This window comes from Oncorhynchus clarkii, chromosome 13 (assembly GCF_045791955.1).
Source record: "Oncorhynchus clarkii lewisi isolate Uvic-CL-2024 chromosome 13, UVic_Ocla_1.0, whole genome shotgun sequence".
Taxonomy (NCBI): Eukaryota; Metazoa; Chordata; class Actinopteri; order Salmoniformes; family Salmonidae; genus Oncorhynchus; species Oncorhynchus clarkii.
The window spans coordinates 20,762,815-20,902,950 of record NC_092159.1 but is presented as its reverse complement, the minus strand read 5'-3'; the positions used below and the strand labels follow the sequence as shown (position 1 = coordinate 20,902,950).

Sequence of the window (140,136 nt, the reverse complement as noted above, 5' to 3'; positions counted from 1 at the left end):
AAATAGTGTCTGGTGAGTGCTCTAGCCTGAGTGGCCGAAGTGGCCTTGAGGAAAACAGATGATATCAAAGTAATCAATTAAATATGTGAGGACATCAATAATGGCTGTCTGTGGAAAAGGCTTTCAACCGACCGTCTTAAGTGGTGTTTTCTATTCAAAACTTTGTAAACATTCAACTTTCCAACTGAAATAATATGTTTCATAAAAATATAAATACCCTTAAAGCAAGAATATACACAAATAATACATTATCTGAAGAAATTGCTTTAGAAAGGGTCACAAGACAGGGATGTCCTCTCTCCCCCTTCCTGTTTGCACTGGCAAATGATCCGCTTGCAGAAATAATTGGACAATAATAATCTCCCCATGAATCTTAAAGTTAGAATAAACCTCTAGAATGGCAAGGCTCTCGAAGTTTTTGTATTTGTTTTCGGTAACACTAATTACCCCACAGGAGACATTCTTAGTATACTTGGCCATAACAGACTTTATATGGGCAAATAAAACTCAGAGAATAAATAGGAAAGGTTTATATTTCCCTAAGTCTAAGGGTGGTTAGAGACAAAGTAGAGTAGCAATTCAACAGCTGAAACGTGAGACGTATGTGGCAGGGTCTACTGTCAATCACGGATTACAAAAAGAAAACCAGCCCCATCGCGAACATCAACGTCCTGCTTCCAGACAAATTAAACAACTTCTTTGCTCGCTTTGAGGACAATACAGTGCCACTGATACGGCCCGCTACCAAAGCCTGTGAGCTCTCTTTCACCATGGCCAACATGAGTAAAACATTTAAACGTGTAAACCCTCGCAAGGCTGCCGGCCCAGACGGCATCCCATGCTGCGCCCTCAGGGCATGCGCAGACCAGCTGGCTGGTGTGTTTACGGACATATTCAATCAATCCATATCCGAGTCTGCTGTGCCCACATGCTTCAAGATGGTCACCATTGTTCCTGTTCCCAAAAAATCTAAGGCAACTGAACTAAATGACTATCGCCCTGTAGCACTCACTTATGTCATCATGAAGTGCTTTGAGAGACTAGTCAAGGATCATATCACCTCCACCCTACCTGATCCCCTAGACCCACTCCAATTTGCTTACTGCCCCAATAGGTCCACAGACAACGCAATTGCCACCACACTGCACACTGCCCTATTCCATCTGGACAAGAGGAATACCTATGTAAGAATGCTGTTCATCGACTACAGCTCAGCATTTAACACCACAGTACCCTCCAAACTCGACCGCGCCCTGTGCAATTGGGTCCTGGACTTTCTGACGTGCCGCCCCCCAGGTGGTGAGGATAGGAAACAACATCTCCACCCACTGATCCTCAACACTGGGGCCCCACAAGGGTGCATTCTCAGCCCTCTCCAGGGAGGAGGTGAGGGCCCTCGGAGTGTGGTGTAAGGAGAATAACCTCTCACTCAACGGCATTGACGGGACAGTAGTGGAGAAGGTGGAAAGTTTTAAGTTCCTCGGCGTACACATCACGGACAAACTGAAATGGTCCACCCACACAGACAGCGTGGTGAAGAAGGCGCAACAGCGCCTTTCCAACCTCAGAAGGCTGAAGAAATTTGGCTTGTCACCTAAAACACTCACAAACTTTTACAGATGCACAATCGAGAGCATCCTCTTGGGCTGTATCACCACCTGGTAGGCAACTGCTCCGCCCACAACCGCAAGGCTCTCCAGAGGATAGTGCGGTCTGCACAACACATCACCGGGGGCAAACTTTCTGCCCTCCAGGACACCTACACCACAGGAATGCCAAAACGATCATCAAGGACAACAACCAACTGAGCCTCTGCCTGTTCACCCCGCCATCATCCAGAAGGCGAGGTCAATACAGGTGCATTAAAGCTGGGATCGAGAGACTGAAAAACAGCTCCTATCTCAAGGCCAGCCGCCTGTTAAACAGCCAATACTAACATAGAGTGGCTGCTGCCAAAATACAGACTCAAATCTCTGGCCACTTTAAGAAATGTAATAAATGGATTTAATAAAGGTATCACTAGTTACTTTAAATAACGGCACTTTAATAATATTTACATATCCTACATTACTCATTTCTTATGTATATACTGTATTCTATACCATGCACTGACTCTTGCCTATGCCGCAAGGCCATTGCTCATCTATATAATTATATGTACATATTCTTATTCATCCCTTTACATTTATGTGTATAAAGTAGTCGTTGTAATTTTGTTACATTACTTGTTAGATATTACTGTCGGAACTAGAAGCACAAGCATTTCGCTGCACTCGCATTAACATCTGCTAACCATGTGTATGTGATCAGTAACATTTGATTTGATTTGAACTTCCAGATTTGGAATTGTATCAACTCAACCACCCGAGGCTTTTACCTGCGACATATTGTTAAATGCACTAAACGTTTATCCCCAGAATCTTTTCACATGTCTGTTTTCAAAGGATGACGCTAAGAACATGAACAACTTCACAGTTAAGAACACTATAACAACATGGAAGAAAATGAAACGCATTCTACAAGAACCACTACCACTTCCTGAAAACACACCCTTATGGAACAATCCGTGGACAGCTTTTCAGAATTGACCGATAAATTGGCTCACATGGAAAACTGAAGACATAGAAATCTTAAATGACATGCTAATAGAAAATGCAACTTTTTAATGGCAGAATTAGAAAGTCATTTTGGACAGAACAATGTAGACATTTTCAAATATATGCAACAAAATATTGACCTAAGAGCTTTTGGACATCAGAGCAACATTGAGGGAATTCTACTTGAGTCAGAAACAGATACTCATATGATAGATAGGTCCAGTAGCAATTTTAGAATGTCAATCTTGGTGGGGCAAAAAACAAAAATTGGGGGGGGGGGGGAGATGCATGCCAGCAAAGCCTCTACACAACACAACCCTAACCAATACATTAATTGCACTATAAAGGTGACAAATGGTGCCCACAAACTGTTAGGGCCTACATACAGTGCATTCGGGAAGTATTCAAACCGCTTGACTTTTTCCACATTTTGTTATGTTACAGCCTTATTCTAAAACGAATTAAATTGTTTTTTCCCGTTGCCAATATACACACAATACCCCGTAATGACAAAGCAAAAACAGGTTTTTAGACATTTTTACAAATGTAGTAAAAAACTGAAAATCACATTTACATAAGTATTCAGACCCTTTACTCAGTACTTTGTTGAAGCACTTTTGGCAGCGATTACAGCCTTGAGTCTTCTTGAATTTGAAGCTACAAGCTTGGCGCACCTGTATTTGGGGAGTTTCTCCTATTCTTCTCTGCAGATCCTCTCAAGCTCTGTCAAGTTGGATGGGGAGCATCACTGCACAGCTATTTTCAGGTCTCTCCAGAGATGTTCGATCGAGTTCAAGTCCGGTCTCTGGCTAGGCCACTCAAGGACATTCAGAGACTTGTCCCAAAGCCACTCCTGCGTTGTCTTGGCTGGTTGCTTAGGGTCGTTGTCTTGTTGGAAGGTGAACCTGACTAATCTCCCAGCCCCTGCCACTGAAAAACATCCCCACAGCATGATGCTGCCACCACCATGCTTCACCCTAGGGATGGTGCCAGGTTTCTTCCAGACGTCACGCTTGGTATTCAGGACAAAGAGTTCAATCTTGGTTTCATCACACCAGAGAATCTTGTTTCTCATGGTCTGAGAGTCTTTAGGTGCCTTTTCGCAAACTCCAAGCGGGCTGTCATGTGTCATTTACTGAGGAGTGGCTTCTGTCTGGCCACTCTACCATAAAGGCCTGATTGGTGGAGTGCTGCAGAGATGGTTGTCCTTCTGGAAGATTCTCCCATCTCTACAGAGGAACTCTGGAGCTCTGTCAGAGTGACCATTGGGTTCTTTATCACCTTCCTGACCAAGGCCCTTCTCCCCCGATTGCTAAGCTTGGCCAGGTGGCCAGCTCTAGGAAGAGTCTTGGTGGTTCCAAACTTCTTCCATTTAAGAATGGTGGAGGCCACTGTGTTCTTGGGGACATCCAATTCTGCAGAATTGTTTTGGTACCCTTCCCCAGATCTGTGCCTCGACACAATCCTGTCTCAGAGCTCTGTGGACAATTCCTTCGACCTTATGGCTTTTGCTCTGACATGCACTGTCAACTGTGGGACCTTAGACAGGTTTGTGCTTCTCCAAATCATGTCCAATCAATTGAATTTACCACAGGTGGACTCCAATCAAGTTATAGAAACATCTCAAGGATGATCAATGGAAACATGATTGACCTAAGCTCAATTTTGAGTCTCATAGCAAAGAGTCTGAATACTTATGTAAATAAGGAATTTCAGTTTATATTTTTTAATACATTTGCAACAATTTATAAAAAAACGTTTTTCACTTTGTCGTTATGGGGAATTGTGTGTAGATTGATGAGGGAAAAAAATAATTTGATTAATTTTAGAGTAAGGCTGTAACGTAACAAAACGTGGAAAAAGTCAAAGGGTCTGAATACTTTCCGAATGCACTGTAAAACTGTCCCAAAAGCAAAGTCCCAACAGCAGTCCCAACACTTTACCACTGCTACACCTGGCTATCAGCGGAGCCTTGTCTGGCATCCAAACCGTTAATTCAGCCTCATTTACTGTCTTTAAAAAAAACATAGCGGATAGGGCTGACTTGCTTAAACAAATGTGGTTTCTACTGACAATTGAGATGTAGAAACTATGGCATAAGGGGACGACAAGCGGATAAGAGGCAATCCGTAATGTCGATTAAGACATTAATGAGCGAGCTAGGACGGACGTAGTCAATATAACTACAGTGCCTTGCGAAAGTATTCGGCCCCCTTGAACTTTGCGACCTTTTGCCACATTTCAGGCTTCAAACATAAAGAGATAAAAATGATTTTTTTGTGAAGAATCAACAACAAGTGGGACACAATCATGAAGTGGAACAACATTTATTGGATATTTCAAACTTTTTTAACAAATCAAAAACTGAAAAATTGGGCGTGCAAAATTATTCAACGGCTTGTGGCCGTTCTTACAATGTTCTCCCTGTACACCAAGTCAAAACAGTAACGTTAGGTGAAATTAATTGAGGGAAAAATAGACCAAATTATTAGGGTGCGGCACATGGGCTACTAACAGCTTATTACACAACATACACTTAGTATTACTTTCTTAGCTACAGTATACATATCTCCCTGGAATATTACATAATTTATGCAGCAGCATACAAGACATTTTTTGCACTCACCTTGTTGTGCTGTGCTCACTTAACAGAAAGGTGGGGCGGAGGTCCTTTGTGGGCAGATTTTGTCATCAAAGTTAGTCATCAAAGCTTGGCATTCTCTGGATTTATGGTGCTTTCAATACAACTGGGAACTCTGAAAAAAACAAGGTTGAATGATGATGACGTCAGTGATCTTCAGGTCGTAGCTCTAGAAAAAGGCCAGAGTTCCCGATTTACAATTCCGAGTTGGATGACCGTTCAAAAAAGTATATTCCCAGTCGGAGCTCGTTTTTTCCTGTTTTCCCAGTTGACTTGAACTCACTGGTGAGATTTCCCAATTACGAGTTAACAGTTGTTTTGAGCGCGACAGAAATTATGCTGGATTGACAGCATAGCCAATGTTGAATGTTTATAATTTTAAACTTGGAAAAAAAATCCTTAAACCCAGATTTGGGACAACACAGCCACCACTGAATAGCAGGCTAGTGATTGCTTTGCAATGCTTGCAGTTAGCCATTGATTCCTTCCAAACCACTCATTGCTGAATTTGCGATTTCCAATTTGTTGTGTAATGTTTAGGTCCGATGGCCGATGTGTACCGATACGTTTTATCTATAATTTCTCTTCATTATTTATCTTCATATGACAAGGATTAAAAAGGATTTACCAGTAGATTGTCATCTTGATTCATGTTGATGACTGCTAGCTAAGATTATGAAAGTATGATGTTGACATGATCAGTCCAATCAAAGCTACTGTAGATATAACGGGATTTGAGGTCATTTTATCTGTGGCCAAAGACCTTGAGTCTTCTTGGATGGGCACTTCTAATGTAACTCTATGGAAGCACCCCAAGGGGCTTGAGTTTTCGAGCTCCCCATGAGTGACAGAACACTGAGCTAATCACTGCGCAACTAGAGAACATTACAAACTCTTACGCTCTGTTTTTTCCGCTGGCTGCCCCACCACCACAGAAAGTTAGGCTGAAACACCTGCATTTTGGAGCTGCCTTACTCAAGAAAGCAAAACAAAGTTTGTATGTGGCTTTATTAACTCAATTATTTTATCTTATTTTATTGACATTGTTTGCAAACTAACATGTGACACGTATTAATGCAAAAATAACATTAGCTGTGGCCTCTCGGGTGGTTAAGGGCGCTGTACTGCAGCGCCAGCTGTGCCATCAGAGTCCTGGGTTCGCGCCCAGGCTCTGTCGTAACCGGCCGCGACCGGGAGGTCCGTGGGGCGACGCACAATTGGCCTAGCGTCGCCCGGGTTAGGGAGGGCTTGGTCGGTAGGGGTGTCCTTGTCTCATCGCGCACCAGCGACTCCTGTGGCGGGCTGGGCGCAGCCAAGGTGGCCAGGTGCACGGTGTTTCCTCCGGCGCATTGGTGCGGCTGGCTTCCGGGTTGGATGTGCGCTGTGTTAAAGAAGCAGCGGCTTGGTTGGTTGTGTATCGGAGGATGCATGACTTTCAACCTTCGTCTCTCCCGAGCCCGTACGGGAGTTGTAGCGATGAGACAAGATAGTAATTGGGGAGAAAAAGGGGTAAAATTCAAAAAAATAAATAAAAAATTAATAAAATAACATTAGCTGAAAATGACGGGTCGCCATTGGACAGGCCAGATGTACAAAACCTTGCAGAACCAAGACTTAAAAATGACTGATATTGAGTGTTGGAACATAATGAACGAAATTACATGCCTTATTATTTAAATATATATTTTAACATCTGGCTACAGACAGAAACAACATAAAACAATTTGAAGTCTTACAAGCATTAGAAACAACATTGGGTGTGGATATGGTGGGAACATTCATATGTGTGGAAATGTACGTAGAAAGTTAAGTTGTCTATTGTTTTCGTTAATGTGTGTTTTTGTTTATTGTATATAAAAAAAAAAAAAGAAGTAAAATAAAATATATACAAATAAAATAAATGCTTGAGTACAAGAGTCGGCCCTAATTCATTCAGAGAAGGGAGGCCTGCCACTGTGGTCTCTCTTCAGTCTAGTCACTGCCTATGGGAATCAACAGCAGCTCCCAATTTATACAATTTAACATTCATTAGGAGCCCTGAAATTGGCTTCTGTTGTGTTTACTCACTTGCATAAATATCCCATTTTCCAAATTAATAATTTACCTAGGAGAGAGAATGGGAGGGAGGGGAGAGAAAGAGAGAAAGGGAGGGAGGGGGGGGGGGGGGGGGGGGGGAGAGAGGGAAAGAGAAGGGAGGGAGGGTGAAGATGGACATTGTCTGAAGTAGATTTATTGTTTCCTTTCTGCTCAGACTGCTGAGCACAGCTTTGGGTATAGTTATTTTCAGTTATTCAAATTAGTCTGGCTTATATGCAAGGCACTGAGCTGGGGGACTCACAATATAGGCCCTATTGAGTCTATGTACTGATCTAATACATTTTTATAGAACATTTTATTTAATCAAATGAAATTGAAAATCCATATCATAATGCATGGCATGCATTGCAAGTTGGTGCTGTTCAGTATGATAAACTGGGTGATTCGAGCCTGAATGCTGATTGTCTGATAGCCGTGGTATATCAGACTGTATACCACGGGTATGACAAAACATGTATTTTTACTTCTCTGATTACGTTAGTAACCAGTTTATAATAGCAATAAGGCACATCGGGGGGTTGTGCTATATGGCCAACATACCACGCCTAATCGGCTGTAAGAAAAGTCCTTAGCGCTGGTATATTGGCCATATACCACACCCCCCATGTCTTATTGCTTAATTGTTGTTGTTGTTGTTGTTCTATTATAAGGAGGGATAGGCCCTCAACACAATATGTTCGTATTTATTCAAGTCACGATATCAGTCAGCAGGTCTCAGTCAATGACTACATAGATCTACATTTGAATTTATTTCAGCATTGACGCCTTCATCACCACACAATAGTATGGTGCAATGTCGCGCACATGTGGACATTACAGTTATTACACCAGCACAGAATACATTGAAATGACGCGAAATGAGCAGAAAAACATAAAATAATATGAAAATGTGGTGTGATTATTAAATTCCGATTATATCGGATCAAATCCCCCAAAATATACAACTTCGTCAAAATGCTGGAAAGACGTATTTAAATCACTTTTGTTTAGTGCACGTGTTCCATCAGCACAGCATTGTGGGTGCAAATCATAATCCACTTCCTCCACTTGAAGAAGCGCCATTTTCGGCGTTGTCACACAGCATGTCGCTAATGTTTATGACATAATAAGAACGAATTTCAGTGTTTGTTATTCTACGTTAGCTTTCCAAGTACTCTCTGAAAGATGGGGCGAAAGAAGAAGAAGCAGATGAAGCCATGGTGCTGGTATCCTTTGGTTTGGGGAATAGACCAAACGCAAATCATGAAAGGAAAGTGAGGGCTCGAGTGCTTAGCAAGGTAGCTACTAAGATACTGTAGGCCTCACAAGACCCGTTCGGACTTTTGATACTTTGTCGTATGTTTGTAATATTGTTGTGGCAATTTAAGTTTACAACATTCTCTTTTAGTTTTATCTCAACAAAGTTAACCTAAATGGTGTATATTGACGAACATTTATACCGGAAATCTAGGTATGTTCGTTAACTAGCTAGCGGGTTTATTAGTTAGCAAAGTAACTTATTGTATTCATTATGTAGCTATCTACAACTACCCAGTTTGACGCTTACTCGGCATACTTTGTCTGTCATAGATGGTGGTCAGAAGTTGTGCTCAAAGAGTAACTATACCTTACGTTCAAATAAAGGAGTAACGTTAATAGCAGGGAGCAGGCACCATCGATTGAATTAACTGAAACCAACTAGCTAGCTTGCTGACGTTGGTTTATACACTGACATTTCCTTAGTTCACAACTTGAAGGTATTGTAATCGAGATTTCGATGATGAAAAGATCCTCATCCAACATCAAAAGGCCAAACATTTTAAGTGCCATATATGTCACAAGAAGTTGTACACTGGTCCAGGGCTGGCAATTCACTGTATGCAGGTTGGTATTCACATTAACAACATGTTGGTTATTCATTCATCTGTTGTCGTCATACCTTTGATTTGTGATATGAATCATTGATGGTGTGAGTCGTGTGTGTTTCAGGTTCACAAAGAGACCATCGACGGGGTCCCCAACGCTATACCTGGAAGGGTAGACATAGAATTGGAAATCTATGGCATGGAAGGAATTCCAGAGAAGGATATGCAGGAGAGGAGACGGACATTGGAACAAAAGCAGGGTTAGTTAGTGTTAACATTTCCTGAATTTGTAAATGGGGGGGGGGGGGGCATAGAAATCTACAGCCAGGACAAATCATGTTAAACAAATATTGTGTGGCTAAAATACCCCCTTATGTTCAGAGAGCCAGAAGAAGAAGCAGAATCAGGACGACTCTGACGAGGATGACGACGATGATGATGCTCCAGGCCCTTCGTTCGTTCAGCAGCAGATGCCTGTTGCCCAGCCCCAGGCTAGCTACGTCCCTCCCATGGCCCAGCCCAGCATCCCCCCTGGGGCCAGGGCTCCGGGCATGCCACCAGGAGCTTACTCAGGTAGAACATGGGCTGAATGGCCATACGATTGCTCTGTTCTGCCAGTAAGACATTTGCATCAAGTAATGATGATTGGCAAAAATGTTCAACTGCTCTGAATTGTGAATGAATCGTGCCCATTCTGAACAAACCACAAACTGGGAAAAAAATACATTCCCTTCATCACCATATAATGGATGATAAGCTATACCTGGTGTGTTTAAAATCTAGTTCTTTCCCTTTTCTCCCCAATGCAGGAATGCCCCCTATGATGCCAGGTCACGGTGTCCCGCCCATGATGCATGGGATGCCCCCTGGTATGCACGGAATGCCACCAGGGTGAGTACTAACTCGTACTACTCAGTGGGTGACATTTTCCTCTCTCAATGCGTTTGCTCACTCTTTGCAGGAGTTAAATGTCGCCCCGAACTGGTCCATCGTTGCAGAATCTGACTTATTATTAAAGCTTCAGACAGTTAGATTTGATCATTCAGATTGTAACTCACACCTGTTGGTTTGATCTCCATACAGCATGATGCACGGGATGGGAGGGATGATGCCTCCAATGATGCAAGGGATGCCCGGTATGCCGCCAGGTAAGCACTGTCCTAGGAGGTACTCCTCTTCCCGTCCCTTACTCCAGTCACTCTGTACTCAGTGAGGTGGTCTTGCATTGACAGGGAATACAGCACCACGGCCCTCTCCCCTCTGATCTAGGACTATTCTCCTATATGAGGCTTGTGAGTGAGCGAGTTGACAATTTCACAAGAATAGAATGGTGCATAGAGCTGGGCGACATGGACAAATCTATTTAATGATAAGCTTGAAACATGAATGTGCACCACCGTTGTTTTAATATTACCCGTAAAAAATACTACTTTGAATGTTGTCGCTATCGACTGTTCGGTTATCAATCACCTATATGAAACAAAATAAGTTTGCTGAAACATCACATTTCTCTAGTAGGGCCCTATAGGTTATTTATTGTAATGAACGATATCAGCAAAATGCCCACGATAAGTGGTCGATGTCGATCATTTTCGGTTTATCGTCCTGGCTCTAGTAGCACAAAATCATGTTCACTCCATTCTATCATGACCTAGAAACCCATCTGCTCCCCTAACTCCTTGAGAAAGAACTGTGATTTGATATTGAGACCTGATGTCTTGTCTATAGGAATGCCACCTCACATGGGTCACCGTCCTGGTATTCCCCACATGGCCCAGGCCCCCACCCCGGCAGGGATGCCCAGGCCCGCCGCAGCAGCCCCTGCTGCTGTCAGCAAGCCCCTGTTCCCCAGCGCAGTACAGGTGGGTCACCTTGCCTAGATGCGAAGGTGGGATGGAGCTGTAGCTTGTCATACCTGTCTCATTGGTTTACCTTCTTCATTTTAAATGGTGTCTATTGAATAATTTGCCAAGAGGATTTCCTCTGTATTAAGATGGTTGTACTGGTGCGCTCATCTCAGGCACATGCATACTATCAGAGTATCATCATCATTAATGATGGTGAGTAGGCTTGGGCGGTATCCAGATTGTCATACCGACCTTGTGCCATATCGGTATATTTGGTAATACTGGCACTGAACACAAGGGGCACTATTTTCAAACCCCAGCTGAGCTTTTGTAATTCAAAGGTTAGCAATGCTAACAAGTACATGTAAAATCCCATAGAATGCTAAAAAGCACATCGTGAACATTTAGACAGCCTCTGACCTAAACTGTTTTCAGGAGAGACATCTCAGTTCACAAAGTTATAAAAGTAACTTTGATATGCTACAGTTTGCTGCATGCACAACACAATTATTAGACGGCAAGGCTCTTGATCCAGGAGGGGGTTTTCTGCTGTTACCGGCAGTATAATTAATTTTGTAAGAAGCTAACTACTTAGTTAGATAGCTAACTAGCTACTAAATTAGCAAACCAAATGTACAGCTACAGAGCATTTAGCACATTTTACTTAAACGTTTACTTAAGTTATAAAACTGGCTGGTCTAGCTGGTGAACATTTAGTTGTGAATTCCATACTGTAACCTGGCGTGTGCTGCACAACAATTAGTGACTCACAAGGCTCTGATCTCGTTATTGTGTGCTTGCAAACAAACACCATGTGACTGGGTACTAGCGGTAAGCTTCATAATAAACAATTCTGACAGGTGAAATGAAATACTCAATCATTGTCTCTTAATATATTGCACAAGTTGACTGTAGGTATTTACTTGGAATGTAAGCAACAAATATTCACATTTATACAATCTCCAAATAAATCATTTCAATGATATTGAAAAACCATCCTGTGGTTATTTCCAAATACCCCGGTATATGGTATACTGTCCAAGCCTAATAGGGAGCAGCAATAGCAAAGTTGTATCGGTAATGCATCCATAGTAAGGAACAATAGTCAACTATAGCTCATTATCAAACTGCCCTCTTCTCAATTTCCTCTCTAGAGCTGCTGGTATTCACTCTAGGTTCTGCTAGTGTTGTTCACACTCTGCCTCTCTTCTTTATGCTGCAGATGGGCTCTCATGTTCCAAACACCATCACAGCCTCTCCCAGTAGCACTGCAGACTCTCAGTCTGCTGCCTCTAAGCCTCTGTTCTCTAACACTCCACAAGTAGGCAGGACTCTTTCACTCCCATGTCCCATAGACGCTTGTGGCATGCAGCATATCCGCTTGATTTGGTTGGGAATGCTACAAAATGTCTGTGTTCTGACATACACATAAGTTAACATATTCAGCAGGCTTTTTGTCATTCCTTATGCATTTTTATGAATCGCTCCACCAAAAGGATGAGCTGCCGGTCGGCTTTCCCTTAGGAGGACTTGCTGCATGCCTGTGTGTGGCCTGCCTTAGTATTCTTAGCACTGGATTGGTGATTTAAATGTGTTTTGTTTAGGCACAGCTTGCATTTTAGTCATTTTTCCCTTCCCCTGACTTGTTAGCATGATTTCCTAAGATGGTATTTCGCACAATGCAATGCTCATCAGCAATATGTGATATGGCAAGTTTTTCTTGCGTGTTTCAGCTGAACTTATGTTTCAATCACTTTTTCAAACTGCAATTTTATATGAATATAACCACCTGTGGAATCCTGATATTTTCCAGTCATTTAAAGTGCTAATCGGTTCAGCGTTAGATTTACAGTGCACTCTGCTTATAAAAATCTGAGGAATCAACCAATCTTGTTGTGATCAAAAATCATGGGACAAATTCTGTTTAGAACGCACTTCTAAGGACTCAATAGGTCAAATGTCTAAATAACTGATTCCTATGAGAGGAGAGCATTGTAATCTGTGTGTGATTATGAGGAGTCGCTCACCCATCTGACGGTGCCTCTTCCTTCCTGTCTCCCAGGCCCAGCAGAGTGCCTCTGGAGCTGTGCCCCACAACGCGCCCTCCACCTCCTCTGACCCTCCCAAAGCAACATTCCCCGCCTACACCCAGTCCTCTGCCTCCTCCTCCAACCCCCCTAGTAACACTGTGGCCAAGCCCCCCGCCACAGTGACCAGTAAGCCAGCCACCCTCACCACCATGAGTGCAACCAGTAAGTTGATCCACCCTGATGAGGATATCTCACTGGTAAGTTGCTCCTGCTTTGCGTTTTGCCCTTAAACAGTAAGTAATGAATGAGATAAAGTACATTTCTGTTTTGATACTTGTAATATTAGTTTAAAGCAAATTAGTTAAATCTAATATAATTGAGTTAGTTGTGTGATTTGTCATTACCGTTGCACTGAAAGGGATAGGCTAGTGTTGCGTCCTGTCTAAGAATCCTCTCTGTGTTTGTCTGCCCGGTAACAGGAGGAGCGACGGGCTCAGTTGCCCCGGTACCAGCGTAACGTGCCCAGGCAGGGGCAGGTCCACATGTCTGCCCCTCCTGTGGCGGCCGTGGGCGGCATGATGCCCCCACAGCAGGGCATGCCCCCCCAGCAGCCTGGCATGAGGCACCCCATGCACGGTAGGAGACATTATGGCATCACTAGACCAGAAACTTGTAGCCTTTAATGGCACGAAAGACCCAAGTATCATATAAGTCAAAACATGGGGTTTTTGCATTTGCTTGCATTGTGACTGTGACGTTTCAATATACTTCCTTCTCCCTCCAGGTCAGTATGGTGGTCCCCCCCAGGGCATGCCTGGCTACATGCAGGGCGGGATGCCTCCGTATGGGCAGGGCCCTCCGATGGGATACCAAGGAGGGCCTCCCATGGGCATGAGGCCCCCCGTCATGTCTCCTGCTGGACGATACTGAAGAAGTCGCAACGACCTGGCCCCTCACTAGGTTTGGTGGTTAAACCTTTTCTCACCTTGTGCTTTTTAAAACTAGCCCAAGCCAATGAGCAGTAAGACCAACCAGTGATGGTGAAGAAAAGTATTGATGGAAAAAAAATATATACGCAGCACACGGACATTTAACATGACATCTTTAATGGGGGAAAAAACATAGAAACAACAAAACACACAAAACAACTTGTTGATAATGACAACTTTGTCGTTGTGCAGATTTGATACATGTATGGTGTTTTTCTTCTCATGTTTCACTCAGGTTTGTAGAAGTGAAGTGTGTTAAATATGGTTCATATTATTTTGACTGCTCGCTGCTGGAGTAACATGATCGTACCCCCCCCCCCCCCCTTACAAAAAGGCAAGTTTCCTGTAAATATATGATTTTCTGTTGTGTAGAGTAAGTCGGTGACGAGGCCCTCACAGCACACTTTGTGTGTTGTTGGACGCCCTGTCCCCAACCATATGGTTGGTGAGGGTCCTCCTTTATGATGATGATGATTCCAACTGTTTAGGAGTTTACCACCAGATCTATGGATTATTATCTATCAGTCTCTAGCTTCATTCTTATTTCAGGTTTATTCCATGATCAAAAGGGTAACTTGTGTGGATTTATTCTCTGTACTGTTTTAAACAATCTATGTTGTAATAAAACTCACTTAAAATCCAACACTGTTTTCTTCCTGACCCGTGGATGGGGATGAGGCTTCATGAAGGTTTGTACCATGAAGGTTAGTACCTTCATCATGAAGGTTTGTACATAAATGTTGTATTTATGAAATATTGCTCAAATAATAGGATGTCAACTTTCTAGGTCTCTGGTATTTTTTAAAACATGTTTTAATATACAAATTGTATTGATGCAGATAAGTTTATAGCCTAGACCTTCTTTAATAGTAATCCAGTCATTTAATACCTGCACCCTGAATTAGTTTATCTTCCTCACCTTAGGTTCACTAACATTTGCATGCAAGTGCTCTATGCTGTGTTTGTGTGTGTGAGTAGTTGATGATAAATATACAGTTTACTTGATGTCAGGTGTATTTTTCCTAAACCACCTACTCATGTCCTCCGGTTGTCTAGCTTTTCAAGTCAGAGGTCCTTATTTGGTGTTCGTTCACTATGGTGCATCAGTGTTTCCCCTATATGCATTTAGCAGCAGCACAACGCCGCTGCTAAACCGTGGCCACCACTGCAAAAAAAATATATTTAAATGACTAAAACCAGGAATATAGAAACAATAATGGAGCAATTTGTTTTTGAACTAAAAATAGCTAAAATAACTAGACAGTCGGAGTATCTAAAATTCCAAAATGTCATGTCATTAGGTCCCCCTTTGATTTTGTTTGAGTCGTTTACATAAATTAAGAACAATGCATAAGCCATGGCAAAATGTGTAGAATTGCAGGAAATTAGCTTTAAAACTGTAAAATATTCATGCCAAAATGTGTAGAATTGCAGTAAACTTGCTTTAGAACAGCTACAGTTTCTCTGTGGCTGAGAGGAGGGCCTCTAAAATGTGCCATTTGCCATGCCCACTACCCCCACACGCTAACTTTGCCATCGCTGTTGGAAAAAAATACTAGGGGAAACACTGCATTGCATATTAAAATCGAAAAAACATTACTTTTATACTTTCTTTTAAGCCCATGTCTATTTTGATGGTAATGTCCTTATCTGCTTTTCAGCCTAAAACACAGATTTCTTGCGAAACAGGTCAGTTATATCTGTAAGTACCCATTCCCTTACCATAGTGTGGCTGTATCTTGCACCGGATGTACCGTTTTTAGTAGTAACTAGTTATTGAATCTGAAATCATGCATTTTGGGTGTTTTCCAAGATTTGGATATATTGTAGAGTTATTCTAAAGTACTTACTCAAGATTTGTTACACCATTTGGTTGCATACAAATGTAATGAATGTTGAATGCTGTGGTGTGCCATTGTTGCCTCTTTCTGTCTGGTGGTGAAGGGGGCTGTTCGGTGGAATCTGGACACATTTTTATCCCACTCATTTGGTAAGTAGGATTTCACATCAGCTTTGAAAGTATTCATACCCCTTGTTACAGCCTGAATTCAAAATGGATTAAATAGATTCTCACAGATCTACCCACAATACCCCATAATGACAAAGTGAAATCACGTTTGAAAATGAAATGCATATCTCATAAGTATTCAACCCTTGAGTCAATATGTTAGAATCACCTTTGGAAGCCATTACAACTGAGTCTTTCTGGGTAAGTCTGAGCTTTGCACACCTGGATTGTATTATATTTGTGCTATCTTTAATTCTTCAAGCTCTGTCAATTTGGTTGTTGATCATTGCTAGACAGCCATTTTCAAGTCTTGCCATAGATTTTCAAACCGATTTGTAAGTCAACTCTTAACTAGGCCATTCAGGAACTTTCAATGTCTTCTTGGTAAGCAACTCCTGTGTATATTTGACCTGTGTTTTAGGTTATTGTCTTGCTGAAAGGTAAATTTGTCTCCCAGTGTTTTGGAAAGCAGGCTGAACCAGGTTTTCCTTTAGGTGTTTTCATGTGCTTAGCTCTATTCTGTTTCTTTTTTTATCCTAAACTGCCTAGTCCTTGCCGACGACTAGCATACCCATAACATGATGCAGCCACCACCACCACCATGCTTGAAAATATGACGAGGGGTAGTCATTGACGTGTTGTTGGATTTGCCCCAAACATAATGCTTTATATTCAGGACATAAAGTTGATTTCTTTGTCACATAAAAATAAAAAATGCTTTACAGGCTTCCTGTTCACGCTGTCATTTAGGTTAGTATTATGGAGTAACAATGTTGATCAATCATCAGTTTTCTATCACAACCATTAAACTCAAATGTTTTATTGGCCTCGTGGTGAAATCCCTGAACGGTTTCCTCTCCGGGAACTGAGTAAGGAAGGATGTCTATCTTTGTAGTGACTGGGTGTATTGATACACCATCCAAAGTATTATAACTTCACCACGCTCAAAGGGATATTCAATGTCTGCTTTTGATTTTAATTTGACCCACCTGCCAATAGATACCCTTTGCGAGGCATTTGAAAACCTCCCTGGTCTTTGTGGTGAATCTGTTTTGAAATTCACTGCTCGGCTCGGGAACCTTTTATCTGTATGTGTGGGGTACATGAATGAGGTAGTTATTCAAATCATGTTAAGCACTATTAATGCACACGGTGAGTCTATACAATTTATATTGTGACTTAAGCAAAAATTTTACTCCAGAATTTATTTAGGCTTGCCATAACAAAGGGGTTGAATACTTTGATTCAAGACGTTTCAGCTTTCCATTGAATTAATTAGTATAAAGTAAAAAATAAATCCACTTTGACATTGTGCGGTATTGTACAAGCAAGTGACAATCTCAATTGAATCCATTTTTAAATTCAGGCTGGAACACAAAGTACAAAAAGTCAAGGGGGTGAATACTTTTGGAAGGCACTTGCTGACGATGGCAGTTATAAAATAATGATTGACAAGTTCATTTGAAAACACTCCCAAACAATATTACGGTTTTTAAAAAAAGTTTTCCCCAAGTGATGATTCATTGTTTACAGATGAATAGATTATGAATAATTATAGTATTTGAGCTGTTAGATGTCGTTCTCAACAAGAGTCCGAACTTGTCTTCCAACTTTCGTTAACAATGCTCAACTGTCTCGGATATGCTGCTGTCATTAATACTGTTACTCCACAATACTCCATAAAGCTGTTACTAGGATTAGCTTCACCATTGTAATTGAATTCTCCCCACTTATAAAAAATGGTCAACATACATCCCTTTTAAAGGGAACATTGGCCTGTTTGTTCATTAACTATACCTTTCACATAAAGCAGATGGACATGTTATTTCACTGTGATACTGCCATGTAGGCAGTATCACAGTTGCTCTCCCCTTGCTGATGTGCATACATGTATCCTAATATAAGAATCCAAATGCTTTGTATCAACACTCACTGTATAATAAATCATGTGTATATACTGTACAATTTTCAGTGTCTTTTTTTTTGAAGCCTATTGTTTAAAAACCCATTTTATATCAGGAACAGGACACATCTGAAGCATCTTTGTAAGAGTACCACTAGATGGTCTTGTTGGGTCGTGAACTTGACTTTCTCAAAATAACTGTTTCCATTATCTCCCACAACATTACAGTGAACAGTTAGTCTTGTATGTTGTAACTTTTTAAACATTTTATAAACCTTCAACACATTTAGTTACTTTGAAGTTGTTTGGTTGATACCTAAATATATTCTCTTAGTAGCAGTATTTGGATGAAATTGACTGATTTTTGCAGCTTTACCAATGGCTAAGAACTCAGTATTTTTATACTCTTAGTATAAGGTCAACACATTTTGTCTGGCTTCAGTATTTTGCAGAACCATCTCATCTTCGCAGATCTATGTTGTAGTAATGGTGGGCGTGGCTATTTGCTGTGACACTAGTGATAGTCATTTAGAAACCTCTCTTCCTCTTTAGCGTTACGTTTTGAGGTGGAGCATATTAGAACTTCCTGTAACTAGTCACCAATTTCCCCTCATCTGGCTGAGACCCCCCCCAGTCAGTGAACCACACTCAATAATTCTAGTTTACTACTCCACTTATGTCTGAGGCTCACTGCATGCTGCTCAGTGTGATAGCATCATATAAGAACAAGGGAAGTCATGACTTTTCATCTGACAGGTGTTTGGCTGCTGCTCATGACATGTACTGTGTTGGGTAAGTTGTGTTTTTGTAACTTTCGGTGTGGGTTTAGTTTATTGGGAACTGTTGGCCACAGGAGGCTGCTGAAGGGAGGACGGCTCATAACGGCTGGCGTGGATGGAATGATATCAAACACTTGGGAACCACAGGTTTGATTTATTTGATACCATTCCACTCATTAACATGTGCCTGTCCTCTCCAATTAAGGTGCCATCAACCTGTGGTGTTAATTTTTTTTCTGCCATTGCATGTTTTGGATGACTTTATTAGGGAGTAGTTTTAATGCCTATCAAAACAGCACTTGTTTGGTGTAGTCTAACCAGAGCCCTGCAACTGTTCCAGAATCATTACGTTGATCATTATGCAGGTGCTTTCTTGACCAGGCTAGGGAGAGCTAAACTATGCTGTCAGTACAATGGGATTCCCTTATGATCACCAACAAGCCATTAAAAAAGACGACCAATGACACTAACGGGGCTCCCGAGTGGCGCAGTGGTCTAAGGTACTGCATCTCAGTGGTAGAGGCGTCACTACAGATAGCCTGGTTCCATTCCAGGCTGTATCACAATCGGCCCTGATTGGAAGTCCCATAACGCGGAGCACAATTGATCCAGTGTCGCCCGGGTTAGGGTTTGGCCGGGGGAGGCCATCATTTGTAAATAAGAATTTGAACAAATTCTTATTTGTGTTAACGGACTTGTCTAGTTAAATAAAAGTAAAATAAAAACGGGGAGCTAACGTTGTATTACTTTCCTATATGTTGCCTCCTAGTGTTCTGTGAAATGGAATTCCGGGAGAGAACGCAGGGTGACTCTATAGAGTTCTACTGTATCTCTGAGTTCAATGCCTCCAAGCCCATTGGGTTCTACCTGAAACGAAAGTGGCTGCAGCCCAAAAGAGAGGTCCTGTTCATGTATACTGAGCAAAACCCTGTGTTTCACCCTGACGTCAAAGAGCGCATCCATGTCATGGGAGACCCGAGTACTCACCGGGTCAACGTGACCCTCAGCCAGCTGAAGGGAACAGACACAGACCTCTACTACTGTGAGTTTGTCTTCCCCGATTCCTTCAGCTTAGATCAAAAGATTCCAAGCAAGATGGAGTTATTTCTGTACGTTGTCGATGCTGGTGAGTATTCTTTATGGATTCCTCCATTGATTTAATTAATGTTTCTTGCTGCGAGTGGAGTTGTTGACATCATGATGTGTCAGTCACAGTAGCCTGTCAGTTTCCCCCTTTTTTGTTAATTACTCCAGATGCCATAGCTGAGCCACACTGTTCATGTTATGCATCCTGCCACTGCTTCCTCCTTTAGAATAGCCCTGGCTATAGCAATAGACTCTCATCTCCCACAACCTCATAGACAGTTATAGTGTTTGTGTCCCATGTGGAGAAGATGCCCCAGACAGCAAGATGGATGTAGGCCTAATAGAGACGTGCGCCGGGGGGTCAGCTGTTCTCCCCTGCCTCGCCCCCTACGGTTCCCCCTCGGCCATGGAAGGGGTATGCCTGAAGAGGCGGTGGGGCCGGGCTCCAGTGGAGGTGCTGTTCCACTCAACGCGCCCCTTTTCCTCCGCCTCGTTCCCCCCAGAAGAAAGGCTTCACCTGGGCACGGGGCTGGGCGGCCTGGCCTACAACCTCACCCTGCTAAAGATGCAGCCGGAAGAGAGCGCCTTTTACAGCTGTGAGCTGCTGCTCCCCGGCAGGCCCGACAACAGTGCCAGGCTAGGGAGACACGTATACTTTGTTTCTGTGCAAGGTGGGTCTTTATCTACTTCCCCAGAGTCAGATAAACTCATGGATATTTTTGTCTGCGTCTAGTATGAAGGGGAAGTCGGCGGTAGTTTCGCGAGACAATACTAGCTAGAGTTAGCGCAATGATTCAAACTGCACACAGACATAAAATGGTCTCCACAAGTTAATCTGCCAAAATCCCAAACTCTCCCTTTTTAAACTGTAAATTCATGCCATAAAATGTCCAGTTAATCTGTGGAAACTGTTTCTATGACGCTGTATTGTTTATTAACTCTAGTAGCCAATTCAGTAACCCAGGTAACAATTATCAAACAGACAATGTTCTATTAGTAATTAATTTAATGTTCACCATACACAGTATCTGAAGGGTTGTCAATGTATTTTTAATTCCTGTAGTGAGCTGACATTCTGTGAAAGGCTTTAAAGTCTGACACCACATATTGGATTTTGTTGTTTCTCCAGATGTTAGGTGTAGCTGTGCGGGTTACGCTCCACTGCTCTATGCCCTTTCTGCTACTGTGGGGCTGCTACTCATCTTCGTTATGGCCCTGGGAGTGGCTCATTATGTGAGTGGGACTGTAACCTACTCACTATGGACAAAACGATTGACACACAGAATATTATTTATAGAAATGGTAGCCACTCCAGTTTTTTGCTGCTTTCAGGCCATAATTTAAAAAGCATTACAACCTCACATTCTGCAAAATTCTCATACATTTTCTTGAAATCACAAACCATTATTCGCTCTGAGTTTATAAAGCCACACTCTAACCTTTTACAGCCACACCTGTAACCTCTATGGTTGTAGACTGGGGAGACATGATATTGTAATGTTTTTAGATACTTACTCATTTGGTAGCTACTGTATTCCTCAAGTGACAAATGTGTCAGTACCATAACACTGATTTCTGACCGGTATGACAATGTACCAGTGATTTGTCAAACACATCAAATTGAGGAAGGATGCCACTTTGAATCAAAGCATCCATCCTCTTACTATTCACAGAATTTCACACCGGAAAGATACTAGTTTCACTAGTTGTTTTCACCTGCTGTCTTCTCTGATTGGCTTCTGCCCACTGTTGTCAGGGTAAGACCCGAGGCGACCGTGTCAAACCGCAGCCCCACCAGGTCTCCATCTACGAGGAGATGGTCGGGGTGCGGCCCCCCAACCGGAATGGAAAAGTGTCCCCCTCTTACCACCCGAGGCCCCCCTTTCTTCTGGAGGAAAAGGATGCTTCCGCCTATGACACCCCCCCCCTGAGGTCTCGACAGGAAAACCACTATGAGAGGCCTGAAGGGGTACCGCTAGTATCTGAAACTGTTGGGGAGATGTGAGGAACGAGGTTGGCCCAATCTCACAAACACTGTGTTTAACTATTCTTTATAAACTGGAGTCTGAACTGTAACTACAACTTACTCACATAACTTTCAATTTGGACAACCAACATCCACCTTAGCCCACCTAACTTAGTTTGTTGTACTGTAAATGCTGTTGTGGAGTTTTAATCAAGGATGTTTTGTATTTTATGTAAATGCTGGCAGCTGAATGTTGTAGCTTTTGCTTTTTTAAAGGAATGGTATTCCATTTTTTTTTAAATAAACAAAGTGTAATACTTGTCTTGATTAGTGTTGTATTATTTTGACATTTACATGTATCCATGCCCTTTCCTCACTGTCCAGTCCACAGGGAACTGTTATTGCCAATCATGGAGATGGGCTTAATATTTCTGCTGGATCAGTGCTGGAAACAGACAAGAATCGTGGCCATCCCATTATACCAGGGATGCAACTAGTCACCTTATGGCGAAATTCGCCGTTTTGAATCTAAAATAGGTGACCTACGTGAATCGTGTAGATCAGATGAGAAAAGTTTGGGTCACTACTAGCTGTTAAGCGAACGAGTGATGCGCGGCTCAACCAATCGTTCACATGACAACAGAATGCCGCGCTCTGGAGAGACAGCAGTAGGGTTCAAATGCAGTTTGCCAGTTACAGCAGCGCGTCCCCTGAACGATAGCGAAGAGGTAGGTGAGAAGGTGATGAAACTTACTTCAGGAGCTGTAACCGAAAAAGAACTTGCATTTGGAAAATGTATCTTGCTATAGTACATTCTGTTAGCTAGCCAGATAAATGTTGAGCAACATTATCCAAATTAGCTGATCAAATAATTGAGTTAATTGTTTGAAAATTAGTTGGCTAACAAAGTCAGACAGCTAGCTAATGTGAGTAACCTAACCAATTCGCTATAGTATTGACTCGTTGATGTCCCCTAATCCCCCCCCTTCGCATCGACACGCACTCAATTCATTGCTGCGACTTGCTTGCTGAGATTTCTGATCACGGAACCCAAACGGTTGCGCGCGGTGTAGTCAAGCGTATTAGTCCCTGACTGCGTCTTGCGTATAAATCTGTTATTGCACCAATGAGCGTCTAGCTAAAATAGAAGTAAAAAAATAACTCACTTATAACAAGGGGTGCTTCTCAAGTGTAAAGTTAAGTGGATTCCTCAGTGGTGTGTCTCAATAGTCTAGTGGCTTCATTGTGTGGGTGAGTTGTCTAAAGGTCGCTTCCTTATCCGTCCGCATCTAGTTACTAGCTTTCTCTGGGGGTTGTGTCAATGCTGTGGTTTCTTTGTCTCTAGAGGTGCATTAATAACTAAATGTCCACATGAAAAATCAAATCCACAGCGAAGACTACACAATTTTTAACAGCCAAGAAAAATTTCAATTTATTAATATAGTCCGAAAGAACTTATGGAAACATGTTTTTTTCCGGTGCATATCATTAACAATTACATTCTATGAGGAGAGAAAAAAAAAAAAAAAAGCCATAACTTTCTCAGCACAGACACTTCGCCTTAACGTTTTTTTTAAATAAAAAAGGCGATAGGCAGATTACCACCTCCTCCCCCTTACAAAAACCAGATTGCCTTAAATCATGGGCTTTTTCTCAGTATAACCCAGTGCTTTAGCAGAAGGATAAGCGCTCATTGGTTAACGATTACACAGCATGGTGAAGCAATAAAGTTGCCATAAATCTGATGAGGGGGAAGAAAATCTAACATAGCACAACAATGACACACATCAAACCCTGAACCCCAGAGTACCAGTCCTGGGCCCCAAGAGAAAAGCAGGCCTGGACTCTCCCTCCCACTTGTGCATAGATCATGAGCCTTTAAAAACCAGCTCCCCCCCCCCCACTTCAAATCTTTCTCCTGAAACCCATCTATTAGACATTAGAATCTCTTAACTCATTGAATACCTGCCACAGGAACAGAGGCATAAGAGTAATGCACAATGCTCCTGAACGTTACTGGATGGAACCGCAAAGAAAAGACATAAGTAAAACTAAAACCATTGATCATTTTTGTTTCAATGTAAAGCAATTTCTACATTGATTTTACATGTAAAGCACTCCACTTTTTCAGTCATTTATTTGGTAAATATGTAACCACTACGGATTTTTAGAATCAATGGTATTTCATATTCTATTTAAATCCCTAACTTTCAGTGCTTGGAGTTAGATTTCTCAAAGTTATTCTAATTTAAAACTCAAATTTAAATAAAAACGGTGGAGTTTGAACTCTGGAAATCCTGGCCTTCCCGAGACAAGGTCCACATCTTTACGAGTGTGCAAGATAGTAAGCAGATTGCGTTGCCTTTTTACAAGACAAAATTCAAATAAATCAATACGTCTGTCGACATAAAAAAAAAAAAAAAAAAATGAAAAATTGAAATACGACAACACTGATCAATCCCAGAGTTCTGAAAGTAGCATAAATCTTAATTTTGCAAAGTTGGTTTAATGTTCATATTTGATGGAAGATGGAATTTGTCTTTTTCAACATTTTCATTATAAAATTCATTTTTCCTCAACTTCAGACAAATTAAATGTTTGTAAACGACAGGTGGCTTTGCAAAAAAAATAATTACAAAATAAAATAAAAATAGGCACCTCTGAAATGAGTCCTGTAACAAACTCACATCCCCACATTATCCCTTTCCATTTCTCCATGAAGTTAACATGGGGATTACTAGTCCTACCATCTATGGCCACAAATCTTAGATTGTTCATTTTTTGTAGTCTTTTTTTCATTACATTTGTATGTAATCAGAACAAAATGGTGCAATACTCAATGATAATCCTTGTTTTGGATTATTCAACAATAAAAAGCCACTATAAGGTTGATAAACATTTTACAGATAAAACAACAACTTTTTTTCCCCCATTAAGTCCTTGAGTAAACATTTACACATGAATTATCACCCTCTCCCCTCAGTACTTAGTCTCGTTTGTCTACGATTAGCTGAGTGAGGGGTAGAAGACACTCAGTGCCATGTTAGAAGATAGACATTGTTATCAAAATATAGTTGACAAGCAAAAAAATAAACTGAATAAAAGGACAGACAACAATGTCAATACACAACATACTGAATGGAACATGACAGCAGTCCTAAGCCTGCCAAGCACACAGTCGTTTGCACACATACATTTGACTTTCAAACACACAAAATAATTTTTGCACATTTTTCTCCAATATTTTTTTTATAATTTTTTATATATATTTTTTTTAACTGATGACCTCAAAAAGCTTGGAAGTGTACAAGTCAGACTAATTATTATTATTTTTTTTACAATTTTTAATTATATATTTTTTTTTTACAAAAGACTTCACATTACGTTATTGGCGCTCCTTGATTCAAGTATTTGTGTATTTTTGTGTTGATATGTTTAATGATATTTTTCTCTGCTGGGAAAGTATACATTTAAAAAACAGGTGATTTCAGGTTGGGTTGTTTAGACAAATTCACATACAGTACAAGTACTTCAAGGTACTTACTGTAATATGTTCATAAATCCAGAACGTGCATATCCAACTCCAGGTAGGAAAGACATTACTTATGATCCAACAAGTACCAGTTTAACCCCTAACCCCATTTAATTTCCTTCAGATCACTTATTTCCGGAGGGGAATAAATATTGCTTATTTTCAGTTTGTATAGAACCCAGACCTTTTAAAAGGAAAAGGTTTTAGGAGGTTGAGATCCAAGGTGTCTGTTGATGTGCTACCTACCACACACCATACGTACATTTCCATATGTGTATATACACACACACAATCTATCTATAGTTAAGCTGTAGAGAGTGCACGGCGTGCCCCTCAATGCTGGTGTAGCACCACACAGAGCGGACGTTTGGAGGCCCCCACCCGGCTAATTGGTCTCTGAGTTTGGATCAAGGCAGTTACAGAAACAGGCAATAGTGATTTTTGCTAGTGTGCTGCAGGACACCTCAGAGTCCCAAAAGGTAGCCTTATCCCATTTTATTTATTTTTTTATTTTTAAGAATTTTTGTACCTTTTTGAAATGCGCCCCCTCTCGTTGCCCACCGCAGACGCAGTGAGGCGAGCGACCTGGGCTGATACAGTGGGCCCGAAGCCATCTGGGTCTGTGGAAATATAGTTGTGGGCCCGCTTTGGGCGGAAACACTAACAAATAGGATAAAATATAGCATCCACAAAAAGGCTCCCCAACCTGCATTCTGGAAGCTAGAGGACTGGAGACATTTCAGCTAGAAGTGCAGAGCTTTAGTTAACATTATAGATCTTTTATTGATTTTTGTACTTAAAAAAACATTATTTTTTTTTAGACTTTGTGTCAAACTTCATATTAAAAATGACATTAAACTTGAAGAATTTCATTTTTGGTTTAAAAAAATATGTACCCGGGATTACCCGTCAAACTGACTGTGCACCGTAGCATACTTGGATCCCGCAAACTCAGTAAAGATTTTATCCTCAACAACGGGGCATTCCCCACTAAAGCAAAGACTGCCTAAATGGCACCCTATGTCCCTATATAATGCACTACCTAGTGAACAGGGTGCCATTTGAGACACAGCTATATTATCTCAGGAGTTCAGGATGAGGTGTGTTGCCCCCACCCATCTGTTTAATCCCTCCTGCCCCCCTGCCTCCATCACAAAGGTTATCAAAGATCCTCCATCCAGAGAGAAGAGCTCTTTCTCCAGATCGTATAACATGGGATAGTTTTATAGATCTATATATTTTTTGTTATTGGCACATAGGATAACACTGGCCTCTACATTGTAACATTACAGTAGGCCCATAGTTGGGAAGGGAATTCATTACTATTCCATTCCCAAAAAAACAATTATCCAGCCAATACAAGTCTATAGTACTACTACTGCACAGCTTGCCATTAGTTAGTGTAGAACTTGGCTCTCTTACACTACAGCAAAAGGACATACATACAGAGAGAGATGCATCTTTTAACGTCGTCTCCTACCCTGAGATCAAGCTGACAGGAGATCAGTCTTCTTCAGCACAGTAAAGAGAGGCCTACTATACCTCCACTCCAATGGTACTAACTCCCCATAGAGGGTGGAAGTTTGGAATACGACAGTGTTGTGGTTTAAACCCAGCTATAAGGACCAAGAGCAGACATGTTCTAAGTGCTGAAGGGTACATACATCAGGAGGTCGTTGGTTCTAGCTCCAAGTCGGTGCTCAATCTTTAGGGCAGGATTGGCACGTTGGCTGTAAAGGGTCCGCAGCCTCTAGTCTTTTGCATAGAAACAGAACTGAGTCGCTTTTTATGTCTGGTCAAGGGGAGGGCCATGGTTGCTTTGGAGGGGACTGGAGGAGGGTGTAGCGTAGCAGCTGTGTGAGGGGGCGAGGGGACAGCCCTGGCAGAACCCAGGTGGAGCAGCTAGGGTCAGGCAGGACACACTCACCCATCTGAGACACCCTATTGGTCTAACTTACACATATTGAGATACTACCTGGAAGTACTACAGCATACTGTCCAAAACAAAGCAATGATCAATCAATCAGTTAAGATACTAACTAATAATAGACAATCAATGACGGGCTGTAGTATTGATCCTCGTTTGCATTCAATACACAGGATGAACATACAGAGGCACCTCTGACCAAAGTGTTTCTGCATATGAACAGTGAAAAGGGCTAGTTTCAAGCAGCCACCTTGAAAAGACCACTGCATTTAGACAAAAATAAACCAAAAAATACACAACGTCAAATGAAAACTAAATCAAATGAATCAAACACTGGCAAAATTCCAGAAATTTGACTGTCTCTTGACTTCCAGCTAAAGTGATCTTTGTGTGAAAGAAGATTAGGGGAAATGGAGAGGGTTGGTTGAGACGAGGTCGAGTGCTGCTGGCGCGGTCGTTAGCTAGCTAGCTCCGTGCTGATTGGCCAGTCTTGGAGGGAGCGTGGTTTCCTGCTGGGCTGAGGGTGTCCAATGAGAGAGCTCGGTGCAAGCCCAGGAGGAAATGCTGCTGTAGAAATAGCCTTGCCTAGCGACCGTCGCCATGGGCACCACAGCAGAGAGGCACTCAGTGGACCGTGACCGTCCCCCTCCCCACTCCGACCGACCGTTGGCCGGAGACAGGTAACATTGCATGTCTAGCGTCTCCAGACAAGAAAAAGGCTAAACATTTTGGAGTAACAGTGATATTCACTTTGATATAGTCAAAAGAAAATGTCTTTAGAAAAAAAATCACACTGCAGAATATTTTTTTCAGATAAAAGTAGATTTCCATTTTTTTTTTTCATCCTGCTACCATTTCAAAGTTCATACAAGTCCTTGGACCAAAGAGGAACAAACAAATACCAGAAGTTATTTCCAAGTATAGATACAGTACAAAAAGAGCAAGTTCTTTTTGTATTTTTTTCAGTTTTCAAAGTTGCTGCTCCATTTGTCTGATTTATTGGTTTGCAAGTTGAAGCGTTTAGCTTTCTTCATAAGTGCTATGATAAAACCCTTTGATATAGACAAAAGGTTAGTCGCTCTTACATTTTTTGTACAGTACCAAATACAAGGAACACTCGTAGTAGATCTACTGCATTAGGAGAAACCCCTCTTATTTGGTATTGTGCCACTCCAGTGACTCCCCCATCTGGATTCACCATGTTCGGTGTGGCAACGCGGAGAGGAAGGGCTTTCTCATGTACCCCAGTTCAATATGAGGAGTTTCAGGGCTGCAGGGACTGTTTCTGAACGCACAGTTATAATAGTAACACCATCCTCGCTCCTCCTCTCCGCAAGACTTAACGCAACAGTTTCTTAGGGAGTGGCCTGGTGGGAATCAAAAATGAGAAAAGGTAACGTTTCTGTAGTTCTTAAGTTCTTTGCTTTGATCAACAACGACAATACAAATCAAGAACGAAAAATGTAAAGAAACCAGCTCCTGCTTTGACTTGAGTGTGGACGGAAGAAGGGTCTGTGGCGTATATATTGCACAATGTAACTGTCACATCAAGTTGAAGCGTTTTTTTTTGTCGTCGTTTCCAGAAATTGGTGGACCATAATGGGGACGAGAGGGTCAACAACGGAATCAACTAATAATGTTAATTGACAAGAAGCATCTGTAAGTCCTGTTAGGTGAATATGGCTGAAGTCGTAGTTCTGAGCAGTGGTAATCTGAACTCCCAGACGTGAATGATTAGGTTCCATCAGACATATACTCAAGTACACACACAAAACAGACGCAGCTAGCTCGGTCGATGTGTATTAATCTCAGTTTATGTTGCGATAGATATTATAAAAATGCGCCTGGATATACAAAAAGAACAAAAACAGCAGTGTAAATCCCTTTAAGAACAAATGAATGACCAAAAAACGGAAAAGGTTTTAACTGATGATTGGTTGGGTCAGTGTTGACAGGCCTCATACTGCCGAGTGACTTGGGGGTCATATTCATTAGGTGCACACGTGGCAAAATGTTTTGCAACAGCATGCAAAAACAAGCTTTTCTTGTTGGACAAAGTTCAGGTAGTCCCTCAGTTTCGGTCCGCTTGCTTCCGTTTCGTTCATAGTGAATACGACCTTGGTTGATCACACTTGTTCTGTTCCATTCACTGGCTCAGAGATGGGAACTGTGCAAGCTTTTAAACTCATACAATTTTCCTTCAGTTTCAAAACAATGAAAAAGGCTTGAGATTGAAGGAGGACCTGGGCCGCAGTAGAGCACTTAAGGCGAATATTAGTGCTTGGAAACAAAACAATAACATAAGTAAAATGTCTTTGAACCACATCATTGGCCACGGGCATGCTGGGAATGGTATTTTTTTAAATCAATTTTGAGTTTCGTGGGCAAAGGAAAGATTCAAAATGGCAGCTTTTTCGATTGCTTCTCCTTAAAAACACTTCACACAGAATGTGCGATATTCATGGAAACTTAAAAACACTTAACGGTTCTCTCTTCATCGAGTCTTTGACATTTCATTTTTGTTTGCTTCCAACAATTGATCAAATACTAAAAACAAAATCCCCTTTTAAAAAGAAGAAAACATAAAAACCGAAGGGTGTAGGGGTCAGCAGTCTTGTGTCGTCGCCCCCAGCCTTCCGGTACACGATTCACAGTTCCGTTGATACTGATTATCGCCACATGATTTGCTTGGTTTTGCTCCTGTTCATTGTCATTTTTTTTGTGTATTTCTGTATTTATTATTATTTTTCCACTGTCTGTTCCGGCATTGAAAATCCATTCTCATGGTTGGTTTGTTAGTGTGTTGTCCTACATGGACTCTCCACTCAGCAGGTCGCCTGGCAACAGCGTGTTAATGGGGTTGGGGCTCCCGATGACGCCGCGACTGTCATCGCCACTAGGGGGCCCCCACAGGCTGGAGTACTGGGGCACGCCCCCCCACAGGAGGTCTCCGCCTCCGCCCGTCTTGGCTCCTCCCCCCAGGCCTCCACCGCCGCTGCTCCAGTGATGGCCAATAGCGTGCTGCTGCGAACCTCCGCCTCCTCCCATGCGCGTCTGATTGGTGCCGGGGTTGGGCTGCCAGCTGGTGGTGGGCGGGAGCTGCTGCTGGCCTTGTGCAAAGTAGCGGTTCACCTCCTCCTCCCCAGCAAACTCTGCCAGGATGGTGGTGTTCCCCAGCACACACCTAAGAGGACAGGTGTCAGTTATACATCACATACTTACAAGTGTTACAGTATCAACATGGATTTTCTTACACCTGGTGAAGTGCAGTACAAGTATTTCCTTATAGACAATTTGTCAGTGAGATGTGTATAGCCTAGAAGTTGAGACAATATTTTGTGTTTCGTTTTAGGTCAGACGGAGAAAATCACTACCCTAAACAGCCTAGAGTATGGATGAAAGAAAACCCACTCAATCTTTTGGTATTTTTTTCATTAGTCCACTGTTGATACAGTCCCACAATGCTTTTTCATGTCAGCAGTCAAGTTTTCAAGATATTGGACTTTCAAGAAGAAAATGAGTCACCAGCCACATGGCGATGCATGTTTTTTTCCATTCAAGTATGGGAGTCTTACATGTGCAGGGACTTCTGGGCCTTGGCAGCCTCCTCCTTGGAGCTGTATCGCACCACAGCGTTTCCCTGGGTCAGGAAGAGGTGGAATGTGATGAGGGGGCCGTGCTGCATGCACAGCGTCCGCAGGGTGGAGCCGTCTATCTGGGGGGTGAGGTTCCTCAGTACCAGCCAGCTACTGGTCCTGTTGGAGCTGTCTGTGCTCCAGGTTGTGCCCTCTGAGAGAAACAGAGAGGGGAACATGATCAGTCAATATTCAGGTCCTCACAAAATATAAATCAATCATTTTTGGTCAATAACTTGTCTTCTATTAATGACAACATATTTGTATGTATGTACATAAGTTGTCCTTGTCTATGCATGTTCTTTTTTTTTTTTTTTTAAACAACATTTGCATTGTCTCATGTAAGCACTTTTACACTTGTACTACTACCACCTCAGTGTGACCTTAGGACTCATGCCAAAATAAGGTCACACACAGTTTAGGTTCTCTTTGAAGCCATGACAACAGTCCTTTAAGTCTTCTCTTGTAAGCCGCAAGACTTCAGTATGACAAGGGCCTCTAACCACAGCGGGGTGTGTAATTGCTCCACCTTACTACAGCGAGTGACAAGGAGAGGAGCTCAAAAAAAACACGGGGGAGAATCACACTCTACAACAACCACACCTAGGAACATTACACGCTTATGTGGTGTCCTACGCTATGCTTCTTTAGGCAAATGTGTCAAAAACATTATGTAGGATGTTGACACAGCACAAAGTAAGGTCAGCTCAAATCCACAGTCAATGGTTTTCAATCGATCTCAAAACGACTGATTTTCCTCTACTAGGTATATTACCAGGTTTAAGTCTTTCCAGTCTTGTTACAGAGGAACTCCCCCGGTCTATATTTCAGGCTGAGGAGTTGTACGGTGGCATCTCACCTGAGGTGTACGAGCTGCTCCAGCCTTGGGCCAGACCCAGGGAGTTTCCCCCCCAGGTGGATGAGGGCTTGGCTGGGTTGGTGAGGCCGGGAGGTGGCCTTGAAGGGGCTGTGTTGTTACGGGGCCCCTGGGGGACCTTCCACAGCTCGTGGGATAGAGAGGCCTGGGAGGGGTGGGAGATGGGCCCCGGGGACCAGGTGGACTTCATGTCAGATAGCTTACCTGAGAGAGAGAGAGAGAGAGAGAGAGAGAGAGAAGAGGGGAACCTATGAGATCCTGTTGTAGAGATGGAGACCCTTTATGAAGCCTATGTTCTATGACAGATTCTTCAAAATCTAACTTTGGGAAGATGCAAAGTTTTAAAAAGATGCCCCCTATTAACAGTTGTTCAACAAGAAACCTCAATCTTGACTTCATGGGTTTATATGAGTCATAATGGAGAACGCATTGAGGACTACAGGAAACATGAATGGAAAAAGAGAATGCAGATCACTCAGACATTTAAAGGGGGACATTTTTCAAGTATTCATAGCAATTCTCAGTGGGTTGCTTAACGGCAACAAAAATGTCACGTCAACACATACTTATGAATAGGGGTCTAGGGCCACAACTTTCAAAGCATTTCTTGATTCAAACACTCAAACTTTTCATTCCATGAGGAATACAATGCAATCACATCGTGGAGCACTTGATACACCGGCACTGGGTAGTTGGTAGTAGGATTAAATTAGGCAAAGGAAGGATCTATCTAGCGTAACACTCAACAAACACAGACCACACACAAACAATAGGATAAAGGTGTGTTGCTATGGTGGTAAATAGGGGTGGGGTGGGGGGGTCAAGCTTGAGGACCATGGGTCAGCATGTCCACATAGGGGGCTGTGATCTGTACCTGCACTCTCCTCATCCGGGGAGGACAGACTGAAAGAGCTAGTGTAGCAGCCACTGACTGGCCAGTCCGTGGAGGGGGGCAGAGCACCGTTCTGAGGCGGTGAAGGAGTGGAGGAGCCTAGCCGTGGTGGCCCATTGTTATTAACAGAGGGGGTGGTGGGGAAAGAAACATGTACAACTTGATTTAAAGAATGTGTATAAATACAACAGGGCCTGTGCTACTGGATGACACGGTCACAACAAGTGAGGTAGTACTGTAACCCCTTCAGTGCCATGGAAAGGAATAGGATATAAGCTTAAAGTTGTCAATATAGTAACACAAGTCAACACCTGTTTGAGAATCAGCAGAGACCTGCCCTGTTAATGAGCATATACAGTCTGTATCTTAAAGCCAACTAACTACAGACCCTGTCTCTCTGATTGACCCCCTCACCTCCGCTGCGGTCCCGGAGCAGGTAGCGGTTGACGTCCTGGATGTTGGTGTTGATGGTGGGGCCGCTGGGAACGCTTCCTGGGGTCATGTTGGGGTCGTTCTCGGGGTCAATGTTCTGCAGGCCCTTCCAGGGCACGCCTGGACAGAACTCTGAGGAGACAACATGGAGGACAAATGGTTATTTATCCTTTAAACTCAACTGATGTTGTGGGGAACAATTTAAATCAGATTTTTTCATTTTCTAAATCTTTCTTTTCTCTCTAAAATCAAAACAGTTTAGAAGAGTTTAAATCTCTTTTCTTTGTCCTCTATCAGTAACGTGTGTCATGATCACGTGGGAAATAACGTTTGATCTGATTGAAATGTTGGTTTTCTCTACCAACCTGGGGGCCAGTTGATATTCGTTCCATTGGTGATCTGATCCTTGGGGCTCTTTCCTGGTCCCTGGCCCCAGCTGTCAGGGGGAACCAGGGGGGAGGTGGGAGACTCAGACCCACCCATCATACTGTATGGGCTGTAGGAGTCATCCATGTGGGGGGGCTTTCCGGAGGGGCCCAGGTTAGAAGCAGCAGATATGGCACCTAGGACAAAGGGTCAAGTCAAAGGAACTCATTAATTCAGTCGACAGACATTTAAAATGCATACAGTACTAGTCAAAAGTTTGGACACATCAACAGGTGTGCCTTATTAATTTGCGCTCTTAATGCGTTTCAGCCAATCAGTTGTGTTGTGACAAAGTAGGGGTGGTATACAGAAGGAAGACCCAGAGTTACCTCTGCTGCTAAGGATAAGTTCATTAGTTACCAGCCTCAGAAATTACAGTCCACCAAGGCACTACATCGCAGTGCTAGCTGTGCCACTAGAGATCCTGGTTCGAGTCCAGGCTCTGTCGCAGACGGCCACGTCCGGGAGACCCATGGGGCGGCACACAATTGGCCCAGCGTCATCTAGGTTAGGGGAGGGTCTGGCTGGCCGGGAAGTCCTTGTCCTATAACAACTCCTGTGGCGGGCCAGAGCATGCACGCTGACACGGTCGCCAGGTGTACGTTTTTTCCCCCGACACATTGGTGCGGCTGGCCTCCGGGTTAAGCGGGCATTGTGTCAAGAAGCAGTGCGACATGGCTGGGACGTGTTTCGGAGGACGCACAGCTCTCGACCTTCGCCTCTCCCGAGTCCGTACGGGAGTTGCAGCGATAGGACCAGACTAAGCTACCAATTGGATACCAAGAAATAGGGGAGGAATAGGGACAAAAAAATGTACATTAAAATTGTAGCCCAAATAAATGCGTCAAAGTTCAAGTAACAGACAACTGTTCAGAGGAGACTGTGAATCAGGCCTTCATGGTTGAAGTGCTGCAAAGAAACCACTACTAAAGGAAATCAATCAGAAGAAGACTTGCTTGGACGAAGAAACACGAGCAATGGACATTAGACTGGTGGAAATGTGTCCTTTGGTCTGTTGAGTCCAAATTTGAGATTTTTGGTTCCAACCACTGTCTTTGTGAGTCGCAGATTAGCTGAATGGATGATCTCCGCAAGTGTGGTTCTCACCGTGAAGCATGGAGGTGGTGGTGTGATGGTGCTTTGCTGGCGACACTGAATTATTTAGAATTCAATCACACTTAACCAGCATGGCTACCACCGTATTCTGCGGCGATACACCATCCTACCTGGTTTGTCCTTAGTGGGGCTATCACTTGTTTTTCAACAGGACAAATCAAAATCAAACTTTGTCACATGCGCCAAATACAACAATTATGTCAAGAAAGAGTTAAGATTTTTATCCCCCCAAAAAGTAACAGAACGGCTATATACAGGGTGTACTGGTACTGAGTCAATGTGCAGGGGTACAGGTTCGTCGAGGTAGTTTGTACATGTAGGTAAGGGTGAATTGACTAATAATAATAATAAACACAAGCAACAGTGTACTAAACAAATGGGGGGGGGGGGGTCAATGTAAATAGTCTGATGGCCATTGATTAATTGTTCAGTAGTCCTATAGCTTGGGGGTAGAAGCTGTTAAGGAGCCTTTTGGACCTAGACTTGGCGCTCCAGTAACGATTGCAGAGAAAACAGTCTGACTAGGGTGGCTGGAATCTGACAATTTTTGGGGCTTTCCTCTGACATTGTCTAGTATATTGGTCCTGGATTAGAGGTCGACCGATTAATTAGGCCGATTTTCAAGTTTTCATAACAATCGGTAATCAGCATTTTTGGACACCGATCATGGCCGATTACATTGCACTCCACAAGAGACTGCGTGGCAGGCTGACTACCTGTTATGCGAGTGCAGCAAGGAGCCAAGTTAAGGTGCAAGCTAGCAATAAACGTATCTTATAAAAAACAATCACTCTTAACATAATCACTACATAAACTAGTAATATCTTCAACCATGTGTAGTTATCTAGCTTGTCCTCCGTTGCATATACATCGATGTGGTGTCTGTTAATTTATCATTGAATCACTTCACGCCTACTTCGCCAAACGGGTGATTTAACAAGCGCATTCGTGAAAAAAAGCACTGTCGTTGCTCCAATGTGTACCTAACCAAACATCAATGCCTTTCTTAAAATCAATACACAAGTATATTTTTTAAACCTGCATATTTAGTTAATATTGCCTGCTAACATTAATTTATTTTAACTAGGGAAATTATCACTTCTCTTGAGTTCTGTGCAACAGAGTCAGGGTATATGCAGCTGTTTGAGCCGCCTGACTCGTTGCAAACTGAAGACCATTTCTTCCTAACAAAGACAGACAACTTCGTCAAACGGGGGATGATTTAACAAAAGCGCATTTGTGAAAAAAGCACAATCGTTGCACGAATGTACCTAACCATAAACAATGCTTTTCTTAAAAGTAATACACAGAAGTATATACACTGCTCAAAAAAATAAAGGGAACACTTAAACAATGTAACTCCAAGTCAATCACACTTCTGTCCACTTAGGAAGCAACACTGATTGACAATGAATTTCACATGCTGTTGTGCAAATGGAATAGACAACAGGTGGAAATTATAGTCAATTAGCAAGACACACCCAATAAAGGAGTGGTTCTGCAGACCACTTCTCAGTTCCTATGCTTCCTGGCTGATGTTTTGGTCACTTTTGAATGCTGGCGGTGCTTTCACTCTAGTGGTAGCATGAGACGGAGTCTACAACCCACATAATTGGCTCAGGTAGTGCAGCTCATCCAGGATGGCACATCAATGCCAACTGTGGCAAGAAGGTTTGCTGTGTCTGTCAGCGTAGTGTCCAGAGCATGGCGGCGCTACCAGGAGACAGGCCAGTACATCAGGAGACGTGGAGGAGGCCGTAGGAGGGCAACAACCCAGCAGCAGGACCGCTACCTCCGCATTTGTGCGAGGAGCAGCAGGAGGAGCACTGCCAGAGCCCTGCTAAATGACCTCCAGCAGGCCACAAATGTGCATGTGTCTGCTCAAACGGTCAGAAACAGACTCCATGAGGGTGGTATGAGGGCCCGACATCCACAGGTGGGGGTTGTGCTTACAGCCCAACACCGTGCAGGACGTTTGGCATTTGCCAGAGAACACCAAGATTGGCAAATTCGCCACTGGCGCCCTGTGCTCTTCACAGATGAAAGCAGGTTTACACTGAGCACATGTGACAGACGTGACAGTCTGGAGACACCGTGGAGAACATTCTGCTGCCTGCAACATCCTCCAGCGTGACCGGTTTGGCGGTGGGTCAGTCATGGTGTGGGGTGGCATTTCTTTGGGGGGCCGCACAGCCCTCTATATGCTCGCCAGAGGTAGCCTGACTGCCATTAGGTACCGAGATGAGATCCTCAGACCCCTTGTGAGACCATATGCTGGTGCGGTTGGCCCTGGGTTCCTCCTAATGCAAGACAATGCTAGACCTCATGTGGCTGGAGTGTGTCAGCAGTTCCTGCAAGAGGAAAGCATTGATGCTATGGACTGGCCCGCCCGTTCCCCAGACCTGAATCCAATTGAGCACATCTGGGACATCATGTCTCGCTCTATCCACCAACGCCACGTTGCTCCACAGACTGTCCAGGAGTTGGCGGATGCTTTAGTCCAGGTCTGGGAGGAGATCCCTCAGGAGACCATCCACTACCTCATCAGGAGCATGCCGAGGCGTTGTAGGGAGGTCATACAGGCACGTGGAGGCCACACACACTACTGAGCCTCATTTTGACTTGTTTTAAGGACATTACATCAAAGTTGGATCAGCCTGTAGTGTGGTTTTCCATTTTAATTTTGAGTGTGACTCCAAATCCAGACCTCCATGGGTTGATAAATTTGATTTCCATTGATCATTTTTGTGTGATTTTGTTGTCAGCACATTCAACTATGTAAAGAAAAAAGTATTTAATAAGAATATTTAATTCATTCATTCAGATCTAGGATGTGTTATTTTAGTGTTCCCTTTATTTTTTTGAGCAGTGTATATTTTTAAACCTGCATATTTAGTTGAAAGAAATTCATGTTAGCAGGCAAATTGTGTCACTTCTCTTGCGTTCATTGCACGCAGAGTCAGGGTATATGCAACAGTTTGGGCCGCCTGGCTCGTTGCGAACTAATTTGCCAGAATTGTACATAATTATGACATAACATTGAAGGTTGTGCAATGTAACGGCAATGTTTAGACTTATGGATGCCACCTGAAAGAAAAAACGTTTTCGAAATGATAGTTTTCAGATTTGACCATAATGACCCACGGCTCGTATTTCTGTGTTTTATTATATTATAATTAAGTCTATGATTTGATAGAACAGTGAGCGGTGACTGAGCGGTGGTAGGCAGCAGCAGGCTCGTAAGCATTCATTCAAACAGCACTTTCCTGCGTTTGCCAGCAGCTCTTCGCAATGCTTCAAGCATTGCGCTGTTAATGACTTCAAGCCCATCAACTCCCGAGATTAGGCTGGCAATACTAAAGTACCTATTAGAACATCCAATTCGTCAAAGGTATATGAAATACAAATGGTATAGAGAGACAGTCCTGTAATGACTACAACCTAAAACTTCTTTCTTGGGAATATTAAGACTCACGTTAAAAGGAACCACCAGCGTTCTCATGTTCTGAGCAAGGAACTTAAACGTTAGCTTTTTTACATGGCACATATGGCACTTTTACTTTCTTCTCCAACACTTTGTTTTGGCATGATTTAAACTAAATGATTCATTAATTATTTGAAACTAAATGAATTTTATTGATGTATTATATTAAGTTAAAATAAAAATGTTCATTCAGTATTGTTGTAGTTGTCATTACAAATAAATACATTTAAAAATATATAAAAATAATAATTCAGCATCAGCTTTTTTTGGTCCTCCAATAAATCGATATCGGTGTTGAAAAATCATAATCGGTCGACCTCTATCCTGGATGGCAGGAAGCTTGGCCCCAGTTATGTACTGCGCCATACACACTATCCTCTGTAACGACTTATGGTCAGATGCCGAGCAGTTGCCATACCAGGCAGTGACGCAACCGGTCAGAATGCGCTCGATGGTGCAGCTGTAAAACTAAGGATCTGGGGACCCATGCCAAATCTTGAGGGGGAAAATGTGTCCATCAGGAAGTCCAGGATCCAGTTGCAGAGGGATGGGCTTAGTCCCAGGGTCCTTAGCTTAGTGATGAGCTTTGTGGGCACCATGGTGTTGAACGCTGAGCTGTAGTCAATTAACAGCACTCTCACATAGGTGTTCCTTTAGTCCAGGTGGGAAAGGGCAGTGTGGAGTGCAATTGAGATTGCGTCATCTGTGGATCTGTTGGGGCGGTATGTAAATTGGAGTGGGTCTAGGGTATCCGGGAGGATGCTGTTGATGTGAGCCATGACCAGCCTTTCAAAGCACTTCATGGCTAACGACGTGAGTGCTACGGGGCGGTAATTATTTAGGCAGGTTACCTTCACTTCCATGGGCACAGGGACTATGGTGGTCTGCTTGAAACATGTAGGTATTACAGACTGTCAGGGAGAGGTTGAAAATGGCAGTGAACTTGCCAGTTGGTCCACGCATGTTTTGAGTACGCGTCCTGGTAATCCGTCTGGCTCCGCGTTTTTTGTGAAAATGACCTGTTTAAAGGTCTTGCTCACATCGGCTACCGAGAGTGTTATCACACAGTCGTCCAGAACAGCTGGTGCTCTCATGCATACTTCAGTGTTACTTCCCTCGAAGCGAGCATAAGTAGGCATTTAGCTCATCTGTTGCCTGTAATTCATGGCTTCTGGTTGGGATGTACGTACGGTCAACTGTGGGGACGACGTCGTCAATGCACTTATTGATAAAGCAGATGACTGAGGTGGTGTACTCCTCAATGCCATTGGATGAATCCCGGAACGATTCCAGTCTGTGCTAGCAAAGCAGTCCTATAGCGTAGCATCAGCGTCATCTGACCACTTCCGTATTGAGCGAGTCACTGGTACTTCCTGCTTTAGTTTCTGTTTATAAACCGAAGGATAGAATTATGGTCAGATTTGCCAAATGGGAGGGCGGGGTAGAGCTTTGTATCCACCTCTGTGTGTGGAGTAAAGGTGGTTGTTTTTCCCCCTCTGGTTGCACGTGACATTTAAGTTTGCCTGCATTAAAGTCCTTGGCCACAAGGAGCGCCGCTTCTGGATGAGCATTTTCTTGTTTGCTTATTGCCTTATACAGTTGGTTGAGAGCGGTCTTAGTGCCAGCTTAGTTTTGTGTTGTTAAATAGACGGCTAGGAATAATATAGATGGGAACTCTTGGTAGATAGTGTTGGTAGTCTGGAGTAAACTTTGAACATTGTTATAGGAACATTATTTACACAAGAGACATGAGGTATGCCATAATAAAGCTTAGGAGGGGCTGAGTACAGGGAAAACAATCACATGTGACAGTACCAATAAGGGGAGAAACCGTTGAAGGCTCATATCACTTAGTTCCCTGCTTAGCAGGAAGGATGCAATGTTTAGAGATAAGGAAGAGACTCCACCCAAAGTGGGGTATGAATACCACCACGGGGGAAGCCATGTCTTTTTTCTGAATACAGCTGTGTCGACCCTTTGGGAAGAATTAAACTTGGTTAAGCTTCTCTAGTGTCCGTGAGTTATTTACTCTGAAAAGTAAGAACCTAACAGTGTTGTCTACAGCTTATCATAAAGTACGCTACCTTAGGCGAGCAATACCCTACCTCAGGCGAGCAATACCCTGAGGCTTAAATATTAGACATCGCGCAACAGCTGTTATTGACAAAGGCACACCCACCCACCCACCCCTCGTCTTACCAGAGGTAGCTTCTTGTCCTACCGGTGCATGCAAAATCCCGCCAGCTCTATATTATCCATGTCGTCGTTCAGCCACGACTCAATGAAACATTAGTTTTTACTGTCCCGTTGGTAGGATAATGTTGATCGTAGGTCATCGATTTTATTTTCCAATGATTGCACGTTGGCCAATAGAACGGGATGGCAGTGGGGGTTTGCTCACTCGCTTATGAATTCTCAGAAGGCTGCCGGAACGCCTCCCCCTTTTCTCAGGCTTTTCTTCGTGCAAATGACAGGGATTTGGGCCTGCTGCCGAGAAAGCAGTATATCCTTTGCATCGGACATGTTAAAGAATACAGCTTCTTACAGTTCGATGTGAGTAATAGCTGTTATGATGTCCAGAAGTTATTTTCCGGTCATAAGAGATGATAGCAGCAACATTATGTAAAAAATAGGTAAGTTAAATGAAAAAAAAAAAACAGATCACAATAGCACAGTTGGTTAGGAGCACGTAAAACCATCACCCCGGCGTCATTCTACCTACTACAATGACAACACACCTCCAGGCTGTGTAAGGGCCATTTGACCAAGGAGGAGAATGATGCAGTGCTGCATCAGATGACCTGACCTCAACTCAATTGAGATGGTTTGGGATGAGTTGGACCGCAGAGTGAAAGAAAAGCAGCCAACAACTGCTCAGCATGTGGGAACTCCTTCAAGACTGTTGCAAAAGCATTCCAGGTGAAGCTGGTTGAGAGAATGCCAAGCGTGTGCAAAGTTGTCATCAAGGCAAAGGGTGGGTACTCTCAACAATCTCAAATATATTGATTTGTAACACTTTGTTGCTACTTGATTCCATGTAGAAAATAGTAAAAATTAAGAAAAACCCTTGAATGAGTAGGTGTTTCCATACTTTTGACTGGTAATGTATATAGATGTCTCAATCATAAAGGCTTAAAAACATGGCAAAGTAAGAGTGGTTGTCAGTGTTGCTCTTAGTGGAGTATGGAGGGCAAAACACTGAACACTGGGTCGCAAGGATACATCCAGATGAATATCAACGTGAGACATCACTTGAGAAATAGAAATGGATTTAAAAAGTCATTTTAAATGTCAGACACTAAAGAGAAACCATTGATTTCATACTGAATACTTCCAGTTGAGATTTCTCACACCGTTTCATCACTGAGATATGTGGAAACATACAAAAGCCTTTGAGTAATAACAACCCCTGTTTACTGGTACAAGTTGATTACTATAAGGGCAGAACAGCAGCTTGTTGCTCGCGCCACAGTGGGAGAGGTTAGGGGAGGTGGTGTTTGTGGCTCACACGTTCAATTTCCAGTGTTAACGTGTGTTGTGAATGCAAAACCGTGTGAAAGAAACCCAGAGAATGTCTGTTGGCTGGTGAGAGAGTTGGTGTGAAATACGTTAATGTTATTCAGAGCGAGTCAAATAAGTCACTATGTTGGGGAAGAAAATCGACTAAGTGAGCAGAAAACCCCATTTTTCTACCGAGATGACTAATAGATTGATTTCTTGTTTGACAGCGTGTATTTGTTTATTTATTTGCCCCCCCCCCGAGGGAACAACAGAATTTAAATGAGACTTCAAAGTTCCTAATGTTCCTCCTACCGTGCTTATTGAGGTTGGGCTCCATGTGGGAGGAGTTTCCAGAGAGGCTGTCCATGGAGTTGGAGTGGGTCCACTGGGACAGACGGGACTGGGGCTGGGGAGGCTCCTTCATGGACAGGCCCCCCACCTCCATGCAGTTTACATTCATGTTTGGATTGAGTCCAGCTAAGAGAGAGAAAACATCTAACATTGAATACACAGCTCAATACAAACCAGATAGATAAAAGACATTGCAGGGACTTATACTGACGTATTTAAGGCTTACTAGTTATACAAACAGCTTGTTTGTGAGAGATGTAGAGAGAGCGTAGGGGCTGAAGGAGTGCGTGTGTGAATGACAGTGTGAGTGCTGGACTCACAGAGGGGGTAGGGGCTGTAGGAGTTGGGAGAAGACTGCGGCTCTTTGGTGTGCAGGTCGGAGAGGCCCGGTGCCTGGGGGTGGCCTGGGAACGAGTCCAGGGCTGATTTGCCTTGGCCGGGGTGCAGGCCGGAGTGGGAGCCGGGGGGCTGCTGCTTCATCAGCAGGGCCTGGTACAGCTGACGCTGGTGCTGTTGGATCTGCTGCTGCATGTTATTGATTGTACGTGCAACCTGGGGGGGGGGTGTTGAGAAAGAAACAGAACAGGAGAAAGAGGGGGACAAAGGAGAGAGAAAGAGTGAGGGCATAAGGTTACAATGACCAAGACCAACAGACCGTGGCATGACTCCTACAATCAGCACCTCATCAACAGTCACTTATCTGGTGGGAAAAGGCTGCCTTTAGTGCAGGCGGTTCCCAAACTAGGGGTCTATGAAAATGGATAACACTGAATTGATGCTATAGTTAGCAATCAAGAGGAAACTGACTGAAAGACTCAAACTCTCCACTTTATTCTCTCCAAATGGACGTTAGCTTTGAGGGCCGAGGTGCATTGACTTTTGTCAGGGGATGCTATACACGAGGACATATTGTTCTGTCTCACGATTCCCGAGCATGAAACAGCACAGGTGATGTTCCGCGTGGCTATATTGATGAAAAACTGATTCCACTCTAGTTATGAATGAGTCTCCCTCTACCATATGGACGCATTGTATGATACACCCGCTGAGGTATAATAGGTACACCGAAAGCAACTGGCAGCAAGAGCGCAGAACTCAGATACGCAGCAGGTAACTTCGACTGTAAACTACATCGCGCACGCCTGTTCCCAAACTTTTACGGCGATATGGGATCAGAGCATGACAATGTTCCATTTCAAACCGAGGCTTGGTGGTTATCGAGGGGGAGTGTGGGAAATTTATATTTTTTAAATTGAGAGTAAGTGTCATAGGCAATGGATGTAAAAAAACAAAAACAAACAAACATACTTAACTGAAAATGAAACATGTCTCCTTGCCTATGTACCAGACATATTTGGGAAACTGAAAGCAATCATGCAGGGCAAATAGGGGAAAAAGGATACAGATGAGTGACCAAATCAGCGAAATCCGTTTGTGATCCTGGATCAGTTGATGGGTCGGTAAGTGAAATGGAACAGCTGACCGAGCTGCGATGTCAAATCAAATTCTGTTTTGTCACGTGCGCTGAATACAATGCTTACTTACAGGCTCTAACCAATAGCACAAAAAAGGTATTAGGTGAACAATAGGTAAAGAAATAAAAACAACAGTAAAAAGACAGTGAAAAACAGTAGCGAGGCTATAAAAGTAGCGAGGCTACATACAGACACCGGTTAGTCAGGCTGATTGAGGTAGTATGTACATGTAGATATGGCTAAAGTGACTATGCATATATGATAAACAGAGAGTAGCAGCAGCGTAAAAAGATGGGTTGGGGGGCACACATCCGGGTAGCCATTAGATTACCTATTCAGGAGACTTATGGCTTGGGGGTAAAAACGGTTGAGAAACCTTTTTGTCCTAGACTTGGCACTCCGGTACCGCTTGCCATGCGGTAGTAGAGAGAACAGTCTATGACTGGGGTGGCTGGGGTCTTTGACAATTTTTAGGGCCTTCCTCTGACACCACCTGGTGTAGAGGTCCTGGATGGCAGGCAGCTTAGCCCCGGTGATGTACTGGGCCGTACTCACTACCCTCTGTAGTGCTGCTGCTCCAGTTTAAACTACCTGTCCCAGACCTGCTGTTTTCAACTCTAGAGACAGCAGGAGTGGTAGAGATACTCTTAATGATCAGCTATGAAAAGCCAACTGACATTTACTCCTGAGGTGCTGACTTGCTGCACCCTCGACAACTACTGTGATTATTATTATTTGACCATGCTGGTCATTTATGAACATTTGAACATCTTGGCCATGTTCTGTTATAATCTCCACCAGGCACAGCCAGAAGAGGACTGGCCACCCCTCATAGCCTGGTTCCTCTCTAGGTTTCTTCCTAGGTTTTGGCCTTTCTGGGGAGTTTTTCCTAGCCACCGTACTTCTACACCTGCATTGCTTGCTGTTTGGGGTTTTAGGCTAGGTTTCTGTACAGCACTTTGACATATCAGCTGATGTACGAAGGGCTATATAAATACATTTGATTTGATTTGTAGTGCCTTGCGGTCAGAGGCTGAGCAATTGCCATACCAGGCAGTGATGCAACCAGTCAGGATGCTGTCGATGTTGCAGCTGTAGAACCTTTTTAGGATCTCAGGACCCATGCCAAATCTTTTTAGTTTCCTGAAGGGGAATAGGCTTTGTCGTGCCCTCTTCACAACTGTCTTGGTGTGTTTGGACCATGATAGTTTGTTTGAACCTGAAGCTCTCAACCTGCTCCACTACAGCCCTGTCGATGAGAATGAGGGCGTGCTTGGTCCTCCTTTTCCTGTAGTCCACAATCATCTCCGTTGTCTTGATCACGTTGAGGGATGTTATTCTGGCACCACCCGGCCAGGTCTCTGACTTCCCCCCCTATAGGCCGTCTCGTCGCAGTCGATGTGACCGTATGTTGCAGACAACGCATTCACGGGTCACTATTGAGGAGTTTTGGTTCCTGACTCAAAAGGAATACCGTGTCGTCTCCCTCCAAGAATTAAAACTCATAGTACGCCGATTCAGTGCGTTCATCTGCGTTAAAAACAAATATTGATCCAGGTTGGATGTGACAGGAGAGATGAGGTGCGCACTGTGGACCACACCCCTCGACTTTGAGAAGCGCAGATGCGACATGCATCAAGCACACCCATGTCATTATTGGTGGTGACATAATTGATCTTATGTCAGACTCACTTGTAATTGACTCATAGCCCCACATTAAAAGTATGTGATGGTGAGTTGAGAATACAAAACAGAAATACTGTCAGAATGTTTCGCAATTGACTGCCATGGCCCCAGTTTAAAAAAGTAAACATTGGCTGTTAATCACATGGTTGGGGTCGCGAGAACTTTCAGATATCAAAATGGGGTCACGTGCCAAAAGGGTTTGGGAATCCCTGCTTTAGTGTCTTCAGATTATTTTACAGAAGTTCTCAATTTGCAAGAAAAAAGAAGAAGAAAAGGATCCAACCACACAAGCAACCAACTTCTGTAACCACTTCTCCATACATTCTAGAGAAATAGCAAGTTTGAGCAACTGGAGGTGCTTTTGACAAACACATTTCCCCTGACTCACACGCAACTTTAAATCAGCATATCCGGTCTAGTTCAACACTCATCGTAAACAATACAATTTATAGCACATATCTATAGATTCTTTAAATCGTCATTTTTAACTTTGTCAATGATCAAAAACTGTGCACGCTGATTATTTTTGCAGATGTTGTAGCTTAGACCCGATTTTGATATTATCTTTGGTGTTTGTTGTGCCTGCCATTGGTTGAGACACCATGCTCTTCAACAGAGGGTGGATGTTCTGAAATGGGAATACATTTAAAAATGTCAACTTTCAAAATGGTAGCAGGTCCACACATCAGAATGTTGACTTGAATGGGAATATCAGTTGTTTTACATTATACATAGGAAACAGAGATAAATGTCTGTTCTATTATTTGTTTTATGTTGACATTTAATGGTGGGTGGACCAGCGGCCATCTTTGTCGGAGCAATTGGAAGTAAACATTTCAATTCAAATGTCAATGATATACCAGATAAATTGCACCGGTTTGAAGGGTTATGCCCATTCTGTTTCTAGGATTGAAATGACACACCTTGATTTCAAGAGCATATGCTGTCTCAATCGATTGCGAGCACAAAAAAAAACAAAAAAAACTCAGATGACGTCAAATCGGGTCTAAGCTACAACACATATGCCCGAAATGCAAAAACAAAAACTAAATTAAAATATATAATCAATCGAGGTTATGAGGTTTTAGATAAACAACGTTAAAGGATGTAATTTTTTTTATACTTGACATTTTCTCTTGAAATTATAAAATAGTTCGTAAGCTTTTAAATGATATCACGCTCAACGGTTTATCTTTTCCAGTGATGAAGACATGGATGTAGGTAGGGTATGCAAAATGGGTCAACTGAGCACCTCCATCTTCTCACTTTCTGACCACTTCTACCATGGGCAAATATGTATGGAAAGTTTAGTTCAAAATCAAAAAGTGATTGTAATCAAATGGAACGACCCAGAGGGTCACACAGTGATGAGAAAGTATAGGGGTTGAAACAGGGGCCTCTTACTTGCTGCTCTTGTTGTCTGATGGGGCCCGAGACGTTGCGCTGAGCTTGCATCATCTGCTGCTGGATTTGTAAACGCTGGTACGCCTAGAAACAGAGAGAAAGAAAGACGGAAAGAGTCAATGCAAGAGAGCGAAAGGCAGAGGGAAACGAAGAGAAAGAGAGAAAGGGTCATCACCTTATCCAAAAGACTCTGGGGTACCCCTGAGGGTGTCCATAAAAAATACAATAAGAATAGCCCATCCTGTCTGGTTCAGTTAGAACGAACCCTGTTTCTAATGCAGACAGGCCCATCCTGTCTGGTTCGGTTAGAGCAAACCCTGTTTCTAATGGAGACAGGCCCATCCTGCCTGGTTCTGGGAGTACAAACCCTGTTTCTAATGCAGACAGGCCCATCCGGTCTGGTTCGGTTAGAACAAACCCTGTTTCTAATGCAGACAGGCCCATCCTGCCTGGTTCTGGGTGTACGAACCCTGTTTCTAATGCAGACAGGCCCATTCTGTCTGGTTCGGTGAGTACGAACCCTGTTTCTAATGCAGACAGGGGCCTTTGGCTTGTACTCACCATTTGCAGTTGCTGAAGTTGGTACAACAGGGTCATTTGTTGAGGGTTTATTGGTGAGGTTAAAAGTGCAGGGTTCAGACCAATGTTTTTTGCGGCAAACTGCAAGAGCTGTGCTTGAACCTGGAGGGGAGGACAAGGAGACAGATGACAGTTGTTCAGAACATCTCAAAATATCTTAACAGAGTAAAGCAGTCATGGAGAGAGCCTGGGGCTGGGGGACAGAAAAGTGTGTGAAAGGTGTGTGTGAACGGAGAGAAACTTGGCTGAGGCATAGTGTGTGTGTGTACCTGAGGGGTGAGAAACTGAGGCACTTGAGCGCGTAGATTAGGCTGGGAGGAGCCGAGAGGCGGCACTGACGGCTGAGGAGGCGGCTGCTGCATGGCCCGGGATAGTGCTGCTCCACTACTGCCCAACATTCCACTCTGCATCTAGACACACACACAAACACGAGAGGAAATGACTAAATGTCAATAAGAGTTGACATAGCAATTACTCAATCCACTCATTCCCTCCAGACATTCGATGAATAGGATGTCCCTCACAATACACAACTCTGGCTCACACAGTCTCAGAGAAACCACAAATAAAGACAAGCTATTTCTCCACCACTACCCAAATCATCCAGGGTCCATTTGAAAGAAAATTGTTGAAAACCTAAGGTCTACCATATTGAACCACTGACCAATACTGGAGAAACTGGCACATTTGGAGTGCATTCAGTTGGATTAAATGGTGATTGTGATTAAATGATAGTGCTCTTTAAATGCCTCCAGCAATATGCCAATAAAGGAAAATGGGACTTATGTAAAGAGAATTATGTTCAATGTCAGACAAGAAGTTGTTCAATTCAATACTGTTATGACAGAGTTACAGTGCTTTGTTGAGCTTTCAAGGACTCTTATGTTCTATAAAAGGACTCATATTTCTATGGCAGCTCCTTTCTGTAAAATTGATGATACATAAACTATGCCATTTCAATGGGCTCCGCAGGCAAGGTTACAGACGTAACGACCCTTGAGAGAGTGGTGGAGAGCTGAATGGAATTCTCAACTACGTTCAAAGTGTTTTCCCTTTAGTGTCGCATATCGAGGCCCCTCTATTCTCCAGCTCCTGGCAATGGGTTCATTGTGTGTGTGTGAGAGATTGTCATGTAAGCACGTGTGTGTGTGGTTGTGTATGTGCTACTGTATACTTATCTACACTAAATGTGTTTGTGGTTATGTATACATCTATTTGTGTGTGTGTCACAGACGGGACCTGAACCAACGTCTTAACCGTTAGCCATAATAGAGCCGAGGGTGACACTAATCGTAGGAAGGGCTACCTCATTACGAGACTGAGGTGCAGCGCATGCGTTGCGTTCCCCCCCCCCTTACCTGTCTGTTGTTCAAGTTCTGCATGTTGAGCCCCGGGGAGCCCAGGGCCAGCCCAGGCTGAAGGTTGTTAACCAGGGGGAGCTTCAGGCTGACGGGAGAAGGCAGAAACGGTGAGGGGGGGGCGTCGTCTGACAGACCACCGTCCTGGAGCCAGGGAGGAGGGGAGACGAGATCAGTCAGTCAGTAAATCATTTCAGTTAAATCAATCACTTTTGTTTGTGTATGGCACGCTTTACAAAGGACACTGTCAACTTCTCGTAATCCCAATCGCGGTAATAAGAAAAGGTGGGACGGAAACAAGACCCCTGTATTTTCACCATTCATAGGCACGTGCGTTTGTGGTTTAATCCTTCGTCAATGGACATGTCTTTCACTAGCTGTCTTTCCATTGGACATGACGGCTGTCGATTCCTGATACAATGCTAGTGGCATTCATAAAGTACCTTGTCTAGGAATGGGCTGCGGTCCGAGGAGGGGTCTTTGGAGAGGGCCTGGGGACGACAACCCAACGGCTTGTTCATCCCGTTGTTGTAGTCCGACATGCCCATGCCCCGCTTGTCCAGTTCAGTCTTCTTCTCCAACAAAGCGCCTTGGGAGAGAGGTCAGATAAATATGGAATGCGCATACACAGCAACAAGCAGAAACACACGTAGATGTGCGCCCACACACAGTCAGACACACACACAGGGAAAACCTACTCATGGCCTGGTCCAGGTTCATGTCGTTGCTCTTCAGAGCCTCCTCGGCAGGATCCCTCTGTAACACAATGGCAACACGAGACACCCAGTCAGTGACAACTTCAACTATACAATACACCGACTACATGCTTGATACATACATTTAAATGTGTGGATTCTGAAACAATTTCAAATCATTTCAAATACTTCATATCTGTGCTTGACTGAAATTGCCTGGTATAAAGGACAAAATAATTATCCCAAAACCTTACACAACCCCCCCCCCCCCCCCCCCCCCGGCACTCCAGGAGGCTGGAGCAAAAGTAGTTGAAATATATAAAATAGTATTTGAACCCAGGTCTAATTCTGACATTGCAAAACACATCACATTCATACCGGGAAGCCCATGTCCGTGAGCTGCTTGATGAGACGGTTCATGATCCAGGCTTCGTCTGGCTGGTTGCCCATCTTGCCCTTGGGCGGGCCCTTCTTGGGCGGCTGGCCCCACGAGTTACAGGAGGTGCTGCTCTCCTGGGAGGTAGGGCTGTTCCACATGTCTCCGGCGTCAGCATCCCATTGGCCAGAAGACATGCCCATCTCCTCCTCCCTCCCGCCTCCCCAGCCGTCTTGCATAGATTTGGGGGCTGGAAGAGAAGCAGTGCAGGGTAAATGTCCTGGATATGAATTCCAAGTAAAAGTGATTTAGTAAGTGCCTTGTTGTAATATAGCTGGTTCATTGAAATCTGACTGTAGAGCCCAAACAGTAGTATCAAGCTAACCTTAGTATCTGTGTTTCTGCTGTACCAGTATACTGGTAGTCTAACCTTAGCACGTAGACAAGCAAGCATTTCACTGTACCATGTGACTAATACACTTTGATTTGACTTTTGAATGCTTGCAAAGATCAAGGGCAACCCCTTTGCGTGCAATTGGAATGCAACCACTTGGTGCCAGTATTGTCACACAAGTCCCTCCTTTTCTTGTCTGCCTTCTAGTATAAAAATTCATGCAATAGCAGAAACAGCAGTGACACCGTGTTCTTCAAGACATCTAGAAAAGCAAATCTTTAACAGAAGCTTTCAGGTGATTACAAACACTAGAGTATTTTTTATTTACTGATGAGTAAGTGAGTGTTAACCATGTTTGTACACCAACGGCGTGTGGTCCTAACCTGGCTTGCAGGGTGCAGGTCCAGAGGGTCCATTGTTGCCCCTCCTGTAGGGTCCATTGGGCTCGTGCCCCCCATCGCCCCAGCCTCCAGGAACACCGGGGGGTTTGCCCCAGGCAGAGGTGCCGTTGTCCACTGCAGGAGAGGGGCCAGCGGGTTCCCCCCATGCCAGCTCTGGCTTGGGCTGCTGGACACTGGGCAGCTCCCCCCAGCCTGGGAGAAGAGAGGGAAGGACATATTTATAAATGTATGCTTTAAAGTGATGTGTGCGTCACTTTATTGCAAGTATATTCACTTACAAGACCAGCAAACAGTGATCAACAGACATATTGTTAGCAGTTGCAGTCTGGCAGTCTAGTTTTACTGCCAGCCAACTGGTTCCATTACTGATGAAAATGGAACCATAAAACTACTGAGGAACAGTGTGTGCTAGCTTCCATTCATTCACTTGCACTGCACCCCGTTCTACTCTCAATCCTCAGGCTTTTCCTCCTTGTAAAACAGTGAGCCAAGTTGTTACATGTTAATCAGGGGCAGTATGGCTGTGTACCAAATGGCACCCTATTCCCTATATAGTGCATTACTTTTGACCAAGGCCCTTTGGGCTCTGGCCAAAAGTAGTGCACTATATAGGGAATAGGGTGCCATTTTGGACGTAAGCATAGGTTGATGCGGTGCCATGATGCTGCTATATATAGTCAGAGGGCTTTCAGCCTACGACAGAAGAGTCCGGCCAAGAGAGAGGGCGAGAGGCAGAGGAGGACGGCCGTGACTGTTTAACTCCTGGCCCAGCTCCCAGACCCTCTTGTCTGAGCTGGCTGAGTCCACCGAGGAGCACTGTGAGCAGGCAGACCAGAGCAGTGTGTGCCAAGCCTGGCTGATCAGTCTCTGGTTACTGGGGTTGTACACAGAGATAAACAGCAGGGGGCACTGGTCTCACTCTCATCCATAACCTTCCAGCAAGAACAGTGCCACAGTCTGCTTTCACTTTGTCTTTGCAGTGGGGTGCCTTGAAAAGCTATGGCACTGTGCATGCTCTAGAATGCTGAGCGATTAGTGCTTTTTAAGGTTGGTTCGGTTTCTACACATTTTCAATTCCAATAATTTAACTTTAAATGCACTATGCATTATGTGGGTTGAATGCTGCAACATAGAATAAAACAATTAATTAAAGTCCCATGATGGTAGTGACTGCCCATTAACTGCTTATGAACCTTCATTCACATTACTTTACTCAAATATTTCACTTTAATTCCAAGTGATCATCTCATCTCTATAGAGCTGCTGTCTATACTGTCTGACAAACACACTATTTTAGAAGTTCTTCAAAGTAAATAAAGGTATACTATAATGACTGCTGAATAGCAGCTATCAATCACTTAGATCACACAGGTAGAGAGACCTTGCTATGCAACTCTCTCGATCACTCATTCTTCAGTCTCTTATGTAGCAGGCGTAAAAGAAACAGACAGGACAAGTAGGCACATAATGGATTATGGTCATTGTAGGTAATTACCAAACTCTCTAACGGGTGTCATCCGTTTGATATCTAAAGAAACTGTGCAATGTGCACATTGAGCTCACAGAAAACCCCAAACAAAATGGAATTTAAACAATTGAACCATGTCGCTCAATTTGTTGTTTAAAAAAAATGATGAATCGCACCAATATTCAATGACAAAATATATACTTGGAACGTTGGATATTTCCTCAGACATAAGTCTCTCACTTGCAGTCTTTCCAGTATAGGTTAATCACAGGGCTAATACCACAATACATTACAGCGGTGCATGATAACCAGTTTTACAGACATTTCAGAAAAGTGAGTGGGGTCAGTTTCTTACCTGGGTTGGCCATAGGTGGTCTGCCCTGGGGTCCACTGCCCTGGTGCGGGGCGGCGGTGTTGGGGGATCCATTGTTGTTGCCGTGGTGCTGGCTGTGTGGCGGGGGCTGTCCGTGGTGCGGGTGGTGGTGGTTCATGTGGTGGTGATTGTTGTTGCTAGGGGGGACGGAGGAGTGGTTGTGGCTGTTGTTGACGGCCATGCTTCCGTTGCTCTTGCTGGTCAGTGGCTGGGTGGGGGCGTTGCCTTGGTTACCGTTACCTCCAGTGGGGTTGTTGCGGTCCCACATATTCACGGTCTTGTTGTAGGCGCTGGGGTCTCCCCATGTGGACGTTCCGTCATCGATCTCCATCTTGCGGCGGATGGAGGGAGGAGAGGGTTCCTCCCAGCCGGTGGGCTCCATCGCTGGGTCGGGTTTGGCTCCGGAGCTCCCCGGGCCCCAGCCGGGGTTGGAACTCTGCCTTACAGATGCAGGGCCGCCCCAGGACCCCATGCTGCCTCCTCCTGTTCCAACACCTCCACTATTTCCGTTGGGGCTTTCCTGGGGCTTGGTGCCCCATCCTGGTGCTGGGCCGTTGGTGCTTTCCTGGGGCTTGGAGCCCCATCCTGGTGCTGAGCCGTTGGGGCTTTCCTGGGGCTTGGAGCCCCATCCTGGTGCTGAGCCGTTGGGGCTTTCCTGGGGCTTGGAGCCCCATCCTGGTGCTGAGCCGTTGGGGCTTTCCTGGGGCTTGGAGCCCCATCCTTGTGCTGGGCCGTTGGGGCTTTCCTGGGGCTTGGAGCCCCATCCTGGTGCCGGGTTGTTGGGGCTTTCCTGGGGCTTGGAGCCCCATCCTGGTGCTGGGCCGTTGGGGCTTTCCTGGGGCTTGGAGCCCCATCCTGGTGCTGGGCTGTTGGGATGCTGGGTCTGCACCCAGCCACCACCTCCAACAGCAGGGGCAGGCTTTGACGCCCAGCCGCCCCCATTTCCTCCACCTCCTCTGGGGCTGTCCTTCCACCCTCCTCCTCCTCGTCCATTTCCTCCTTCTCCTTCCCACATGTGGCTGGAGGATCCATTCTTCTTCACCTCGGCCGGTTCTCTCCACTCTCCTCCATTGGAGCCGTTGGAGCCATTGGAGCCACGGCTGCCACTTCCGTGGCCGGAGCCCCAGCCGTGGGAGGACTTGGGACCCTCTCCCCAGCTCTGGGACTGGTTCTGCTGGGTCTTGGTTGGCCCGTCATCCCAGGTAGGGGAGGACTTCCCCTCAGGGACGCCCCAGGATTGAACTCCACTCTTGGGGCCATTGTTTGTGGTGTTGTGGCCTTGGGCCATGGGCTCCCCCCAACCACTGACGGAACCGTTGGGGGCCTTGTTGACAGGCTGCTCCCCCCAGCCTGAGCGTAGAGGGCCTCCCCAGCCGGAGGGGCCCTCGCTCTTGCCTCCGGAGCCCCCTGAGCCTGGCCTCTGAGATGGTCCCAGGTTGGGGTTGGCTCCCCCGTTCCGGGGGTCCGGTGGGGATCCGGAAGAGGGGCTGCTGGAGCCCTTCCATGTGTCCCCTCCAGCACCTCCCCTCATCTCGCTGGTTTTCCTCTCGTTGGCGGCGCGCTGCTCCTCCATCTCCCAGGAGGTGTGCTGGCGGACGGGCGTCTGGCCCCAACCTGTGTTGCAGAGCACCCGGGGGTCCAGGTCCTGCCGAGGCAGGGGAGGGGGGCCTCCATCCTCGCTGCCGGTCCTGTCCCTGCGGTGGGAGCGCCCCTCGCTGCCGCCGCTTCCGCTACCCTCACTAGTCGGGGCCGGGGTTGGCTGGCCCCAGGAGCTTACCTGCTGGTCCTGGGCTGGGCCATCTGAGGAATCCCAGCCTCCTTTGGCCTCGCCTCCACCGCTGGAGGGCTTCCCCCAGTCTTCTCCCCAGCCTCCTTCTCCACTGCCACTCCCGCCTCCTCCGCTGCCAGAGTGGCCCCAGCCGGACATGCCTCCAGAGGGTGCCGAGTCCCAGCCTGAGTTTTTGGAGTCAGCGGAAGTCTTGGTGTCTCCGTTGCCCCAGACGGAGCTCCCTGCGTCTCCGTTGAGCTGGGAGGACTCAGTAGGGGACTGGCCTCCCCAGCCGGGCAGGCCGTGGATGGGGCTGAGTGGCTGCTTAGTGTGGTGGCTGTTTTGTCCGTCAGTGTTAAGGTTGGGATGTTCCATGCTGCTGAAAGACACATTCTTATTGGAGGACGGGGCGTCAGGGCTCATCATGCCTCCCCAGGTGCTGCTGCTGTTGTTCTCTTCCCCTCCCAGGCTACTGTTGCCCAGGCTGCTGTTGGGAGGAAGTGAGGCGGGGTTGGGGCCACCTCCAGCCCCCTCTTGCCCCAGCACGGGCCAGGCCGAGGGGTTGGCGTTGGGGTTCAGGTTCAGGCTAAAACTGGGCTGGGAGTTCCAGCCGGGTGCTCCTCCACTACGACCCATATTGGGCCCTAGGCCGTCGGGTTTGGCTCCCTCAGTGGGGCCCATGGTGATGGGGCCTGATCCGGAGCCCCAGCCCCTGCTGCCGATGGCTCCAACTCCCTGGCCACCGCCAGGCTGCATCATGTTAGTGACGTTAGCTTTGAGAGAGGGGTAGTGGGCCTGCTGGCTAGTAGCCCCCGCGGCTATGCTCATGTTGCTGCTGGTCTCTGGGTTCGTACAGTCAGCGGCTGTGGCACATTCTGAAGGATTCGCTGGTCGGCTGTCGCTGCTGCGACTGATGGAGGGCCAGGTCTCGGTGTCGCTCCTGTCAATGATCACTTGATCCCAGCTACTACTGGTGGTGCTGCTGCTGCGGTCAGTGGCTGGTGGTAAGGCTCCCCAGTGGGGATTCTCATACTGGGCACCAGGACCACTCTGGAAGGGCAGGTCTGGAGGAGAAAAAGAGAAATATATATATACAGGTGAGTGAGTGAGAGAGAGAATACCATGTAATAAACTCCCTCAGCTCCTAGAAGAAGTCATTGTACTGTCTCCCCTTGGTTGGTTAAACTGTTACCATCCGACATGGCAGCAGTCAGAGGAGAGCGACGGTCACGCTCTCCTGGTCGGTTCTCCAGTCAGATGCCTGCCATAATCAGAATGTACAGCAGATCGTGCCCCATATCCTATTAGCTATGGCAAATCCATATATTCCTGCTTTGGGGCAGTCAAATGTGGAGTGGCTGGGTGAGCGATAGGAGCCCTCCCTCTCCTACTTTCACTCCCCCTAACCCTCCTTCCGTCCTACTCTCCCTCTATGTGAGTGGGTGAAATGGAACCCTCTCCCTTTCCTCCCACCTGCTCTCGCCGTCTCCTCCTGAACTGAGAGGCCCATCAGTCTTCCCTAGCTGTGGCTGTGAAGGGAAGCCCAAGTGGAAAGCTGCTCACTTATTGAAATGAAACCAAGATGGCTCCCTCCTCCATCACTCCCTACGCTCCAACAGGTCCCCACAAAGCACTAGACCCAGCGACACTGATACTGTGGAGACTGCAGAGTAGAGGTCGACCGATTAATTAGGGACGATTTCAAGTTTTCATAACAATTGGAAATCGGTATTTTTGGGCACCGATTTGGCAGATTTTTTTTTTTTTACACCTTTATTTAATCTTTATTTAACTAGGCAAGTCAGTTAAGAACACATTCTTATTTTCAATGACGGCCTAGGAATGGTGGGTTAACTGCCTCGTTCAGGGGCAGAACGACACATTTTCACCTTGTCAGCTCAGGAGATCCAATCTTGCAACCTTACAGTTAACTAGTCCAACGCTATAACGACCTGCCTCTTTCTCGTTGCACCCCACAAGGCCTGTTACGCAAATGCAGTAAGCTAAGTTAAGTTGCTAGCTGGCATTAAACTTCTTATAAAAACAATCAATCATAATCAGTAGTTAACTACACATGGTTGATGATATTACTAGATATTATCTAGCATGTCCTGCGTTGCATATAATCTGACTGAGCATACAAGCATACAAGTATCTGACTGAGCGGTGGATGGCGCGTAAACATTCTTTCAAACAGCCCTTTCGTGCGTTTTGCCAGCAGCTCTTCGTTGTGCATCAAGCATTGCGCTGTTTATGACTTCAAGCCCATCAACTCCCGAGATGACGCTGGTGTAACCGAAGTGAAATGGCTATCTAGTTAGCGCGCGCTAATAGCGTTTCAAACGTCACTCGCTCTGAACTTTGGAGTGGTTGTTCCCCTTGCTCTGAATGGGTAACGCTGCTTCGATGGTGGCTGTTGTCATTGTGTTCCTGGTTCGAGCCCAGGTAGGGGTGAGGAGAGGGACGGAAGCTATACTGTTACACTGGCAATACTAAAGTGCCTATAAGAACATCCAATAGTCAAAGGGAAATAGTCCTATAATAACTACAACCTAAAACTTCTTAACTGGGAGTATTGAAGACTCATGTTAAAAGGAACCACCAGCTTTCATATATTCTCACGTTCTGAGCAAGGAACTTAAACGTTAGCTTTCTTACATGGCACGGCATATTGCACTTTTACTTTCTTCCTCAACACAGCATTATTTAAACCAAATTGAACATGGTTCATTATTTGAGGCTATTTGAGGCTAAATTGATTTAATTGATGTTTTATATTAAGTTAAAATAAGTGTTCATTCAGTATTGTTGTAATTGGCGGCAGGGTAGCCTAGTGGTTAGAGCGTTGGACTAGTAACCGGAAGGTTGCAAGTTCAAATCCCCGAGCTGTCGTTCTGCCCCTGAACAGGCAGTTCACCCACTGTTCCTAGGCTGTCATTGACTTGCCTAGTTAAATAAAGGTAAAATAAAATAAAAAAAAAACAAAAACAGCCGATTAGTCAGTATCGGCTTTTTTGGTCATCCAATAATCGGTATCGGCGTTGAAAACTCATAATCGGTCAACCTTACTGCAGAGTACACACATTACTCTGCTTTCTTCAATTGTATCTTTCAAATGCTATTTCCTCATACTAAGAGAGGAGAAAAACAAGATAAGTCTAGCCCACACTGTGGAACATCGCCTCAGCCTACAGACAAACACTCATTAACGCCGATGAGAAAAACAAGTCCCGGTAACAACTAATAATAGGCAGGTAATCAATGGCCTTATTAATGCTGCTGGAGAGAAGAGAGGAGGTATTGATCCACCAACCACCATGCAAAGCCAACCGCTAAACTGGTCTTATCTACAGAGAGGACCTAAGAACACGGTTGTTCCCACTCGTCTTCATGACTTTAGCGCGGGGTCGGGGCCAATTGCAATTCAATCCGAGTCAATTCAGACTGAATAGAAATGAGATTGACCTCAACCCTGCTTACATTATGAAACTGCACATTGTTGAAGGCTGTATTCTTATAATCTACTTGTTTTTGCAATTCACAAATCCAATAAGCTCATCAATTGTTATATAAAAAATAAATGGTATCCCATTGCTAGCTATTTTATCTATCAAAGTCGTCTTAGACATATAGAAAACGTATAGCCTCTAACTTTCCTTAGTGTGAAACAGTGGGGTGGGTCATATTTGGTCATCACCCCGTTTCAAATGGAGATTCTTACCTTCTCTATTAGCTCGCTATTGGAGTCCACTGGATTCTATCAGACCGTTTCGTGATTTGCATGATTGCCTGGAGTTTATCCATCACAGATAAAGCTATGGTCAAAACAATCCGGTCAAATAGTGGGTGGGGGACTAGCTTCCGTTTGAGACACACACTGACTGACAGATGTGTGGTTAGGCTTAAGATACAGCGCAACGCGCCTCCGAGTCCCTCCAAATGCAATTTTCCCCTCAACATACTTATCTCCTCTTCTCAGACTGCCTTATCACACAGGGTCGTCAGTGTGTGTAGAAAGGAACACACACACAGTCTGCAATCAGCTCTACACTTCCTAGAAAGTGTAACCAGAGGTACCACAAAATTCCCATCTCAAATCCTAACTTCAACAATGTTGAAAAAGATTTCCCATTAAAAGTTTCTCCTACTACATTTGAAAAAAAAAAAAACAAGTGCGCCCTGGCTGTTAGGTTCCGCCCCTCGCACTGCCGGCTGTTAGGTTCCGCCCCTCGCACTGCCGGCTGTTAGGTTCCGCCCCTCGCACTGCCGGCTGTTAGGTTCCGCCCCTCGCACTGCCGGCTGTTAGGTTCCGCCCCTCGCACTGCCGGCTGTTAGGTTCCGCCCCTCGCACTGCCGGCTGTTAGGTTCCGCCCCTCGCACTGCCGGCTGTTAGGTTCCGCCCCTCGCACTGCCGGCTGTTAGGTTCCGCCCCTCGCACTGCCGGCTGTTAGGTTCCGCCCCTCGCACTGCCGGCTGTTAGGTTCCGCCCCTCGCACTGCCGGCTGTTAGGTTCCGCCCCTCGCACTGCCGGCTGTTAGGTTCCGCCCCTCGCACTGCCGGCTGTTAGGTTCTGCCATCCCTCCTTCAAAACTGTACAAATAGAAAATAACATCTGGGGCATCTAGGGTCAAGCTGAGCTGCACGTCCAAGACACATCCCACAAAGCACAGTGACAGACCAGCCATGTAACAAAAGAGTGCATTAGGCTGAGTGATCCTTATGTAAGCAACCTACATGCTCTGTTCAAAAGTAGTGCACTATAAAAAGGGAATAGGGTGCCATTTGGGACAACTTTTCTATGGCTTTGTTCACTTAGGAATACATATATCCATACCACATTGATCATAACTCTCCATTGGTTTAAATAGTCCCGGTAAGTAACATCTTCAACCCACAACTGAACCACAACCTCTTCCTCATGGCCCTCGAGAACAAACATCAAAGTCAGTACACAACATCTAATGTCAGTGGCCAGCGCCCACAACAACCAATGAGGTTTTGCATGACGTGCATATTTTAGGAGTCGTTCCAACAGAGAGCCCTGTGTGGGTGTGTGAGAGATTCAGTGTCTTTGGCAGGATTTTTCTTTGGTAGGTTTGGCACTGTTTCAACGCCATTGTTTTGGTGCCGTACACCTGCCTGCCTTTCAGTCAAATCGCAGAGATAGCTAACCGCTAACCTAACATACAAAAGCTCATTGTTTCGCTGACGCTAACACCCACAATGTCAATCCATGTACCTGCAAGGCTGCTAGGTGTGTGTGTGTGTGTGTGTGTGCGTGCGCGTGTTTGTGTATACATACATACATATACACTGCTCAAAAAAATAAAGGGAACACTAAAATAACACATCCTAGATCTGAATGAATGAAATATTCTTATTAAATACTTTTTTCTTTACATAGTTGAATGTGCTGACAACAAAATCACACAAAAATGATCAATGGAAATCAAATTTATCAACCCATGGAGGTCTGGATTTGGAGTCACACTCAAAATTAAAAGTGGAAAACCACACTACAGGCTGATCCAACTTTGATGGAATGTCCTTAAAACAAGTCAAAATGAGGTTAAGTAGTGTGTGTGGCCTCCACGTGCCTGTATGACCTCCCTACAACGCCTGGGCATGCTCCTGATGAGGTGGCGGATGGTCTCCTGAGGGATGGAGCGAGACATGATGTCCCAGATGTGCTCAATTGGATTCAGGTCTGGGGAACGGGCGGGCCAGTCCATAGCATCAATGCCTTCCTCTTGCAGGAACTGCTGATACACTCCAGCCACATGAGGTCTAGCATTAGGAGGAACCCAGGGCCAACCGCACCAGCATATGGTCTCACAAGGGGTCTGAGGATCTCATCTCGGTACCTAATGGCAGTCAGGCTACCTCTGGCAAGCACATGGAGGGCTGTGCGGCCCCCCAAAGAAATGCCACCCCACACCATGACTGACCCACCGCCAAACCGGTCATGCTGGAGGATGTTGCAGGCAGCAGAACGTTCTCCACGGCATCTCCAGACTCTGTCACGTCTGTCACATGTGCTCAGTGTGAACCTGCTTTCATCTGTGAAGAGCACAGGGCGCCAGTGGCGAATTTGCCAATCTTGGTGTTCTCTGGCAAATGCCAAACGTCCTGTTGGACTGTAAGCACAACCCCCACCTGTGGACGTCGGGCCCTCATACCACCCTCATGGAGTCTGTTTCTGACCGTTTGACCAGACACATGCACATTTGTGGCCTGTTGGAGGTCATTTAGCATGGCTCTGGCAGTGCTCCTCCTGCTCCTCCTTGCACAAATGCGGAGGTAGCGGTCCTGCTGCTGGGTTGTTGCCCTCCTACGGCCTCCTCCACGTCTCCTGATGTACTGGCCTATCTCCTGGTAGCACCGCCATGCTCTGGACACTACGCTGACAGACACAGCAAACCTTCTTGCCACAGTTGGCATTGATGTGCCATCCTGGATGAGCTGCACTACCTGAGCCACTTGTGTGGGTTGTAGACTCCATCTCATGCTACCACTAGAGTGAAAGCACCGCCAGCATTCAAAAGTGACCAAAACATCAGCCAGGAAGCATAGGAACTGAGAAGTGGTCTGTGGTCACCACCTGCAGAACCACTCCTTTATTGGGTGTGTCTTGCTAATTGCCTATAATTTCCACCTGTTGTCTATTCCATTTGCACAACAGCATGTGAAATGTATTGTCAATCAGTGTTGCTTCAATCAGTGGACAGTTTGATTTCACAGAAGTGTGATTGACTTGGAGTTACATTGTGTTGTTTAAGTGTTCCCTTTATTTTTTTGAGCAGTATCTAACGCACACAAGCGTCGCTCCCCCTCTCCGTCTGTCTTCAAGCCCGCCGAGCAGCAAGGAACGCCATTTTATCGGGCAGACCTGAAACTCAGCCAAGAGCTCAGAGGCTGCTGCCTGCAGCAAGAACGTCTCGCTCTGCCCTCTGCTTTCTCCCTTTCATTTATTTGCCCCCCCCTCCCCACGCACATTTTCTCTGAAGGGGCATAATAGGTTGCATGATAAATCAATCATATACTACACAGAAAAGCGTGCAGCTCAGCCCTATTTTTCTCTTCCGTCACTGCCCGTCACGGATACTACAACTCCACGAGCTAAACAAAATAACCCCGGAGTAGAGAGAGAAGAAAAGATAAGAGCTGATGGCAGCTGTAAAGAAGGGGGTCAGGGGTAGAGTGGAAAAATACCTGAAGAGAGGTGGTGCTGCTGCAACACCATGCTGTGAGGCGCTACAGCCATCGCCATCCTCCATTCAATATGTCTGCTACTGTTCGCTGCAAAGCATCGCAACTGCTTCCTTGACACGATGCCAAGAAATTGAGGCTGGCTGGCTGCGTAATGTGAATGTCTACTCAACCTTGCCCACTCTTTTCCTTACAACTCTGTACAACCTTATTTCTGGTAGGCATTCCAATAGATTAGTGAGAAATTTTCCTGTGTCGGGGAAAAAGGTGTGTGTCTGTGTGCGAGAGAAACGGGGGACAAAACCAAAGCTAAGGCAACAAGGGAAAAAAAGGGGACAATTCTATTCCGTCTCTGTTCAGCCGTCAGTAATGTCTAGCTGCTTCCATTCTGGTCCCAATTAGGAGGGCAGTGGGTAACGATGGTGCTCGCTGAATGAATAGCGGCGACAGAAATAAAAACAATACGGCTTCTGTTCTTTGGCTCTGATGCAGCTCCCTGGTACCAAAGATGCAGTGCTGTGACAGCACGCACACACACATCTACAAAATCACTTCATATAGCAGCTCAGCTTCCTATTATAGAGCACTAGCCTACTACTCAGAATAAGACAAGGCGACAGTGGTGCTAGCCCTGCCGGGGAAACAACTACCAGGAGATCAGGCTGCTGCTGATAATGAGGATGCTACTAGCAGGCAGCCAAAAGTTAGACACTGCCTTTCTCTCCCTATGAAAGCCAGGGTGACGGGGAGAAGGGGGGAGGAGTTGACAGTGGCAAAGGGAGAGACACAGAGAGACGGCATGTATGAAGAAAAAGAAAGACACGGTGCACCAAAAAGGATTAAGTGCCTGTAATCAACATCTTGAGCAATAGCGTAGCCTTGGAGCTAGCTGTGAAATGCAGCCAGGAGCCACACGAATGGGACCGAACAGGATGCCATTATTCTCCCATTCATTCAACACTGCCAATTCACCACATTATCTCTAGCCAAACCTCACCGTGACGCACCACAAGCAGTAAACACACCATTTAATCCCCTTTGTCCTCAAAATAGACCCTCTTTCCCCTTTCAGGAACTTCTGAGTTCCGGTCTCCGGGATCAAAAGATTCTGGTTTGTTTTCCAGAAATGGAGAGACACAGAGAGAGAAAAGGAGTGAGAGTGGGCACAGGAGGGTTTAAAACCGGAGAGGTAGTTTCCTCTTGGTTCCCTGGCAGAGTCTGGGCTAATGAGGCCACTAGGGGCTGGAGGAGAGGGGAAAGGGAGAGAGCGGGGCGGGCGGGCGGGCGGGCGAGAGAGAGAGAGAGAGAGAGAGAGGGAGAGAGAGAGAGAGGGGCTGGCATTCTCTCTAGCCTAGTCTGGCCAACTCCATTGACTAGTGGAATCAGTGTCATGCATATAGTGCTGTGAAAAGGTATTTGCCCCCTTCCTGATTTCTTATTTTTTTGCACATTTGTCACACTTAAATGTTTCAGGTCAAACTAATTTAAATATTACACAAAGATAACCCAAGTAAACACAAATTGCAGTTAAGACAAGATTTTATTTATTAAGGTAAAAAAGCTATCCGAACCTTCATGGCCCTATGTGACAAAGTAATTGCCCCCTAAAGCTAATAACTGGTTGTGCCACCCTCGGCAACTGCAATTAAGCGTTTGCGATAACTGGCAATGAGTCTTTCACATCGCTGTGGAGGAATTTTGACCCACTCTTCTTTGCGGAATTGTTTTCATTCAGCCACATTGGAGGATTTTTGAGCCACAGCATCTCAGTCAGATTCAAGTCCAGACTTTGACTAGGCCACACCAAAACCTTCATTTTGTTATTGTTAAGCCATTCAGGAGGTGAACTTGCTGGTGTGTTTTGGATCATTGTCCTGCTGCAGAACCCAAGTGTGCTTCAGCTTGAGGTCACGAACTGGTGACCGGACATTCTCCTTCAGGATTTTTTGGTAGAGAGCAGAATTCATGGTTCCATCAATCACAGCAAGTCGTACAGGTCCTGAAGCAGCCCATTGTCTTGCCAATCCACAGAATATTTTCCCAAAAGCCTTGGGGATCATCAAGATGTTTTTTGCCAAAAGTGAGACGCGATTGTTATTTCTGGTCAGCAGTGGTTTTCGCCTTGGAACTCTGCCATGGATGCCATTTTTGCCCGGTCTCTTTCTTATGGTTGGGTCATGAACACTGACCTCAACTGAGGCAAGTGAGGCCTGCAGTTCTTTAGATGTTGTTGTGGGTTCTTTTGTGAACTCTTGGATGAGTTGTCGCTGCGCTCTTGGGGTAATTTTGGTAGGCCAGCCACTCCTGGGAAGGTTCACCACTGTTCCAAATGTTCTCAATTTGTGGATAATGGCTCTCACTGTGGTTCGCTGGAGTCCCAAAGCTTTAGAAATGGCTTTGTAATCCTGTTCCTGAATTTGTTTGGATCGCGGCATGATGTCTTGCTTTTTGAGATCTTTTGGCCTACTTCACTTTGTCAGACAGGTTCTATTTAAGTCATTTCTTGATTCAACAGGTCTGGCAGTAATCAGGCCTGGGTGTGGCTCAGCTTTCCAGAAAATGTGATTAACCACAGTAAATTCATGATTTAAAAAGGGGGGGGGGGGGGGGGGGCAATTTCTTTGTCACATAGGACCACGAAGGTTCGGATAGCTTTTTTCCCTTAATAAATGTATTGCGTAAATCTGCATTGTGTCATCTTTGTGGAATATTAAAATTGGTTTGATGAACTGAAACATTGAAGTGTGACAAATGTGAAAGAAAACAAAGAAATCAGGAATGGGGCAAATACTTTCACAGCACTGCACCTCAACATTCTTCACTTACGTGGCCCTGACAACGATGGTCAAAGGAATAGCCTTACGGCTAAAAGCACATTAGGCAGTGATCACTGATGGGAATACCTGGCTGAACAGTCACCAATGGGACGTGTTACGTATTGGTCTTTATCCGCAGACAAAACAATAGCGTCTGCAACTGGAATCAAAAGAACAAATATGCCACCCCATCCAGGCGTTTGAAAACAAAGCCAAGGGGCCAAATTAGAAGGGCGGCAGGGCCAACGCATGTTAACAACATCTAGCCAACAGTATTCCTTCTGGCCACAATCTACGTCACCCAGGGGCTTAGGAGACAGAGCCATGAATGAACCAGCTGTTGTAGAGGACTGAGTGCGTTTCCCACAGCACGGCTTGCATCTCAGACCCCCACTACAGCACCTGCTATGCTACGAGACGAAGGCCATACAGGCTGCAGCACTCACTGGGCTGTAATGCCATCAGCTGTTGTATTGGAGAGGGGGTTGTGTCTAATGAGGACCACAATGGAAATAGGCCTATGACTGTTTGTGTTCACTATGATTTTTAATGCATTGTTGTTCTCTCACTCGAGTCTTGTGCATTTTTAAAATGGTCAGATAAAATTAATTCATTATTGAATTGGTTGATTGTGTTGTGACCATCCAGGCCTAGTGTGTAGCCAGCTGGGCCCGTGGGCAGACAGATGTGAGAGGACTTAACTGGGTCAAGGCAGTAACAGTGGATCTCCTCACTGACTCTTGTCCAGTCACAGCAGGCCTCTTGGGGCTGGAAGCATCTGTGTCCTCTCTGTACTGTGAACCATGATGACTTCACTAGCAGGGAGGTCAAAGGGAAGCTGACCACAAAAGCAGAGCTCATCGACATACATAGTGTCGCACATTCAGCCTGGGGACAAATTAGATTGGCCCCATGTTTGCATGAATTTTGACCCATGCTGGCAGGAAAAAAAGTTACCTCGTAAACTTGAGTGATGCTCGATACCGAAATCAAATGCATGCTTCTCAAAACTGCATCCATCCCAAATCTGTATTCCTTACTGTCAATGCCAAAACTAATGCTGTATCTCTTTCTGTAATTGGCAGTAGAGTACAGCCATAGAAAAAAAAGAAGCTATTTATGACAAGGCAGACAGAGGGAAGGACAGTTGATCAGAAGCCCCCAGAGACCCCCAGGGACTTAAAGCCTTCCCCAGCTCGGGCCTCTCCTGCCTGGGGCGGTTTGCGCAGAGGGCCCCTGGGAGAGCTGTCCAGCCAGTCAGTAAAAATAAAAAAAGGTTATCAGACCATCAGTGTGTGCGCTTGAGTGCGTATACACACACTGCATGTGTGTGTGTGGCAACATTTGTCTGTAATGCTCTGTGCTGCCCAGGGCTCTGCAGAGAAATTGTGTTTACAGTGATGCTGCAGGCAGCCCCCTCAGAGTAAACATGGGAGTCAGTAATGGAAGACAGCACCACAGAGGGAGGGAGGGGTAGAGGAGTAAAATAAAACAGTATGTGAACAGACACCCGCAGCAAGCTCTTCGTCTCCCTCCGCCTCGTCCTCTAAGTGCCGTACAACAATTCACTGTGCGGTTATCGGCCTTTAACACGGAGGTAAACCACGTCAATAAAAGAGAATAGATAGAGGTGTTGGTTGAGCTACCTTCCATCGGGATGTGAAGACCGGTGGTGGTCAGAGAAAAGCTGCAGGGTCAAGGCATAGAAAGGAAGACGGTGGGCTAACACAGTGGTTCCCCAGACAGCTTGCAGAGACAGCACGCCTCCACTGCCTCACTGGAGGAAAAACGATGCTGGAGACATATCTACTCAAAGCTCATATCGTTTGTCCACCTACTCTCTCTCTTTCACCCTAAATTAAAGCCCACTGGCAGGTTTCTCCGCTGTCCACAGACCCGTTCGCTGCGGAGTTAATTATAATTTTTTTTAAAAAGGTGACTGCGGGCGGTAAAGGTCCCGAGCGCTCTCCAATCGCCACAGCACCTACTCAGTGGCTCAACACCATCACGGCCATATTTCAATAGGGTCAAGCGAAAACCTCTCTGCAGTGCACAGAGCCCATGTAGAAACACAGGTGAACCAATGGGTCAGAGTGGAGGAGATTCTCAGAGTAACACACCATCATCAATTCCCTAATGTCAGTGCTCGAGTATAGAGAGAACAGGGGCAGTAACAAAAAGGCTTTTTGGACTGACCCACAGATGGACCCATCATACGGATTTGCAATTCGCTCCATTCTTCCTCAACCTGTTGCAGGGCTCTAACACCGCAAACATTTCTCGCATATGGGCCTAAATATTTGCTGTCGACCTTGAATTTGAATTTCAGCGCACCTAGAACATTTTGGGATTATAGCTTTAATATTTAAAATATTATTCGTAGCGCTCCTAAATGTATTTGTGTGTGCCTACATTTCTTTCAAGTTAAGCGCACACGTGTGCCTTGTAAAGGTCAGCGTAGAGCCCCATGTTGAACAGCCTCATCCAGCTACCACGATGACCTGCGACACTTCATTTCATGGGACCAATTTAGTAACATCAGCTTCTCTATCAAGTTACACAGAGAAACAGGACACATTCCTACTGGGGAACCAGATCTAGCCAAGGAGCCAAGGGTAAGACGCAATAAGCAGGGAACTGACCTGTGTGGCGCTTGCCTGTGGAGGAAGAAGAAGCGGGGGCACCGGGGGTGAGCGGGTCGGGGGCAGGGGTCACGGTGAGGCTACTCAAGGCTCCGGCTGGCAGTGGCTGGCCCCTCTTCAGTAGCTGCTTGTGCTCCTGCTGGCGGAAACGCGGGGGCACCTCACGGGGCGGGTAGCGGGGGCCTGAGGACGACGACGGAGGCTGAGGTGGGGTCTGCTGCTGTGGAGTTTGCTGGGTGGTAGGGGGGGCGCGCTTCCCATTGGTTCTGACTGAAGAGGACGAGGAGGGGGGGTGTGAGGCCTGGGGCAGGGTCACACAGGTGGTGGGGTGGTGGAGGGGACCGGGGCTGGGCTTAGCTGGCTCTGGAGGAGGACGCAAACACAACACAGGAAGCAAGGTATTAGCTAATGCTGCACAGCACACATCACTAATCCACTGTACTTTACAAGACAACATTGTTGGTTGAATGAGGTTAGTGTTATATCCCTGATCGAGTGCGACATGAACACACTGATCATTTGAACCGATGTTCACAGGTTGAAACATTAAATGACCTCTAACCTTATAATACATATGGCAAGGTTTTATTCTCAAAAACGTTACACCCCAAATATCTGACACCCGTATAACATGGATTGAAAACATTTCCCTTATTTACTAAGAAGAAATCAAGCAAAACGTGGTTAGCATTTCCAAAGTAGCGTCTTAGTAATAACCTTCCCTATGAGCTGGCCTGTGCTTGAACACCACCGACAGACAGCCCAGACAACATGAAAGGGCAAGTTCTCTCACACACACACACACACTCACCTCTGCCAGGCCCTGTGCATTCTTCTGTCTATTAGTTCCCCAGAGAGAACAGCCCTCTAATCAAGCCTTGCCCAGACTGAGTGGTATTAGCAGTCGGTACTAGCAGGACCTACTGGGTCAGCCTACTGTAGCTAAAAGGAGCTTAGCCGAGCCCTCTGGGTGGACAGGCTAAGAGCTATCCGCAAGGGCTGGAGTGGAAAAGGCACAGAGGCTTACGGAAGCACAGGTGTGTGTGTTTGTATGCGCGCGTGTGTGTCCCCGCACCAAGGCTTATGGAGCACAAGCGTGTGTGAGCATTAAGCAACTGCATTGGAAAGAGGTTAACACCCTACATATCTGACATGGTATGCTCCCTGTCCATGCTGAGCAGAAGAGCACGGCAGCCATATTGTCTCACAACACTTCCTGACCTCAGTGTTGCGCTGAGCTGCTACATCAGTTTGGTGACTGTGAATACTGTTTGTTGTGGTTCTATTCTCCCTAGGTGGCTACAGAGGACAATTCATAGGCCGGTTTTAAAAACAACTGGCTGGCAGCTATGCCTCAGGGGAGGAGAAAGAAAAGAGAGAAGACAATCACAGACAGCCAAGAGAGGAGCGGAAGCGCGAGAGAGAAAGCGAAGGGATTGGCACAGGAGAGATGCAGATTAGCAGGCAACAGATTAGCAGGGAACAGATGTCACTCTCCTGGGAACACAGGAGCCACCGTCAGGACTCGTGCCAAGACACGCATACAAATGCACACAATGACATTCGAGGTCATATCAGTCTGACCAATAAGGACAACTGCAGCTTTTCTGTCATTGGTTCATGTTGACCAAGTTGTGGCTCCAGAGAAATCTAACAGGGTGGGACTGTGTAGAATCACACACAAGAACAGTGTAGGCCTGATGTGGCTGACTAGCTGTCCTGCGCTACAGCAGCGTTGGGTTAAAGCAAACACTGCAGGCAGGCCCACGTATTCCCTCTGCCTGCCAATGGCCTGTCCCACTGCCAACACCGTTTCTATAAAGAGAGCACCCTCTGCACATGAGCTGTGCAACCCTGTGCCTCTGACACACACACTCTCAATATTCTTCAAATACGCGCAGACACAACCAGGTTCTCGCGCTCACACAAACTGCATACTGATCAACCTCCCTCTCTGGTCAGAGCTGGACCCTCCAGCAGCAGGAGCTAGCTAGCTGGTTGGGAGTTGAGGCAGGCAGTGGGTGACGCACATATCTGATTCAATTCAGCCCCCGCCCGCCTGACGCAGTCACAGCCAATCAGCAGGCAGGGTGCTGCGTCCTCACAACCCACCCCATCCCTCGGCTCTCTCCCTCTCCTTCGTCCTGCTCCTCTCTCTGCCTCCTACTCTCTCTTGCCTTTCACAATGCCCACCCTCTCCTGTTCCGTTTCTACCTCAGCTCAGCCATTGCATTCTCTCACTTCAACCTGTCCCTCGCCCTCCCTCCCTTTCTCTGGTGCCCCCCCCCCCCCCCCGTTCATCCAATTCAGCCTCTCTCATTGTTCACTGCTGCTCTGAATCCATTAGAGGAAGCAGATGGACTGCTGGGCTGTTACTGCTCACACAGAGGCCGGCAGCCTCTCTCACACTATGAATCACAGCTTCTATGACGTAGGGGGGGGAGGGTGTGTGGGTGTACGTTGTGAGTGTGGATATCCCACATTATGCGAGTGTGTCGGGGGTTCGGTGTGTGTTCCACTCTATTCTCCAGTAGCCTCTGTTTATGACAACACGGGTGCTTTTACAACACAATGAAATAGCTATTAAAGCACTATGTGGTGTGTGTAAATGATCACAGTTCATCTAGTCTATGATGTGAAATTGCTGTTATTCCAGCCAGCTGGGTAATGTGTAGCCATCTTTGGAATAATCTCGGAAGAGAGTAGGTGTGTGTGTGTGTGTGTGTGTGTGTGCGTGCACGAGAGAGTGTGTGTGAGCATGAGTGGCGGTTACGATGCGATAGGATGTCTCAGCTCAAAACAAAGAGATTGAGCAAAACATTAGTCTTTTCCTTTTTGGGGAAGAGTTCCTTTTTAATCCATAACGGACGCTAAAGTGCTTTGTGGGAGATTTCCGAGGCGAGGGGAAACCAAATCCCTTCACTAGGATGAGAGAAAGCCATATTAAAATGCTGTCTAGTCAAGTACCCTAGCACCATCATTTGTGAGATAATTTTTTTTTTTTTTTTTATATATATATGGAGATTCACCTGCATATCTGATGGGAGAGATAGAAGGTGATACGTGTGACACTGTCATACACCAAAGACTTGGAGGGGAGATTGAGAGATAGTAGGAACACCCAGAGAGCGAGAGGCACAGTAAAGGTAGAGAATGAAATAGGGAATGAATGGAGAATGAGCGAGTCAGAGAATGGTACACAGAATTAGAGAGCGCAAATGAGTGTGAGAGAGAGATGGGGAGCAAACAAACTGAAATACTAGACCCTTTGGGGTTGCTAAAGCCTTAAAAACACTATTTGATGTTCAAAGGAGTCAATTAAATAAACCATTATAATGAGACGCACTGTAAATTCCATTAAACCCTCAATGGAGAATCACTCCTAGCCAAACGTGTAATTATGGCCTCCTGTCCCCCACTCTCAATGGTTAATTACACCGAAAGAGGAGAAAAAGCCTGAGCGAAAAGGATGATGGTCAAGAGGGCAGGCCCTGGTGCATAAGGAGCCATTGTGATTGGCTCGGTTATGGAGTGAGCGCGCCTTTGAAGGGTTCTGGGAATCGCCTAGGTCAGAGGTTAGCTACGTGCTGCCATTGTGTGATGACACATTTTAATATGCGACTGTGTTTACATCGGGTGAGGGCTGTGTGTGGAACACACAAGTGGACTACAGAAGAGGTTTTTCAACCTCCTGTATTGAGTTACACGACTCTCATTGAAAATCAAACGTTATGAGACTTCATGAAAAAGACACATCCAAGAAACACGTTGGAAAGACGTGATGTGGCGGAGATTTAACTAAACCATTTGACTGATGAGGTGTATGTGTTTAGTGGCCTTGTTTAATGTGCATACAGGGTAGTTGAGAGAACTGACAGAGAACTGACAGTACTAAAGGTTAAGAGGGGCTATAGATTTTAGTGGTACTGAAGGAGCAGTAGTTTTGAGTTGGGATGGTTGCTTGTTAAGATACACCCAGACAGTGTCTTGTGAGAGTGCAAAGGGGGGGGGGGGGGGGGTCTGAGGTTCCATCTGTCAGTAGTAAACCCTGTAGCGGGTCAGAGACACCCCCCCCCCCACACACAGACTAAAAAGGCACAGCTTTCCACCCCTCACCCTTCCCTGGGTACTAGGCCATCACCATGGAGATAAGCACTGTTCCCATGCCTAATGCACCTCTGCTCTGTGGGCCTCCTGTGACCCCCCCCCCACCCTCGACACACACGCTAATGAGCAGAGGGCTCATCTCAGCAGTGCCGACCCATTCTCTCCACACTTTCTACATGTTTTTGGAGTCGTGGTTGATCCATAGAGACTATTCATAGAGATGGCTTGTTAGAATTCACTATGGGTAGATAACACTAAGTTCCACACTTAGATACGATTCAGTCTTCCCTTATCCATACAGTTTATCCAAAGTAGAAGGTTGCCCAAAGACTGATCTAAGGTCAGATGTGTATTTTCTACACCTTATGGTGAGGAGAAGGTAAGCTGATCCTAGATATGCGCACAAGGACAGCTTCCATCCACGTGCCTTAGGAGTCGGGTGTATACCACCGAGCCAATGCTTCCCACGTAGATATGATGAGTCAGTAAATCCTCGTCAACACACAAAAAAAATGGCTGAATGGTGGTTTGGTCATGAAGAGGCAGAACCTGAAGCAAAAGACTGCCTCTTCCAGACACACCAGGAAGTCCCTGCACAGCAACACACACCCTCTCCACCATACAAAGACTGCCTCTTCCAGACACACCAGGAAGTACCTGCACAGCAACACACACCCTCTCCACCATACAAAGACTGCCTCTTCCAGACACACCAGGAAGTCCCTGCACAGCAACACACACCCTCTCCACCATACAAAGACTGCCTCTTCCAGACACACCAGGAAGTCCCTGCACAGCAACACACACCCTCTCCACCATACAAAGACTGCCTCTTCCAGACACACCAGGAAGTCCCTGCACAGCAACACACACCCTCTCCACCATACAAAGACTGCCTCTTCCAGACACACCAGGAAGTCCCTGCACAGCAACACACACCCTCTCCACCATACAAAGACTGCCTCTTCCAGACACACCAGGAAGTCCCTGCACAGCAACACACACCCTCTCCACCATACAAAGACTGCCTCTTCCAGACACACCAGGAAGTCCCGGCCTAGCAACACACACCCTCTCCACCATACAAAGACTGCCTCTTCCAGACACACCAGGAAGTCCCTGCACAGCAACACACACCCTCTCCACCATACAAAGACTGCCTCTTCCAGACACACCAGGAAGTCCCGGCCTAGCAACACACACCCTCTCCACCATACAAAGACTGCCTCTTCCAGACACACCAGGAAGTCCCTGCACAGCAACACACACCCTCTCCACCATACAAAGACTGCCTCTTCCAGACACACCAGGAAGTCCCTACACAGCAACACACACCCTCTCCACCATACAAAGAAGCCTCTTCGGTAAACGCCATTAACATCAGCAAATACACTTCACTATTAATCTGCCTTTAAATGTGACATGAGCCCTCTCAGCTGTGGTATAACTGGGGGAGGTATTGAATTACCTCTTCTGTCTGCAGCGTGTGAGTGATAATCTGCATGAATACATGCAGAAAACCCCCCCCATCTCTTTCTCTCTTTGTCCCCTCCCTTCATCCCCCCCTCTCCACCCCTAATCAACCCCCTCGACTTGACATGCAAGCAAAGAGAAAACAATTATCCTTCGCATCCATAAATCCACGGGACGTAAACCAGGACCCAGTCACTCACTATTAATTTACAGAGTATTTATTAAATGTTGCAGTTCGACACAGGAAGGCGACGGCGCCCCTCCCTCCCACGGGAAAGTCAATTATCCCCCAATTAGATTGTGATTCAAGAAATACGACTAAAACGTGTTGACAAAATTAATTGAATGTGAAATCGCAAATTAATCCAATATGCATATTACGATGCGATGTCGTCCGGTTTCCTGTGTGGAAATAATGCAGTTCTCCTGTGGCCGCGGTGACGCCGTGTAAATATGTCAGTCGCCGTGGCAATTGGTGGGTCGCCATGGTAGCAGGGCAGGGGGTGGGGGTCTCCCGGGAAAGGGAGAAAACAGCATGGGTAAAGGTGTCCTCATTTTTCCCAGCCGAAAACAGTTCGGAAGAGTACGTGCATATAATATGACGACATTGACGTTTTTGTTCATTTTTTTATTTGGTAAGATTATTTTGGGGCAGTTTGATGCACAGAAAATGTTTTTCTTCTAGAGGCAAGCCAAAGTCAGTAGTCGATGTCCACGCCCCTTCGTCGGTGACTGGTCAACAGTAGGGATTCAACGAGAGACAACTCCTTTTCCTGCACATTTCCTCATTGAGAAATACTGCACCAAACATCATGCTTAGATGTAAAAATTGCACAACTAAGAGCTCTCAGATTAATTGTGGCTATTTTAAGGAAGTGTATACTGGCGACAGCATCTCTAAATGGACAATGCGTACTACTATTGCCGCTTTTTTTCTCTTTTTCAGCGAATGTCTTAGGGGAGTATGCAAGCACATTCGCTCGGGTCGCCTAGCCGACTTCGGCTAGCAGCCAGCCGAACTGAAGCATGCCGACGCCTTAATGGGAAATGTAGATGGAAATTTGACACGCATTACATTTAGTTCCTTAACACATTAAAAAGGCAGGCGCTGATGCTCCGATCACACCAGGGCTGGGTAGAGGATGCGTCAGGTGTACCCGGGTATTACTGATGGCTTTCACTCACCAAAACTCGGAAGCCGCCACCTGTTTCCATGAATTGCATTTGCATCACTCTGGGCCAGTTCCGTGTATTCTCCTAACTTTTTGAATGTGTGTGTTTACGTGTGCATACAGAAAGTTAGCGTGGCAATGGCTTTAAAAGCATATCCTTGCCTGGGAAGTTCCACACTAAGCATTTTCTCCAATTACAGGGGGAACTGGATTGAGTCTCCCGGTCCCTATAGGGATGGGGGAGCTAGGTGTGTGTGGGGGGGGGCATTGTGCATTATTGTGTGTGCGCAGCAAGATGAGGTTTGATTGTGGGGAATAATCAGCGTTCCCCTGCCCTCCATACTAATAGAGGGCTGAGGCGCTCTCATTCTACCCCAACAGGGACTGCCTGGATGGGGGAAGTCTGGTGGCTGGTCCGCCGTCTCACTGGAGCTCCATGGCTAATGGGGGGGGGCACAGGAGTTAATTCCGCAGCTCTTTATCTAACTTTCATACATATGAACGCGCCAGGCAAGATCGATTACCACAAACAAATTGAAACGTGAGAGGAAGGGAGGAGGGAGAGGTGATGAGGCTGGGGGGGGGGGGGGGGGGGGGGGGGTGTACAAAACTTCTTTGTTCCACGTTATGTTTGAGTGATCATTAATATGGATGAAGAGACATCACAGCTGCATACTGATTTGCCCTCACACACTTAGTGACATGGATGCTAACTGAAGTAAAACAGTCCTATGCTACTTAGTGGGCCCTGCAGCAGATTGAGCGGAGAACATTTTCTCTCTTGCTTACTTTGAAAGTAGGCTATACGGTGTCCATTTATTAGTTTCAGCTCTACAAGTTCCTTTTTGGTCCTATTCTCTGTAGGCTGACACTTGAACACACTCACTCCACTTCCTTTCTTTCTCACTCACTCACTCACTCACTCCCTTCCTTCCTTCCTTCCTTTCTCCCTCTCAGATTTTACATCTCTGTCATTTGACTTCAAACTAACCTTCTCAGTCTGTTGAAAGACACCCTCCGTCACCCCTCGGCTTAAAATGGTCCCTTCACACTGGGTGACTCACTAACACCAGATAGAGCAGCCCCCCCCCCCCAGAGATAACGAGACAGAGGTCAAGAAAGGGCCATTGACCTCTACACAACGCCAACGGACATCGGGACAATCCCCAAAGGCTATTGGCGAGGGCTGTTAGTTAGCAGTTAGACTGCCTGGTGTGTGTTGGGGCCAATCCCTGGTAACACAAACACACACCTTTTAGAGGGCGAGGTGCTGACCAATGCAACCTGAACAGATGCTCTAATTGGCTTTAGAGTGGACCAAAGCCCTGGCCCCATCTGTCTAATGCCTGCCTGCAGGGGTTTAAGCACTAACAACGACCCCCTGGCTTCCTCACCCGCAATGACACAGATTGTTCACACACGCTTGACTAATTCGTTGGCTAAATACAATAGGAAACGTTTGACGTGGGGGACCAAGTGGAGCAGCAGTCTAAGGCACTGCATCACCACAGATCCTGGTTCGATCCCGGGCTGTAATCACAACCGGCCGCAATTGGGAGTCCAATAGGGCGGCGCACAATTGGCCCAGCGTCGTCCGGGTTTGGGGAGGGTTTGGCCGGGGGTAGGCCGCCATTGTAAATACGAATTTGATCTTAATCGACTCGCTTAGTTAAATGGTTCAATTAAATAAAGTAAAGAAACGCACCAAATGGAAACGGACGCAGAAATAGCAAACATACTTCACATACTACCGATGTGAGCACACATGCTGCTGGGACAGCGTGGAACTGGTCGCCCCTGGAACTGACTGAACTCCTTACCCTCCCCATTCATCCCCAAACCCACCCTCTCCCCACTGTTAGGAGCTCCCACCTGGGTGCCCGCCTCACAAATCATTGGCCAGCACTGCTGATCTCAGAGGAGTAGTCACTGTGCATCAGTGTGTGTTAGAGGACGCTGGACTGACTCGATAGCTGTAGGTTACAGGGGCCCTGCTACTACACAGCCCTTGTCTGTATATATACACACCTTTATGGCTCATATGACCTCCCTTAATCAGCGCTGATTAGGGCCGTGTGGGTCAATCATTTTCAAGTATTTAAAAAAAAAAGAAAAAAGCTGTGCGGCATTGAGTGGCAGTTAGGCATTCCACTCACCTTTGGTTTTCAGGTCAGCAGCCTAGAAGACACACAGGGAGAGAGAGAAGTCAACAGCTGTAAACGTGTTGCTTTTGTTCAATGATTCATGTGGAGCTAGCAAAACGGCATGTCATAAAAGTTTGTCATTAACTAAAACATTAGCGCATTACAGGAAGGAACGTGTGTACTTTTACACAACAGGAAAAGAAACTGTTAAACTCACAATCAAAGTAAACATGAGAAATGATGTTCCCAGTAGATCATTACATTGCAGGCTGCCAAATTGGATGCAGCCCACAAATCACAGTCATACAACGAGAATGGCTAAATATCGCAAATGAAAATCAGATTGAAATGAGTTGAAAATGTAGGGATCTGAGACATTGAGACATACAACTGGCAGTAGGGCCTGACTAGACATGCAAGGTAAAACAGCATCTTCAAGAGCAAAACAACCCCACCTGGGAAGACGCCTGCTATGAAGTGCCTTGGCATGGCTGCTGGCTAGTGGAAGTGATAATTACAGGCTGTCTAATCTGTCTGAGTGCAAATGTGTATGTTAGCAACTCGATCAATATGGGATTTTTGGGTCCGATTCTAGGGAGGCAAAAGGTCACCGATTACCGATATACGTTCCAATGTTTTTTTTGTTTTTTTTAGGAGATGGAATGAAATGTTTATATTTTTTTTACAGATACTCTAGATGATTATTTATTAACAAAATATTAAAATGAACATTAAAATAACATTTTATTTGTGGTTTATATAACCACCAAAAAGCCACTATATCCTCTATGAAAACAAAAGTAAATACAAAAACACTTGTTCAGTTGACCAATGTAAGTTCAGTGGATAAGAATGCAGAAGTGTTTGTGCTGAAGCACCACAAGCACATTAATAAAACAAGGCTGAGAGTTCCTAATGTCGCCACTAGATGTCAGCATTTAAATTGAGTTGATTGCCTACAGTGCTTTACAACAGGTAAGTAAAGAAACACTATGGCAACCTTGCAAAGCACACGCTAGCTGTACATTATAAAAATGTTTTCTTACTGAAACCATAATGTGAATTATACTGTTATTCAATACAAAAATGTATTTGGCTATATATTTCAACTGCAGATGGCATGCGCTGATGACTGAAAACGTTCATGCAGGAAAATGCTTGCCGCACTGGTTTTAGTCACACGTTCACGGATATCTCACGCATTAGTCAGTGTTCACTTTGACGTCAGTCCAGTGCTTGCGCATATGTAGCACAGATTGCTAGCTAGAAGAACTACATAAGTAGCAACCGTGCTGGCTAGCTAGCTAAGTGAGCATACGATGAGGACAGGGCTCCTTGCTTGGTAAAGGGTACCTTTGATTATTTACTCATTGAAATACGCCGTCGCTGGCTGTGGAAAGCCATCATGCCCACTCTCTCGCGTCCTGGTGGGCTGAAGGATGTTCAAGGAGCAGCTCTTAGAGCGCCCTCTTCGGGCAAACATTGAAAACGTATTTGTTCATTCTACGTATATAATATCAGCGCATGTGTCTGTAAAAAGGCTAATAAATCGTCCAATAATATCGATCAACCGATTTATCTGTCGGGCTCTAGTGTATGTTTGTGCATTTCATTGTGTTTTTATATGCCTGTGTGTACAATTGTATGAATGTGCGTGAATGGCGTGTGTCTATGTGCAACAGCAACATCTCCTTGGTTACCAGAGCCAGGCTAGTGTTTCCAACAGAGCAGTAGCTACTGTGCCAACTCTAATCTGTCTTTAAATAGAGTCCATACACCTGGCAGTGAGCTGCCTACAGGGTTACGGGCTCTAGGATAATCCACGACGATAAACTAGCGAGGTACTCCCACACTCAGTCATATATGGACTATACTGAACACACCTACCTGGGGAACAGAGGTGAATGAAGGAGAGGGGGGAGGGAGAAGGTGTAGACTGATGGAGAAATTTTTCAGAAGGAGGTACTCGATTTGAGGAGACAGCGAGACAGAGACAGACTTAAAACACACAACTCACCTGTTTCTGAGCAGCTTCCTTCTTGGTCTTGTCTTGCTTTTTATTTTCTTCCATCAAATGGTTCTCTTCTCGTGTTGTTAGCGTCTCTCAGCTGCAAACAGAAAGGGAGAGGTTTTCAGAACAGGGCAGAGAGGAGCAGCAGGCTTTACGTTCAGAAACCTAGCGCTACAATTTCCCATTCATCTGCTTAGAGGTCAATGTCAGAGCTAGCAAACGGTTTCCAGAGAAGACCTTCAGACGCCAAGCACATTCAGCATTTCAGAAGTAACACATTGAGTTGCTTCTTAAATGCAATTTCCTTCATGGCCAGAGAAAGATTGGGGGTGGGGAACAGAGAGACATCCAGAAACTGACAGAGGGAGAAATGGGAGGAAGAGATGGGGGGGGGGGGGGGAAAGGAAAGAATGAGAAAAGAACAAACTCAAAGCCTTTCCCACCGTCTGTCTCCAGTGGTCTGCCAGGCAGCCAAAGGAGAGATCAGATAGCTGGAGAGCCAGCGAGAGAAAGTGGTTTATTTAAGCCTTAATTTGTTTTGGCTGAAGTTTGGTGACGGTTCCTGGAAACTATTAAAGGTATGAAGAGAGGACTGGGGGAGCCTGTGTGTGTGTGTGTGTGTACGTACGTGTGTTTGTGTGTCTAAAGCCTGCTAATGCAGGTTAGCCATTCCAATCTGGTCAGTGTTGCCAGCTAAGTGCCACTCACAGTGGACATTCTGGTTATTATCTGGTCAATGGGGAAACTCAAGTGTGGGCAATACAGCTTCCAACTGCCTGGCTGTTCCTCTCACTGCAAATCCAGCAAGCTATCGTGGGACTCTGGGATCTCACTGTACTCTTCAACTCCCTCCACACACACAATCGGCCATTGTGCTCTGTCCTCAGCAATACGAAGGGCATAAACATTTTTTGTTTTAATCAGTGCCTGAGTGACTGACACACACAGGAGCTGACCGGAGTTCCTCCAGCCTCAGACAAAGTGTCTGCAGACAGTGTCCATAGGGGTCTGCATATGAATACATTGATGAATTATCATAATAATGAACGGAGAGTAATGACAGGCCCGTCTCCCGGTGTGTTGCCTGTTGGTAGGGGAATGGAACTGTCAATCAAAGCGATAGGCAGAGGCAGGCTAAGAGTGAGTAATGGTGGGGAGGAATGTCCTCAGGGACAGCCATGTTCTGACACAGAGAGAGTGAGGGGCCTGTTGCCTCAAGTTAAGGGCAACCAGTGAACAAACACCATTGTAAATACAACTTGTTTATTTATTTTCCCTTTTGTACATCATTACAACACTGTATATAGACATATAGCATCTGAAATGTCTATTCTTTTGGAACTGTAATGTGTAATGTTTACAGTAATGTTTACTGTAAATATGTTATTGTTTATTTCACTTTTGTTTATTATCTATTTCACTTGCTTTGGCAATGTACACATGTTTCCCCATGCCAATAAAGCCCCTTAAATGAAATGGAGAGAGTGCAAGAGAGGGAGACAGACAAGAGATTGCGAGAGAAAGAAATTGGCAGGCATGGCCATTAACAACTGTCAATCTACAGTACAGCTAGTGCACTGCTTAACAGTAGGGAATACTGAAAGAGGACGAATACAGCTGTAATGACTGGGGGAGGACAGTACAACTCACTATCAAACACCTATTCATTTTAGGGGGAACTGTGTGTGTGGTGCACTAGTATCTAATCAGGCAGAAAGGCTGGTTGGTTCTCTGCCTGGTAATAAGTAGAAGCTCAATAGTGTCTCCTCTCTCAGATCTGCCTATTAACCAGACCAGCGCTCCTGCAGGGTGCTAACAATCCAACAACCCCATAGGCTACCACTCCCCCTTCACCCGCCCCCTACTACCCCCTCGACCAATCACAACGCCCTAGTCAGTCTAACTGGCATCTCACCCCACCATCCCCCCTGCTCTGATATTCCTTGGCACCAGTCCAAAAAGTAGGAGGGGGGGGGGGGTAGGCTAGCTGGCACTGTTCTGAATGTTGAAATCACCCTCAGAATAGAAAGGGGTGGAAGGAGGGGGAAGGGGACATTGGATCGGGACATAAAAATATCCGGCGGAACCCTTTGTGTGCTGGAATTTTCAGAAAGAGAGCCTCCGACTCAGTCCATCTACTGCTTCGTGACTACTAGCCTACCGCCGACCTAGCTATTGTTAACATGGGATCTCCCATACAGTCCATCTACTGCTTCGTGACTACTAGCCTACCGCCGACCTAGCTATTGTTAACATGGGATCTCCCATACAGTCCATCTACTGCTTCGTGACTACTAGCCTACCGCCGACCTAGCTATTGTTAACATGGGATCTCCCATACAGCCCATCTACTGCTTCGTGACTACTAGCCTACCGCCGACCTAGCTATTGTTAACATGGGATCTCCCATACAGCCCATCTACTGCTTCGTGACTACTAGCCTACCGCCGACCTAGCTATTGTTAACATGGGATCTCCCATACAGTCCATCTACTGCTTCGTGACTACTAGCCTACCGCCGACCTAGCTATTGTTAACATGGGATCTCCCATACAGTCCATCTACTGCTTCGTGACTACTAGCCTACCGCCGACCTAGCTATTGTTAACATGGGATCTCCCATACAGCCCATCTACTGCTTCGTGACTACTAGCCTACCGCCGACCTAGCTATTGTTAACATGGGATCTCCCATACAGCCCATCTACTGCTTCGTGACTACTAGCCTACCGCCGACCTAGCTATTGTTAACATGGGATCTCCCATACAGTCCATCTACTGCTTCGTGACTACTAGCCTACCGCCGACCTAGCTATTGTTAACATGAGATCTCCCATACAGTCCATCTACTGCTTCGTGACTACTAGCCTACCGCCGACCTAGCTATTGTTAACATGGGATCTCCCATACAGCCCATCTACTGCTTTGTGACTACTAGCCTACCGCCGACCTAGCTGTTGTTAACATGGGATCTCCCATACAGCCCATCTGGTGGGCCAGCTTATGACGGAGGAGACGGAAGCGGGGGAAGGGTTATGACAATAATAGTACACCACTCGTATTTACTTATTGACCTCACATCCCTAGAAAATACACGGTTAAGGAAACGGATAAAGGATGATGGTCGGTCTATTTTGGTAGCAGGCTAGTAGAGGTTGACCTAACACACCCCGCTGTACAGTACAACCACCTGGCTGGTCCTGTATCCAAGATCATAACAAGCCATTGTTCACTGCTGTGCCCCACTCATCCATAGGAGCAGCATTGGAAATCGAAACCTAATTTATTGATGTGCAGCCTATATTTTGGGTAATTACTACAGGACTCGTCTGTAAAAGAGACCGTGGTCTCAGCATGACTTCCTGTCAAAATAAAAGGTTAAATAAAAAACATTTAGCTTATGTAGGCTATTCCCAAAATATCATGTCACAGATATCCATTTCTGCACCGCAGCACAGACCAAATGAAAATCATTTATTGTTATTGTGCTGAATGTCCACTAATGTCCGCCATAGAAATAGATTCAATAGAACAGGCATCCCCATTCAAGTCAATGTTCTACTCGTCTGGTCTGAGCCAGAGATTTAACATGACAGCACAGTGCCAGTGCTCTGTCCCTAACAGAGTCTTAGTGTTGTAACTGTCTCACACTAAACCCAAAGTAGTTGACGTTCAATCTAAATCCTAGAAAGCACAGTACAATTTGAAGACTTAACTAGCAGCTGGGCCTAATCCGAGAAGAGCCAAAAAAGCAGCATAATTGTGCCGACTAAGACAGAGACAGCACTGTCTTCAGCTACGACGCTGAAGCAACTGCTCTGTCTGCCCCAGGAGTTCCTCCTCACAGGAGTTCCCTCCAGAGACAGGACAGAGTCACAAGGGGTGGTGGTGAGCATGGTGCCCTGCTTCTCACTTCTAATTACCCTCAAGGGAGCCAGGTGAGAGGAAGAAAACGAGAAAAGCAAAAGGGGATGAGAGAATGAAAAGTGAGAAAGAGAAATGTACAGTATAGATGATCAAATAGCATAGTTGTCCAATGACAGAACAAGATAGAGAGATAGCAATGCAGACAGTTCAGGGGAAATGACAAAGGCAGTGTGACTGTGCCCTTCTGTCCCCACTGAGCTGCTGACACAGTCACCCCCAGAGTCAGGCTGACACGTTGGGTTGGCTGGGGATCAAGTTACACCTGCCTGGCAGAGGCACCCCACACAGCGAGCGACAAGCTGACATACTCTGGTGAAGCAGCGCTCTCTGAACCTGCCTGGCACTCCAGTCTAGTAAGTCTATACAGTGTCATATGCCTGTGTTGGATACTGTGGAAGACCTATAGCCTAGATACATGTATATCGCCCTTCCCCATGTTTTCGGATTACACTCTTCACCTATACAGATGGATTTGTTGTGCCGCTTTATAGCACATGTCTAACAATTGTGTATGGATAAAAATAGTAGCCGAGTTGAGCATTCAAGGGCGTCGCATTGCAAAGGTCTCCTTCCATCTGTGTGCCGCATATAAACTCTGCATGACCAGAATCAAAGCAGACAGAAAGCATAACAGGGAGGAAAGACTTATATGGTCTGTGAGGATCCTGCTACACAAAAATAGCAGCGCTTGTTAAGAGGGATTAACTGGTGTGTGTGTGTGTGTGTGAGAGAGAGAGACGCACAGCGGCACAGGGAGTCTGAGACATGTTCACAGAGAGATGCGGGAGCTGCTGCTCACACCGGGGAGGAGGAGAGGAAAACCGGAGGATGAAAAGACAGGCAGAGCAACACCAATTAAGAACGACAGCCGTCGGGAGAGGGCGATAGGAGAAGAAGAGAGCAGAGAGGGAGAGGGAGATAGGAGAAGAAGAGAGCAGACAGGGAGAGGGAGATGGGAGAAGAAGAGAGCAGACAGGGAGAGGGAGATGGGAGAAGAAGAGAGCAGACAGGGAGAGGGAGATGGGAGAAGAAGAGAGCAGACAGGGAGAGAGGAGAGCATCTGTGAAGGGAGAGCAAAAGCTCACTGTGGAGCAGAGGAAAAACACAGCAAGATAGAGGAAGGCGAGAAAGAGAGATATGGAGAAAAGAGAAGCTTAATTATATCCACGCACCTTGGGTGAGCAAGCAAGGAGGAGAAGAGGCGGCGAGAGAGTGCGTGTGAGAGAGTGCGTGCGAGAGAGTGCGTGCGAGAGAGTGCGTGCGAGAGAGAGCGTGCGAGAGAGCGCGAGAGAGAGCGCGAGAGAGAGCGCGAGAGAGAGCGCAAGAGAGAGCGCGAGAGAGCGAGAGAGAGCGAGAGAGAGCGAGAGCGAGCGAGAGAGCGAGAGAGAGAGCGAGAGAGCGAGAGAGCGAGAGAGAGAGAGCGAGAGAGAGAGAGAGAGCGAGAGAGAGAGCGAGAGAGAGCGAGAGAGAGAGAGCGAGAGAGAGAGAGCGCCCGGCTCAGGCTGTAGGGCAGTGTGCAGAGCAGAACTAGACGCCCCTGACACAGAGACAAGGTTGCCACGATGCCGCAAGGCAAACAGTGCTGCGGCGTGCTCCGGAGCCCTTCCGGCTAACACTGCCACTGCACGAACGAACAACGGAGCAAAGCCATGGAGGATGAGGAAGGGAAGAGGGGGGGGGTGAAGCCATTTCCTTTTGCTTTCCTGCAGCCAGGCATTAGGAAAGCCACAGCTCTCCTGAGCCCTTTCACATGGCCATTATCCAGGGCGGCTACCGACAACCTGGCTGGAGAGTAGTAAATAAACAGCCACCATTAAAGACTGAGGAGACTAGAGTAGTCTTAGGCTGTGTCCAAACTGGCACCCCATTCCCTATATAGTGCACTGCTTTTGGCAAGAGCCCCTACTCCCTATAAAGTGCACAGCTTTTGACCAGCTCTGGCACGAGCCTTCGTTTAGTCCGGCTTACACTTCTAAATGAATGATATGTACCCATTGATTCTTGAGAAATATACTTAGAAATGCCTCATGCCCGTAGTTTAACTGTCGTACCACATCAGAACCAAAAGTAAGCTTGTTTTAATTCAATGTTTGTAAACAAAGTAAATGTAAACACTATTTAGCCTCAAAACATGCCTAAAAAAGGTACATTTTGAAGTCATGGGTGGTCAGTCCTTGCATCCATCGCTCTGTCTATGAATTTGAGAGTGGTTACATTTCTCCAGCCCCATCCCTCAGATTTTTACAGAAACAGGGGTGGGGAGTTGGCTTTGTTATTGTTTCAACGGCTCATTGCGGCTTTAATGCTGATGGACGGGAAAACAGGCCTGTAAATTCCCCAACGGAAGTAATAAAAACAGTGTGTCAATCTCAGTTTTGGAGCATTCTGCTCATTCCAGGCACCAGTGCCCTGCTGCTTTAAAGCCAGGTGGAGATCAGCATGTGGAAATATGCTGCCTGCCCTTATGAGTGGGAACAAACAGCCATCTCAACTATGCTGCTGGGCTGACTCAATGAATGGAAAAGAGGGGGGTGGTTTTCATACTCTTGGTTGATGGCTGCCGGCGAGAGCCCAACGGAAAGCTAAGAATAAAATTCCTTTGAAGTTTTCTTTTAGAAATGATTAGACGTCAATGTCTTCGCTAGCTGCTTCCTCGCCAAGTCAACAGGGAACTTATGTTCTGGCAGTTCATTAGGTAAAGAACTCCAACTTTAAGTTGATAAAAAGCTTCTGTTGTGCCAAAGGCATATAGACTAGACTATCGGGGATACTGCAGTGTATAGAGAAGGCATGGGGAGTCCGTCAGTTTCTAGACTTTTATTATTTTATTTATTTAACTAGACAAGTCCGTGAAGAATAAATTCTTATTTACGATGACGGCCTACTCGGGCCAGGCCCTCCCCTAACCCGCACGACGCTGGGCCAATTATATGCCACCCTATGGGACTCTCGATCACGGCCGGTTGGGATACAGCCTGGGATCGAACCAGGATCTGTAGTGACGCCTTAGACCACTGCGCCACTCGGGAGCCTAAAGGACAAGGCTGTCAATGGCTGTGTTAAGACAGGCAGGCCAATTCTAATATTTTTCCCCACTAATTGGTCTTTTCACATCAGATCTTTTTCGAAGCTGATCCGATTGGTCAGAAGGAGAGAAAAAATATCAGAATTGGGCTGCCTGTCTAAAAGCAGCCAGAGAAATGTGGATTGTGGACCGTGACGCCGACAATAAGGAAAAGTACCCTAGTACTTTTTTCTTAGGCTGAGAAGAGTTACATGACCATAACGGTAATTGAGAAAAGCTCTTAGTAGAGCACTGTACTCTGATAACCTGTACTTCAGCTGGGTTGACAAGCCACATAGGCCACTGGAGAGGTGAGAGAAAAGTGGGTCTATTTGTGAGACAGTCATTCTACTGCAACTCAAGATAGAGTGGAACATTGTCTGGTTGACAACAGTGCTGGAGCAACCTTAACCTTAACAACTTCAGCTTTTGTTAATGATATGTTGTTTTTATTACTTCATCAAGATAACTATACAGATCAAGATGTTTATCAGGACTAAGACGAATGTAAACTAAAGCTGCAAAGCGAAGACTAGTATCTACTAACTAGGCATTGGACTGCCTTGTTCCAGTACTACTATAGTCTAATAAAACTGTCAAAGCCTTGAGGACTCAGCGAAATTAAACCGACAGAAGAAAAAGGCAAACAGTTGGTCTCCTGAATGGAGCCAGTTGACTACATTCCCTCAAGGTTGCTCTGACATTGACTGTCTGCCTTTCATTGCTGCCAACCACAGCAGAGAGAGACAGGATCTGTCGAAATAAAAAAAAGCAGAAAGCACAACAGTCTGAGAAAGAGGAAAAATAACATAGCTCAGATCTGATGTGTTTGAAAGATGCTGCGAGGAGACGGACGGACGGACGGACGGACGGACGGACGTCTGTTAACTTACTAATGCCTTCACGGCTGACAAGATGGATGGGAATTTAGCTAATGTGCAATAGGACAAAGAGGCCATCTTATCAAGGTACTGAAGTTACCCCATAAGTAGCTTATTGCAAAAGCTGTTTGTCATTTAGTGCCGTGTTCTACTCATGGAAATCTATGAAGTATTGGAAGAGGCTGAGAAAAACAGCTGAGGTGCATGTAGGCTAAAAACAAACATGGACTCCAACTGGAAATGCAAGCCAATGTTGAAATATTTTGCCATTCAAAAGTGAAGTGAACAAACAAGACTTAATTGCCATGTGCGCTAAAGCACTCAACACTATGCAGTCTAACTATGCCAAGTATGAATGCCATTCATGTCACTGGGCTGATTCAGACAAGCATCAATGAAGATGCAGGTGGGGATTTGACAGGTATGTTCAAAATAAACAAAGTCTCAACCTAACCTGGAAAAGCCTTAGCACACACAAGACTTATCCCACAGCATGTAGCCTAATATAACTTAAGTTATCCACATACAGTGCCTTGCGAAAGTATTCGGCCCCCTTGAACTTTGCGACCTTTTGCCACATTTCAGGCTTCAAACATAAAGATATAAAACTGTATTTTTTGGTGAAGAATCAACAACAAGTGGGACACAATCATGAAGTGGAACGAAATTTATTGGATATTTCAAACTTTTTTAACAAATCAAAAACTGAAAAATTGGGCGTGCAAAATTATTCAGCCCCCTTAAGTTAATACTTTGTAGCGCCACCTTTTGCTGTGATTACAGCTGTAAGTCGCTTGGGGTATGTCTCTATCAGTTTTGCACATCGAGAGACTGAAATTTTTTCCCATTCCTCCTTGCAAAACAGCTCGAGCTCAGTGAGGTTGGATGGAGAGCATTTGTGAACAGCAGTTTTCAGTTCTTTCCACAGATTCTCGATTGGATTCAGGTCTGGACTTTGACTTGGCCATTCTAACACCTGGATATGTTTATTTTTGAACCATTCCATTTGTAGATTTTGCTTTATGTTTTGGATCATTGTCTTGTTGGAAGACAAATCTCCGTCCCAGTCTCAGGTCTTTTGCAGACTCCATCAGGTTTTCTTCCAGAATGGTCCTGTATTTGGCTCCATCCATCTTCCCATCAATTTTAACCATCTTCCCTGTCCCTGCTGAAGAAAAGCAGGCCCAAACCATGATGCTGCCACCACCATGTTTGACAGTGGGGATGGTGTGTTCAGGGTGATGAGCTGTGTTGCTTTTACGCCAAACATAACGTTTTGCATTGTTGCCAAAAAGTTCAATTTTGGTTTCATCTGACCAGAGCACCTTCTTCCACATGTTTGGTGTGTCTCCCAGGTGGCTTGTGGCAAACTTTAAACAACACTTTTTATGGATATCTTTAAGAAATGGCTTTCTTTTTGCCACTCTTCCATAAAGGCCAGATTTGTGCAATATACGACTGATTGTTGTCCTATGGACAGAGTCTCCCACCTCAGCTGTAGATCTCTGCAGTTCATCCAGAGTGATCATGGGCCTCTTGGCTGCATCTCTGATCAGTCTTCTCCTTGTATGAGTTGAAAGTTTAGAGGGACGGCCAGGTCTTGGTAGATTTGCAGTGGTCTGATACTCCTTCCATTTCAATATTATCGCTTGCACAGTGCTCCTTGGGATGTTTAAAGCTTGGGAAATATTTTTGTATCCAAATCCGGCTTTAAACTTCTTCACAACAGTATCTCGGACCTGCCTGGTGTGTTCCTTGTTCTTCATGATGCTCTCTGCGCTTTTAACGGACCTCTGAGACTATAACAGTGCAGGTGCATTTATACGGAGACTTGATTACACACAGGTGGATTGTATTTATCATCATTAGTCATTTAGGTCAACATTGGATCATTCAGAGATCCTCACTGAACTTCTGGAGAGAGTTTGCTGCACTGAAAGTAAAGGGGCTGAATAATTTTGCACGCCCAATTTTTCAGTTTTTGATTTGTTAAAAGTTTGAAATATCCAATAAATGTCGTTCCACTTCATGATTGTGTCCCACTTGTTGTTGATTCTTCACAAAAAAATACAGTTTTATATCTTTATGTTTGAAGCCTGAAATGTGGCAAAAGGTCGCAAAGTTCAAGGGGGCCGAATACTTTCGCAAGGCACTGTAACTGCAAACAAACATGGGCTATCCCAAATGTAAGTTGTCATTACATTGTCTAATAGTCTGACAGAAACAGTACGCTCAGTCCAGCTTCTCTCTGCCCTCTACATGTGATGATGCCCCTCTGCCTCACGTCTCTCCAATTAGCCAACATAACAGGGAGGGGGAGAGGGAGGCCCCCACCAGCCCCAGCCTCGAAACCGACTGGACATTCCCCTAGATCGCTGCCAGACACAGTTCCTGCCTGGGCTCCCCCCATTCTTGTGCCCCTGCCAGGCCCTCCCCTCTCACATGGACCAGACGAGCGCAGGCAGGCTGCACCATGGTTAGTTAGTAAGTTACAGCCTTCTACATTAGGGGTCCTGGCCGATCGACCTCACCCACCCCATCCACATAAGCAACGGTTATGGCAATGGGGTCCTTGAGGGAAGGGTTTCCATTTCCCACTTTCAACCTCTCCTGGCCTCACACACAAGAGGCCGACTCCCCTTGAAGTAATGACATATTGATTGTGTTTACTTTCGAGGAAGACTGCCTTTGTAGGAACTTACAAGTGTTGGCAGGAAAGGAACTAAACTAGCCACCAGCGTCCACCCCATTGAAAGATCTTCAATTCATTCCAATTTTGATTACATTACACCAGTCAGACAACAGCTGTTTGGCTCAAGCTTTACCCCGGGACTTATAAAGAACACCTGTGTGCTATAGGATAATGGGTTTGGCAGAAGCCTTCTTTGAGTTAAGTTGATTTCACTGTTGACGCCCCTCTACCGCCAGCCCCTGACCAGCCTCAGCCATGACGACCCCTTGGCACAAAGAGAGCGCATGTTATCCATCAGGCCTGTGTGTTTTTTTTTTTTTTTAAAGGCTCGTAATCGCCAGGCGTAGTATTGCAGCGGTGCGCGGAAGCCTGGGCCAGACTGAGATCAGTGTGGGATCTGGATGGATAGACTGAGGCAAATGGCACCCCGTGGGTTTGCCTACTCTGCTCATGACGTTTTGTCTGCAAGGCTGTTGAGGACATCGACGGAGAATCCAAAGCGGCTTGTGTTTTTACATCCGCCTCAGGCAGCCTTCACTCTAATTTCAAACAAATGATCCTTCTGAACAGGAGATAAGGGTTTTGGTGTAGTGTTGCTAGGCAGCCATCCCTCGGCTCCTTTACAAGACTCTAATCAAAACAAACGTGTCGTAATCAGTCTGGTAATGAAACAGCTCCCTCTCCAGTTCCATGCACATTTCATTCCCTAAGCACAGCTCTACACTGTGTTATAACATCTACCAGAATAGTCAAGTCAAATAGTTTAATAAAATAATGCTTTTTTCCTGGAAAAAAAATAACATTGTGTAACTGAAGGTCGAAATAACACCTGTAGGTTACAGGAACGTCATAAGTAGCCAACATCCTCATTATGTTAAGACAACATGCCCAGTCAGTCCCTAGACTGCCCCTTCCTTCCCCATTGCCCTATCACCTGCTGTTGTCTGGAGAGGGTAATGGTGTCCACATGATTCCAATCACAAACAGTTTGTGCATACATGACAATTGAGACTTTTTTTCTCGTTTTGGTCTTCTGCAAGGGTTTTTCCCGGCTGTTCGCAGAGCTGAAGTCTACGCCCCTTCGACCGGTCAACAGTAGGGATTCTTCAATTAAGTGTTTGTTGTCCATAAACGATGTGTGGTGCAGTATTTTCTCAAAAACACACTTGAGAAATACTGCACCAAACATCTTAGATAGATGTCAAATTGCGTGACTAAGATCTCCTTGGCAAAAACATCAACATTTGTTGAGTTATCCTAGATTCATTCAGACTATTTTGAGGAATGTATACTGTTACGGTGTCTCCATAGGGACAAAGTACCATTTCAGACTTTTTAAAATGTTCAAGTGAAGGTCATTTAAGAGAGTATGCGAGCACACTCGTTCGGCCAGCTGAACCAAAGCATGCAGAAACCTTAAGCCACCAAACAGTATGGCAACCGACATAAACCCCCCCCCCCACACACAGACCCTTTTCACTTCCAATGAGTGCTTACAGACCCCTAAAACGCCTTGACAATTTTCCCATCCCCTCCCCCATGAATGCCCAGGGGGGTTGAACAGGGGTGGTGAGGTAGAGAAAGGTTGCTGGGGTGTAGGGTTCGGTTTGGGGGGCTGTCAGTTGGGCTAGGGCGTTGCAGGGAGGAATCTTCACAAACTGATTAAGAACTGCAGCGCGTTAACCAATTGGCAGCCAGAGCCTTCAGATTGACATGAAATGGTCACACTCCTCCCGGTAAGCACGTTAAGCATTCTATATACCCACCATGTCCCCCACTCCCCGGTCGCTATGCATTTCATTATTGCCCCACTGGTGCGTGAAGACTGAGATAAGATGGGTGGTGGAGGCTATAGGATCTACTCCAGCACCTTGGGATGGGAGGATGCATAGGGATAGTAGGGGGAAAGCGATCAATCACAACTCATATCTTCCTCTACTGTATGAAAAGGGGGTAGTGATGTTTAACAAATAAACAAACACTGCACAGTGCAGTCCACATTATTGTAGCAATTTGATGGAATGGAATCAACAGAGGAATAATGAACGTCTCAAATATGACGGTGTGTGGGGGTATGCCTTTTGCCTATATTCCAGGATGAATATGACACAGTCAACTGACTTATTTGACATGGAAAGTATTCCCAAAATCTGCGCTTTTCCTACAATTGTATTCGCTCGAATGAGGACAGCCAGTCCATTCCAGTGCCATTTCAACCCGCGCTAAACTGACCGTTAATTAGATGATATAACCTGCCTCTGGTGCTCCTGATTTGCGATTCTGAAAACAAAACTCTCGTGCATTTCCATCCAAACCAATGGATAAATCATGGTGTGTTTTAGAGAAGGCAACCCCTGTCAATAACAGCTAACGTTACTAACGAGTTCTCATCAAATTCTTTATAACCGTGCAACTAAGCCGATCAGCAATGCACCCTACCCTTGTAGTTATATTTAAAGCTTCAGCTTGTTGGCGTCAAGTCTTACCAGCCTAGCTACTATCATTGATATTGGCTCGTTGACTGTAAAGCAAAATAATATAGCTGACGTTACCCTTTCCCATAACGTATTGCTACAAGTCATCAGCTAATATAAGTTAGTAAATAAAAGCAACGTAACTATGAAAACTGGAAGAGAACACTAACGGTAGTGTTAGTCCTCGAGTCACATAATAATAGAACACAATATATGTGGCGGCTTGTCAAACAAGCTGTGGTTTTGGATATCAATAATGTATTCATTACCTTGCGTAATCACACGTTGAGCTTTGGCAGCTTTCAATACAAAGTCGGTGCATGGCAGAAGATGATGCAGAAAAGCATTCTGCTGTGCGTTTACCCGAAATAAAATACCCGTAAATGACAAATCAGGAATTCAGTCTTCGCAGTTATCCAGCTAGCTAGCATTAGCCACCGTCAGCTCTCCTGCTGCATGGGGATAACTGACTGACTGGATAACAGCTAGAGCAGCTTCATAACAAAAAATACCGAGATCGATACTTGACAAACACACAGCAAGAACTTTGTATTTTAGCGCAACGATGTACTAAAATGACAATTTTCGCAACACAAAACAATGCTAAACGTCAAAAGTATCACGTTATAGAAAAAAAAAATCGAAAAAAGCAGCTAAACGAAAAAGCAACAGAAACAATTCGACTCAAAAAGTAGCGGAGTTAATGTTAGCTAGTTGGCATTAGTCATCGACTGTTGTAAGGAGTCATTTGCAAATGAAAGAAAACAGGCAGATTTCAGTAAATTGTCGACGAAAATTGCTAGCTAGCTAGCCAACTTGGGTTAAAGTGCAAAATGAAATAAGTTGTGTTTAGGCCGCTAGCTGAGGAGCTAGCAGGTTAGCAACAACATCTGTCCGACGACCTTGCTACTACGAATGCAAATTGAAAAACGAATCCAAGAAAATACATTCGCGAAAAATCCAAATGTAGGAGTGGACAGTCATAATGCGTTCAGTGAGCTCTCGTTGACAGCGTTCTTGCAGCCATTTTGTTCAAACTAGGACCGCTCGCTCTTCTCCTCTGAGCAGAAATAATGTAGGAAGTGGCCCCCATGCCCAAGCAGCCAATCCACGTGATCTCCCACTAACAACACAGCATGATCCCGCCCCGTCGTACCCTTGACAATGGCAGTCTGATTTGCTCACTAGAATAAATGATGGACAGGGACAGACAGAGGATGATAAAATAGTGCATGTTTTATTTGCAGCCTACCTTGGACACTATTCAGTTGCATGTGTGTGGTAAATGTGGCAATGACTACCATATAGGTTATTTATGTTATTGGTGATTTACACAGCCTATGTTTATATTTACGGCAATGCAAAATAACAAATTTAGTTCTGTGAACAAAAGGCTAAATACTTTCAATAATGTATCAAAATAGTATGTGATTCGTTTGCAAATTAGAAGTTTATGCTAGAAGAATAAATAATTTTACAAGGGCCCTTGATTCTATCACATTACCTTCCTCAAAATCTTGAAGTCACATGAAGTCCACCAAGAAGGAGCATATTTCAATTCCAGACTATTTGACAATTGATTGATGAAGGACGACTATTCCCCTTGTTCTGCTTCTCAGATTCAAGAAAGGATTGCGGCCCCAACTCATTCTCAATGCCTCTTTTCTTATGGAAATGACCATGCATCGTGCAGTATGCACAGTGGGAATAGGTCAAAGTTGTGGTCAACAAAGGGGAGAATTGACCAGTGAGAACAGCCTAGACTAGACTGCACAGCCCCATAGATCACAGCAGAGACTGTCGATGAGAAAGCCAGAACCCAGACAAAGTTTATTCATATTCAAGGCAAGCTGCCCAAAGCTATTGCGAAAGCCAACTCTAGCTGAATGGGAAAAACAGCTGTTTAATCTTGGGGGTTAAGGGAGGTGAGCAGAGAAGGCTGCATTCCTTGGAGTTTTCATGTGATAACAAACTTGTAATACTGCCACACATACAGTGAGCTCCAAAAGTAAAACTATGAGGTTAAAGTGCAGACTGCTAACTTTCATTTGAGTGTATGTTTATCCATATTGGGTGAACAGTTTAGAAATTACAACCCCTTTTGTACATAGTCCCCCCCATTTTTGGGGACCAAAAGTATTTGGACAAATGCACTTATATGTGTATTAAAGTAGTAAAAAATTAAGTATTTAGTCCAATATTCATAGAGGGCAATGACTACATCAAACTTGTGACTACACATTTGTTGAATGCATTTGCTGTTTGTTTTGGTTAAGTTTCTGATTATCTTGTGCCCAGTAGAAATGAATTGTAAATAATGTATTGTCATTTTAGACTCAATTTTATTGTAAATAAGAATATACTATGTTTCTAAACACTTCTACTTTAATGTGGATGCTACCATGAATCCTGAATTAATTGTGAATAATGATGAGTGAGAAACTTACACGCACAAATATCCTACCCCCAAGACATGCTAACCTCTCACCATTACAATAACAGGGGAGGTTAGCATGTTGGAGGGGTATGTGCCACTGTCCTAATACTTTGAGGTCACTGTATATACTGTAGGTAGGTGTGAGGTTATTCACATTAAAATACTGCACTTTTGTAGAGTGCATTTTGCAAGCACCTGCCAGCATCAGAGCAAGCCTGCCATCCAGGCAGGATAATGCAGAACTAACATCCACATTTGCAGAACTCACCACAAAGTCATTAGTGCACTTTAAAAAGAGAGATGGAGATCTATGCCCCCACGTAGGACACCATCACATCTCCCACTTTAATAGTGAGTGGCAAGTAGCTGGACGTGAATGCAGAGAAGAACAAAAGGGTAAACAACTGACATCTATTCTGAGTTCAGATCCTAAATGGCACCCTTTTCCCTACATAGTGCACTACTTTTGACCAGAGCCAGTCAAAAGTAGTGCACTACATAGGGAATAGGGTGCCATTCGGGACAATCCTTAATCAGTGCTGCAATTCTTTTTTTTTGTAGGTGTCTCGGATGATTCTTTGAATTGGGCCAATTTCCCTAATTGCTTTCACATTTAAGCTAGCCGTCTGATGGAGGGGCGGCAATGAGAAAGGTCTGGTTGATATTCTGTTAAGAGGAAATCCAGACATGAGGTGAGGCGGATGGACTGCGGCGCTGGCAATCACTCACTTTCTCCTCTCTTCTGCTCTCCTGGGATACTCCTCTCCTCAGTCTTTCTTTCCCATTCTTTCTTTTCTTCATTTAAGCACCCTGTGATCATGTCTTTTGTTTTAATTCCAGTTCAATCACGAGTGCGTTCCACAGAAGGTTTTCATTTCTTGCCTGCCATGAGATCTTGCTAGCAGAGAGACACTCCCACACACAAGTTACTGTATATCTGCGCACACACACTATTGTGGCTACATGTATATTTGATGCATGTGCTTTGGCTACAGTGTAACATTTTAAAAATGTTATACTTTAAACATGCTTGCCATGAGGGGAAGTATCACTCCCTTCTGAAACATTTCTAGACAGTCAAAACTGAGACGGACACAATCAGGAACCAATTGTACAAAGCAAATCTCAATAGGTTTGGCGTTTCTTTAAGGAACAGACAGAGATATTCCATGTGTTATGATGAGGAAGAATACTAGCCTGGTCCCAGATCAGTTTGTGCTGTCTTGCCATCTCCTATGGTCATTGGAGAGCTAAACATTCAAGCCGACATGGGAGTACCAAGAGACAACAACCAAACTAGAGCCTGAGTGTCCCCAACTCTGTGGTTTTCACCCTACTGAATAGAGAGGTGACTATCAAAGTTCCGCGCACCAATAATACAAATCATAACATCATTCCATGCTGCTACAGGTATAAGATTCATTTAGCAATCCAAATCAAATAACATTTATTTATATAGCCCTTCGTACATCAGCTGATATCTCAAAGTGCTGTACAGAAACCTAGCCTAAAACCCCAAACAGCAAGCAATGCAGGTGTAGAAGCACGGTGGCTAGGAAAAACTCCCTAGAAAGGCCAAAACCTAGGAAGAAACCTAGAGAGGAACCTGGCTATGTGGGGTGGCCAGTCCTCCTTTGGCTGTGCCGGGTGGAGATTATAACAGAACATGGCCAAGATGTTCAAATGCTCATAAATGACCAGCATGGTCAAATAATAATAATCACAGGCAGAACAGTTGAAACTGGAGCAGCAGCACGGCCAGGTGGACTGGGGACAGCAAGGAGTCATCATGTCAGGTAGTCTTGAGGCATGGTCCTAGGACTCAGGTCCTCCAAGAGAGAGAAAGAAAGAGAGAAAGAGAGAATTAGAGAGGGCATACTTAAATTCACACAGGACACCGGATGGGACAGGAGAAGTACTCCAGATATAACAAACTGACCCTAGCCCCCCAACACAAACTACTGCAGCATAAATAATGGAGGCTGAGACAGGAGGGGTCAGGAGACACTGTGGCCCCATCTGAGGACACCCCCGGACAGGGCCAAACAGGAAGGATATAACCCCACCCACTTTGCCAAAGCACAGCCCCCACACCACTAGAGGGATATCTTCAACCACCAACTTACCATCCTGAGACAAGGCCGAGTATAGCCCACAAAGATCTCCGCCACGGCACAACCCAAGGGGGGGCGCCAACCCAGACAGGAAGATCACATCAGTGACTCAACCCACTCAAGTGACGCACCCCTCCTAGGGAAGGTATGAAAGAGCCCTAGTAAGCCAGTGACTCAGCTCCTGTAATAGGGTTAGAGGCAGAGAATCCCAGTGGAAAGAGGGGAACCGGCCAGGCAGAGACAGCAAGGGCGGTTCGTTGCTCCAGAGCCTTTCCGTTCACCTTCCCACTCCTGGGCCAGACTACACTCAATCATATGACCCACTGAAGAGATGAGTCTTCAGTAAAGACTTAAAGGTTGAGACCGAGTTTGCGTCTCTGACATGGGTAGGCAGACCGTTCCATAAAAATGGAGCTCTATAGGAGAAAGCCCTGCCTCCAGCTGTTTCCTTAGATATTCTAGGGACAATTAGGAGGCCTGCGTCTTGTGACCGTAGCGTACATGTAGGTATGTGCGGCAGGACCAAATCAGAGAGATAGGTAGGAGCAAGCCCATGTAATGCTTTGTAGAAACCGTGAAACTAGTCATTTACTGTAGTAGTGGTAGGGCTGTCATATAACCTATACTGTCATCTTCTCTGAGGGCCATACCATTGTAATGTGAGAAGAGGGACTTTAGAAAGCATATTGCCATACCCATCAGGTGGACAGAGCCTTTTTTATTATAGGCCTTGTAAAGATTACAGTGAATTACCCAGAGGACAAGGCCAATAAAATATGTGAAAGAGAGTGAGAGGAATAGAATCTGGAACATATAGATAGATAGATAGATAGAGAGATAGAGAGAGAGAGAGAGAGAGAGAGAGAGAGAGAGCCTGTTCACCTGTGCAGTGCATAGTGGACCTTGGCCACAGGGTGACTGATTAAATTTCTATACAGGGGACAACAACAAGCAGAGCTTCTACAGAATAGCCGGTTACAGCAGCAGGCCTAGGAGACTGTATCGACTGAGGGAGGGTTGTGTGTGTGTGTATTGTAGTGCTGGTGGTGTGTTGTATGGGCCGAGGGGAGAGTGGAGCAGTGCGGTGCAGTAGGACAGCGTTTCTGAGCTGTGGTAATTTCCCCAGAGAGTACTGGCCAGGGAGAGGGAGGAGAAGGAAGGAGGAGTGGAAGAGGAAAGGAGGGAGGAAGAGAGTGGGAGTGTGTTCAGAAATAATGAGGGATCATACAAACAGCATAGACGGGAGTAATGGAAAGAGTGGCGAAAGAGAGGAAAGGAAGGTGCATCCAACGCACAGCATCATTAAAAACTCTTTTCAAGCTTTATTTTTGGGACAACTGCTGTCAACACATTTAATAAGCCCATTTCTATTCTCCTTTCCAACGTGTCATTTTTTATCAATAAGCAGTTGAAGTGCCGTATTGTTTTCGTTGCTAATTCCATCTATTAATTACACTTCAGGTTTACTGATGACCTTGTATATTTTGTTGTTCGTGGTGCCCCTTAATATTAGCATACATTAATCCCAGCTTATCTTTCATCCCCAATGAATAGCTCTTTGCATATTGTGTGCGTACATGTGAGTGTGTGTACATGTGAGTGTGTGTATACCGTTCTGTTTGTGTGTGTGAGAGTGTGTGTGTGTACAGTGCTTGACTTGGGCAGGAGCTCACTGGAGCAGAGTACTGCTAGAGCTCTTGTTCCTGTTATAGAATATTATTGTGGAGCACCTGTACCTAAATATAAACTGTACCGGCACCCAAAATGAGTACTGGGACATATTTCAGTCATAGTCAAGCACTGTGTGTGTGTTTGTGTGCATACATTAACGTATGCATGGGTATTTTCCCCCGCCCTCTCCACAAATTAATTAAAGGGAATAAGACCTGTGTGGATTTTATGGTGTTTTGGGAACCGACTGGCTAATCAGATTTATTGCACACTTAAGCTTAATTAATTGCATTTATGGATTCAAATGAATAATGAAGTACTCACAAGCGTTGTATCTGTTTCATCAACCTGCAGAGAGGCAAACCACTGGAACGATGATAATGACCTGGGGATGGGACAGGAGAGCTGTCAATCAACTAAGGTTCAACTCAACAATATCTACTCTTACTGTGTAGAATGCCGTGTTCCTCTAACTACCAATGAAATTAGCCAAATGTAGCCTATTAGATGTATTTCAAATGGGATTGGATTAATTTGTTTTGTATGCAAACATGGCTTCTGGTTTAGAAATCTATGATTATAGGAATAGACAACTGATTCAACCACTAACAGATTAACAACAGAGGGGAAAAATAAGTGTGCGTGTCTGCACGCACGCTCTACGTCCTCATTGGACTCCCCAAAACGCTCCAAGCTTTCCATTAGAAAAGGTGGCACTTGTCCAATGAAAGCCAATGTGTATTACTGTGTATTACTACCTGGGCCTCCACAAACAGACAACATATCCTGACCTTCATATGATCTACCACCAGATCAATAACATCATCATTGCAGAGGACTGTCCACATATTAACCCAGCCAGGGCTCCTGCACGCACACACATCTTCCCCCAGCAGGGCCCCATCGTCATCGATCAGCCTGTATTGACTGACACAGAGCCACAGAACTGCCGTGTGTATTGTACACACACACACACACACACACACACACACACACACACACACACACACACACACACACACACACACATAGCTGTTGACTTTAATTTGCCAAAAGGCAGCCAAGTCATTCCCGCTCCCATGTAAATGTAGGTGGCATATCCAAAGGCTAGGGCTGATATTTAGGAGTCCATTAACAGAGGTCTGAGATGGGTTAATTCACTGTTTGCAGCACCAGGAACCCCAGGGCCTCAGGGCACAGAGAGAGAAGGGAGGGATGCAGAGAAGATGGAAAGGGAGAGGGGTTTGTGGTGAGCAATATCATCCCTTTCCCCTCTTTCTCTCTTTGCCTCTCTGCCCACCACCATGTCATTTTGATTAATGCTGCTTTCCTTTGCGGTCACAGGAATAGTGGGACGCTCCCCTCCCCTCCCCCACACACATGAACTGGAGGAGGGTAACGGCGGCATAATTCACTCCCCGGTGAAAGCTGTGCTCTCTCCGCGGCGGCTGTGGCTCTAATCTGAAATGTAATCAAAACTGTCCGTAATACAATTGTGTTTCAAGAGGCTAGAGAGAGAAGCCTAATGATACATTTTATATTTGAGATTCTTCAAAGTAGCCACCTTTTGCCTTGATGACTGCTTCGCACACTCTCAATTAACAGGTGTACCTTTGTGGAATTTCTTTCCTTCTTAATTCATTTGAGCCAATCAGTTGTGATGTGACAAGGTAGGGGTGGTATACAGAAGATAGCCCTATTTGGTACAAGACCAAGTCCACATTATGGCAAGAACAGCACAAATAAGCAAAGAGAAACGACAGTCCATCATTACTTTAAGACATGAAGGTCAGTCAATGCGGAAAATGTCAAGAACTGTGAATCCAGCGCTATGATGAGACTGGCTCTCATGAGGACCGCCACAGGAAAGGAAGACCCAGAGTTGCATAACCCCAGTATGTCGTGGACAGAGAGGAGGTTGTTGGGATGGTCGCAGGAATGTCATGGGTGGTGTCTCTCTGTGTCAATATGTGCCACCTCCGTGGAAAGTCTGGGCCAGGCCACCCACGTCCCTATCCTACAGCCCTGCAGATTGCTGAGGCTCTCTTCTCTCACGTCTTCCGGCACTACGGGATCCCGGAGGATCCTCAGTTCACCTCCCGTGTCTGGAAGGCCTTCATGGAACGACTGGGGATCACGGTTAGCCTCACCTCCGGGTCCCATCCCCAATCTAATGGGCAGGTGTGAAGGGTAAATCAGGAACTGGGTAGGTACCTTCGTAGTTACTGTCAGGACCAGCCCGGGGGAGTGGGTTGCGTTTCTGCCTTGGGAAGAATTGTGCATAAAAATCCCTCTGTCCCTCCTCCACTAACTTCACACCCTTTCAGTGTGTTCTACGCTATCAGTCGGCCCAGGCACCGGAGTCAGATAGAGGCTTCTGCGGTGGACGATTGGTTCTGGCGCCGAGGTGGTATGGAACACCGCGCACACCCGTCACACCAGCCTTCGCTTGGTCTCCCCCTCCTACCCAGCTCAGGAGTTTGGCGTCGCCGGCCTACTGCTGGCAAACGCCCTTCACTCATGAAGCCCGGACTTGTCTCGTCATCATTACACACACCTGGTTCCAATCCCCACTCTATCACTGTATATATATACTCCCTCTGTCATTTGTCGGTCATCGTAAATGTTACTTGTTTTCCTGAGAGGAATCTCTCCTACTATTTCCTGAGCACTTTATATTTTGCACTTTGGGTTCACCCTGTGCATTTTTGTTTATGAAGATATATTTTGAGCACAACAACGTTTGGGTTTTGTTTCAGATTTGGTCTATGGTGCTTAAATAAACTCAGTAGTTCTAAACCTGCGACTGCCTCCTGTCTACTCCTCTCTACACCAGTGACAAATAGACTCCCGAAGACACATACTGGCACACACAAATACAATCACACATACAGCCTGCTTACAACCACACAAGAATACAAGCACATCCTAAATGGACACCGACACATCAACATTCTGTTTGCTTCAAAGACACAACACGAGTCCTCCTCCTCCTTTCCCATACCCATTCCCAGATGACTACCAGAGTGATGTCACAATCTTATGAATAGAGTTGTGTTGGCTTGGCTCTGTCACCATGCTTCCTTTGGCCATGGCAGCTCTTAGCAACCAATACCCCCCCCCCCCCAGTCTCAGTCTGCTCCGGCTTGGCACAGACCTCTTAGGATGCGTCCCAAATGGCAACCCATTCCCTATATAGTCCTTCAAAGGTAGTGCACTATAAAGGGAATAGGGTGCAATTTGGGACGCAGCCATAGACCAGACTGGCGCACAGGCACAGAGAGTGTGCCAGCCTGATTAACGCCATCATTATCACAGCACATGTTAGTACAGCAGACGCCCTCTGCTCTCTCCGTCTGCTCTGAATTCAATACGGGTCCATCAGAGAAGCATGGAGTTCTATGGCCTACGGTCTATTTGAAAGCCCATTAGAGACAATGCTTCAGTAACAATAGCTGACAGAAAGAGGGCATATAGGTTATGTGAGTCAGTAGTGTGCGTGTGCGACCCTTGCATGCGTTTGATGTGTACGTGTGTTTTTTGTGTGTGTGAGGGGGTCAGTGGCCAGTGCAGTGAACCGCAGGCCTGTCCAACCAAGATGGCCACCTCCAACTGTGGTCAAAGGAGAAGCCTGTAATCTCAGCCTGGAAGCCAGTCCTGCTGTGCACCATCAATTTCTCTCACTTCTCTCTCCCCCTCCCCCTCTCGCCTTTCTTCTCTCCCTACTCCCTGCTCTCTTTTTCCAGTCGGCGCACACACACACACTCCGGATCGTCATGAATCTTTCATGGCATCACTCTGTATAATCCCTGAGGCGTGCTCCCCCGAGACCCACACACACACCCCGCCTCCATCACCTTATGCCAGGCGAGAAAGAGGGAGGGAGGGATGGCGAGAGGGAGAGAGGGAGGGAGAGAGAGAGATGGGGAAAAGGTGAGAGGGATATAAGGGCGGGAGAGCAAGAGTGACAGAAAGGGGAAGGGAAGATTGATGAGAGGGAAGAGAGAGAGAGAGTGAGAGAGAGAGATAGTCAAAGACAAATTGTAGGTTTGCAGAAGTACGGGCTTCACAGGGGTCTGAATCCACCACACCTTGGACCAAAGAAAACAACTGAGGAAGAGAGTGGGAGATAACAAAAGAAAAAGGTTTGTTCTTCTCTTTCGCGCTCAGGCATCAATGCAGTCAATTGGCTGGGGCATGGTCTGAGCGAAACACTGCTGAAGATATCGATCCCTATGATAATAAAAGGAGCTGTGTGTGTGTGGTGTGATTAAACACGTACTTAATATGTATTGTGTAATAAATGTGTAACTTACACGTGATAAATGCTACGTAACTAAATTCTTAATAAATGCTGAATATTTTTTAACCCTGTGATGTCACATAATTCACGTCATATAATACATGCATAGTATGCTTAAATGCTTAACAGTAGATTCATTCCAGTTCACTGGGTTTTTGAGAGAGAAAATATCTTGGGAACATAAGTCAACGTGGGAGCAGCAATGCACCCTGGGAGAGCTGAGGTCTAGTGTGTGCATGATGTACTCGTGGTAGGAGGAGGGATGGATTAGATGCTTTAATTATGAGGAAAAACACACGGGAGGCATCAAGGCATGGAGAATATCTCACCTCACAGCCCAGATGAGCTTATTACACCGCCGCTCCTGATTTACACTGACACTGATTAAGAAGGCTGTCCAGAAGTCAAAGTATGTGTGATAAAACGATAGAAAGAGGTCACTGAGGTTGCAAGGTCCCCATACATGCAGAGAAAAAGAAAGAGAGAGAGAAAGAAAGGGAAAAAGAGAGAAAGAAAGAGAGAAATAATGACATTACGCTGCTTTTACAAGGTCCTGATATACAGTATGTGCCATATACACTTAAGACACAAGGCACCACTCTCGCCCTAGAGGAGGGTACACTTCAAGGTCTTTGGCAAACAGGTTAGATAAAGGGTTACGTGTGTGTGTCGTAAATACCAGTGCATTTGGAGGGTCCAAAGTAGTGCACTATATAGGGAATAGGGTGCCTTTGGGATGCAACCCTAAGAGGTCAGTAATGTGTCCCTGCTGGACCTCTGCCCTTCTTTCCATTACGGCTCCCACAAATCCTGCTGTATTAAACGTAGCAGAGGCTCTTTGCACATCACACACACTGCTCTGCCATGCGCTCTGTGTTTGAGCACCACCTACGAAATGCAATTAGGGTGAGTTATTGCCAGGCTGTAGTGGTGGGGGAAGGGGGTGAGAGGGGGATGCATCCCATCAGCAGCACAGCAACAACCTCACCGCTGCAGCACAGCCCAGCCAGCCAGTAAGCCAGCCAGTAAGCCAGCCAGCCATCTACGGTCCTTCCAGTCAGTCAGACCTCCAGTCAGTCAGCAGCTCCTTGGCAAGCGGAGAGAGAGGGGGCAAATGGAGGGGGCAGTGCCAATTTCACGCCTCTGCTCCTGCCTCTTCCAGCTGCATGTTTCCTGCCTAGCTCTCTTCAAAACCCCCCTATCCTATCACCCTTCCTCCACTGACTACACCCTCTCTCCCTCCCTCCCTCCCTCCCTCCCTCCATCCCCTCCTCCCCCGGTCAGAGAGTGACAGCGCGGTGGCATGGGCATCCATCTCCAGATAATAACCCAGCTGTATAATAAACCGCTGCCCGCCACATCTGAGCTGTTGAGGAGGAATAAAAAAAAGAAACATTTAGCATCAGCCAGCAGCAGCATGACAAACCACGTCCCCTTTAGCAGCTCTGCATCGATGCCTCGCTACGAGGAGACAAATGCCTCGCTGTGGTCACTAATACATACCCAGTACAAGGGCAAGAGGAGGGCATAAAAACACCTTTATTTGCATGCGTAAAGGTAACATTCGTTTACCATTTGCGCAACACGACGCCTCTTAACGACCCTCCCTCTTCTCCTGATTGAAGCGCCTGCTAATTTGCCGTAAGTGCACAACAATAGAATAAGCAATTCATGTGAGATGCAGATGTACGTTGACATATTCCCACTTGTGCAAATGTAAAAAATGCATTACTAAATGCCTGTTGTGGCTACGGCTATCTAAGCAGTCATAAACAGTTGCGAAGGTGTGTATCTTGTAGCACTACAGGACTACAATACATTCTCTTCTTCCCAGTAACATGGCAAGCAACACCCCTGATAGGTTTGTCCGCTGCTAATTGTTGGCAGCAGTTGGATTTTCAAAGACAGGAGCCGGTGAGGGTTTCCCTTTTTAGTGGCACACTGTTTACAGCCTCCACTGCAGAGCAGAGATGTCGGCTGAGTCCCAAATGGCACCCTATTCCCTTTTGAGGGGACTACTATTGACCAGGGCCCTGTTCAAAAGTTGTGCCCTAAATAGGGAATAGGTTACCATTTGGGAGTCAACCAGAGCCAGGGCCGCATGGCTACCTTTGTTTGTAGAGCAGCTCCTCCACGCAGTAACAGAGATAGTCTCCACTGCTTCTCAGAACGACAGACTGCTGGCTTGCAGAGAGCCCTGGTAGTCTAGAGAGAAGCCCCCCGAGGGAGAAGGATGGTGGGGATGGAGCGGTGTGAATGTCTGGGTGGGAGGATGGAGGTAAGCGTGATGAGGAGAGGGGTGGGGTAGACTGAGCTGTGTGGTTGTCTGGGTGGGGTGGGTTGGGTTGGATAGAAAGCTTATGAGGAGAGATGTGGGAGTAGAGTAGCATGAGGCAGCATGGATGTCTGGGGTGGGTCGGCTGGGTGGTGGATGCATGGAGGTGTGGAATGGTATCAAATACATCAAACATGCCATTTCCAACCACTCTGTTCCAGCCATTATGATGAGCCATCCTCCCCTCAGCAGCCTCCTGTGGAGAGGGGATACTGTACAGGGAGGGAGTTTGGGGAGGGGGGGAAGGGGTTTGACAACTTAGAAACAGAGAGCGTCCCTCCCAAGGCCATCAATGGGATTAAGCAGTGCTACCAAGATACTTTTATTGAACCAGGGGGACCAGTTGAATCCGGGGACTATTTTTATCCATATTTTCTCACCATTATATCCATATGGTGCCTTGCCTTTTCCCCATGATTTAAGGGAAAGAGACAGACAGTTTGTGATCTACAAATGAATGTAATCGCCAACATGGATTGCCATGACCACCTCAGAACTCACGATACCTGAAAATTCCATGATTCCCTGGAATATCCCTGGAGATTATGCCAAGAAAAGGATTTCACACATACGTGAACTGTGAGATTCCCTCTTTTCCTTAAGGCATCTATCAGAGCGCTGAGAAAATCCTGCCTTCTCTGGTCAATCTTCCCTTATTCCCTGGCACGTTGCCCCAATTCCACACTCGTCTGGGATTTTCCAGAAAAACGTGAATAGTCTACATGAATGGTCTAGGAGGGGTTATTTTGCAAATGACACATTATCCATGTGCAGGAAGTGGAGGCCTATTAAAGTTGAATCAGACATTGATGCTGCGCGTATCTGGAGAACAATCTCCCGGTTACATTAATAACTGACAATTAATCACCGGTCACTTAGCAGACGGATAACGACATGCTGTTAAAGACATCCTAATCTGTCCGTCCGCCGAGGGAAGGATGGAAGCAGAGAGTAGGATGAGGAAATTCGCACAGTGTAATCTGTCTGTCAACGGAGAGAGAGGAGAGAAGGGTGGGGGAAATTATCACAAATTGTAATCTGGGTGAGGAAAGAGGTAGAGACAGATGGAGCGAAATTGGCAAAGTGTAAAATCGAAGAAGAGAGCTGGGTGTTTCTCCTTGACAGCCTGCCAAGGTGAGGGGGTTATAGCCTGGTCCCAGATCTGTTTGTGCCTTCTTGCCAACTTGGCTAGCAATAACAGATAGCATAGCAATAACAGATTAGGGACCAGACCATGAGGGGGTAGCTGGCTGCTGAGATCCCTTGCCATGCCCAGTTTCTGGGCACTGATCTGGGCAAGGGATGAAAGCTGGAAGGGGGATTAGATATGGGCAACAGCACTGGATATGCTCACTACATGTCTCTATTGCTAAGAGTTCTGAGGATGGACCTGCAACAGAAAACCACCAATGTTCTGTCAGAAAACAGAGAAGAGACGAGGGAGTAGGCATGGAGAGAGGAAGAGACAGAGGTGAGGGGAGACAAGCAGCGGGGAAAATTCACTTCCACAGTTGGCTAGTAGAGGAAATCCTGCAATTTCTCCGCAGTGAGAAACCAGTGGCGTAAAACATTTTGCTTCAGAGCTGCATCCCTTCATCACCCCCTTTCTTAAACCCCCCCCCCCCCCCTTCCATGGTGGTCTACGCCAGTGACACTTCCCTATAGAGTTCTCACTGTACAACAACAAACCACCCTGTCCCTGAACCCGTGAAGTCTACCCCACTCTCCAAACAAAACAATGACTACATTTCCACCTACGGATCCTACAATACCTGATAGATGGGAGGGGTCAACAGAGGTTAAAACAGAGCTTTGAATATTAGAGTGGGTGAATGGCACACAACAAAGGACATAATTGAGACGCTCCAACAAAGCAATTACATCCTTTATAAAGCCATAATTGTGTTTCATTACGACACACGTGGCAGCGACATCTATTTGCGGCCTCCTTTTATTCTCTCCACTTCAAGTGTTGTGTGGGCTGCTAACCTCCAAGTGCCTCAAACAATGCATACTATTCTTTTGCTGGTGATCAGAGCACACACGTACACGAACACAAAGTGCACACACACACACACACACACGAGACACTCTGCTCGCAGCGACAACGTGGAAATCTCTCCATTGAGAACCTGTAATTATAGGCTCTCAAGATAAATCAATTAACAAGAACATATAGCCTTTAATTTAATCCACGGCTAATTAAAGAGGGATACGAGGGTGGGGGGAGGAGAGGGAGAGGGAATGAGTTATGGGTGGGGTGTGTATCCAATGTTGTGAGTGAACGAGGCTGGGGGATTGTTAGGGTATAGAGAGAGTATAATGGCATCACAAATGGTACCCTATTCCCTTTGTAGTGCACTAATTTTGAGCAGGGCCCATAGTGGCTCTGGTCAAAAGAAGTGCACCATATAAGGAAAAGGGTGCCATTTGGAACATACTATATGAATAGCCTGATTGAAGCCAAATCCGTTGGTAGTTAAATCTCCAATGTTAGTTCAACCAACCTAAATATCACCTGGGGGTAGAGACTGACAGGTGGCACTTTTAATTGAACTGAATGAGAAGTTGATTAGAGAAATGGTAGGTCTGATGGGAGTGTGAGGTAAGAGGGGTAGAAACGAACGCTGGAGACCGACACAAAAGAACCTCGCTGAACTAATTATCGGGAGCTCGATTCCTTGACTCCCTGTGGTCAGAAAAACATGCAATCCTTCATCCTGCAGAACGAATCCCTTTGCGCAAATAAACATTCATTCTCACCTTCACTTTACTATACCAGCAGTCTATTCGCAAGATGGTACGTGTCTCTTGCAGTGGTAGTCAATGGGAAGCTTTTTGAACAGGATATGACAAGAGTGTGTGTGTGCATATTGGAGAAACTCACTCCGCACATATCCCCCAACCGGGGATGGGAATCTGCATCAGCTGGTTGTATGTATGCGGCCCTGCTCTGCGCTGATGGCAATCTCCCAGTTTCAATTTAGCCGAGCGGCACGGAGATGTCGGCGTGTTCCGGTCCCGGTATCATGAAACTATATCGAACTCAGAGGGACTTACAGGAATCTCTTTGATCGATTAGAAAATGAGGGGGAAAGAGAGAAAGGGATAGAACAAATGAAAGAGAAACCTTGACTGTGTCAGTGTGAAATGTGATGGACTCCTCCCACTTACGGTAATTTCTCTTCCTGGTGTGGCGTGCTGAGCGTGATGTCACCACAACACTACCACTACTGTTTATGACACAGGGAGTGTCTCTGGTCCGCCCCACACTGGGCACCAGTGGTGTAAAGTACTGAAGTAAAAATACTTAAGTCGTTTTTTGGGGTATTTGTACTTTACGATTTATATTTGACAACTTTTCTTCACTACATTTCTAAAGAAAATAATGTACTTTTTAATCCATAGATTCTCAATGACACCCAAGCGTACTCTAATGGTCTAATTCACACACTTATCAAGAGAACGTCCTAAACACATGCTTAGTTTGTGAATTATGTCTGAGTGTTGGAGAGTGCCCCTGGCTATCCATAAATTAAAAAAACAAGAAAATTGTGCCATCTGGTTTGCTTAATATAAAGAATTTTAAATTATTTATACTTTTACTTTTGATACTTAAGTATATTTGAGCAATTACATTTATTTTTTATAATTAAGTATATATAAAACCAAATACTTAAACTTTTACTCAAGCAGGATTTTACTGGGTGACTTTCACTTTTACTTGAGTCATTTTCTTTTAAGGGTATCTTTACTTTTACTCAAGTATGACAATTGTGTACTTTTTCTACCACTGCTGGGTACATTAATCTTCATTTGGAACTAATGCCTTTAGTCAGGAGGATTTGGGAGACCTGAGAGTCTGTGTCTATCTGACAAAATCCACAAAAAAATACCATACCACTTAGAATGAGACACTGTATAGGGCATACATTGGCGTAGTCGGCTGGATTAATTACTCAGATCTATCAGTAAATCCTTCTAAGCGGTGTTCTTAGTGTTATTCTAGTATGGACATTGGTACGAAGCCTGTAACTGGAAGGAAGCACAGCATGGTTGAGGCTGGCTAGCTGGCTATGGAATGACTGACTGGCTGGCTGAGCTGCCATTCATTGGTATTAGTGTAATTACAGCCACAGATGAGCTCTGCGATGCTATTGATTTTCTCTGTTCCAAACACTGGGGATGGAGAGAGCGAGAGAGAGGGAGTGAGAAACTGAGGGGATATGGAGATTACAATTATGGACAACCTTGAACCAAGATAAGGACAAAAGACAACCAGTGTAAGAGAAACAATATAGGCATATGAGCTGTATCTAAATGTATATGCATCTTAAAGCTACCTTCAAGCTAACAACGACAGAGGCTATTATAGGCTATTGAGTGGATATAGATGGATTATATGCTAACATTCCACACTGCACACACACTCTCCCCCCGTGCCCTCTGGACTCATAGAGAGCTCATTAATTCCTTGAATTAGCTTATATTAACCTGACCAGATTTCTGAAATTAAAACCGGGGACATTTTCAGTTCGACGGTTAATATATCATTAAAATTTCCAATGTTATTATCTATGATAAAAAAACACGGGGACAATTCCGGTTTTGTGTATTTAGTGTAACAGGCACACTGTGACAGACAAAACAACTATTACAGAAACACTACAGACAAGACAGAACTGTCCGTTCTGAACAGCCATTCAGTGGTCCTGCTAGTCTGGGTAGAATAAGAGCAGAAAAGAACATGAGCATAATTGGAAAAAAAAACAGACAATAGTATGTGTGAAATATTTAACAACATAATAACGAAATAAGACGATGATGATGGGGGGGGGGGGCGCTAGAGAGCGTGCTATGGAGTAGACGTGCTTTGCTAGAGCTCCGCTCCATTTTTAAACAAATTAGTATTTATCTTAACCTCTCACGACCTATAACTTCAAACAAATATGACAAAGGGAAAAGGCACCAGAAAAGGGAGTACTAAACAAGATAACTTGAATGAGATAGACAGCGAACCAATTTCAACGTCGCCAACCCACGAGGAGTTAGCTGAAGAGGCTAGCTTCCAAGAGTCCCCCACAGAGCCTACGCAAAGTGACATACTGGCTGCCATAAACTCACTAAGCAAGAAGGTTGGCTGATATCTCAAAGAGTATTGGGACTTTGGACGAAACTATGAAGGCAACTCAGAGAAGGGTGCATGAGGTTGAGCAAATGACAGTCGATCACGAGGCCAGGCTACAGGACATAGAGAAACAGTGCACAACAAAAACCCGAAAGCCTGACTGGAAATGCTCGAGTTGCATTCAAGACGTCAGAACATCTGAATATGTGGCATTCAGGAGAAAGGGAAAATCCACTGAATTTGTCTCGGAGCTGATACCGGCCCTGCTGGGGAGTGAACACTTCAAAAGGGCCATCCTGATCGAACGCGCACACAGATCTCAGGCAACGACGCCGGCCAAGGGCGGGCCACCAAGGCCATTCATTGTACGGCTGCACTTTCTCCAGACCAGGGACCTCATCCTCAAGATGGCTAGTCAAAAGTTCCCCCTTAACTACAACAGAGCCAGGGTGTCTTTCTACCCAGATCTTACCTTGGAGGTGAGCAACCAACGGAAAGAGTATGATGAGGTACGCAACAAATGCAGGGCGGCCAACATCCGATATGGATTCCTCTTCCCAGCCCGGTTTAAGGTGACAGTCGAAGGATCAACACGTACGTTTGACAACCCAAAAGAGGCCGATCTGTTCTTGACAAACAAGCTCCCTGGCTGAGGATACAGAACGGCTGTGTCAGCCGGCTAAATGACCAAATACAGGCCAGGAATGTGTTTGGATTTCCGGACTATGGCTTTTCGATTAGAAGATCAGAATTTGGGACTTATGATTGGTGAGATGTTGTGGCTAATATAGCATTGTTTGGCACATCATGTTTTAGCGCCACTCACCCCCTAACGTGAGAGTTAAGTGTTATTTAATATTAGTTTATATGCGGAGCATCTATAGACGACGAGTTAGTTCAAGCTGTATGTCTAGACACCCTAAGGTTTGTGTGTTAGCCAAGGAGTGCTTCGTTTGGGGAAGTCACTCAGTAAAGGGACGGGAGGGGGGATGGGTTCTGTGTTTTATGTTCACGTTTATTAATAGTACAGGTGGCATGACAAGCTCCCGCACGGCGGGACGTTTTTCTTCTGAGTTTTGTATGACAGCAACAATTTGCTCTAAAATAAGAAATGCCACATAGTGACAGAGCACAGAGTAGACCAGGTGGAATAAAGATAGTCAGCTGGAACTGTAATGGCCTAGGGCATGTGGTGAAACGAGCTAAGGTTTTTCTCATCTTAAATCACTGGGTGCTGACATAGTGCTTCTTCAAGAAACTCATATTAAACGCTCCGCTCAGGCCAAGCTACGAGTCGGCTGGATCGGTCAGATATACCAGTCTAACTTTGATGCAAAAGCGAGAGGGGTAGCAATCCTGATAAGGAAAAACATTCTGTTTGTTTACTCATCCTCGATTTCAGATCCTAATGGTCGGTATATTATTGTGGCTGGTACACTGAATTCGAAACCAGTAACCTTGGTCAATTTATATGGACCCAACTTCAATGACCCATTATTTTTTCAAAGGGTATTTAAGGACATACCAAATATCTCGGATACAAGTGTTATTGTTGGAGGGGACTTTAACTGCACGTTAGATCCTCTTTTAGATAAACAGCTATCAAGGTCACTTCAACCATCAAATGCCAGTGTCTGTCTAAATACATTGATGACAAACCTTAACATTGTTGATATTTGGAGACTGATGCACCCAACAGACAGGGATTATTCTTTCTTTTCATCAGTTCAATAAATCATATTCCAGAATTGACTATTTTTTGTTGGACTCCAAACTAATTTCAGCAGCTGAGTCAGTTACCCATCACCCTGTTCTAATTACGGACCACTCTCCTTTGTCCATGGTGCTGAAACTCGACAATATGTCGACAGGTCGGCGACCGTGGCGCTTAGACGCATACCTGCTGAAAGATGAGGCTTTTTGTCAGTATTTGAAGGAGCAGATTGCCTTTTCCTCGGAACTAACGACACGGGGGATGTTGACGACTCCACCCTTTGGGAATCTCTAAAGGCTGTGATTAGAGGTTACATTATTTCTTATACATCAGAGAGGAAGAAACGCGCCAATACTAGGCTGAGAGAAATTGAAAGAGAGTTAGGGGAACAGGAGAACGTTTTTAGGACAAATTCCTCGTATACAGTCCTTGAGAAGATCAAAGTTAAAATATGAATACAATACCATCCTTTCGAAACGGGTGGGCTCTTTACTTTCTAGAACGCAACAAAGTTATTTTGAACTGGGTGACAAACCACATAAATGATTAGCAAGACAGCTAATGCATGTACAGGCATCTAGAGCTATTCACAAAATAAAAGACAAGAAGGGTAAAATAGTAACAGATACGCAGGATATTAATAAATGCTTTGCGCAGTTTTACTCAGAGCTATACCAATCAAAATGCGATGCTACTGATCCACAAACTATGGAACGCTTTCTCGCTGAATGTGAACTTCCTAAACTAGACAGGGGGGCAGCTTCTGCACTCGATGCAGGGATAACTTTGGAGGAAATTAACACAGCGATAGCACAATTTCCAAACAGCAAGGCCCCTGGGCCCGATGGATATGTAATAGAATTCTATAAGAAGTACTGTGCCAGTCTAGCTCCACTTATGTTGCGAATGTTTAAACAATCCAAAGACAATGCCAAACTCCCGCAAACACTGTATGAGGCTATAATAGCACTGATCTTGAAAAAAGATAGAGATTCCATGGAGATGTCGTCTTATCGCCCCGTGTCGTTACTCCCCATAGAAAACAAGGTGTTGACAAAGATATTGGCAAACCGATTGAAAACATATTTCTGACATCATACACCCTACCCTGACCAGACAGGTTTTTATCCCGGGCCGACATATACACTACAATTTGAGACGTCTTTTCAACGTAATGTATCACGATCATAAGGTTGAGGCAGTGGTAATAGCTCTTGATGCAGAGAAGGCGTTTGACCGGATTGAGTGGAAATATATGATGTCGGTTCTGGAGCACTTCGGGTTTGGAAAGGAATTTATTAATTGGATAAGAATTATTTATGCACACCCAATGGCGTCCGTGGTAACCAATCAAGAAATGTCGCAGTCATTCCGCTTGTTCAAGGGGTGCCGACAGGGGTGCCCTATTTCGCCTGCTCTCTTCGCTATAGCCATGGAACCCCTTGCTACTGGCATTCGGGCATGTGCCGATATAGCTTCTGTTAAAATAAAGGACACACAGCACAAAATATCCCTATATGCAGACGATGTTCTTTTGTTTTTGTCCAAGCCTAAAACTTCTATTCTACCCTTACTTAACTTGATGAACACATTTGGCACCTTCTCTGGCTACAAGATAAACTGGCAAAAAAAGTGAGTTGATGCCAATTTCACGGCCTGTGGATATGCAATTTCTGCAATCTACCCCGTTTAGAACAGTTATGGACAAGTTCACAAGCCTTGACATTGTAGTGACAAGAGACCTTGATCAGCGATTGAAAGCGAATTGGGACATGAAAATATATCAGCTTAAACAAAATATAGATTTTTGGAAAACTCTGCCTATCTCCTTGGTTGGTCGTATAAACGCTATTAAAATGGTTGTCCTACCCAGGTTTCTTTACCTCTTCCAATGTCTCCCCAATTTCATACCACAAAGCTATTTTAAGAAACTAGATTCAATAGTAACTCCATTTTTATGGGATAACAAGGCAGCCAGAATTTCAAAGAAGCATTTATGCAAGTACAAGATAGAGGGGGGCTTTGGCCTTCCTCACTTTAAACTGTATTATTGGGCTGATAATCTGAACATTGTGTCTTTCTGGAGGGAAAGTTTACCTGCGATGAGACAGAAGGATATGCCTGGCTTTTGATTGAGCAGGCCTCCTGTCAACGTTTTTCACTCCCTGCACTTGTTAATAGCCCATCATATGTGAAAAAATCCACTTATGACTCTAACCCAGTCATTTGTCATATGCTTAGGATCTGGAAACAGATTAGGTATTTTCTTAACATACAGTCCATACATTGACAGCCCGATTTGCCTGAATCATGCTTTCCACCCCGCATTGGATGATGTGGTGTTTTCACAGTGGAGGGAGAAGGGGCTCACAACAATTGGTAATCTATACATAGATGGTCAGTTAGCTTCATTTCAACAATTACAGGGAAAGTTCAACATGCCAAAAACACATTTTTTCAGATACCTCCAAATCAGGAATTTCGTAAGGACACATATCCCACACTATGGCATGAAGCCAAATAGTCCTACATTAGATAGCTTGATCCTTGTCAAACCCCATTCAAAAGGGTCGGTCTCTAGACTGTATGATGTGCTACAGGCCCACATAGAGGTATCCACAGACACCATTAAAAGGGCTTGGGAACAAGAACTTGGCTCAGAAATCTCAGATGAGGACTGGGTAGAAGCTCTCAGGAATATAAACCACAGTTCAGTGAATGCCAGACACAACCTTGTACAGTTTAAGGTGATACACAGGTTACATTACTCAAAAGTAAAACTGCATAAAATATTCCCGGACACCTCACCACTGTGTGAGAGGTGCAAGCAGGATGAGGGGACGTTGACCCACTTATTCTGGACATGTCCTAAGTTACATGTTTACTGGGCTCTCATTTTTGATTATTTATCTAGAGCCTTTGATAGAGTTCTAGCCCCAGACCCATTGATCGCTCTGTTTGGTACAGTTGATGGGAATAACCAGGAAGGGAAGGCTGTCTCTCTTTGTACTCTATTAGCCAAAAGGCTCATATTGCAATTTTGGAAACTGGAGACTGTACCTACCTTTGAAATGTGGTTACGGGATTTAGGAAATGTAAAACGTATGGAAAAGATTCGATACAATACCTCCAATAGAAGTCCAATGTTTTACAAAATATGGCAGCCGATACTGGATAAATGGTCTAGTCCCGCTTCATAACTGGGTTGACGATCTGCTGCTACTCTGTGCTGTACTCCACTCAATATTTATTTTTGGCTTAACTACACTGCTTGTAATAACTATATGCTGTCTTCTTATACATGTACCACCTAATAGGATTTTGTTTTGTGTATGTGTGAGTTAAGTTTAGTTTTGTCCTCTAAATTGGCCATCCCATTCAACTGTACAATGAATGTCATTGTTTGTATTGCTGTCTTTTATATTTGATTTTTTAATTGTAAAATAATAAACATATTATACAAAAAATCAATGAAAAGACGATGATGAGATTATATTATGTAGTCAGAAAGAAAAATGGCACATACCTTTCTAGAGCAGGGAGCATGGACAGCCTGCAAACATTGCTGTGTCCTAAAATGTTATGGTACTCCTGGCCAACAAACTCACAAAAGCTCTTCAGTCTTTCTTTTTTTTTTTTTTTGAATTTTTACCCCTTTTTCTCCCCAATTTCGTAGTATCCAATTGTTGTAGTAGCTACTATCTTGTCTCATCGCTACAACTCCGGTACGGGCTCGGGAGAGACGAAGGTTGAAAGTCATGCGTCCTCCGATACACAACCAACCAAGCCACTGCTTCTTTAACACAGCGCACATCCAACCCGGAAGCCAGCCGCACCAATGCGCCGGAGGAAACACCGTGCACCTGGCCACCTTGGCTAGCGTACACTGCGCCCAGCCCGCCACAGGAGTCGCTGGTGCGCGATGAGACAAGGACACCCCTACCGACCAAGCCCTCCCTAACCCGGGCGACGCTAGGCCAATTGTGCGTCGCCCCACGGACCTCCCGGTCGCGGCCGGTTACGACAGAGCCTGGGCGCGAACCCAGGACTCTGATGGCACAGCTGGCGTACAGCGCCCTTAACCACTGCGCCACCCGGGAGGCCGCTCTTCAGTCTTTCTACTCTGACGGTGAAAATATCTTTGTGAGCAGGTACTCAACATCAAGGGGAATCATATCCAAAGCTGTTCTGGCTGTGTTATGAGTGATGTGGGCAGGACAACCTAAGCCAATCACCTCCCGCTGCAGAGCATTTTTAACTTTGGTATGGACCCTCCCCAGCCTATTCAGTCCTCCAAAGTTGGTATGTGTGTTTTCGGCAGAGAATGCCACGACTTTGTTTTCCAGGTTACATTGTTGGATGACCACCAGGAACTCAGCAGCAATCTCCTCTGCTGTTTCTCCTTTCAATTCAACAAAATCAAGCATGTTTCCACAGATGTGTTGCCACCATATATCTTACAATATCCGACTACTATTGGCAGCAGCTTTACATGTCCATGATTGGACGCATCAATGGACAGGGACACAAATTCAACCTGGTCTAGGTCCTGTGTTACCAAAGTAGTTGCTCATGGTGCTAACACGTCACATTTTGTCCTAGCACATGTCAACTTCGGCTCATAAAGCTTTTGTGTCAGTTGTGCTGTGCAGTCCATAGATCTGCAACTATGATTGTGTCACATAGTGTGGTATGCACAGCTAAATCATATTCTTCTTGGGAAGGCTCTACCTTCTTGAAGAATGTGGTGACAGAGGGCAAACCAACACGGCCAATCAGACAGGCTTTATGCTTTTTTGTCTGTTGATGTTCTACTACTGCCGTTCTTCCCCCGCTGCCAATTGAAAAAGAGGAATTACAAAGGGTCCATTCTATCGTCTTGACCTGAGCGTATAAATGGAAATTCTCTCATCATGTTGTCATTAAAATGGCATTTCTGATTCTTGGAAATAGCCATTGTACCTCCTCTGTCTGCTCTTCTTCACTCTCCTTGTGTCACTCTTCTTACTCTCAACTTTTTCTTTCTCCTCCAATCGCCTTCCTGATCTTTCTTCCTTTCCACCTCACTCTTCCACACTCTCCTCGCTTCACTCTTTTCACTCCCTTCATGTTTCCTTCTTCTCAAATCTGTATTAATAAATAGTACACTATTAGATAACCAAAGTATTTAACAGATTCCCATTGCTTGCCTCATTTTTGTATTTTATCTCAAAAACATTGTTTGGAATAATAAATTGGCAGGCTCTGTAATCATATCTTTATCTTTCCTCCTCTCTCTTACTCTTCCTCCTCTCCACTCTCTAACAGAAAACATTATGCTAATGTTATCCATGAAAATGTCTAAATAGATTTTCACACTACTTATGCCAAACCATTAAAATGGTAATCTACAAATAAATATAAATCACAGAATTGTGCATTCATTTAATATAATCATATTTTCAAAATAGCCCGTCCACTGCATGTTTACATGTGAACGTTTTTTAACCTAGCTACCATGACAGCAGCTAGCTAACCTAGCTAGATAACTTAGTCGACATAGGTTATGCTAGCTAACATTAGCTATTTAAAACCTTATAAAGCAGAGCATCTATCTATATAATAACATCATTAGCTAGTATCTCAAACGAGTGTAATTTACCTGGCTTGAAAAAAACGTTTGTGGTGATGTTGTCGATTCACTTGACAGCTTCTGGCCGAGTTTTCCACAGCAGTTTTTTCTAAAACTATCGCGAGCAAGTAGTTAGTAGAAGAAGAGTGAATGAAGCTGCTATAGCGAGCAGCCCCCTCTGCTGGACAAAACAAGCACAACGCGATTGAGACGTCAACCGGTAGACTCTGCTGCCCTGTCTTTCTTGCCACGTAAAATATTATTTCACTTTGCAGTCTGTTTTTAACGCAGTTAATGAGATCTTTAATGATATCTTTAACGCAGTTAAAAACGGGGACATTTCCGGGGACAGCTCCAGCCGGGGACAGGTCACTAAAAACGGGGACTGTCTCCGGAAAATGGGGACGTCTGGTCACCCTAGCTTAAATGCCCTTATTTGATAATACCTTTCATGATTATTTGGACCTTAAGTATTCCCTAAGTGGGCCGCCGCCTGCGTGCCTCTGGTTCTGACAGTTTAGGGAAGGGGCTGTGTCCCAAATGGAACCCCATTCCCTATAGGGCTCTGGTCAAAACTAGTGCACTGCATAGGGAGGCAGGGCAGCTAGACCTCTCTTGCCAAGCACCGAGGGTCTTCACTAGCACGGTTACCAAGGCAACGGGCATTTCACGGCTGGCAGCCGATATAAAGCTGCCAAATGGAAAATGTCAATTACAGGAGAATATGTAGATCTAGAGGAGAGAGGCAGTGGTGGAGGGAGGCAGGCTGGTGCAGTGGAGGGGGAAGAGGTAGACAACAGGCAGAGAAAGGCAGGGAGGATGGCGAGAGGGATGGGGAGGGAGGGAGGGAGGGGTGTTAAATGCAGAGATGAGAGGCTGGCTGGCTGGATTCGGAGAGAGAGCACAACGCTGACAGGGAACGTCTGTCTACATCCATTATAACACCTTTCCCTCTGGAGAAGAGAGCCTGCTGTCTGTGTGGAAGTCTCACCTAACTCTCTCTCCCTTTCTTTCTCTCTCCCACTCTCTGCCTCCCACATCTCGCTCTCTCGCTGCTTTCCCCACCACCGCCTGCCACCCCGACTGGCAATTTGATTATGCTTGTGAGATAAGGTCGGAGGGAGTAGCGGGGGATAGCGAGAGTGAGAGAGAACAGGATAGAGGGAGGAATCGAGAGAGAGAGAGAGAGAACCATTCTGTGGGTAATCAAAACATTGATCTCCTACCATGTGGCAAGTGCTGATTGTGGAAGAGAGTTAGGTCCATCATGGGGTGACTATAAAATGTAGAGACCATGGGGAGGGGAGTGTGTGTGTTCTACTGATCTATACAGCAGGAGTGATGAGATAATACTGAATTAATGTCTCCCAAAACCCCCTCACTCCTAACAACATCTGAGGTTCCTTGACCCGAGCACTCACTGGAATACACAATGATTCATTCGAGGTTTGGAGGAGACCATTGCTGGAGAAAACAGGGACTAGGCAAGTCAGTTAAGAACAAATTCTTATTTTCAATGACGGCCTAGGAACAGTGGGTTAACTGCCTTGTTCAGGGGCAGAACATCAGATTTTTACCTTGTCAGCTCGGGGATTCGATCTCGCAACCGTTCAGTTGGTCGAAGTCAACGGTCTAACCACTACGCTACGTGCCACCCCTTTGTGTCTGGGTGGTCACATGTGGGATCTCTACTGGGGACTACACAGCACACATGATAGATAACAGAAAAGGATCACAACGAAGAAGACAAATAGATGTTAGAAAGGCAGACATATTTAAGCAATAAGACCCGAGGGGGTGTGGTATATTGCCAATATACCATGGTTAAGGGCTGTTCTTAGGCACGACATAACATAATTTAATATTGTCTCATAGTCGACATGCTCTCCCTCTCTGCTTAACTAGTTTGCAATGATATCTTCAAGGAAAAGGATGAGTAAGAAGAAAAATAAATTAAAAAGGCAATTTCAGTTTCTATAAGATCTGAGTTTGTCTGAGCTGCTGGTAGCCTGGAGGCAGGAAGTCTCTCCGTTCATTTTTTTCCCATGGCTTTTTGAAGTGGGATTCACCTGGGTTTGTGACAGATGGCTATTTCATCACACACAAGGGAGAATGATGTTGATGAAGGGAGAGCGAGCTCATGATGTTGTTGTGGGGGATGTGGTGGTGTGTGTGTGTGTGTGTGTGTGTGTGTGAGAGAGAGAGAGAGAGAGAGAGGGGTCCCTACATAATTTTGCCACTGGACCAATCACTAATTGAAGTTTATATATGTGTTCCCTCCATAGGGCTTTTGGGTATTGTGGCGTTCTTTAGGCAGATACGTAATGCTAACTCCCAAATGTACTATGCACTTGTCTATGTACTTGTCTATGAAGGTACTCCGGTGTATTAGAATGAGGAAAAGTTAGTAGTGCAGCTGGTATGAGACATGCTGTCATCTACAGCGAACTCGCTAAGCCTGCACTGACTAAGGACTTGTGTTCTCACAATGCTAACAAGAGCCTTAGCACATGCAAAAACACTCCTCACCTTCTTCAACCTCAACAACACGAATAAAGCGTGGCAATTCCTCAACATACCGTAGACATGAGTGAAAATGGAGTAGCAGTAATCCAATGGAGTCATTTGAGATGGCCTGCTGCTCTGGGCCACCTGTCACGGCAGACCTCTGACAACGTCATTACGTGACATTAACCTGTCCCCTTATATCCTACTCCACGTCTTTCCCCCTCGCTCAATCCCTGCTCATTTACTCCTGGCCATGCTAACTAATGATGGGGAATGGGGGTGAGCGGTAGGCAGGGGGGAGTGAGGGGGAGGCAGGGTGGGAGAGGGGAGGCGGGCTGGGAGAGGGCAGGGTTGGAGGCCAGACAGACTTGCAGCATTCAGAAGACCCAGCCTGGACCCCTCCAAATGACCTGGAGCCAGTGTCTGAAACGCACGCGTGTGTGTGTGTGTGTGTGTGTGTGTGTGTGTGTGTGTGTGTGTGTGTGTGTGTGTGTGTGTGGTGTGTATAGCCAGACTGAGGCGCTGTAGACTCTAGACTGATGGAAAATGTGTGTGTGTAATGTGTTTGTGTGCTTGAATGTCTCTATGCAAGTGTGCCCTTGAGAAAGAGTGTGTGCGCGCGCAAGTCACATGTATGTGTGTGTAAGAGGCACATACATGAATCATAAATAAATCACCCAGCCAGAACGTGAGATATTACCTTGAGCCGGAACTAAAGGTAAAGAAAGGACAAGCAACCAAGGTGACCAGAAAATGTCAAGGAGAAAGAAGGGAAGGAGGATATGGAGAGAAAAAGGTTGACTAGTGTATAAAACAATTATATTATGGATGGAGAGAATGGAAGTGAAAGCAGAGTTGGGGAAACCTGGTTCTGTCTGTTGACAAGGCTGGGCTCTGGGAACACCACTCTGAATAGGAATGTCTGTTGACAAGGCTGGGCTCTGGGAACACCACTCTGAATAGGAATGTCTGTTCTGTCTGTTGACAAGGCTGGGCTCTGGGAACACCACTGAATAGGAACGTCTGCAGCGAGAGAAGGATAATGAAATGGGCCTGCACATTGGATAGGTATGAAAACAGTGAGAGAGCAGTGAGAGACAGGAGTGACAGTGAGCAAGAGAATGAAAGCCAGAGAGAGACTGAGCCAAACAATCCCACGGCAGGAGTCAATCTCAACAAAACATCCGCTTTACATGAACGACAATCAAAACTAACACATGGCGCGATAATGACATTGAATCACATTAAACCATAAACGCGTTCAAACATATGCAAATATATCATCTCAGAATCAATCACATGCACAGTACACACAATTTGATTAGGCTACGACACTAACGTGATTGATATAATCCTGATTATCATTGTCATAAACACAAGCATCGTGCACACACACACACACAGTCCGTTACTAGAGTACTCTTCCCTTTCAGTATATCAAGGTGAGAAACCCCTCTCGTCTTAGCTAGATTTACTTAATTCATCCACTCATAATCTCTATTAATCTGCCTTTCACAAATTGGGCTAATTTACCCTCTCTCCCGCACAGTTTATTAGCGAGTTTGCGCTAAGGCCCAGCAGTGCATTACTATCACCGCTAATCCAATTAGCGCAATGTATTGGTGGATGCCTACAGGGGAGGGGGTAGGCAAGGCATGCAGCTGAGGCAGCTCCCTGCTGGGGGGGAAAGCGCATTAGGGAGACCCCCTCCGTGCTCCCGGTGCCTTTTGATCGCTGTTGTCGTGATAATGGCCTGAGAACCCATGTGTGATTGTGTTGGGACTAGGGAGGAAAGGTAGTGTGTTGTGTGTGTGTGTGTTTACACAGCTAAGGCTGGGTGATCACGGAGGCCTCATGGGGCAGCCCCATTTCACAGCTAGCGCACAGACCTGTAACGCCCTCCTCTCTATCCCCCCTAACTCAACTGGGCACCCTGAACAGGGGCTCTGGTGTTTTTGGGGAGTTTCTCCCATTCTTCTCTGTAGATCCTCTCAAACTCTGTCAGGTTGGATGGGGAACGTCAATGCACAGCTATTTTCAGGTCTCTCCAGAGATGTTTGATCAGGGACAAGTCTGGGCCACTCAAGGACATTCAGAGACTTGTCCTGAAGCAACTCCTGCGTTGTCTGGCTGTGTGCTTAGGGTTGTTGTCCTGTTGGAAGGTGAACCTTCGCCCCAGTCTGAGGTCCTGAGAACTGTGGAGCAAGTTATCATAAAGGATCTCTCTGTACTTTGCACCGTTCATCTTTGACTCGATCCTGACTAGTCTCCCAGTCCCTGCCACTGAAAAACATCCCCACAGCATGATGCTGCCACCACCATGCTTCACCCTAGGGATGGTGCCAGGTTTCTTCCAGACGTGATGCTTAGCATTTAGGCCAAAGAGTTCACTCTTGGTTTCATCAGACAAGAGAATCTTGTTTCTCATGGTCTGAGAGTCTTGTGTGCATGTTACTGAGGAGTGGCTTCTGTCTGACCACTACCATAAAGGCCTTATTGGTGGAGAGCTGCAGATATAATTGTCCTGGAAGGTTCTCCCATCTCCACAGAGGTACTCTAGAGCTCTGTCAGAGTGACCATCGGGTTCTTGTTCACCTCCCTGACCAAGACCCTTCTCCCCCGTTTGGCTAGGCGGCCAGCTCTAGGAAGAGTCTTGGTGGTTCCAAACTTCTTCCATTTAAGAATGATGGAGGCCACTGTGTTCTTGGGGACCTTCAATGCTGTACCCTTATCCAGATCTGTGCCTTGACACAATCCTGTTTCAGAGTTCTACCGACAATTCCTTCGACCTCATGGCTTGGTTTATGCTCTGACATGCACTGTCAACTGTGGGACCTTCTATAGACTAGAGGTCGACCGATTAATCGGAATGGCCGATTAATTAGGGCCGATTTAAAGTTTTCAGAACAATCGTAAATCGGTATTTTTAGACACCGTTTTGGCCCCCAACTTTTTTTACACCTTTATTTAAATCTTTATTTAATGGCAAGTCAGTTAAGAACACATTCTTATTTTCAACAACGGCCTAGGAAAGGTGGGTTAACTGCCTTGTTCAGGGGCAGAACATATTTTTACCTTGTCAGCTCGGGGATTCAATCTTGCAACCTTACAGTTAACTAGTCCAACGCTCTAACCACCTGCCTCATTGCACTGCACAAGGAGCCTGCCTGTTACGCGAATGCAGTAAGCCAAGGTAGGTTGCTAGCTAGCATTAAACTTATCTTATAAAAAAATCAATCAATCAATCATAATCACTAGTTAAAACCTCTTGATGCACCCATCCCTTTAGCGGGATCATTTTCGTCAACATCCGCTGAATTGCAGTGCGCCAAATTCAAATTAAATTACTACAAATATTACATTTTCATGAAATCACAAGTGCAATATAGCAAAACACAACTTAGCTTATTGTTAATTAATCCACCTGGGGTGTCAGATTTCAATAAAGCTTTTCGGCGAAAGCATACCAAGCGTTTACGTAAGGACATCTCTCTCAGTAGACAAAATATTACAAACAGCTAGCAGCCAAGTAGATTAGTCACGAAAGTCAGAAAAGCAATAAAATGAATCGCTTACCTTTGCAAACATCCGAAGATCATCACTCACAAGACTCCCAGTTACACAATAAATGTTTCTTTTGTTCCATAAAGATTATTTTTATATCCAAAATACTTCCATTTGGTTGGCACGTTATGTTCAGAAATCCACAGGCTCGAGCGGTCACGACATCGCAGACGAAAATTCCAAATAGTATCCGTAATGTTCGTAGAAACATGTCAAACGTTTTTTATAATCAATCCTCAGGTTGTTTTTACAATATATAATCAATAAAATATCAACCGGGACTGTAGCTTCTTCAATAGGAGAGAGAGAGAAATGTCTGCTCCAAGCTGTTGCGCATGCAAAACGCTGCTGGCACCCAGCCATACAATGACGCAATGTGATCTTTGTCGCTCATTTTTCAAAATAAAGCCTGAAACTATGCCTGAAGACTGTTCACACCATGGGGAAGCCATAGGAAAATGAATCTGGTTGATATCCCTTTAAATGGAGCGAAGGCAGGCTATGGAACAGAGAGCTTTCAGGAAAAACAACACTTCCGGGTTGGATTTTCCTCAGGTTTTCGCCTGCAATATCAGTTCTGTTATACTCACAGACAATATTTTGACAGTTTTGGAAATGTTAGAGTGTTTTCTATCCTATTCTGACAATTATATGCATATTCTAGATTCTGAACCTGAGAAATAGGCAGTTTAATTTGGGTACGTTTTTCATCCAAACATCAAAATACTGCCCCCTACACTCAAGAGGTTAACAACACATGTTATTGTGTCACTTCTTGCGTTCATTGCACGCAGAGTCAGGGTATATGCAACAGTTTGGGCTGCCTAATTTGCCAGAAATGTACGTAATTATTACATAACTTTGAAGGTTGTGCAATGTAACAGGAATATTTAGACTTATGGATGCCACCCGTTAGATAAGAATAAACGTCTTGTTTTCGAGATGAAAGTTTCCGGATTCGACCATATTAATGACCTAAGGCTTGTATTTATGTGTGTTATTATGTTATAATTAAGTCTATGATTTGATAGAGCAGTCTGAGCGATGGTAGTCACCAGCAGGCTCGTAAGCATTCATTCAAACAGCCCTTTCGTACCTTTTGCCAGCAGCTCTTTGCTGTGCTTCAAGCACTGCGCTGTTTATGACTTCAACTCCCGAGATTAGGCTGGTGTAAACAATGTGAAATGGCTAGCTAGTTAGTGGGGTGCGCACTAATAGCGTTTCAAACGTCACTCGCTCTGAGACTTGGAGTAGTTATTCCCCTTGCTCTGCATGTGTAACGCTGCTTCGAGGGTGGCTGTTGTCAATGTGTTCCTGGTTCGAGCCCAGGTAGGGGCGAGGAGAGGGACGGAGGCTATACTGTTACACTGGCAATGCTAAAGTGCCTATAAGAACATTCAATAGTCAAAGGTATATGAAATACAAATGGTATAGAGGGAAATAGTCCTATAATTCCTATAATAACTACAACCTAAAACTTCTTACCTGGGAATATTGAAGACTCGTGTTAAATGGAACCGCCAGCTTTCATATGTTCTCATGTTCTGAGAAAGGAACTTAAACGTTAGCTTTCTTACATGGCACATATTGCACTTTTACTTTCTTCTCCAACACTTTGTTTTTGCACGATTTAAACCAAATTGAACATGTTTCATTATTTATTTGAGGCTAAATTGATTTTATTGATGTATTATATTAGTGTTAAAATAAATGTTAATTCAGTGTTGTTGTAATTGTCATTATTACAAATAAATACAATTTAAAAATGGGTATCGGCTTTTTTTGGTCCTCCAATCATCGGTATCAGTATCGGCGTTGAAAAAAATCATAATCGGTCGACCTCTAATATAGACCGGTGTGTGCCACTCTAAATCATATCCAATCAATTGAATTTACCATGGGTGGACTCCAATAAAGTTGTAGAAACATCTCAAGAATGATCAATGGAAACAGGATGCACATGAGCTCAATTTCGAGTCTCATAGCAAAGGGTCTGAAGACTTATATAAATAAGACATTTCAGTTCTTTGTAATACATTTGCAAACATTTATAAAAACCAGTTTTCGCTTTGTCATTTTGGGGTATTGTGTGTAGATTGCTGACAAATTGTTGTTTTTTAATCCATTTTAGAATAAGGCTGTAACGTAACACAATGGGGAAAAAGTCAAGGGGCTTGAATACTTTCCGAAGGCACTGGGTGTAGCTCTGACTATATCTAGTTGCTATTCAAACACAGTGTTAACCTGCTGAATGGCACACTGAAATCTGTCAATCTTCAGACTTATATTGCATATTTGAAAAAAATCATATTACTTACCCACTTCCTTGAACACACAGAAAACAAGTGTTTCGCTAAATGCATGTTTCTCTCAATGATGAGCTCACACACACACACACACACACACACACACACACACACACACACACACACACACACACACACACACACACACACACACACACACACACACACACACACACACACACACACACACACACACACACACACACACACACACACACACACACACACACAGAGAGAGAGAGACAGAGAGAGAAGCTCAGAGATTAGCTCAGAGAGATTAGCTCATACAGAAAGATAGTGGAACTGTTTGCTGCACTCTAGACACCAATTAGAACACAGTCAACTAATTAAACAAGCCTAGAATCATCCTCTAGGGGGAACCAGGGTTTCTGACATTGAGTACAAAACCTCAAGCATTACCCAGTCTGGTAGTTTTGATGTGACAACAACAAATATTAGCTGCAATATTTGAAAGAGAAAAATATTTGTTTTGACAGTAATATACCTTTGGTGTATAGTTTTGAAATTGATGGAATAAAAAAAAAAAAATTATACAGTATGAAAATATATTTTTAATTACCTAGACAACAACCGGCAGTTGTTACGCAAAAATGCAAGACTACATTCTCAGGCTAATTTCGGTGCAGTGTTCAGAATTGCAGACGGGTAAATGGGTTCCCATTATTTCACAAAACAATTTTATCCACTGCGGCATAAAAAACAAGAATGAAGAGTGGTCTTAAAATATTTTGTTCTTTACAAAATAAACACACGTATGCACGTCACACACGCACACACACTAGCATTAGCACTTGAGTGCCAACCAGTCATCTCCTGTTTTCCACATCTCTTCCTGCTCTCTCTCTGTGGAACGAGGGAAGGTAAACAGAGCTCTCGAGACAGAAAACAAAAAGACAGAGATGAGAGAAGAGCCCATTTAGCTGGGTGTATAGGGCCCTTCCGAGCCTCTCTCTCCCAGACCAGCCGGACTCACTAATAATCAGCACTATTGTCCTGGTTCCATCGTGAACAGGAGCGCAGAAGGACACACACGTGTGTGTGTGTGTGTGTGTGTGTGTGTGTGTGTGTTGTAGAGTGGAGAGCTCTAGTCCAGTGAAATTATATTGTGTGTATTGAGGATGTATGAGGTTGAACGCTAAACAAATAAGACCTACTCAGGCATCATTATAAAGAAACACCCGGCAGTGACGTTCTCTGTGTCCTTACCCTCAAGGAATATTCATTTCTCTCAACCCACTTGGCTTCAAATACTATTTTAAAAAATTAATCTAAAATGCTTTATTTTGTGCTTGATTGAGATTGCCTGGCTTAAATAGACTGATAGAATAGCCCCAAACCCCACCCATCTAACACTCCAAGCAGGCTAGGGAAAACACTCAAAGTTCTTGAAAGATGTCAAATGTGGCTTGAACCCAATACTGACACGCTAGCTGGATAGTAGATAGGTTTACAATAGGATTTAGTCAAAAAGGCTTCATGTATGCTCTTCCAGTGTGGATAGAGCAATTACCCAAGGTGCATTAGCGACCCAACATCCCATTTCCACGTTATTACAAAGCACTTATGAATACAACAACCCCACTTTGGCTTCTAAAACCAACCCTTCATTCCGCCATTTTCTCCCTCCTATTTCCCTGAAAACGACTGGAGGGGAAATGTTAAAAATGGGGTGATTGTCGAAGCTATTCAGGGCCTTCCAACAAATTCCATTGAAGGCAGCTAGCTAGTCTTTCTTCCATTAACAATCATGTCTGCTTTGTGTCAGGACTAAGTACTGAGGCCTGTAGAAACTGGGCCTCAACCAGGAAGCCACCGAAGGGAGTTATACATGACAAGCCTAAAATGGAGGGAAATCAGGCCCTGTGATTGGTCATTTACCTCTATGACGGCTGTTTGGGAGCTCTATTTCATGGAGCTATTCGCCTGGGTTGGATCTATCCATCTGGATGGTCATTACAGACGGAGAACCCAAAACTCCCCATTGGAAATTGTACAGAGGTACTAGAAAAGTGCTAACTCAAAAACATGGGAGAACAGACAAATAACACAGGCCAACACACCCAGAGATATACCCCACCCACCTTGATTTATTAGGTATAGTAAAAAAGGGTAACGAAGGGCTAACTTAAAAACATAGGAGAGCACACAGGCCAACACACAGAGACATTGGAACACACACATAGACATGAAAACACACAGAGACATTAAAACACAGACACAGACACAGACACACACACACACTGTCCTGGCCTGCTCTGATCACAAAGCCCAGTGTGTTTCTATGTAGTTGGTCTGAAAGAGGTGACCCATGTTTGGCCAGAGGCTCACTGGTGGACAACCAGTCAGAGTTTTTCTTCTTGATCATCCTCACAACTGAATCCTCCGGCATAAAAAACAGACCGAACTCTGTATTTGATGACACACAACGGCGCAGGTGATCATGTGGAGCATATCATGGCAGCATTACAATCAGAGGAAAGACAAACAGCCCTGGATAGAAGAGCCACGTAATTCACTGAAATGTTCACAACCGTTTGGGTGAACATGAATGATATTTCTCTACAGAGGCTCATCTGAAACATGTGGGGATGCGGATCCCTGACTGCATCTCCCAAGACACTCCTGCTCTACAGAGCACTGCTTTCACTCCCATAAGCCTATCATTCAGCACTTCAATGTATATTTATACAAGGGTAAATCATGTATCATGTGTATATCATGAAATTGTATTATATGATTTATTCTTCAGTTGAAGAGAGAGGACTGACACTGTCAGTCCAACCAATAGGGGGGTCTTTGGTTGTGAGAACGGTCCATATACACCTTTTAGATAGAAACAAAGGATGTACACAGTGCCTTCAGAAAGTACTCACACCCCTTGACCTTTCCCACATTTTGTTGTGTTACAGCCTAAATTTAAAATGGATTCAATTTAAATGTTTTGTCACTGGCCAACACACACGCACGCCATAGTGTAATTATGTTTTTCAAAATATTTACAAAATAATTACAACTGTAAAGTCGTAATGGTTTGAATCAATAAGTATTCAACCCCTTTGTTACAGGCTAAACACGTATAGGAGTAAACATCTGCTTAACAAGTCACATAATAAGTTGCATGAACTCACTCGTTCACTAGCGTTTAAGATGCTTTTTTTTTAAAATGACTACCTCATCTCTGTACCCCCTCAGTCGAGCAGTGAATTTCAAACACAGATTCAACCACAAAGACCAGGGAGGCTTTTCAATGCCTTGCATCTATTGGTAGATGGGTAAATATAAAAAAGCAGACAATGAATATCCCTTTGAGCAAAGTGAAGTTATTAATTACACTTTGGATGGTCTATCAATACACCCAGTCACTGAAAAGATACAGGCGTCCTTCCTAACTCAGTTGCCGGAGAGGAAGGAAACCGTTCAGGGACTTCACCATGAGGCCAATGGGGACTTTAAAACAGTTACAGAGTTTAATGGCTGAGAAAATTGAGGATGAATCAACAACATTGTAGTTAGTTCACAATACTAACCTAACTGACACAGTTAAAAGAAGGAAGCCTGTAGAGAAAAAAATATTACAAAACATGCATCCTGTTTGCAACATTGCAAAACGATGTGGCAAAGCAATTCACTTTTTGTCCTGAATACAAAGTGTTATGTTTGGGGCAAATCCAATACAATACATTACTGAATACCGCTCTCCATATTTTCAAGCATAGTGGTGGCTGCATCATGTTATGGGTACGCTTATAATCATTAAGGACTGGGGAGCTTTTCATCACTGGAGGCTTCTTGCCATGGATCCTCACTGGAGGCTTCTTGCCATGGATCATCACTAGAGGCTTCTTGCCATGGATCATCACTGGAGGCTTCTTGCCATGGATCATCACTGGAGGCTTCTTGCCATGGATCATCACTGGAGGCTTCTTGCCATGGATCATCACTGGAGGCTTCTTGCCATGGATCATCACTGGGCTGGAGAGACACACATGAGGGCCTGGCTCTGGGAGCAGGCACAGGACTCACCAGGCTGGGAAGACATACAGGAGGCCTAGCTCTGGGAGCGGGCACAGGATACACTGGGCCGTGGCTAGACTCTAAACTCTCCTTCCAGACCCATATCAAACATCTCCAATCGAAAATCAAATCAAGAGTCGGCTTTCTATTCCGCAACAAAGCCTCCTTCACTCACGCCGCCAAACTTACCCTAGTAAAACTGACTATCCTACCGATCCTCGACTTCGGCGATGTCATCTACAAAATTGCTTCCAACACTCTACTCAGCAAACTGGATGCAGTTTATCACAGTGCCATCCGTTTTGTCACTAAAGCACCTTATACCACCCACCACTGCGACTTGTATGCTCTAATCGGCTGGCCCTCGCTACATATTCGTCGCCAGACCCACTGGCTCCAGCTCATCTACAAGTCCATGCTAGGTAAAGCTCCGCCTTATCTCAGTTCACTGGTTACGATGGCAACACCCATCCGTAGCACGCGCTCCAGCAGGTGTATCTCACTGATCATCCCTAAAGCCAACACCTCATTTGGCCGCCTTTCGTTCCAGTTCTCTGCTGCCTGTGATTGGAACGAATTGCAAAAATCACTGAAGTTGGAGACTTTTATCTCCCTCACCAACTTCAAACATCTGCTATCTGAGCAGCTAACCGATCGCTGCAGCTGTACATAGTCTATTGGTAAATAGCCCACCCATTTTCACCTACCTCATCCCCATACTGTTTTTATTTATTTATTTTTCTGCTCTTTTGCACGCCAATATCTCTACCTTTACATAACCATCTGATCATTTATCACTCCAGTGTTAATCTGCATAATTGTAATTATTTGCCTACCTTCTCATGCCTTTTGCACACAATGTATATATAGACTCCCCTTTTTTCTACTGTGTTATTGACTTGTTAATTGTTTACTCCATGTGTAACTCTGTGTTGTCTGTTCACACTGCTATGCCTTATCTTGGCCAGGTCGCAGTTGTAAATGAGAACTTGTTCTCAACTAGCCTACCTGGTTAAATAAAGGTGAAATAAATAAAAAATAAAAATAAAAAAAAAAGTGGAGGCGCACTGGAGGTCTCGAGCGTAGAGCCTGCACAACCCGTCCTGGCTGGATAGTTACTATGGCCCTGCACGTGCGGGGCGCAGGCACAGGACGCACTGGGCTGTGCAGACGCACGGGAGACACAGTGCGCAGAGCCGGCGCAGGATATCCTGGGCCGTAGAGACATACTGGCGGCCAGATGCGCTGAGCCGGCACCCTCCGACCTGGCTGGTTGCCCACTCTAGCCCGGCCGATTCGGGGAGCTGGAAGGTAGCGCACCGGGCTGTGAACGCGCACTGGAGACACCGTGCGCTCCACCGCATAACACGGTGCCTGACCAGTATGACGCTCGCCAAGGTAAGCACGGGGAGATGGCTCAGGTCTCCAACCTGACTCAGCCAAACTCCCCATGTTGCCTCTCGGGCTTGCTCGCCGTGTTCCCTCGTAACGATGGGCCCCTTTACCAGCTGCCTCCTCCTTCCTGGCTGCTTCCACCTGCTTCCATGGAAGGCGACCGCTTCTGGCCAGGATCTCCTCCCATGTCCAGGATCCTTTTTACCACGCTGCTTGGTCCTTTTGTGGTGGGTAGTTCTGTCACGGCCGTTGGAAAGAAGTAGACCAAAGTGCAGCGTTGTGAGCGTACTTTTTCCTTTATTATGGAATGACTCCAACAAAACAACAAACAGAATTAACAACCGTGAAGCTTACAGGGCTATAGACATAAAATGGCTCTAAGGTCAGGGTGTGACAGAAAGACCTGGAAATGACTGTCTAGCAATGATTAACAACCAATTTGACAGAGCTTGAAGAATTTTGAAAGGAATAATGAGCAAATCTTACACAATCCAGGTGTGGAAAGCTCTTAGAGACCCAGAAAGATTCACAGCTGTAATCATTCCCAAAGGTGCTTCTACAAAGTATTGACTCAGGGCTGTGAATACTAAATGTAAATGAGATATTTCTGTATTTTCATTTCCAATACATTTGCAAAAAGTAAAAATTAAAATTAAATTAAATTAAAAACACTTTAATTATGGGGTATTCTCAAAGTAGTCCATTTAAAATGCAGGCTGTCACACAACAAACATGTGGAATAAGTAAAGGGGTATAAAGAGTTTGAGAAAAATAAATAAATCGGATCTGAGGGGTTCTGATCGTCTGGTCCGAGGGACAACGCAGCTGTATAATCAGCGATCCCATGGGGACGTCAGAGCTGGCTTCAGCGACTATCTATCACCAGGCAGCACGCTGCATGCATGGGAGCACACACACAGGGGTCTAAGAGAGGCTGACTTCAAACACACAGAACATGCCCCCCTCCCGTGGCCTTCTCTCCACAGCCCTGTGGGAGACCTGCACACACACACACAGTCTATCTGTCACACACACACACACACCATGGCTGTCGCCTTTAGAACACACACATCACAGACTAGCCATCATAAACCCGCCTGTCTGCACCAGCACACATGCACATTAATGTGTACACACACACACACACACACACACACACACACACACACACCTCTCTGATTAGGCCTTCTTACATCTGCCAATCATCCCATTCCAAGCCCTGTCTGTACGGATGACTAAAATGGATAAGGAAACTGCTTTCTGCAGTTAGGATTGGATTCCACTGTTCAAAAGCCACAATTGATACGCTGCTTTGGAATTGATGGCTTCATGCTAACATTACTGGTGAGCACATAACACATCTCCATACATTATGCCACACAAAAACTGCTACTCATGTGTGCATACAAGTTTTATAATCGTCTACATACTCCCAGTGTGTGAGATAAACATCTGCCAGTAGCGGATGCTAATCTGCAGTGAAAGTCATTAGCTGTGTTTCCTGGGCCATTAGCGTAATGCTAAGGGATTAGCACAGGCTGTGAATGAGGCTACATTGCTAACAGGAGCTAATCAGGGGGCATGTTTGGGATGCTGTAAATGGGAGCAGTTTACATAGGACGTTTCGCAAACTGGTATTATACAGTCAGTGTCTCTGCATATTATTGGACCAATGAAGAGTTTCCATTCTCTCTTTTTCAATCACTGTATTTTACCAAGCAACAGAAAGTCTCAAAAGCTTTCCTCTAACATTGAAGGTAAAAATCATCCTGGGCTTTTACTAAATGATCAAATCCGTCCGCTAACGAGGCATGTTTCACAGCCGTTTTACTTTTTAAATGAGCTGCTACCCAGAGAGGTTGACCCGCCGTTCTGCAACGGGCCTCTGGTATCATACGCACCGCCGAGAATGAATCAAGGCCATAACTCCATATTAAGCAGTCACAGATCCATATTTACTGAGAGTTAATTCACAAGCCCGGCCCCATGAGATATATACACTAACTCACTATGTGGGTAGTGTCGGTGGAGGGGTGTGTGTGTGTGTGTGTGTGTGTGTGTGTGTGTTTGTGTGTGTGTGTGTGTGTGTGTGTGGGGGGGGGGGGGGGGGTTGTACGGTGTGGCGTGAGGTAGCCTGATGGTTAGAGCCTTGGGCTAGTAACCGAAAGGTTACTGATTCGAGTACCTGAGTCGACAAGGTTAAAAAAAAAACGTGCCCTTGATGTGCTCCAACAACACATCTCACTGCACCTATACAATAAAACATCAACACAAAATCTTGGACACACCTACTCATTCAAAGGTTTTTCTTTATTTTTACTACTTTCCACATTTTGAAGTTTCTTCAGCATATGTGGGAACTCCTTCAAGTGTTGGAAAAGCATTCCAGCATTGAAGCTGGTTGAGAGAATGTCAAGAGCGTGCAAAGCTGTCATCAAGGCAAAGGGTGGCTACTTTGAAGAATCCAAAATCTAAAATGTATTTTGATTTGTTTAACACTTTTTTTGGTTACTACATGATTCCATATGTGTTATTTCATATTCATTTCATTTGATGTCTTCACTATTATTCTACAATGTAGAAAATAGTAAAAATACAGAAAAACCCTGGAATGAGAAGGTGTCCAAACTTTTGACTGGTACTGTATATATGTTTTTTCATTTGTTATTACTATATGTGCATGCACCCGTGTCAACATGGAAGGAAACGGTCTGGGTTAGAAAATCCCCTTCCACTTCAGACACTCTTTAAAGCTTTAAAAGCAGAGACAAAATGGTGGCTTCGTCTTAGACCCTGGGCCATCAACATCTGCCTGCATTTCAAAGCTGGACCGGTAATAGATGACTGGCTGATGCAGAGCTGAAGGAGAGCCAGGACATTTGATGGGGGATACAAAGGAACAAACTTTGTGACCAGGTGGGGAGATAGACGGCTCCGATAGCGACCCCACGGCGGAAGAGGTGACGAGAGGTGGCGAAAGGAGCAAGCGATGGAGTGAGGCAGAAAATGAGGGAGAGAGCTACAAACAGTTCCAGGATGAAAAGAAAAAAGAAACAGAAAATGAGGGAGAGACCTTCAAACAGTTCCAGGATGAAAAGAAACAGAAAATGAGGGAGAGACCTTCAAACAGTTCCAGGATGAAAAGAAACAGAAAATGAGGGAGAGACCTTCAAACAGTTCCAGGATGAAAAGAAACAGAAAATGAGGGAGAGACCTTCAAACAGTTCCAGGATGAAAAGAAACAGAAAATGAGGGAGAGACCTTCAAACAGTTCCAGGATGAAAAGAAACAGAAAATGAGGGAGAGACCTTCAAACGGTTCCAGGACGAAAAGAAACAGAAAAGGGCGGGAGGGAGGGATGAGACGAGTAGACGTCCTCAGCGGCCCGCCCTGCTTTGCATATTGGCCCCTTCATTAGGCAGGTCTACGCTGATGGGGGAGGTGATGGAGGGATGAATGGAGCGATAGAAAAGATAGGAGGGGGAGGTCAGGAGCAAATCCTATTAGCACGGTCCTTCACCTCTTCACCCCTGGGTCAGCTCATCTCCATAAAGGATCTGACCCCCTGTGTTAGTGGCTCATTAGACCAGGGGGAGGGGGAGGGGAGACAGACGCCTGTCACCTCCAAGACAGATGAAACAATGGAGGCTGGGAGAGGGGGAGAGGGGATGAGGAGGGTATGACAGGTTTGATCCTCAGAGGGTGGAGAGGGGAGAGCTGAACGGAGCTGACCCAACTTGGGGAGGCGGGGGACCACAGAAGGTGGGTGAGGACGATGGGAAAGGATGGGGGCGAAAGGTTAGATCCCTAGACGTAGGAGAGTGGCGAGGTGAAGTTGACCTCTCTCTTCTTCTTCCCTAGCTGAAGCTATAATACACAAATGGACTCGAGGACGGCTCTCAATGGCACTTCCTTTACTCAGTGCTCCTTATTCATTCTGTCGTTACTGTGGAACCAATATTGTAAATGAGAGCTGGTTTTCTACTGACAGATCTGGATACCAGGTAAAGATGTGTTTTGCAGAACAGGTCACCTCAGCTGTGTCTATATTTATAGTCTTACTTCCACACTGAACCGCAAATGAGAACACATTTGTAGTGAGCTGGTACACGAGGATATGGAGTGCGAGAGATAGATTGACTGACAGGCTGTCTCGCCATTCGGGTCAGTCCAATGTTTTTTTTTGGATCCTAACTAGGGAGCCCAATTGGTCCAGACACTGTCCCCTCCTAACCCACCATTGATTAAGTCTCGCGCCCCCACACCAGACTCCCACAGGACCAAACCAGGACAGGGGTCATAGATTAGAGGTCAAGGGTTATGGACGCAGTCTGGCTCGCTCCAATTGGATGTTGATCACCTCATTGCAAACGGATTGATAGACTGCAGACTGACCAACTGACCAATCGATATATAGCAGCTGTCCCCAACAAACGAGCATCTGATTCCTGATTAGTAGTGTTTGATCTCCATTGCAAATGAACAGATTTGTGACAAAGGGACGTATTTGGATCTAACACCTCGTCTCTTGCCTACCATCCAGAAGAATGCTCTTGATGTGTTGAGGCCATAGCTTTAAACATAATGTTATACAATCTCTAATACTATACGAAAATGTAATGGTCCTCTATTGGTTTGTAAAAACAGAATTGATGTTGTATTGGAGATATTGCAAGTCTTCTCTGGCTAGTGAGTAACAGCTAGCCATCCTTCATGTGTCTTGCCTGCCTTCTTCATGTCCACTGTGATAGGATCTCGTGTTATAGACTGCAGAAAGCAGAGAGGAATCAGAATAACCTCAGCTCTGAGACTTCACGGCCCACTGGCAGAGAGGAACAATGTCAGGGCAGAAAGTGTGCATGTGAGTGTGGCACTGTGTATTGGCGTGCATGCATCTCTGTGCCAGAGTGTATGTGTGTGTGTGTGCGTATTACCCAGTATGTGTGTCCCTCCCCTGTTAGCCCTGAGCGTCTGGTCCAGTGTGATTACTGCTGCCTTTCCTCTTCACTGGCCTCGTCTCTCCCAGCTCATTTCCCCTGCAGCTCCGCCGGCGATTGATAAGCCTGATCTCATCTCACCCCTCTCTCTCCATTCTCTCTCTTTTGCTCCCACTCCCGTTCTTTCTCTTTTCCCTTCTCTCTCTGTATCCTTCTCTCCCATTTGAATGGTTTCTCCTTCTCCATCTCTCCCCTTCATTTTCTCCCTCCACCTGCCTCCCTCCTTTCCAGGGCTGTGCGCCTGCTTGCAATCTGCAGCCAAACACACAGAGGGCTCCCCAGAGAGTGGTGTGGGCTGGTTCATACTGTATGTCCGATTGGCTTTGAAAGGTGTATCATCTGTGCTTTCATGGATCTGAGAGTGTGAGCTCCCCACAGGCGATTGCTTCCTCCCCAAAGGGTCCTCCAAGGATTAAAGTGTAAACAGCACAGCCCTCCCAGCAAGGTTCCCACCTTTATGTGTGATACTGGAATATTAGTGCGCTTACAGTCTCCTACACACACACACACACACACACACACACACTGCGTGTTGCAAATCAATACACACACAAACACACACTCCTCCCTACCCGTCCCCACACATCTACCTCTGAGTGGATTAACCTCTTTGATCTCTAGGGGCGCTATTTCATTTTTGGATAAAAAACGTTCCCGTTTTAAGCGCGATATTTTGTCGCGAAAAGATGCTCGACTATGCATATTCTTGACAGTTTTTGAAAGAAAACACTCTGAAGTTTCAGAATCTGCAAAGATATTGTCTGTAAGTGCCCCAGAACTCATTCTACAGGCGAAACCAAGATGATGCATCAACCAGGAAATGAGCAGAATTTCTGAAGCTCTGTTTTCCATTGTCTCCTTATATGGCTGTGATTGCGCAAGGAATGAGCCTACACTTTCTGTCGTTCCCCCAAAGTGTTAGCAGCATTGTGACGTATTTGTAGGCATATCATTGGAAGATTGACCATAAGAGACTACATTTTCCAAGTGTCCGCCTGGTGTCCCTGCGTCGAAATTGGAGCGTAAAGCCAGGTGCAATTATTTTTCCATTTGAGAGCAAGGAGAAACCAGGCTTCCACGAAGGATATATCATTGAAGAGATATGTGGAAAAACACCTTGAGGATTGATTCTAAACCACGTTTGCCATGTTTCAGTCGATATTATGGAGTTAATTTGGAAAAAAGTTCGCGTTTTGAGGGCTGAATTTTCGTTTTTTTTTTTTTTTTTTTGGTAGCCAAATGTGATGTACAAAACGGAGCTATTTCTAATACACAAAGAATCTTTTTGGAAAAACGGAGCATCTGCTATCTAACTGAGAGTCTCCTCATTGAAAACATCAGAAGTTCTTCAAAGGTAAGTTATTTTATTTGAAGGCTTTACTTGTTTTTGTGATAGTTGCCTGCTAAATGCTAACGCTAATGCTAACGCTAATGCTAACGCTAAATGCTACGCTAGCTAGCTACTGTTACACAAATGATTGTTTTCCTATGGTTGAAAAGCATATTTTGAAAATCTGAGATGACAGTGTTGTTAACAAAAGGCTAAGCTTGAGAGCTAGCATATTTATTTCATTTCATTTGCGATTTTCATGAATAGTTAACGTTGCGTTATGGTAATGAGCTTAGGTCTATAAATAGAATCCCGGATCCGGGTTTGGTCGTCGCAACAGGTTAAGGATTCAGTACCTCTTCCCAACAAATGGAGAATCCCTAAACAAATTTGCAGATCTCACAAACCGCTCTCTCTCTCTCTCTACCTCTTTGCCTCTCACATTCCTCCTCTTTCGGTCTACTGTTTTAATGTGTTCCCAGGGACCTAGTAGCCATTTAAACCTTTAAACAGGTGCACCTGCCTGTCAAGGGCTAGATTGGAGAGATAGAGATGGAGAGGAGGTAAACTAAGAGTCTCTCGTCTCCTCCTCTCACCCTGTCCCTCTGCCACCACAACACCACCCTGACTTATCTAGGATACTGTCACGACTTCCGCCGAAGTTGGCTCCCCTGCCTGTTCGGGCGGTGCTCGGCGGTCGTCGTCACCGTCCTACTAGCCACTACAGATCCCTTTTTCGTTTGTCTGTTGGTTTTGTCTTATTAGTTTCACCTGTGTGTATTTTAGTTTAATTAGCGTCCTTATATTTAGTAGGTTGTCCCGCCCTTGTTTTGTGCGGGATTGTTTAGTATTCCTGTTATTTGGTGGTGTTCATGAGTTTTATTCTCCGGACTATTTTGGTCCTGCTTTGGATTATTCACCCTGTGTGTTGGGTTGACCGTTGTTTTGTGCGCCGGAGAATAAACTGTCTAATAATTGAAACCTGCTCTCTGCGCCTGATTCCACCCACCTTAGTAATTTGTGACAGATACGTCCCCAAATGGCACCCTATTCCCTTTATGGTGCACTTCGTTTGACCAAGGCCTACTGGGCTCCAGTCAAAGGTAGTGCACTCTATGGGATGCATCATCTAACGTTTGCTTTAATTTGCTCAGCGGGCTGCAGCCCCTCAGCTTCTTATTTATTTTGATAAATCCAAGGGGAAGTCCTGCTAATAAATCAGCCTGGATGATGAATAAAAGCCCTAAATAGGAAATTAAGATTTATATCAGCCAGGCCTTGGACTCGCTGACAAGTAAACAATCGTGGAGCGATTCTCTCTCTTCAAGTCAAATTGGCCTGCCTGACTTTCATGGCGCCGACAGAGAGGAGATGGACGGAGAGAGAGGTAGGAGCGAGAGAACGAGAGAGGGGAGCAAAGGAAAGAGAGAGGTAGGAGCGAGAGAACGAGAGAGGGGAGCAAAGGAAAGAGAGAGGGGGAGCAGAGAGAACGAGAGAGGGGAGCAAAGGAAAGAGAGAGGGGGAGCAGAGAGTGAAGGGGGGTGGAAGAGAGAAAGAGTGTTAGCAAGTGAGAGTGAGCGAGGGAGCGGAAGGGGCTCTTTTTGCTGCAGCCTGTGTGTCATTGGCTCTGTGTGTGTGTCCCCCTCCCTGGGTCTGCAGTGTGATCACACACAGCCTTACTTACTGTGGAGGAGAGGCGAGGCACTGGCCCCAGGTACTGAAGCCCCGCCTGGAATAATTGCTTTTTATCCATCCCCCTGTGGCACCAATGACCTTTGTTCCTAATGCCAGAGCTCAGATCTGTTTGTGTGTACGTGTGTGTGTGTGTGTGTCCAGCTGTGTGTGTGCTCAAACATGTACAACCGAATAAATGAGTGACTGTGTATTTTAAATGTATGTCGTGTGCTTGCGGCTGTTTCTTTACGTGTCCCCTCTGTAAATGATGCACGGGCTCTATTGAATCGCCATGCACACACACACACACACACACACACATACATACACACACACACACACACACACACGTGAGTAATTGCTGTTGCCGCTTTCGCCAGTCACTCCAGTATCTGCTCTATTAGACTGTTGAGTAATGTAGCTTTTAACTCGGTTCCCGTAATTAAGCCCAGTGTACAATTGAACACTCAGAGGCGCTGGGCATGTTTCATGGGTAATGATTACAATTAAGGGTCACACACAAAGCTGGAGGCTGCCATTGGAGGCACGAGCGCACAACGCCGCAATTAATTGAAAATACAGGGTGGATGAGAACTAGGTGTATGGAAAGTTACTGGCCGAGACAGAAAGTTCATATTCTGTTCAAACAAGTTATTGTTGAATATCAATGTTCCTAAGGAGGGAGGCAAAGGGCAACAGTCTAGCTTCAGTTCCTGATAAGGCAGGCCAGCTGCGGAACGAGGGCGGAGTGATGAATTCGGCTCGAGGTCAAGTCAACAGATGAAGTGAGAAGAAACCTCTGGGAGGGGAGCCAAACGACCCTTCTACTACAGTCCTCTCACACACACATACACTGCCACGCCCACAAAGGTTCTAGCATCAGGCAGGGCCATGACTACACCAGTGAGAAGAACCAATTCAGTTCCTGCCTAGCAACAGAGGTGTTTTGGCTGTCTAGATGTGAAAGGAGTTGACCCCGCCTAGTAGGAGGTTATAAATATATATGATTGTGTAATCATACCTTCCATTTGCAGCTGTATGACAACAGTAGGGGAATACACTTGGTTTGAGCACTTCCTAGCCATCCGATTGAGTTCTTACTCTGTTAGTTCAGAACCTAACAGTATCTATCCAGCTACAGACATATTGCATGGATTTGTCATTAGAGGTACACGTTGAGGTTACGTTGAGGTGACATACCAATGATCCAGCAATCAAACCATCCCCTGTAACCTGATTGGAGTGAAATATAGGTTACCATACGAGAACACACTCCGTCAAGGTACGCATAAACACAGGTCTGCTGGTACGCAGGCATAAACACACACAGTGCTGCAGAGTGCTGTTGTCTTGACAACAATGGAGGCACAGTGGCTGGGCCCTGAGCTTTGGGTAGCGTGAGGAGAATGAATAAACAGAGCGAGAGAGTGAGAGAGAACTAACACAGAGGGCAGGGGAGCTACATGCATTATAGTCTGCACACATGGAGACAGCCAACGCAAAACATCCAACACGAGTGTGAATGAACATCAGTCTCGACACGCAAACCTCCAACACGCATGCACTCAGGCACACAGCAACAGGAACCACAGTCCTACGTAGACCTCATAGAGCTGGAGGAACAGGCTCAGTGTGCTGTCTAAAATGGCATCCCATTTCCTAAACAGTGCACTAATTTTGACCCGAGGCCAATGCACTATATTGGAAATGGGGAGCCATTTTAGATGCTGCTTCAGTCTCCTTCTCTCATTAGTGTGTAGTACTCCAGACAGAGCAGCGCTGAATATTCCCAGTGTTCCCAGTCATTAAGCCAGAAGCTTCCTCATCCTCCTGTACATCATTAGAAGAACCAGAGAGAGGCCCCCAGGACCAAGAGGCTACACATATTACTCAAATGTAAACTTGTGTACTTGTTATGTCTCAACTGCTACTGCCAGGAGGTAACACACAACACTCGCCCCGACACTTACCTGACAGTTGCCCCCCTTGAAGCAGGGCAGTGTAAATAGAATAGTCTCCTTGAGCCAACAGTCCTACAGTATAAATGGTAATGATGTTTTTGAAACAGCAGAAATGTAGAAATGTTCCTAATATATTTGAGACTTGTTTTATTTAGTTTTTAGTTTACCTGATATTGCAGTAACAGCCTGTCACAGTGGGGAATGATCGCAGTAGCTGCCGGCTGCACAGAGCCACGTAAAACTATGGAAGCCCATTCCCACCAAAATGTACAGAGCATTCGGAAAGTATTCAGACCCCTTCCCCTTTTCCACATTTTGTTACGTTACAGCCTTATTCTAAAATGTATTATAGAAATGTCATCAATCTACACACAATACAATACCCCATAATGACAAAGTGAAAACAGTTTTTTTGAAATGTTTTCAAATTTATAAAATATTTAAAATATTGCTATGAGATTCAAAATAGAGATCAGGTGCATCCTGTTTCCATTGATCATCCTTG

General features: G+C 45.2%; 3 protein-coding genes across 9 annotated transcripts; 2 read left to right on the top strand and 1 right to left on the bottom strand.

Annotated features, from left to right (window-relative positions):
- The first annotated feature begins 8,364 nt into the window (after positions 1-8,364).
- On the top strand, positions 8,365-14,688 carry LOC139424559 (BUB3-interacting and GLEBS motif-containing protein ZNF207-like). 2 transcript variants are annotated; one of them, XM_071176530.1, is made up of 11 exons: positions 8,377-8,540; positions 9,072-9,198; positions 9,304-9,439; positions 9,561-9,752; positions 9,989-10,070; positions 10,263-10,327; positions 10,908-11,041; positions 12,249-12,347; positions 13,089-13,313; positions 13,536-13,692; positions 13,841-14,688. In XM_071176530.1, the coding sequence occupies exons 1-11, from the start codon at positions 8,500-8,502 to the stop codon at positions 13,984-13,986; spliced, it is 1,404 nt and encodes a 467-aa protein (XP_071032631.1). In that variant the 5' UTR covers positions 8,377-8,499; the 3' UTR covers positions 13,987-14,688. The 2 variants fall into 2 exon arrangements, with proteins under 2 accessions (XP_071032632.1, XP_071032631.1); XM_071176531.1 differs by lacking the exon at positions 12,249-12,347 and having other exon boundaries at positions 8,365-8,540.
- A 3,912-nt stretch (positions 14,689-18,600) lies between these two features.
- Positions 18,601-22,109, top strand: LOC139423823 (uncharacterized). 2 transcript variants are annotated; one of them, XM_071175460.1, is made up of 5 exons: positions 18,601-18,748; positions 19,505-19,861; positions 20,130-20,492; positions 20,951-21,054; positions 21,578-22,109. In XM_071175460.1, the coding sequence occupies exons 1-5, from the start codon at positions 18,694-18,696 to the stop codon at positions 21,824-21,826; spliced, it is 1,128 nt and encodes a 375-aa protein (XP_071031561.1). In that variant the 5' UTR covers positions 18,601-18,693; the 3' UTR covers positions 21,827-22,109. The 2 variants fall into 2 exon arrangements, with proteins under 2 accessions (XP_071031561.1, XP_071031560.1); XM_071175459.1 differs by having other exon boundaries at positions 20,127-20,492; positions 21,578-22,107.
- A 3,997-nt stretch (positions 22,110-26,106) lies between these two features.
- Positions 26,107-91,581, bottom strand: LOC139424558 (trinucleotide repeat-containing gene 6C protein-like). 5 transcript variants are annotated; one of them, XM_071176525.1, is made up of 21 exons: positions 90,818-91,581; positions 77,518-77,608; positions 75,513-75,534; positions 66,605-66,967; positions 52,152-55,001; positions 50,311-50,520; positions 49,536-49,813; positions 49,161-49,218; positions 48,906-49,051; positions 48,463-48,606; positions 47,374-47,514; positions 47,087-47,206; positions 46,526-46,609; positions 42,281-42,512; positions 41,922-42,086; positions 33,448-33,645; positions 33,065-33,214; positions 32,633-32,749; positions 31,741-31,962; positions 30,822-31,035; positions 28,195-30,430 (listed from the first exon to the last, which is right to left on the bottom strand). In XM_071176525.1, the coding sequence occupies exons 2-21, from the start codon at positions 77,569-77,571 to the stop codon at positions 30,055-30,057; spliced, it is 6,144 nt and encodes a 2,047-aa protein (XP_071032626.1). In that variant the 5' UTR covers positions 77,572-77,608; positions 90,818-91,581; the 3' UTR covers positions 28,195-30,054. The 5 variants fall into 5 exon arrangements, with proteins under 5 accessions (XP_071032628.1, XP_071032629.1, XP_071032626.1 ...); XM_071176526.1 differs by having other exon boundaries at positions 49,536-49,783; XM_071176527.1 differs by lacking the exon at positions 32,633-32,749 and having other exon boundaries at positions 26,107-30,430.
- Between the last annotated feature and the right edge of the window lie 48,555 nt (positions 91,582-140,136).

Bases quoted from the DNA above. Each gene is read 5' to 3' on its own strand.
- LOC139424559 (XM_071176530.1), top strand. From the start codon at position 8,500: ATGGGGCGAAAGAAGAAGAAGCAGATGAAGCCATGGTGCTG. The intron at 10,071-10,262 runs GTGAGTACTAAC...ATCTCCATACAG, and splicing joins ATGCACGGAATGCCACCAGG to CATGATGCACGGGATGGGAG. The intron at 13,314-13,535 runs GTAAGTTGCTCC...GCCCGGTAACAG, and splicing joins CTGATGAGGATATCTCACTG to GAGGAGCGACGGGCTCAGTT.
- LOC139423823 (XM_071175459.1), top strand. From the start codon at position 18,694: ATGACTTTTCATCTGACAGGTGTTTGGCTGCTGCTCATGACATGTACT. The intron at 20,493-20,950 runs GTGGGTCTTTAT...TTGTTTCTCCAG, and splicing joins ATACTTTGTTTCTGTGCAAG to ATGTTAGGTGTAGCTGTGCG. The intron at 21,055-21,577 runs GTGAGTGGGACT...CACTGTTGTCAG, and splicing joins CCCTGGGAGTGGCTCATTAT to GGTAAGACCCGAGGCGACCG.
- LOC139424558 (XM_071176525.1), bottom strand. From the start codon at position 77,571: ATGGAAGAAAATAAAAAGCAAGACAAGACCAAGAAGGAAGCTGCTCAG. The intron at 66,968-75,512 runs GTGAGTGGAATG...GTCCTCCTCCAG, and splicing joins TGCTGACCTGAAAACCAAAG to AGCCAGCTAAGCCCAGCCCC. The intron at 32,750-33,064 runs GTGAGGGGGTCA...CACCACGGCTAG, and splicing joins GCTCCGGGACCGCAGCGGAG to GCTCCTCCACTCCTTCACCG.